This window comes from Crotalus tigris, unplaced genomic scaffold (genome assembly GCF_016545835.1).
Source record: "Crotalus tigris isolate CLP2741 ecotype Arizona unplaced genomic scaffold, ASM1654583v1 scf7180000017710.2780689, whole genome shotgun sequence".
NCBI classification, from domain to species: Eukaryota; Metazoa; Chordata; class Lepidosauria; order Squamata; family Viperidae; genus Crotalus; species Crotalus tigris.
The window spans coordinates 1,438,819-1,557,122 of record NW_024096582.1 but is presented as its reverse complement, the minus strand read 5'-3'; the positions used below and the strand labels follow the sequence as shown (position 1 = coordinate 1,557,122).

The following is a 118,304-nucleotide window of genomic DNA, read 5'->3' as shown; positions in this document are numbered from 1 at the left end:
AACATCTTCAAGGAAAAATAAAGTCCAGTTGCCTTTTGAAAAAGTACCTTTGGGATAACCAAAGGTCAACTACATGATTGAGAATGTCTATAGCAGTGATGGCAAACCTTTTAGAGACCGAGTGCCCAAAACCTGGTCCTGCCTCAGCTCCACCCCCTGCCCTGCCCCTGCTCTGCCCCCATCCACCACCCTGCCTGCCCACAGGACCACTCACTGCCTCCAGGGCCTGCTGCAGATTGCCCAAGCAGCCCAGCAGCGCTATGGTGGCCACACCCTCTGTCATGCCCTGCAGCAACAACTGCATGATGGGGAGTGAGGGAGAGTCTTGGCTATGCTGCCTGGTTGCCATGTCCTTGGCTGCACTGCTCCATGTGGGCCATGCTTGAGGGTGACTCTCTTTCAGGGGAGCTGCTGGAGAGGAGGGGGTCACAGGGGAGGCAAGGCTGGGACAACGGCACGTGTGCTCACAGAGAGGGCTCCGAGTGCCGCCTCTGGCACCTGTGCCATAAGTTTGACACCACTGCTCTATAGAGATAAAGCTGATTCCATGAACAATGAAGTATGTGAAGAGATAAACAGGAACAATGGCAAGGAATGTGAATTATTTCCTAAAGCAAAAGGTGCCAAAAATGAAGCTCAAGCTATCTCTCGGTAGACTACTGCAATTCTCGTTATATGGGACTGTTCTTGAAAGTGACTCAGAAGTTATTGCAAGCTCAATACAGATGTCCATTTCCTTTTCTTTGGGAAAGCATTTGGGGAAGAAGAACTCCTTGCAGTATTTATTTTAACAGTGTTTTGTTTAAAATGGTAAATTGTTTTGTCTTGATTTTGACTTGCCTTTAGTTTCATACACTGTATAAGCCATCTAGGCAGACAGAAGTACCAGTAACTAAATAAGTAGTTTTTTGTTAATCCCTTAAAGCCCATACAGAAAAGGAGAAAAGCCATCTCTTAAACAAAACCAATGTGATTCACCAATCACCCATAATTAGAGATGGTCAATGCTATTAGAGAAAAACCTGCATAGAAACAAGTTACTCTCAAAGAGGTGTATCTTATTACATCAATATATCTCTTCCAGTAGAGTTCCAATATATTGGCTGCAAAATTCCATAGAACCATTTATATATTTTTTTTCTGTATCACTTTGTTGCATCTAGATATCATCTTGGTTTTTACAACTCAAGTATGATAGCCCTTGTTCCAGCCTTGATGCATCACAAGGTTGTTTGTTTTTGTTTTGAAATCTAAAACTGGGCCACTCTTGAACAAGTTGATGATTAAGCAAAGGAATGATTATGATACACGAAACGTTCCAAAGTGTACATGCAACATTGCATTGCAAAGTGATTGGGGGTCTGAGAAGTAAATACAATAATAAAAGAATGAATACATCACAGAACAATTTTAAATGTGAAATCAGTTAAGATATCTTCAAAGATACCTTTGGAAGATTTTTTTAACCCAAAAGGCATAACAATATTTGTTCATAATAATACTAATAATTTATAGATTAAGAGTAAATTAAGACTACTAGATTTAGACTGAAAAAGAGCAACAAACGCAGCAAGGAGGGAAAAAAAGTCTGGAAAGGAACCTGGAAGTCCTTGATACGGCCGATAGAGGCATCTCTCTTCCGAACAGTCCCTACAACCGACATTATGACGTAGGAGGAGGGGGCGGAGAAAGAACAGCGGGTCAAGGGTAAGAAGGGGCGTGGTGGCGGTAACCACGGTAGCCTCGGCTTTTTTTCTCAATTGGGAAGGAAGTAAAGCACAATGCGGACACGCTATGGCGACCGCCGGGGAAGCAGGTAAGAGCCTTTCTTCCTGGTCGAGAGTGGGGCAGGGTTTTTTTCTTCCCCTGGCGGGTGACGGGGACCGCTCCCGCCCTGAGCGCTGCTTACTTTGAAGGGCGCCAATGAAGCGAGGGGCGGATCCCGGGCACGAGGTTGTCAGGTGTGTGGATTGGGGTGGAACGTTAGGTAAAAGGTGAATGGCGCGCGCGTTCTACCCTAGCTGTCCCCCGCCCCCCGCCCGGGCAAAGGCGCGCGCTCCTGAGCGCTGCAGCTGCTGCGAGTTTTTACTGTCTTCCCTTGCGGAGTCGCTGGGCGCAGCTGAGGAGAAAATCCGAAGGTGCTTTTGCGTTCATGTGTTTTCTTCCTCTCCAAAGCACAGAATAAAACTTCTGCCTTGAATGCATTGACTCCGAGGAGATAGTTAGGAGTGCCACCCCTCAGTTCCGCTCGGTTCGCACCGTGATAAGCCTTCCGGAGGAGTGAAAGAGATTGCCGGGGTCCTGGAGGTTGAATCGCTGCTGCTTCGAAAAAGCAATAAGAGGGACGGCTGCAAGTTTTATTACGGTCGGGTAGTGACACGGGTAGCATTGATTATTTGAGATTCCGGGTCATTTTGCAACGTTTCTTTTTCCGAGCACGCTGCAGTTCAACCTGCGCTTAACAAATCTTAATAGCTGTATTTTCCTAACATAGGAACCTGAAATATATATGAAGCAGATTATGGTTTAACATAGGAAGTTGAAGGAAGCGACATTTTTTTTTTAAAAAAAAGACACCTTATAAAGGCTTGCTGCATGCATCATGCTAAAATGTAAAACAAAAAAGCCTTGATTTTCAGATGGTGGTTTCTGAATCTTGATGTATGATTTAGTATGTTGGGTGAACTCTGTGTGCTTCATAATTTTCCTCCGTTTTGCAGTGTTAACTTCAGCACATTTAAAAGTGCTATGCTTTGATCTTTGTATCACTCAGGGTAAAAGTGCACATTTGGCATCTTCAGGGTATACCCCAAGCATTTCATTCTTGGTTTCTTTTTCCTCTTTTGCACTTTCTTATTTTTCTTTATTTTTTTCTGTAAAACTTAAAGAATAAACAGAAAATATTGATACTTAAATTACTGCACATTACTAATTACTAATTAATGCTGCACATTAATTAGTAGCTAAATTTTTAAAGAGGCTTAAGAAGAAATAAGCTAAAGGAGTTTACTAAAGTTGAAATTCTATACACATTGATTTTATTTGTGCTAGCATGATATAATAAAATGGTGTGATAATGAGTTTTAAGTCACGTTGTTGTTGTTAATTGCGAGGTCGTGTCCGACCCATCGTGACTCCATGGACAATGTTCCTCCAGGTCTTCCTGTCCTCTACCATCTTCTGGAGTCCATTTAAGTTTACACCTACTGCTTCAGTGACTCCATCCAGCCATCTCATTCTCTGTCGTCCCATTCTTCTATTGCCCTCAATCTTTCCCAGCATTAGGCCCTTCTCCAATGAGTCCTTCCTTCCCCTTTGGTGGCCAAAGTATTTGAGTTTCAACTTCAGGATCTGGCCTTTTAAAGAGCAGTCGGGGTTGATCTCTTCTAGGACTGACCGGTTTGAACGCCTTGCAGTCCAAGGGACTCGTAGGAGTCTTCACCACCATAGTTCAAAGGCCTCAATTCTTTGGCGCTCAGCCTTTCTTATGGTCCAACTTTCACAGCCATACATTGCTACTGGGAAAACCATGGCCTGGACTATACGCACTTTTGTTGGCAGGGGTCTCTGCTTTTTAGGATGCTGTCTAGATTTGCCATAGCTTTCCTCCCCAGGAGCAAGCGTCTTTTAATTTCTTAGCTGCAGTCCCCATCTGAGGTGATCTTGGAGCCCAGAAAAATAGAATCTGTCACTACCTCCATTTCTTCCCCATCTATTTGCCAGGAATTGAGAGGGCCGGATGCCCTGATTTTGGTTTTCTTAATGTTGAGTTTCAAGACAACTTTTGCACTCTCCTTCTTCACCCGCATCAAGAGGCTCTTTAGTTCCTCTTCACTTTCTGCCATTAGAGTGGTATCATCTGCATATCTGAGGTTGTTGATATTTCTCCCGGCAATCTTAATTCCAACTTTTGATTCATCTAGCCCTGCCTTTCTCATGATGTGCTCTGCATATAAGTTAAATAGGAAGGGCGACAGTATACAGCCTTGCCGGACTCCTTTTCCAATTTTGAACCAATCAGTGGTTCCGTGTTCGGTTCTCACTGTTGCTTCTTGACCCGCATATAGGTTTCTCAAGAGACAAATGAGATGGTCTGGTACTCCCATCTCTTTAAGAACTTGCCACAATTTGTTGTGATCCACGCAATCAAAGGCTTTTGCATAGTCAATGAAGCAGAAGTAGATGTTTTTCTGGAACTCCCTAGCTTTCTCCATGATCCAGCGTATGTTGGCAATTTGATCTCTAGTTCCTCTGCCTCTTCGAAATCCTGCCTATACTTCTGGTAGTTCCCGATCCACATACTGCTGGAGTCTAGCTTGTAGGATTTTAAGCATAACTTTACTAGCATATGAAATGAGTGCAATGGTGCGATAGTTTGAACATTCTTTGGCATTGCCTTTCTTTGGAATTGGAATGTAAACTGACCTTTTCCAATCCTGTGGCCACTGTTGAGTTTTCCAAATTTGCTGGCAAATTGAGTGTAGCACTTTTACTGCATCGTCTTTTAAGATTTTGAATGGCTCAGCTGGGATACTGTCACCTCCACTAGCTTTGTTGTTGCTCAGATTTTCTAAGGCCCATTTCACTTCACATTCTAGGATGTCTGATTCGAGGTCAGTGACCATCTCATTGTGGTTATCTGGGACGTTAAGCTCATTCTTGTATAGTTCTTCTGTGTAGTTTTGCCATCTCTTCTTAATCTCTTCTGCCTCTGTTAGGTCACTGCCATTTTGGTCCTTTATCATGCCCATCTTTGCATGAAACGTTCCCTTCATATCTCCAATTTTCTTGAAGAGATCTCTGGTCCTCCCTATTCTGTTGTTTTCTTCTATTTCTTTACACTGTTCATTTAAGAAGGCATTCTTATCTCTTCTAGCTATTCTCTGGAATTCTGTATTCAATTGGGTGTATCTTTCTCTTTGCCTTTTGCTTCCCTTCTTTCCTCAGCTATTTGCAAAGCTTCCTCAGACAGCCATTTTGCTTTCTTGCATTTCTTTTTCTTTGGGATGGTTTTAGTTGCTACCTCTTGTACAATGTTGCGAACTTCCATCCATAGTTCTTCAGGCACTCTGTCTATCAGGTCTAATTCCTTAAATCTATTTGTCACCTCTACTGTATATTCATCAGGAATATGATTTAGTTCATAGCTGAGTGGCCTAGTGCTTTCCCTACTTTTTTCAATTTAAGTCTAAATTTTGCAACGAGAAGCTCATGATCTGAGCCACAGTCAGCTCCTGGTCTTGTTTTTACTGACTGTATAGAGCTTCTCCATTTTGGCTGCAGAACATATAGTCAATCTGATTTCTATGTTGACCGTCTGGTGATGTCCATGTGTAGAGCCGTCTCTTGGGTTGTTGGAAAAGAGTGTTTGTTATGACCAATATTCTCTTGACAAAATTCTATCAGCCTGTGCCCTGCTTCATTTTGTACTCCAAGGCCAAATTTGCCTGTTATTCTGGTTATCTTTTGGCTTCCTACCTTAGCATTCCAATCCCCCATTTTAGGTAACATAGTGCTGTATAAATGAACTGTGTAACTATAGTTGAAGTAGACTTGAAGATACACCATTGATAGTTTGGGAGTGTTAAAGGGAATCTTTATAACATTTCTTTGTAATATTAGTATCCCCAACATAGTTCTCTTGAAGTTTGACTGTGCTAATAGAAAAAGTGTAAGTTGCTTTTGTTATGTTTTGTTTAGTTTTTTTTGTTTGTTTTTGTGATGTGACACTGTTCACTAGTTGGTTTAAGATAACATAATTTGGTTATTACTTTACTTTTTAATTTCAAATACATAAGTTACAGTACTGTTACCTGTCTTGTTCTACTGTGGTATGTTTTCTGTGATGTTAAATGAAAAACAATCGTAACTGTTCCAAACAGAATTTATATCTTGGTATGGTAACTCCTGATATTATCCTATAATGAAATAGTTCTTTAAGTACGGCTCTATAATGGCATACATATTGCATGCTTTTTGTAAAAAAAAAAATGCAGGAAAATACAAAAAAAATCCCAAGTACCAAAAATATACAAAAAATTCCACAGTTTATTCTACCTCTTCAATAGTAGATAACCATAATCTTTTAAATAAACAATTTGTTTTGAATAGTTGGGGGTTAACCAAAATGAATAACTAAACTACATATATTCAGGATATGCATAGTGTATGCCTCTGTCAGCTGACTTGTATATCTACTATTTTAAACATAACTAAATGAATTGAACCAGTGGACTTTCAGGCTTACTAGTTTTTCATAAAGACTACAAGCAATGAAAATACTTGTGTTGCTTCAAAAGTACTGTATATAACAAAGGACATCAATAAACATCAAGTGCTCATTTTGGGGTATGTTTTTAGTAGCTTAAAATAATCTCACAGGTAATAGATAAATTATGGAAAGGGCAAAAAGAGAAAGGAGAGAAGTTAATAATGATTTAACACCTCCAGCAGTACGTTGGAATTTATTTATATTTGATTATTTCCTCTGTCTTAGGAAATTATCTGATGAAAAGCAGTGCCAAATATATAACTGAAAGATGAACATACTGTTTTGCATCTAAGGAGCTAAGCCAGTATGCTATCTCATGGGTTGTTCTTTCTATCTTTTTCAGCTTTCCTTTTAGGTTCCTGGTAAGAAAAAATATGCAACAGTATTATTTATGTTTTTGAAATCATAAATTTTCAGTATACTTCCTTAAAGATGAGATAATTAATACTCCAGTCCATTACTCAGAGTTTTGAGGTGTTTGAGGCTGAGGAGAAGTGTTGTAATGATGTTGGGTTTTAGGTGCTCTCTGAATCTTGCTTTTTTAAAGACAGTGTTCTACTACTGACAACATAAGGACCATGTCCTCTATAAAGTTTCTTTAAGTCATTCATTGGGTTAATAAGCTGAATGCAACTAAAAATTTCTCACTGTTTTGCCTCTTTACTTCAACTTCAACTATACGTCTGGATTTTTATAACTTCGTGCATATTGTTTTTTTCCATTTTTGTAATTCAGGTGTTTCTATCTTCTATCTACATTTCTCTTTTGTCTGTATGCATTTCTCTTTCCAGTATTTTGACCTACAGGTAGTCCTCAATTTACTATCACAATTGAGCCCAAAATTTCTGTTGCTAAGCAAGATAGTTGTTAAGTGAGTTTTGTTCCATTTTATGAGCTTTCTTGCCACAGTTGTTAAGTGAATCACTGCAGTTAACTTAGTAATATGGTTGTTAAGTGAATTTGACCTCCGCATTGACTTTGCTTGTCAAAAGGTTGGAAAAGGGGGTCAGATGACTTTGGGACACTGCAGCCATCATAAATGCTACCATGTTTCCCCAAAAATAAGGCCGGGTCTTTTTTTTTTTTTTGCTTCCAAAAGAGGCACCAGGTCTTATTTTTGGGGGATGTCTTTTATACTCATTGACAGCACCGCCCAACAGGTCGACTTCAGCGGCCGAAGGAGCAGCTTCATCCTGCAGATGCATTCCAGCCTGCATTCTGCAGTCAGGTCTTTCCGGAAAGCCTATGCAGCTGAGTACCGAGCTACGGATTCAATCCATAGCTCGGTTCTTGGCTGCAGTGGCCTTCCAAAAAGGCCTGTGACTGAGAAATGCAGGCCTGGCTGCAGAAGACGCAGCAGAAGAAGTGGGCTGATGAGAAGAAGCCTGGCTGCAAAGTAAGTGGGTGTAGGGCAGGTGGGGCAGATCCACACCCCCACACCTGCCCTGGCTTGATTTTTAGGTGTATGCCTCACCCCAAAACTAGGGCTTATTTTTGGGGTAGGGTTTATATTAGCCTCCCCCCAAAATCAAGCTAGGGTTTATTTTCAGGGTAGGCTTTACTTTCGGGGAAACACGGTAGATGTCAAGGGTCATTTGTGTGAAAATTGGTCATAAGTCTAGTTTTTTCAGTGTCATTGTAATTTTGAAGGTCACTCAATGGATGGTTGTAAATCAAGGACTACGTCCATATCGGCTGTTAGAATTTGGAACTTATCATTATTAAAACCACATATTACTATAGAGATAATATATGAGTCACAAGACAATTACATAATTCTTAAAAATAAAAGGACCAAACAGTCAGCAAAAGCCAGAACTGGCTATTCTCATAGGACATATAATATACATATACATATAATATACATATACATATAAAAGTTGCATATATTAATTCAGAATTTGAGTATTATGGAATAACTAAAATATGTTGCTGAAGAAATAAAACAAGTTATTGAGAACAGCATTGTAGATAATTTTTTATTTTGGGGATGATAAATTACTAATATTTTTAAAGGTTGCTTAATTGCAAAAAAATGTAAAATGATTCAATATTACATGACTTGGGAGTCACGTAAGGGAAAAAGAAAAGAGAAATGTTTCAATTTTCCTACTAGTAAAAAAGTTTCAGTTTGTAATTAAACATTACAAACATTTTTTAAAAATACTCCATTAAGTTTAACTGCATTATTATCAAATATTTTACAGATTGTACTTAAAATATCATTGGCTGCACATCAACATTATGAAAATTATTTCTGATTATCAAAACAATAATGTTTCAAAAAAATCATAACATTTTAAAGTATATAGGTGGCTATTTTTTTTAATAAGAGATGGACTTTGATTGGAATCCAGGTAAGAATCAGTCATTAAAATGGACACATTTTTCCAGACTTGTCTAGCCACTTCTCAATCTGTTCCAAGTTCTTTCAACACACATGTGCATACATTTCACTTTTTCTTTGGCTTAAAATTCAGTGTGATCAATGTTATCTGTAATTAATTATTTATTACATATGATACTTCAAGAAATATTTTGTTAGTCATTACACAATGTAACTTGCTTATATCATGTACTTGGCAACAAAATCCCGATACCCATTATTCTTTCTCTTTTTTAAAGAAACAGAACTTATGCAATGTTTGTATTCCTAGAGGCAACTAAATTATATTTTACCTTGTCTGCACTATCATGTGCATACTTTATTTGTTTGTTCATTAGTGTGAAACTAGCCAGTAACATCTTTTATATCCATTTAGTCGCCAGTCATATTTTAATTCATCTTGGTTTCCACATGAATGGGTCTGTGAACTCCAGCATATTATTACCACAGGACTGGAAAAGAGCTGATGTAGTTCCCATCTTCAAAAAAAAAAGGGGGGGGAGTGGATCCAGGAAACTACAGACCTATCAGCCTAACCTCAATACCTGGGAGGATTCTGGAAAAGATAATCAAGCAACGAATCAGCGAAAACCTAGAGGCAAATAAAATGACTTACGAAAAGCCAACATGGGTTTGTCAAAAACAGATCATGCCAGACAAATCTTATTGGATTCTTTGACCTAGTGACAAAATTAGTGGACCAGAGGAATGCTGTGGATATAATTTACTTGGACTTCAGTAAGGCATTTGATAAAGTAGACCACAACCTACTACTTGATAAGATAGAAAAATGTGGGTTAGACAGCATCACCACCAGATGGATTCATAGCTGGCTGTCCGGCCATACTCAGCATGTGGTCCTCAATGGAACTGCATCTACATGGAGGGAAGTGTGTAGAGGGGTGCCCCAGGGCTCTGTTCTGGGCCCAGTGCTCTTCAACATCTTCATCAATGATTTGGACGAGGGGATAGATGGGGAACTCATCAAATTTGCAGACGACACCAAGCTGGCAGGAATAGCCAACACTCTAGAAGATAGGCTTAAGACATAAAGGGGTCTTGACAGATTTGAACATTGGGCGCTATCTAACAAAATGAAATTCAATGGTGAAAAAAGTATGGTTCTACGTTTAGGCAAGAAAAACTGAATGCACAGGTATAGTATAGATGATACCTTGTTCAATAGTAGTAACTGAGAGGGATCTTGGAGTCCTAGTGGACAATCACCTAAATATGAGCCAGCAGTGTGCTGCAGCTGCCAAAAAAGCCAACACAGTGCTAGGCTGCATTAAAAGAGGGATAGAATCAAGATCACGTGAAGTGTTAATACCACTTTACAATGCCTTGGTAAGGCCACACTTGGAATACTGCATCCAGTTTTGGTCACCATGATGTAAAAAAGATGTTGAGACTCTAGAAAGAGTACAGAGAAGAGCAACAAAGATGATTAGGGGACTGAAGGCAAAAACACATAAGGAACGGTTGCTGGAATTGGGTATTTCTAGTTTAACGAAGAGAAGGACGAGAGGTGACATGATAGCAGTGTTCCAATATCTTGGGTTGCCACAAAGAAGAGGGAAGCAAGCTATTCTCCAAAGCACCAGAAGGCAAGACAAGAAGCAATGGATGGAAACTAACCAAAGAGAGAAACAACCTAGAATTAAGGAGAAATTTCTTGACAGAACAATTAATCAGTGGAACAACCTACCTCCAGAAGCTGTGAATGCTCCAATACTAGAAGTTTTTAAGAAGAGACTGGACAGCCATTTGTCTGAAATGGTATAGGGTTTCCTGCCTGAGCAGGGGGTTGGATTAGATGACCTCCAAGGTCCCTTCCATTATTATTGTTGTTGTTGTTGTTATCAATCATTATCATTATTATTACTATTACTACTATTACTATGCATAGTCAACAGTACATGCAGCTGCACACAGCCCCAGGAAAGTGGAATAGTTGCTTGAGCAAATACTCTACCCAGATCACACTCCCTTTGGCATATTGCTCTGCCAATCTTTTGTGTTGTACCTGCTATATTCCTGGCTGAGCTAAAAACTGCATACCACGCCATTCTTCCCTAAATGCATCAAGCTAGAGGAGTATTTCTCTCTTCCAAATGTTAAGGTTTATTATAGTACAAAATACAATGAAAATTAAGATTTAGAAAGGGGAGGGACGGGGGGTGGTAAAAAAAGAGAGAAACATTGACTTTCCACTCTTTTCAGCACAGTGAATACTAAGTACATTTACAGCCTCAACATTTTGCATAATTGTAATAATTAGTTATTACAAATGATTTCTATAACAACACAATTATCCAGTCTTCAAAGTCTAAATTCCTTCTTTTCCTGTTTTGAGCATAAAACTCAGAAGTAATTTCCCAATGGAAACAGAATAAACAGAATAAAATCTTCTCAATTTTTCCCCATCCATTTTTTTCATTGTGAGAAATACTATATCTTTCTAGCTACACTTAAAATATTTTCTGCAGTGTTATGTATAATAACAAAAATCACAATAGTCTTTCAGTGGAATTCTGGGAATTGAAGTCCATACATGTTAAAAGTTGCTAGGGTTGAGAAATTGTGAGTTAAGCATTGAAAGAGAAACAAGGCAGGTTATTCTAGCACAGGGGTTCTCCACCTTGGCAACTTTAAGACTTGTGGACTTCAACTCCCAGAATTCCCAGCTTTGCTGGCTGAGGAATTCTGGGAGTTGAAAGTCCACAAGTCTTAAAGTTGCCACGGTTGAGAACCCCTGTTCTAGCAGCAGATGTAAATAATGGCTCCTGAAGAGGGTGACCTCTTGGATGAGAGATGACTTGGAGGCAAAGACTGGATATCTGCAGGACTTTATAGACAACCATTAGATTGGCAACAAAGAGATTTGTGGTCCCATTTAGTAATGGGGGGGGGTTCTTCTGAAGTTGGAGAGTAAGGATCAACTAAGAAGGTTATATGTGTGTGGAACTGAGTGAGTGAAAGAATGTGAAAAAAGAGGGAGAGATGACAGTTTTATGTGAAGAGAAAAAAGCATGTTGCTTATTGAATTAAATAGATGAGTATATTCTAGATCAGCGATGGCGAACTTTTTAGAGACCAAGTGCCCAAAAACCGCCTTGCCCCTGCCTCTCTTGCCCACAGGGCCACCCACAGTCTGCCACAGCAGATCGCCCAGGTGGCCCAGCAGCATCATGGTGGCCATGCCCTCTGTCCACACCCCTCAACATCATCTGTACGTGATGAGGCACAAGGGCGGAGTCTTGTCCCCGCTGCCCGGCTGTCATGTCCTTTGCTGCGCTGCTCCACGCAGGCTGCGCCCAGGGTGACTTTTCTCTGGGGGGGCTGCTGGTGAGGGGGCCATGGGGGATGGCAGGGCTGGGGTCACGATGTGCGGCCCACAGAGAGTGCTCTGAGTGTCGCCTCTGGCACCCGTGCCATAGGTTTGCCACCACTGTTCTAGATTTTTGTTCAGAAATCCAAGAGCCATTTTTCCTAGAAACAGTGCTGGTTATTTAATATACCCCAAATTCCATAGTGAAAAACATAATTTAATTTATAATGTCAAAATCATACAGCCCTATATTATGATTGGAAAGGATGAGCATCATGGATTCTGAGCCTAGTATTGCTGTCTTGTGAACTTTTATTTATTTAACTAGTGTAATAGTTTATAACACTATTTTGGAGACTTATCTTTTCCCTTGCTGATAGACAACAGCTGCTGGTAGTGAGACAGATACTGATTCCTCCTTCCTGTCTGTTAGGAGTCCTGAATAGTAAATGAACCCGAACCCCTCTGCCATTGGCCACTAGGGAGCGTAGTATGAGAACCCTCCATCTGCTTGCCTGGCGAGAAATTAGAATTAGAATAATAGTGTTGGAAAGAGCCTTGTAGGTCATCTAGTCCAACCCCCCCCCCCATCGAAGCAGGAGAGGGCAGGAGATAGTGAATATCGAACATCTTACTAACACTGTAGGAATCTGGAGTGTAAACGTAGAGCTGTATGAAAAACAGAGAATGTAAACATGGAATTTCATTGGATCTCCAAATTTTTTGAAAATGAAGGCATTGTTTTTATATTTTAATTTTTGTCTGCATGCAATCTAGCAGATGAATGTTATGGTAAACTTGGAATGATTTATGTTGGAAATCGAAATATAGCATATATTGCTTTCCGCTGTTGATATGGACAATATATAATGGCCACAGATATTCAATTGATGCAAATGCAAAATATTACCTTATATGTCATCTGATTATTATAAACATTTTTCTTGCAATGCTGCTTCTTGTTGGTTAGATATTAACAGTGAGGTAATAAATACTGCCCTTAGAGCTTGTTGATGTCATCCTTCTTGGGGTTAGGCTAAGTGCTTGATACTGACTATGGGCTCAGTTTTCCAACAATGGACTTTCAAAGGTGATAGGAAAATGTACTAGAGATGAAAAAAATAAATTATTAATACTTTATAAAAATATAGGTCACTAGATTTCATACTTTTATACTTAACACTTGGAAGCATTTGTAATACATGACTGTAATACAGTCTTCAGTTCTTTGTTCTGTGGATGCATTTTATATTTTGTTTGGACTATAGATTTTGTATGATGCTAAAGAAGCTTTCTAGGCACTAAAATAATACTAAAACTGAAACTATAATATTAAGCCTAAGAGCAGTGAGTATTTAAATATGTTGGCACATTGGATAATGTGGTAGCTTACTTTGCTCCTTTTATTTTCTTGTTTAATTAGTTGTTTTTGCATTTTATACATTTGATCTATATCTTCTTAATATGTTTGCCATGCTTGCTAATATATTCTGGTACTCTCATCCATTCAGAGTTGTGAGTTAAAACCTGGAAGGTATACTAGATGAATGAAATTAAAAAGTGTAAGAAAAATAATTATATCCTTATTCTGTTTTGAGAATTTGAGAAAAAGTCTTTCTGTTACTTGGAAAACTGGTTTGGAAATTAATTTTGTGCATTGCTTTCATTTTTCCATTCCCATATTTCTTTTTACTTATTGTTCATCCAGTCACTTCTGATTCTTTGCTGTATGTCACCTTTTCACCAGGCTTTTCTGTCAGTAACTTCTTTGAGTTCTTGTAAGCTCTTGCATGTGTCAACAATGACATCATCTAGTGACCTTGTCTTCTGTCTGCCTCCTTTTTTGCTTGCCTACAATTTTTCCAAGTAGTAGGATCTTCTCCAATTATTTTTGTCTTTGATTATGTATCTAAACTATTTAAGCCATTGCTTCATTATTTAAACTTCCAAGGTATTTATTATTTATCAGGATTACTTTGTAATGATAATATAGTTTATTAATTCCTCATTTTATTTAGTAAGGCCATTAGAAATGGATTGCAAAAATTTGGGCAGATATTGGGAGGCAGAAAAAAATACCAAAAAAACTACGTAGTACTCTGTGCAGCATATATTTGTCCTGTTCAAACAGGAACCATAGGTTGTTCACCCCACACTGCCAGGATTTACTTTAAATATGGCTTGAAAAACAAAACCCAGATCAACCTGTTTAACATAAGGGTAAGTGCCAAATCATGGTTTATAAAGCACTATGTCTGAATTAGCATATCATAATTAGTGAAACTAAACAAATTACAGTTTGGTGTAGTATGATACATAAACCCAGTCTTCCCTTACATGGTTATTTTCCACATGTAGTACTTTTTTTATAACATACAGAATAGCTTTTGGCATTGTAATAATGCAAATATTTTCAAAAGCTTATTTCAGCTGTGTCTTGGTAATGAAATATGTTGAATAACTTTCTCTCTTTCTCTCCGTCCCTCCCCCCCCTCTCCCCTCCCTTCCTCTCCCCTTCCCTTCTCTTTTTTTCCTTTCCTTTCTAGGATAGAAAGTTGCTGCTTTGTCTCAGGGAAATAATCTGTAAGATTCTTTTTCACCAATGTAACAAATGAAAACAATGGGCAGATGATATCAGTTAAACTACATTTGGCAGCTAACTGTCAGACAGCAAACAACTACGTAAGCAACTGCAATCCACACTGCAAGGATTTTTACTATTCCAGGCATTGAGAATTATGTGCAGTGCCTGAGTACTCCGAGTAACTACAGTTTCTATGTAGTTATAATAATGTCTGTTAATGCCACAGAGAGTGACATTCCTAGATTTTTTGTGGGCGGTGAAGATGGGGAAGAACTTTTGGATTGTTCCAGATCTTCCGATTTTGTCTCCTTCTACGATCCTGAGGATGATGATGAAGAGTATGATTCTGTATGTACTGTGTATTTTATTTTTATTATTTAAAGCATTTATATAGTTGTCCATAGTTTTGTCTTTAAACTTCATTATCTGGGGTCATCTAGGGATTTTAGTGTTTTGCTACAAGTAACTTATGTATCAGAGTTTGGAAGACTTTCTAAAATTAAGATTTTTTTTTAAATGGACTTTTGGTTAAAAGTAAAATCTAGTATCTGACATTAATCCCTCATTCCTATAGTATCAAAAAATTATTCATACTTTGCATAGAAAATAGTTTCTTTTCTGTTGAAAATAGTTCAGAAATTTCTCTTCCATTTGTGGAGTTGAGCAGTGCAAATACCATCTAAATACAAACTATGTACAGTTCAACAATGCTTCTCACCATAATTGTATTATAACTCATTAGAAGTCCCATTAAAATTTAGGGTGGTTCTACAGATTGTGCTTTCTATAATTTTATAACCTAGTGCACTGGAAGATGTTTTCACTCTCAGATGGTAACTTCAAATTTATATAACATTTTTTAAAAAAATATTGTGAAAGGGGCATAATTGTTTTTTTTTCTCTACGCATCATAAAGTTTTTTCTTTACGCTATTTTTTACTGTATACCATATGCAAAATTAAACACTAATTTCCAACTCTTATTTTTAATAAACCCATTAACTTGATAATATAATCATGAAAATCATTTATCAAACAAGAATAGAAACATTCCCTTAATAATTATTATTTTTCTTAGCCACCAGAAAGACAGATCATGGTTGGAATATGTTCTATGGCAAAAAAATCAAAATCAAAACCAATGAATGAAATCCTTGAACGGCTTTCCATGTTTAAATATATCACAGTGGTGATATTTGAAGAAGATGTCGTTTTGAATGAAGCGGTAGAAAACTGGCCTTTATGTGATTGTCTCATTTCTTTTCATTCTAAAGGTGATTGCTCTTTATTTGGAACAGTGTAAAAATTTCAGAACTATGAAAAGTTCGGCTACAATTTAGAGAATTTTTAATAATATTGAATGGTGTTATTAAAATCTGTCTTACATTGAACTGTATTTAAAGAATAATGTATTGGAATTATTTAGTGGTATGTAAGAATAGATGGAGTCCAGAGTTTCAAAATAAATACAGCACTGACAGATTGATATTATTACAGAAAAATGTCATCAGTCCACTTTACACAACAGTTTAAAATACATAATAATAATAATAATAATAATAATAATAATAATAATATTTTGCAATGGACTAATAGCGAATTTGTCAATGCCAATGGTGTTCAAGTGGTGCTCCAGTTGTTTTGGGATTGCACCCAAGGAGCCTATCACTATTGGTACTACCCTTGCTTGCTTTTGCCACCGTCTTTCTATTTCTATTTGTAGGTCTTTGTATTTTGTTATCTTCAAGAAGATAACAAAATACAAAGACCTACAAATAGAAATAGAAAGACTGTGGCAAAAGCAAGCAAGGGTAGTACCAATAGTGATAGGCTCCTTGGGTGCAATCCCAAAACAACTGGAGCACCACTTGAACACTATTGGCATTGACAAATTTGCTATTAGTCAATTGCAAAAGGCAGCCTTACTAGGAACTGCTTCCATCCTGCGACAATATCTGTAATACCATCAAACATCCACATCTGCCTATCCCAGGTCCTGGGTAAGGACTCGATAGGTAGACAAAAATGCCAAATCCAGTCTGAACATCTGGCTGACTGTGCAATGATCAATAATAATAATAATAATAATAATAATAATAATAATAATAATAATAATAATATAATAAAAGTTGGAAGGGACCTTGGAGGTCATCAAGTCCAACCCCCTGCTCAGGCAGGTAACCCTATACCATTTCGGACAAATGGCTGTCCAGTTTCTTCTTAAAAATTTCCAGTATTGGTTAAAAACTTCCAGTGTTAACATTGGAAACAATTTATGTCAAATTATGCTAATGCTAATTTTGGAAGGCAGTAAATAGTACATGGAAGCATGTATATAACAAAACCCTTTGAGCCTTTAAATTGATTTAAATTAATTTTTCTTCTGTTCTCAATTTTCCCATTTTTTTGTTTTGCTATTTAAAAATGTTGGAATTCTAATGAATGCTTAATCGCATTAATGTTTTGTCAGAAATAGGTCCAATTCAGTGAAACATACTTTAAATTATTGTAATGTTATTTTCTCCTTGACTTTAAAAAAAATGTTAAGATACTAGGTTGCTGATTTACTGTTATATTTAAATTGATAGTTTACTGATATAGGATACCTGATGTTTCAGTTGAACAAAATGGGGTAAATAAAATAGAGGAAAGTTTTAAAATGGGATGGATGAAACTAATCTGAGTAATTATATAGATGAGGGAATTTAAAATAATTTCTAAACTTATCTAAAATAAATCAATTATGAAAGTATAAATTGTAATTCTTATGCATTTAAGAACTATGTAAAAGATTAAATATATATTTTCTTTGCTACATTTTCTTTAGGATTTCCATTGGACAAAGCAGTTGCCTATTCTAAACTCAGGAATCCATTTGTTATTAATGATTTGAATATGCAATATCATATACAAGACAGGTAAATAAATAACTCTGCTTCCTAGATGTAAATGCCTTTTAAGGTATTTTAGCAATAGCAATAGCACTTAGAGTTATATACCACTCCACAGTGCTTTACAGCCCTCTCTAAGTGGTTTACAGAGACAGCATATTGCCCCCAACAATCTGGGTCCTCATTTTACCAACCTCGGAAGGATGGAAGGTGAGGACTCGTGAAGATTGAACTGCCAAACTGCTGGCAGTTGACAATCAGCAGAATTAGCTTGCAGTACTGCATTCTAGTCAGTATACCACCATGGCTCTTTTTCCTTGCATTTTGTTAACTACCAACCTGCATGTGTGCCTCTAGGACAGAGGTCCCCAACCTTTTGGGCACCAGGGATCGGTTCTGTGGAGAGAGGTTTTTCTGCAGACTGGAGGGTTTTGTGTGCTGCCTACATCTTGTGGATGGGGCTTTGCTTGTTTGTGCGGACCGTTTGCTGGCATGCCGCAGCCTGGTACTGGTCCACGGACCGGGAGTTGGGGACCCCTGCTCTAGTGTACCAGGATGATCAAAGTGGAACATTAGTTACTGTATTGGCAAAGAATATCCTCATATTTAAAGTAATTCTAAAATTGTTTAATTTTCAAGTTTACATTTTTCAAGGTATGTATTTTGTTCATCTTTATTATCTTTTATTAACATGTCGCTCATTTTTCTCAAGGATCTTTAGTGTTTCTAAATGATTCCTCCTCTTCTTTTTTTCTTTTGATTGTACACATTCAAACTAATTCCCTTATCAAGGCCGTATCACTGTGGTTATTATCAGCATCAAGCTGTTGCAGACGAAGTACAGATCTTAAATGTATGTTCTCCATGGCAACATTTTCTGGATTGATAATTTTATTTTCTAGGCTGCAGCAATTATAACCTTCAGTGAGAATTTGACATCAGTAATGCTAACCTGAAGAAATAAGTGTCAAATTCAGTTCTACAATTATCCTCTAATCTGATTGTACTTCACCAAAATGCACAGTAACTTGGGAAAGGAGGCTTTTGTCCTAATTCCCACCATCTTGTGCAAATAGGCATATATAATACTTTAAAACTGAATTAGAAATGTACTATGTCTAGGACTATAGGTTCTACATTTTGCAACATTTTGTTCCAGCTCCCATTTTTAACAGTGTAACTTTCTAATTAGTTATTTGTTGCAACTTTACACAAAATTTTCTGACTATCCTGTGATTTTAATTAGGAATTATTAAAAGTTATTTTCATGTTTTTTTTTCCAGTAGTTGCAATGTTTTGTGGGATATATTATTTCTTTTCAGGAGAGAAGTTTATGGCATCCTTAAAGATGAAGGCATTTTACTTCCTCGTTATGCAGTCCTAAACAGGGATCCAAACAATCCCCAAGGTAATTATTATATTGGCATTTCAAAAGACTTCTCTACAAACAGTGTTCTTGTCTGTTTAATAAAATATTATTTTTGTGGCTATAATCAACATATGAATTGGAAGTTGAAAATCGCATGGGTGTCTCTTTTACAAAGTTAAAAAGAAAAAGAACTATGTAACTGATAGTATGTAATAGCTTTTTTAAAACATCCACTGTACCCAGTGGAACTTCAAAATAAAGTTCTATAGGAATTTACTTCATAAAAATATTTAATTTCTTTTTTTTTTTGCTAGACTTACTAAACAAGCTGTACAATGGTTTCTTTATTTCAGAAAATTTTAGAAGTAGATGCTTTTTGTCAAAATGATTCATATTTTATGGGTATATTCTTTGATCCTTCTTTTCCATAGGCTAAACTTTCCTTTAGTTAGAGAAAATTGGTTCCATTGCTCCTTTTATATCCTTCAATGTTCAGTTTCCTGTAATAGCTAGGATCAAATACAGAAAATATAATAAGTTTTGGTGTAAATATTGGCAGAATTTTTGTTTTTTGGCACTCATTTATTTATCCCTCAACAATATTAATGGTTTGTTTGTTTGTTTTTTGTTTGTCTGCAAATAGCCTTCATTTCAGTTAAAATGTTACAGCTTCCCAAAGAACACTTTAAGGCAATGTAGCCACAAGCAGCTGCATTTTATCCACAACACACAACTGCATGATAGTCACAAGCCCACTGCATTTTATCAACAGCCTCTTCCTTATGAACAATGAGGTTGCAAATCATAAATGTATGGTTAGTTTTTAGATTATCATATCATTCAGCCTTGGTTTCCTTTTAAATGTAACAAGAGAGGGAACCCATGGCTTCTTCTGATTTTCCTTTTCTGGCTTATGGCCAAAAAAGCTATCACTGTATTCAAACAACATAGCAATCTAAAAGTAGACAGTAGATAGTGTGTCCATATTGTTGCTGGACAGATTAATCTTTTGGCACACTGATATCCAAATGTATTCTACGTGAAGTAAAGTTAGGCAGTGCAGGCCTGTCTGCTCTTTTTAATATTCTATTCTTTCTAATCTTGCCCTTCCATTGCTCTTCCATTCCAGGCATCATTTCTAGGGCTATTCATGATTTCAAAATTATTTGAAAGCATGCTTTCATTTGCACAGCAAAAGTATTGTAGCATCTCAGCAAAAAAACTGCATCTTTTTTTCAGACATGTCTGAAATTCTGAAAAAAGAGATATGGCTGATTTAATGAGTTACTGTATCATAGCATATGAAGAAACAGCTAAGCTTCAATAAATGCTCAACAGATCCTATTACCATTTTCTTCCACAACCTCCCTGCTTTGCTTTTTAAAGCACTTCCTCCAATTCTTCCTCAATTCATTCTGATTTGCCTCTCCTTCCCAGGCATTACCATGGTCCTATTTCTGTCCCAGACTGGCTCTTTCAATATTCATTTTTTCTACCTTGTGATTTCCCACTTACTTTTTGTTTGCTTAATTTTTATGGTAATGATAATAACAGCACACTTTAAAGCTTGGAAGAAATATTTATTTGCAGTAGAAAATTGATTTATGATAATAACTAAGGAAACAGAGTAAAAAGATAATCTGTACATACATTTATTACTTTATTACTGTATGGTCTTGACATACAAGGCCTCAATAGGAAAAAATGTTTGCTTCCCTCTGGCTTAGTATGTTGAGTTTCGAAGTTGCTGAAGTTCATGGGTTCAAATACATTTAGAGATTGTAGCCAGTTTTCTTGTCTCAATTTATAATGGAATTTTTATCTGTGACTGAAACCTGAAGTCTGCATTTATTTATGTTCTTTTTCCAGAATGCAATTTGATTGAAGGAGAAGATCATGTGGAAGTGAATGGAGAAGTTTTCCAAAAGCCATTTGTGGAAAAACCAGTTAGTGCAGAGGACCACAATGTATATATTTATTATCCAACATCTGCTGGTGGAGGAAGTCAGAGGCTCTTTCGAAAAGTAAGACTAATGTAAATTACACAAGAATAATCTAGTTTGCCCCTTCTGTGATGATGGTGGTCATGATTGGATTGAAAAGAATAGCATTCCATTCTGAGAGTTATCTTGTAAATTGCATTATCTGAAGAACTACAGGTAATTTGTATATCTGTGTTTCATAATGAGAGGTGGGATAGAATGAAGCAGAAATAAGTAAGAAAAGAGTGGATACAAAAAATAGCTACTAAATACCACAAGATAGATTTGATCTGTAAACAAGTGATTAGATTATAGTTTAGTTTAGATTTCATTTTGTATTCCATCTTTCTGCTATGTTATTGAACGTATTCCCCTTCCCACCATATGTTATTGAACGTATTCCCCTTCCCACCATGTAAATAAAGAAAATATCAGGAATACCTCAGTTATAGGAGTGATTCTCAGCCTGTGGTCTGCTGACCTCTGAAGGGCCATGGTGTCATCACGGGGGTCTGCGAAGGCTTGAAGAAATATTATGATTTAAATCTTGAATTAAGTTTTGGTGGTCCGTGGCCAGGGTCCGTGGATGCATAAGGTATTTGTAATATTCCTATCAGCATGATGAGTGCTTTTTGCCTTTCTCCCATAACAGGTTCAAGATGTAGAAATAAAGTTTAAGTAAATTCTCTCTTCATAACAGGATAGAATATGCTATTTTCAACTTCTTTTCTTCATCTGAGCATTTCCAAATAATTTTTAAGGATTCACAACTCCAAGGAACAGGGTTTCCTTGAATCTGAGCTAAAGAGGGAGGGGGTTTCTTTTTAAGAATAGTGGTTTTATTTTATTCAAAAAAATTGAAATAAAAATAAAGGATAATGTTAACAATAGAGTAGAAAGTAGAATATTTATTATATTGTATGTAATGAAACATGATATTAAAAGCCATGTACTATCACCAGTCAATCTAATAATACTGATAGAGAATATTTGTAACTGGAGTTATATGAGCCGAGGTGGCGCAGCAGTTACAGTGCAGTACTGCAGGCCACTTTAGCTGACTGTGTTCAGCAGGTGAGCAGTTCAAATCTCACCGGCTCAAGGTTGACTCAGCCTTCCATCCTTCCGGGATAGGTAAAATGAGGACCCAGATTGTTGGGGGCAATGTGTATATACATATATATATATGTTTTCTGAGGTTTTCGCGGGTATTTGTATATAGGTCTTTGGTTGTTCGGGTTTTCTCCCGCGTAAAATTAAAATTAAAACCCGAACAACCAAAGACCTATATATATATATATATATATATATATATATATATATATATATATATATACACACATACATACATACATACATACATACATACATACATACACATTGCTTACTGGTGTACATCGCTTAGAGAGTGCTTGCACTTATATAAGTCTCATAAATAAATAAATAAAATGAGAGTTCCTTGATGCTCTGAGTCTGATTGTTTTCTTGCAGATGTTTCATTGCCCAAATCAAGTAGTAACATCATCAGTGCTAATAGGGAATGGGGTTTGATCTCATTTCATACTCTAGTGGCCTTTCCTGCCAGTGTTGGTGAGAGTGGTCTTGCTGATTCTTTATTGGGCTGTTTACTGTTAGCGTGGTTGTGGTATTGTTTAATTCTTGATTGTTGGTCTGATGTTAATCTTGGTGTTAATCTCTGCTCATCTGAGAATTGATTGTTGGTAGGGAAGAAACAGTCAAGCTCAGGGAATGCTAAGGACCCCTCAATCCAATCCTAGGAATTTCTAAAAAAAATTAAATAGTATTTGAGAACCTGCCTTTTATCCAAATAACCCCTCTGCTCTCATATCTATTGTTAAGCCACTTAAAATGCCATTCCTTCAATTAAAAAGATAAAACCAATTTTTTTTCTAATTATCCCTTTCCATTTATTAATTAAATGCAGTTAGGATTGAAAAGTGAGCAGTGACCTTTTTCAGAAGGAGAAATTTAAAAAAAAAAAATCCTGTTCTATAAATTTAGGATATCATAGGAAACCTTTCTAAAAGAGATTTTTTTTTCAGTCCACGCAGGCAATGTATTTTCCTTTTTCCCATCTATCTGTCACAGTATAGTATGGTAAGAATGTTGCATTTTATTTTTATAAACATTTATAAATACACAGTATTACTTCAAAGCAATTTTAAAGAAAAAATGTGTTTGTGAGTATTTTTAGCATAAAATAACATTGATCGAAATATGTATTTCAGATTGGTAGTAGAAGCAGTGTTTACTCTCCTGAAAGCAACGTGAGAAAAACTGGTTCATATATCTATGAGGAATTCATGCCTACAGATGGTACTGATGTGAAGGTATAATCGCATATTTAGGTTTAATTTTGGAACAGTCAAATGATTAAGGAATTTAGCAACCCTGTGAAACATTTATTTTTGCCGAAGTATTGCTGTAGTTCAGTGGTTCTCAACCTGTGGGTCGGGACCCCATTTGGGGTCGAATGACCATTTCACGGGGGTCGCCAAACCATGCTGTCCGCCATTTTTTTCCCCTTTTCCCTAGCTGTCCTACTCCCTCTTATTGGTGGCCACACCCACTTGGGGGTCACCACAACATGGGGAACTGTATTATGGGGTCACGGCATTAGAAAGGTTGAGAATCACTGCTGTAGTTAGATGTGAAACAATTGAATAATTTGTTTTCTTCAGTGAAATTTAATTGTTCTTAAAGAAATTTAAATACATATTTTGAAGAGCATGAGAGTGCAAATGAAGTATGTCTTTTTGAATTGTTGAAATACTTACATTTTTCCCTGTGTTGTACAGCTGCATTATAAGCTGCTCCCAGCTTTTTAAAAATGATTTATTAAGGTTTATTATAGCATAAAACACAATGAAAATAAAGATTAAAAGAGAGGAGAGGACAAGATAAAAAAGGAGAGAAAAAAAGATGACCTTTCTATTATCAAATACTATATAATACAGTAACCCAAGTGCATAAATATAAAATACTGTATAAATACAATAATCTAAGTGATTTGATAACTTTCTACACTTGTTGTCTCTCTGAATTACTTATCTTTTTTCCATTTACTTGAATAATTTGTTTGTCTTGCTTTCTTTGGACATCTTTGGAACATAGATGTTTTATAAAGTGAATTGTTTTGTTTAAATATTCCAGAATAATTGTTGCAATCTCTGTCTGGCTTAGATGCCTTCAGTATTGCTTGGTCTTCTGTTCTTTAGTTCCTTCTTCTGATCAAAGAATTTTTTTAAAGGTATTTGTAGATCAGCTGGTGTCTCCTGGCCAATCAGAATTCACTAAAATTGGAAAATTTAAGCTTCCTATAACATACAATACAAACTTGCAAATTATAACTGTTTCCCCCCCCCCCCATATATTTTATTGATTTTTTAAAACATAAATCACTTAATAGTTGGTAAACAGTATGTTTGCTGGGCTTACATTTGCAAAGAAAAATCATTAACAATTGGTTTCTATAATCCATAATCCACATAGTACATTTAGTTGATTTCCCCTTTTCCCCAAGATGTCTTCTTTGCAAACTTTGAATTAATACAGTTCTTATTATTTTGATAAATAACAGTTACATATATGTTTTTTCCCAATATTCCTAGAAATAATGTTCACATCAATATAATATTTCTTTTCTATCTAATCATTCTGGTTGCCTCATCTTATATCCCATTATAGTCCTTATTTAAATTTGTTTCTCCCATAAAGTTCGAAGTATTCTTGATGTTAAGATTTTCTCAACAGTTAATTACATTTAAAGATTTAAATCCATTTTTCCCATAGAAATCGTATCAATGCTTTACATTTCTTAAACAGAATAGGTAAAAACAGTAAACAAAAGGAAAAGAGAGCAAGAGTAAAGAAACATAAAAAGTAAAATACTACTTAAAATATATATTCCTCCTAAGTTAATATATATTCATTCCCAAAATTTCTTATTCTTTTTAACCTTAATTAAAAATGTATTTAATCTTTAAATATTCCATTTAATGTGTCTAGTCATCTAATCCTTTAACTCTTATTCAAAACATTTTTATACATTATAATTTCCCTAAATATCTAAAATATTTCCTTCATCTAAGCCGTTTCAACAGTATTATATTACTTATATAAAGAAATAAAATTTAAAAAGGGGGAAAAAGCATACAGTATTATTTAAGGAATTCATCCCTCTTAGAATAACATGTATTCAGAAACTTTTCCATGTCTTTAACCATATTCAAACAAATGTTTCTTTTTTATATATTCTCTCTGGTAGATCCCATCATCTATTTTCTTAATTTTCACTTTAATCTTTTTCCTTTGACCAGTATCTTTCTTGATCAATGTGTTTTGATGAATCAAAAAGTTTTTCTATATATTCATGACTGTTGCTGTAAGTATAAGAAGCAAATCAAATAAAGTATCTTTATATGAGTCTTTTGCCTTTCCATGTTTCTTGAAAATCTTTTTCTTTTTCTCCTTTGCTTCTCTTATCACTTCCTTTCTCTCTGATGTTTTCAACATCTCTACATTCCATTTTATCCAATCTGTTTTTTTGTCCTCAGATTTATTTTGTAGTCTTAAGGGATGAGTTGTTTTTTCCATTTCTTGCAAAAAAATTTCCACTAGGATTAGTTTTTTGCTTTGTTAAGTTTCGTCTTTGAGTCTCTATTTTCAATTTTATGTCCATTTATTTGTTTTGTCTGCTCCTTCTCTGTTGTTGTTTCCTGGAAGTTTTTTTGTTGTAGAGTTAACTTAGAAATAGATTGATTTATATTTTCAAATTTATTTTGGATTTCTTTGTGATTTGAACTCAGTGTTATTAGAATTAATTGCAGTATACTATATATCTCCTCCTGAGAGGTTTTTATGTTTCCTTGGTGTGTTCTATCTACATGTCTCTGATCCATGATGGCCAAAAGTTGAAAAGTTTTCCTTCTTATCTGCAAATAACTTTAGAGTCTGAGTTAAATAGATATTTGTAATCCAAAAAGTTCAAAGAAGATTTTTTTCTAAAGTTTATAATTCTCTCTTTGTCTACAGCCCAGATTGTTATCTTTTTTGGCACAGCTGTTCTTTGCTTTAAAACTTTGAAGGTTACAAACACAGATTAGCTTTTCCCAGGTTTTGGCAAGTTCTCTGGAAATCATAACTGTCATAATCTTCATCCATCACTAGGTGTCAGCATCTATTTAGTTTTCAATATGAACAAGTGGTCTTTAAAATGAGAGTCTTAACCATTCAACAATTTTAAACTTTTCCAAAGTTAAATTTTAGCTTTCAAGTGTATAAATTTATTTCACTACCATATATTTTGATCCTCCATGGAAATTTTAATTCACCCTTTCTGTTAGTATAAGGGTGGGGTGGAAGTCCCCCTCCTTCACTTTCGGAGGTATTTTGCTTCTTGGGGATCTTTCCCAGGAAATTAAGTGTAGAATAGAAAAGGGGAAATAAGATTCCTCACCCAGTTTCAAACACGCCGTTTACTGTTGTGCTGGTTAGTTCTTTTGGACTTTGATTGCAAGTAGCTTGGGCTGATCGGTGAAATACAGCCTTTCTTCTATCGGGCTAGAAGGCTTTCCCCAAGACGAACGGAACAACCGCTGTCATTCCAGAGTTGCCAGGGCACCCCTTCTTTCTTCACCACCTCTCCAGGGCTGCTTGGACTCATTAGGATCTCCAGGCAGGACGAAAATTAGCTGCGGGCGTGCGGCATTCCGCAAGCCCACAACCAGTCGCTACCTCACAGGACCAGAAGTCTGCAAATTATAACTCTTAATGTCAGATAAAGTTGACAAATTCATGAAAATGACAACATAAAACACAACTTTTTAAATCCTTATATTTCTCCATCAAATTTTTTTAAAAAATACTCCACACTTCCTTATTTTACTTTATCTCTGGCGACCATTCTCCTGTACAACGATCTCTCAAAAATGGCACAGATCTTCAGAAAGGAGTAATAGTGACTGAATAGAGCCTCTTTTAACTTAGTAAATATAATCAATAAGGTGTTTAAGTGAAAGGCATGACTTATTGTCCATTCGGCTACTTTTTTAACAAGAACATGATTGCAGCCCCGCCTCCTAGCAGAATGACTCACCTGACTACTTCTGAATGCTGCTCTAGACTCTCATTGCTCTATCTTGTAGGATGACTGTGGGGCCCTCCCTAACCTAGGAGAGTCGTATAAACATAGGCAACTCAGTTTCCTGCTTGTAAATTGAAAAAGCTTCCGTCTGGAAAGAGCTATCCAGACTGGTAAGCTGGCCATATACACTAGAAGCCTCACTACCAACTCTTTATTTTGCTTTGTGGTTTTCACCATCAATTTGCTTTAGCATTTCATTCTGTACATTTCATTCTGCTTTCCCATTCTTTAAAAATACGACCTATTATATAATTTTAACATTTCACTTCTAAAATTACTTGAAAAAATTCATTCCTTTAAATATAAATTATTTCTAGGGCATCTAATAAATTCCAGACTTAACCATCTTTAGGACAAATCAACTGAAATAAGTAGGATATAAGTTCTCGCCATTAATAACATTAAAAAATTGTAATCTGTTTCAGAATGATCAGTTAACTAGTAGGTAAATGGTAGGTAGGACACACTATAGGCTTTTAGCCAAGGGCTCTGGCAATTTTATTTATATTCTAGTGCTTTTCAGTTTGTCTCCTTTTCACCATGGAAATGTAAAAGCATAAATTAGGAGACTTGGAGATGGAAGTGGCTGTGAAGTGAAACTATACCTAATGTCATGTATTTAACCAAGAAGATTTTACTTTCTTTGTCTTTCCCTTTACTCTCAAATATAGGTGTACACTGTAGGTCCAGATTATGCACATGCAGAAGCACGTAAATCCCCTGCTCTGGATGGCAAGGTGGAACGGGATAGTGAAGGCAAAGAAGTGAGGTATCCAGTGATACTTAATGCACGGGAAAAGCTAATAGCTTGGAAAGTATGCCTAGCTTTTAAGGTAACAAGACTACAATAACATTACATCTCAAAGAAAATTATTATTTCCTGAAATTATTGCCTATTCCAGGGGTCTGAATCATTTTCAGGTCTTGGATACCATTGAGTGATGGACCAAATAACCTTTCCCCCCAAATGGTCAAATTTCATGAAATTTAAAATGAGAATGCTAATCTCATAAAATAAGGCCATTAAAAATAATTGTTCAATTTTACAAAGCAAGTTCTATTTTATGATATAGCAAATAGCTCAGCATTGGTACTATCATACTGCTGACCCCGGCATCAAAAATGTGTAGGAACTCATTTTTGTTCTTTTTAATTAGTTTTTTTGTGTTTGTTTCTCCTGCTTTCATCAGCTGAAAAAATCTATTAAGAAAATTTGTAACGAAGTCTCTTTACATCAACTTGGAGCAAGCCCCTACAAATAGATGTTTGGCATTCCTTAGAGCTGTTTGTACTGTTAACCTGTTTTATAAAGATATTTTGGAATTTTAGAAAGAATAGGATAAGAATTTAGAAGAATGCTAAATTCAAAATGAGATGTCTTTCCAAATGTTCCATTTAAGCATAGATTAAGACAGAATAAACATTTAAAGAGATATAAGAAAACAGAACACAATCCTGTGATATTTTAGATTATTAATATGTGGGATGTTTTGTTTCTGCTACATATAGTTATTGAGTTTTAAATGTCTATAGATAATATTTTGCAAGTTTTGAGCATGTTGTTGCTTTCTCTGATAGCAAACAGTTTGTGGATTTGACTTGTTGCGTGCAAATGGGCAGTCCTATGTCTGTGATGTCAATGGCTTCAGTTTTGTGAAGAATTCAATGAAATATTATGATGATTGCGCTAAAATCCTTGGGTAAGAGTTTAAAGAACTTGAGTGGGCTCTGGGACATTATTATTGACCTATAAGGATATTTGGTTTGACTCAAATTCCAGATTTTTCCATTTCCCATGTTTGTCATTTTTGTGCTATAAAACTTAACAAAAAAAAACTAATTTCCTAGTGATACTTTGGGAAAACAATGTTGGATAAGATCTCAGGAAGTTAGCCTTTTAAGAGAGTTATCATGATGTGCTTACTTTGTTCAAAAGTAGGTTTTGCTATTGAGGAGTTACTAAAAAATGATATATTTGTACTAGCTATACAGAGCACATGAATGCCCTAGTTAAGAAATTTGCACATTTTTAGAAGTCTAGCTTTGAAAGTGGTTTTTGTGGAATAAGGAACTTCCATAGTTTATAGCTTTTGATTTCCTGACAGACTTCATAAATATGTCCTCACTTCACCATTTTTAAGCAGAAGTCTTAATCTGTTAAATGATAATGATTGGCTATTCTTAAAATTGTTCAGAGGAGTTTTCTTTACTGAAATGTAAAAAACCCTAATATGTTTAATTATTAAAATTATAGTTAGATATTGCTACAAATTATTCATTTCATAGTATATAAATATTATTCAGATAAATTAAGACAGTTTAATAAGTCACTTACTTTTCCTCTTTCAGAAATATAGTTATGAGAGAACTTGCTCCACAATTTCAGATCCCTTGGTCTATACCTTTGGAAGCAGAAGATATTCCTATTGTGCCAACCACCTCAGGAACAATGTAAGAAGAAAATACTTGCATAAAATTACACCAAGATTTTTTTTTTCTTATTCATGTTAAGTTCTATAAATATACATATTCCATAGATAGCAATTTGTCAGGCTCATGGAACCAAGAACACAGAAGGATCTACTCAGAATAGTTTCTGAGTTTATTGCTTACCAATAGCCAGTAATCTTGACAGACTAAAGCACAATCTGCATAACTATTAGATAAACCTTGTGAAAGATTAGGGAGGATTCTCCCTGGCCCTTCTCCTTCCTGCATGCCAAAGATTCCAGGCTGATTTGCCTCTCTGGTCCTTGGGAAAGATCCCTTCCTCATGTGACTCTGCACCATATTCCACCACATAACTATAGTAGAAGAGCAAAGGTAGAGAAGAAGGAGTGAGGATACAATGAAAGGGGAAATGGGCGAGCAACACCAAACATCATGTGTATGTATTTATTTCATTTTATTAAAAGTATCTTTTATATATAAGAATGTAAAAAGAATATATGTTAACATCTGATAAATATCACGGTATATGTATGGGGGAGAGTTTGGGAAAAAAAAAAAAAAGAGCTGAGCCTATCAAGTGGAAAGCTAGATATCTCCAGTCCTCTTCCCCCAGTAGGCCTGTGGACTTCACATTTTGTGTAAGCCTCTTGCTTTAGATTATGGGCTTGGTAATTCTCTCACAACCTGTACTGTTAAAAATGGCAAAACAAATAAATGATGTTGATAATATAACTTGCCCGAGTGACATACAATCATCAGACTAGATGGTACAATCTTTCATTTCATTCCCTCTATAGAAAATGCGTCACTCAGAATAAATATTTACTATCTAATGCAAGACTTACCCCCTGCAGTATCATGAACACAGACTTCTATTCACAAAAGTAGTATTTTATGTTCAGGATTAAATGCAGCTACACTTGCAACACCATAAGAAAGGCTGAGCGCCAAAGAATTGAGGCCTTTGAACTATGGTGCTGGAGAAGACTCCTGCAAGTCCCTTGGACTGCAAGGCGTTCAAACCGGTCAGTCCTAGAAGAGATCAACCCCGACTGCTCTTTAGAAGGCCAGATCCTGAAGTTGAAGCTCAAATACTTTGGCACCTAATGAGAAGGAAGGACTCCTGGAGAAGGGCCTAATGCTGGGAAAGATTGAGGGCAATAGAAGAAGGGGATGACAGAGAATGAGATGGCTGGTTGGAGTCACTGAAACAGTAGGTGTGAACTTAAATGGACTCCAGAAGATGGTAGAGGACAGGAAGACCTGGAGGAACATTGTCCATGGGGTCGCGATGGGTCAGACATGACTTCGCAATTAACAACAACAACAACAACACTTGCAACAATTAAGAGTTTCTCACTCTAGATATCTTTCTTGAGTTCAGTGAAAATATTTTATTTTGAATAGACTTTAGATCTACTACAAACAAATGCATTCAAGCTTAGACCTCCACCCACTTGCCCAGTGCCATATTAAGTTGTTCCCCAATTCCCATGCTTAACTTAAATCTGGGTGTTTTTCAGGAATATGAATTTCATAAATTCATAGAGTTGGAAGGGGGCATTTAAGTTGTTAGTCCTATCCTCTGCTCAGTTTGGGAATCCAAAATAAAGCATCTATGATACTTGCAGTCTCTGCTTACAGTATATAGCATAGAATATAGCATATAGTAAAGGCAAGCCCACCATTTTTCTGGATAATTACTAATTATATAGTAGCTGTTTTATGGAAAAAGTTGCCATTGACTCTTTATTCCAATTTAAGATGCTTAAATTGGATGCTTACTAAGTCTTTTTAGACTTTGTGTGTTGGTGGTGTCCACAGTTTAGTATATAGTTTGCTTATCACTAAATCAGATTGTTTCATTTCAATAATAAATAGAAACATATAATTATATTCCTTATATATTTGCAGGATGGAGCTTAGATGTGTCATTGCTGTAATACGGCATGGAGATCGGACACCAAAGCAAAAAATGAAAATGGAAGTTAAACACCAAAAGTAAGCATCTGGTGATAAAAAGAAATAGTGAAATATTTAAGTTGAATACTTTTTTGAAATTTAGGATTTGAGCTAAGAGGTGTTATACAACAAGTGTCTTCCAAGTATGTTGGGACTGTTACTTCTGCTTGCAGACTTGGAATCCTCGGGATTATACTTTAAGCATAACTGAGGGGCATCACATTGGGAAAAATCCTCCTAGATATTTCTAAATTTGATGAAATTCTTATGATATTAAAGTACGATAGGATACAACTGTGAAGTTTATAGGGGTAAAGTGTATGGTCTAGGGCTGCTGGAGGAACTGATGGCGTGAATAGAAGTATCCCGGGGGATGGACTTTCTGGTTTGTGGTGTGATTGGGACTCTTTAATCCAGCGATGGGCCAGGGAATTGGGGGAGGAGGAGATTTGGGGTGTGTGTGTTAAGGATAGGCTAGAACATGTGTATGGTAATGGTTGAGGAAGGTATAGAGGGAGATCATGGGAGAGGGCTCACTTGGGAAACATAGCCCCTATGCTTTTCACAGGTATTACATTATAATACAGTTGTTTGACCCCATTTTCTGATCAACGGGCCGTCAGAAGTCTTCTGAATCAGAGTTCAGTCTGCAGTAAGGCCTCCGTCACCAGTGATTTATCACAAATAAGAGAGATGACTTAGTGTTTAATGCTGAAACCTGAAAGGAATCTGAGGGAGGTGTTCCAATCTTGAGGATGAGCCCACACAGGTTTTACTTTGTGCCACCAGTCAAGGCCCAAGAGCAGAGGGAGAAGGGGCTATGTTTATCCAGGATTGGTGGCATTCATAGATTATTGAATGCAAGACCCTGTTTATTGGGTTCTAGGGGTCATTAGGGATTATTGCTTTTGTACCAGTCTCCCTGCTATGGACCAACCTTCCTACCTTACCGGCTTGATTTAAGTAAAAAAAAAAAAAAATGGGGATAGCTTATGAAGTAGCATGGCAGTTCATGGTCACTATGATAGCTATGGGCATGATATAATTCATGGCAGTGGTCACACATCTGCTCTGATTTTCTTGCTGGAGCAGTGGTAAACATGAACTAGAGTTGGGGGAGACTTTTATTGCTCTTCTGTCATGGTTAGATTGCTCCTTTTAACATCTACATGAAACTACTGGTTAAGGTCATCTGACGGCATGAGGTGAAGATATGGTCAGGTATATAGTATATGCATCAGCTTTTATCTCTACCCATGGCTGACCAAGTAGTACTATGGAGAGTCTGTCTCTATGTTTGCAAACTATGTGGATCTGGATGAGGAAGGACAGGCTTCAACTCAACCCAGCACACAGAGTGGCTCTGGTTTTAGAGCCTCCAAGATACAAGGTTTTCTATCTTTAGTTCTGGAGGGTATTGTAGAACCCCAAACAGATGCAGTGCTATTTAACAGTCTTTCTGGGCAGTGTTTCCTGTTTGAGGAACAGGTGGCAGGTGCGGACAGGAGAGCTTTTGATCAGCTTTGTGTTGTGCTCGACCTGTAACCATTACTGGACCGAGATGTTTTGTTCACAATCATTCATACTATAGTTGCCTCCCAAATAGATTACTGCAAGGTGCTTTAAATTGGGCTGCTCTTGAAGAGAATTAGAAACTGCTGTTGGTTCATAATGCAGCAGTGTGGACAATTATGTATAGGGTCCAATCTGGATTGGTCATCATGGGCTCCAGCAAGAGTCCAAAAGCTCAGAAAACAAAACCATTGGTCCCGGTGACCGATCCAGATTGGATCCTGCAACATCCTGGGACACGTATATTCGCCTTCGTTTGCAGTTATGTGTGCTCTTGACTGGTCCATGTTACACTTCTGTTCTATGAGAGGCATTGGTTGCGATCCTGCTTAGGGATTCACATAAAGGTGGTGGTAGTTACCTATCAAGTTCATAGCATGGGATGGGTTATTTGGGGGACCACCTCTCCCCAGTTGTGTTTACCTTTCTCATCAAATCTGGTGGAGAAAGCATGCTGTGACTCCATTTTAAAGTGTTACATCTGATGGGACCCAAGGAGAGACTGTTTTCTGTGATGGCTCATACACTTTGATTTATCATCCCTCAGTTTTGGCATAGATTAGCCCTAATCCTGTTTATTTTTTTTATAAGTCTTGAAGAGTTGGCTATGTCATTGGGAATGGAGTCAGAATGTGGCACAGCCTGTGGGATGGTTGAGCTGACTGTTATTTGTGATTTTTACCATGACTGCTGATTATGTGCTTATGTTGTAACACTGTGTTTTTAATTGTTAAAAGTCGTCATGATGAGATGGGCAGCCATATACATTGTAATAAATATTTTTTTAAAAGAAAATTGAACTTTTCTTCAAAAAAATATAAATATGTAATCCTAATTCTAGTATAAGATATTATTTTTTTCTGAAATGAATACCAGTTCTATCAATCAATTCGTGGGAAGTTGATATGTGTGCCATTATCACCAGGTGATGCTGGAATCTGTATGTGATTATCTTGTAAAATAATTGTATCATTCCCTATTTCTTTTAAAGATTTTTTGATCTTTTTGAAAAATGCAATGGATATAAATCTGGGAAGTTAAAGTTGAAGAAACCAAGGCAGCTACAGGTAAGGTTTCTGTTTTTGTTTTTTTGTTTTTTTAAAAAAACCTTTTTTCTTCTCTAGAATGTTATTATCCATTTTTATGAACTACTTGTTTTCAGGAAGTACTTGATATTGCAAGACAGCTCTTAATTGAGCTAGGACAGAATAATGACTCTGAAATAGAAGAAAACAAATCTAAACTTGAACAGTTAAAGACTGTATTGGAGATGTAAGTATTTTATTTCAATTATTTTGATGTAATAAAAACACATTTTAGGATGACTATGTAAAGATCATCTGATGTTCTTCATAGCTAGATCTATAACTTTGGAACTAGTCCAATGTACCTTGTTAGATTCTGACTGTTGTTTTATTTGTCTGAAAGGAAGTAGGTTGTATTAGATTCACTGAGAAGACAATAAAGAAAGCAGAATATTTTTTTCTTCTATTGTTTCTTTAAAGGATTGGAGTCAACCTCTTAATTTCATAATACCTTTCTTTTGAAACAATCATGATATTTTCAAAATGGGGCTCCCATTTCTATTTTGAACAAAATACACAAGAGGTGAAGCCACTTGCCTCCCACTCAGAAGCTTGAGAATTCAATCCTAGGCAGCGACAGATGTTTCTCTGTCAGTAAGCAAAGAGAAAATATCTGTTGCAAACTCCGCTTAGGCATCAGGAAGGGCATCTGGCCAGCTCCATTCAGCCACTCTGACTCCACCCCAATAAAAGGAATTACAGGCTCACAAAAATAAATAAATAAATAAATAAAAACCATTTCATAATGCAGAAGAGATCAGGACCTTTTTAGAACAATCATGTCTCTTATCAGACTTCCATGTGAGCAGAAAAACATGCTGTTTTATTTATTAATGCAGCTGTATCTTTAATATGATTCCTTAAAACAATTGCATCTGTTTCAAGCTTCTCTGTAGAAAGTTATGACTGTTGTAAAGAGGTCCTGCATTCCCCCTTCCCCATTTTAATTTAATATGAAATTGCTGCTGAATCTGCTTTACTTTCTAAGCCATATTATATATATAATTCTCGATTTACAATCATTCGTTTAATGACTGTTCAAGGTTATAACAGCACTGAAAAAAGTGACTTATGACTGGGGTTTTTTTCACACTTACAACCTCTGCAGCATCCCCATGGTCATGTGATAAAAATTCAGACACTTGGTAACTGGTTCATATTTATGGTTGCAGTGTCCCAGGCTCATGTGATCACCTTTTATGACCTTTTGACAAGCAAATGAGGAAGCCAGATTCACTTAACAACTGCAGTGATTCACTTAACAACTGTGTCAAGAAAGATAGTAAAATACGGCAAAATTCACTTAACTCTCTCACTTAACAGCAAAAAATTTGGGTCAATTGGGCTGTAAGTTGAGAACCACCTGTACACATTACACTCATTAATTAAACTTTTTCTGCATGCGTGAAATCTTCTTCTATGAGGCCAGTTTATTTAAATTATGTTAATTAATATTACAATCATTAAAGGATGGGCAGAAAATTATAATAAAAAAGTAATATGTGTTATTGCTCTTCTTGAACTCTGCTAATAGCATACACCAATGAGCCCAAAGATAAGCAAGAATTTTAGATGTCAAAATGCATCCAAAAAAAAACAGGTTTAGTTCATCCACAGATAGGTTTTTCTTTGAATATATATAGTAAAGTATGTGTGAAATAAAAAATGGTAAAAATGCCTTATCTGTGGATGACACATTTTTCTTGGTATTTTGGTTAAAAATTTGAACAGTAAACATGATTGCTTTCTCTCCATATAGCAAAACATAGTTTCTTGTAGATGTATTGCAGTATCCCATATTACCAACTCATCTGATTTGTTGTGTTTCTTTTACCAGTATTATTCATTTATGCTATTCTCGTTGTTTTTAGGTATGGACATTTTTCTGGCATAAATCGCAAAGTACAACTGACATATCTTCCTCATGGTTGTCCTAAAACATCTAGTGAAGAAGAAGGTATTTTGGTTATTTTTAGGAATTAATGTGCATCAATTAGTTTGTTTATTTAACCCTAGGAACACAGTTAATGTCTTTAGAGCTTTGTGAAATGTCAACAGGGTTAGGGCCAATCTGATTATTCTTTGAATTGATCAGTAGCTTATACTGAATTGATTAATGTCAATATATCAATTCAGCTTATAATATTTTCTTTTCCATTTTGGCTAGAGTTAGGGCAAACTTTATAGCCAAAATCCAATATAATCAATCTGCAGTTCTGAACAAATTTTGAATATAAGTAAAAAAAAAATCTTTTACTTGCCTGTATGTATTTAGATAACCGCAAACAAGAGCCATCTCTACTCTTAGTTCTCAAATGGGGAGGAGAATTGACACCTGCAGGCAGAGTTCAGGCAGAGGAACTAGGAAGAGCTTTCCGATGTATGTACCCAGGTGGACAAGGTAACTGGTTTTTCTTTGTAATGGCTGGAAGTCATATCTATGAAAAAGAGAAATAAAAGATGAGAAACTTCATTGTTTTGCTTTGGTAGGTGACTACAGAAAAGATGAGAAACTTCATTGTTTTGCTTTGGTAGGTGACTATGCTGGATTTCCAGGATGTGGCCTACTTAGATTGCATAGTACTTATCGACATGATCTCAAAATCTATGCATCTGATGAAGGAAGAGTTCAAATGACAGCTGCAGCTTTTGCAAAGGTAGTATAACATCAGTAGAAAATATGAAATGTTACTTATGTATAGGTTACTTGCAGGAAGAGTTCAGCTGTTTTGCATTTTTATATTTATATATATATAAAAGATAACTTCTTCCATTGTCTCAATGCAAAGTGGACTATTTCATCAGTACTTAATCAGCACCAACGTTTTTTCAGCCAGTTTTCATGAAATGTTTAAATTGCTTCTTTATTGCATATAAAATATATATTTTAGTATGCATAAAGAATTGCATGCAATATTATACAAAAACAGATCTAAAAATAAAAATTGCATGCATGTATTTCTCTGAGCCTAGTTAATTTGAATCTAATTAGAGAGCAAGTCTATCAAGGTTTTTTTATTTGATTTATATCCCGTCTTTATTAGCAATACATTTTGAAATGAAATTAGATAATGAATTGTAGACGTTCTCAATCAGCCTTTCCCAAACTTGGAACTTACTAGACTGAAATTTTAATTCACACAAATCCTTTGCCAACATTTCATAATGGATTGTGTAAGATGACATATCCATTTCTAGTTTGTGTGTGTTATGTTTGTGTCTGTTTTTTCTTCCCTACTTTCTACACAAGAACCACCTTGTAAGGTGGATTGAGTTGAGAGAGTGCAATTGACTCAGTCACCCAGCCAATTTCCATGCCTAAAGGAATACTAAAATGTATTGTGTCCCAGTTTATAGTCCAGCATCTGAGCCACTAACTAAACTGGCTCTCCTGTATGAAATAATTCATTTCAAAAGCTCAATCTATGATGACCTATTCATAAATGCAAATTAATACTTGAACAACCAATCATCAAGTTCAGAAAATGCCTTTTGATCAAAATGAAATGATTTAGAAGTGGTAGTGCAAATCTCAGTGGCTGTTCACTCAACATACTATGTCTATTAATTTGTGTTTCAATTAGCTGAATTTATACATCATGACAAGCTATAAACCTTATTTTACAGACTACGGTGGCTAGGTTCGTGCTATATGTTACCCCAAAACTTGACAATATTATTGTTTAGCACAATGTATATACAATGTGTGTTATAGGTTGTCGAACAGAATTGTGATTGTTTTTGTTTTGCTTAATGCTGTTTTTATTGTGTAACACTTTATAAGTTTGCATGGTCTATAACAACAACAACAACAACAATAATAATAATAAAAAAATTGGAAGAGACCTTGGAGGTCTTCTAGCCCAATCCCCTGCTCAGGCAGGAAACCCTATACCATTTCAGACAAAAGGTTGTCCACTCACTTCTTAAAAACTTCCAGTGAAATGCTTGGAGTATTGTTCCTCATTTTGGTAATCACAACCCAAATCCAGATTAGACAGTTGAAAATGGTGCCTAGAAACAAAATAAAAATGAATTTGGACAGCTTTAGAATTATTTATTTTATCTATATGTAAGTTGTAATGCAGTTCCTCTATCAAATTCATAATGGATAAGACAATCACCTATACATTTTATGTATTCTGTTTAGTTTGAGAGTTAATATATTTAATTCTATTCAGTAACTTTATTTTCCCCAGGGTTTGTTGGCATTGGAAGGGGAACTCACACCTATACTTGTGCAGATGGTCAAAAGTGCTAATATGAATGGTCTGTTGGACAGTGACAGTGACTCTCTTAGCAGTTGCCAACATCGGGTGAAGGCACGCCTTAATGAAATTCTCCAAAGAGATAGAGACTTTACTTCTGAAGACTATGAAAAGGTTAGAAAATACTCTACAGATGAGTTAAAATTGTGAAAGATTTTACAGGAAAGGTTGTACAAAGCTATTTGGAGGAATATGTCAGGTATCTGTTGGACAAAATTGCTTGAATCCACTCCCAATTGCATGCCAGCCTTTATACAGGTCCTGTGGGGTGCCTAGGTGCAGTCTTGCTGTGTTACCTGATAGGAGTTTGAACCTGTTGGGCCTTAGGAAAGATTTCTCATGAGTATGAGATTCATGCCCCCAGGTTGCCTAAATCCTAGGAGGAGACTTGGCTGTGATGAATTCATCTTAAAGAAGAATTGGTTCATCCACTCAAGAAGCCTCCATTAGACCCATTCATACTAGACAATTTTTGTTCAATCTCCAGCCTTACATGTTTAGAGAAGGCAGTTATACAAAGCTTCGGAGTAACTAGGAAAAAAAGAAGATTATCTAGACCTCTTCCAGTCAGGTCTCAGATCTGGGTATCGGATTGAAACAGCACTGTTGTCACTTTTGGACGACTTCTAGTATAATGCATTCATTCTCCTCTTGACCTCTTGGTAGCAGTTGATACCATCAACTATGGTATCCTTCTAAATCCATATTTCTGAAATCTGATTAGGTTAAATATTTTGTTTACATGGATGCTTTATATGTGTTTATGTCTTTTTTATATTGCATTTTGTTTATGTGGTTGTTTTATAACAATTGTAAGACATCTAAAATCATGTACTTGAGATGTGTGACTGTATAAATGGAAGAAGGGAGGGAGGGAAAGAAGAAATATAAACTACCTTCAGGAAGGAGAAACCTCCTAATCATCTGGAGACAGTCCAGAAAGGTATTATGGTTGATCATATGGAAAGCTACTGAGACATCAGGAAACTAAAAAGGTTGTACTCCCTGATCTTGATCTTTCCAAAGATCGTTCACTAACACTAGGAGTGCAAATTCTATGATATGCCTTAGTCTAAAGCCTGGTCAAACTGGTATATTTCTTTTAGCCTTCTGGAGTTCTTAAATACAACATACATGTTTTAGTATGTAGCTGTACTTACATGATTTGAAATATTAAAGTACGGAGAGTTAATAGAAAATAAGGCAAAAATGGACATCAGTTAAGTTGGATTTTGTCAGTTAGAACTAATAAACAAAATTGTTGGATATAGTAATTGTTTGAAATTAGTATTTCTTTTAGCATAGGATTTTTAGTAGTATACTGGTAGTCCTCGACTTACGATCATAATTGAGCTCAAAGTTTCTGTTGGTAAGCAAGACATTTGTTAAGTGAATTTTGCTCCATTTTATGACTTTTCTTGCCACAGTTGTTAAGTGAATCACCGCAGCTGTTAAGTTAGTAACATGATTGCGAAGTGAATCTAGCTTCCACATTGCCTTTGCTTATCAAAGATTGCAAAAGATTACATCATCCCAGGACGCTGCAACTGTCGTGAATATGAGGCAGTTACCAAGTGTCTGACTTTTAATCACGTGACCATGGGACTATTGCAAGGGTCATAAGTGTGAAAAATGGTCATAAGTCACTTTTTTCAGTGTCATAACTTTGAACGGTCACTAAATAAGCTGTTTTAAGTCAAAGATTACCTGCATTTAAAAGATAAGTCAAAATGCTTTCTTTATTTATAAGTTTTTCTCATATTAGCATAGCACATTTTAAAAATACGTATTTTTCAGAGATTAGGATATCAGATGCTATACATGTAAACTATAAGTATTATAGCTTACATATTTCTTTTTGGTCTGGTACTACAGCTGACACCATCTGGCAGTGTTTCTCTGATAAAATCAATGCAAGTGATAAAAAATCCTATTAAGACATGTGATAAGGTATATTCTTTAATCCAGAGTTTGACGTCTCAGATCAAACAACGAATGGAAGATCCTAAATTTGCAGGTAAATAGTTTGCTTGATCAGACTGGATTGATAATATTAATTACACATATTTATTTTATAATTAATTGTTATGACACCTTTTTATTCAGGAGCAACTTGCAGAATAAAATATTGTAATAGTTTGCTCAACGACTCTTAGCTACTCTAATATATTAATAGCAAATTAACTTCACTGATGTAGATTGCTATGTAAGTAAAATAGCAGTAACCTTGTGCAGGAAAGAAGATAGCAATAGGCTTAGTTAAGTACCAGTATTGCAGAAGTACAAACTATTTTAATGTGGATGTGTAAAGGAAAAAAATGAAACAAAACCAAGCTGTAAGAAAACTGGTTGCTCTGAAGCTTAAGGAATGGGTAGAAATATTTCTTTAATGTCTATTGTAACATTCCTTTATGTTACTTTAATCAACTCTCATTATTACTTTTTAATAATTATTTGTCCAACTAGATATTCAACTTTATCACAGTGAAACATTGGAACTAATGTTGCGTAGGTGGGCCAAGCTTGAAAAAGACTTTAAAACAAAGAATGGAAAATATGATATAAGTAAAATCCCAGATATCTATGACTGCATAAAATATGATGTTCAGCATAATGTCTCTTTAAAGCTAGAAAATACAATGGAATTATACAGACTGTCAAAGGCTTTGGCTGACATTGTGATCCCTCAGGTATGTACATTGCAGCTTACATAATACTCTCATTAAAATAAAATGGCTATATTCTCCAGACCAAATTTATTAACTGTTAGGGAAATGAATAAATTTACTGTCTAAAAATGCATTTGTAGTTTATAAAGCAGTTTTTATGAATTATCACAAATTGAAAAGCAGTACCTCTTTCCCTTATTAAATTGAGGAATCTGATATTTAAAAAATGGCATGTGTCTTGTTGACATTAGACTGAATCCAGAACAATGGTGCAATTTTATATTTATTTACCCAGTTGTGGATCCTATACAGTTCATTAGGTTTTGTCCTAGATGTAGCCTTGTATCCAATAACTAGATTATTTTAATGTGGCTTCCAATAGAATCATGGGGCATATTGCTTGTATCCTGTGATAACTCAGATCTACTCCCTAAGAAGGAGCAAAAACATGGTTCAAAAAATTAAAATATGAGGATTACATGATACACTATTCAGAATATGAATCCATTAAACGAAATAGGATTGTAATGATACTCAAAGAATATTGCTAAGTAGGTACTTTAGTAATATACAGTAAACAACAGGATCATCTAGATTAGAGTTAATGGAGCTATAACAGTGATCATCAATGTTAAATAAGCAGTGGAAGTGATGGAAGACATTGAAAAAACTATTTGACAAACTGCAAGGGCTGCTAAATACAGCATCGAGAAAGCATATAAAAGTACTAATGGGTGATTGGAATGCAAATGATCAATGAAATGGAGGAATCGGAATTATAGATGGATTTGAATATGGTTATTGTGGTCATGTATGGTTTTAAGTTACATTTTGCAAAGAGAATTATTTTATTACCAATAGCTATTTGATTCATACAGAATACAAAATAAGAGTACAAAATAACAATGATAATATAAATTTTGTTATTATAAACAAGATAACCACACAAATTAGCAAAATAATGTTTATGGAACAACATAAACACAGAGCCTATATTCAGAACTTAGCAAATAGGCAATATTATCATCCAAAACAAAAATTGTGGTGATTTTGCACCTGAAAGCCAATGTGACCAAAATTGAGACTCATAATGAGACCTGTGTCGTTTGTCTAAAGTTCTTCCCCACCTCCCATGGGTTTGCCCCTCCCCCATTTTAATCAATTATTTTGTTTTAATTGTTTAAGAATTGAAGTGAAAGTTTTATCACCTCATGATATGATGATGATGGGACATAAATAGTGATGGAATTCAGCCAGTTCACACCAGTTCAGCAGAAACAGTAGCTATTTTTTTGTTGCCCAGGCCCAGAATGGACTTCCGAAAGCAGCAGCCATACAGAGAAATATGTTCACATATTTGAATCCCACAACTGGACATAAATGATCCCCTGTAGTATCCTATCCAAAAAAAATGGCATGTTTTTAGCCATAATGTCAGCAAAAAAATGAACTTGTCTCCACATCTTTATTACAGAGAAGCTCCATTTTAAATATCTCATTTGAATCCAATGGTGATTTAAAACCTTACTTAGTGTAATATAGAGGTAAGGAAGGAATAACTGATTCTCTTTCCAGTGAATATTGTATCCTTTATCTTTTGCCCCTGCAATAAAATAAAGCTTTAAAAATATATCTAGTGAATCCAGTAGATGCATTTTCTGGAGGAATTACTGTCTAAAAATGTGCCTGGGGCTGTTTATTCTTATCAAGTGGCCTCACCTATTTTGATATATGGTCCTACTAACTAGCATATGGCCCCTAGAACACTGCTCAAAGTTATGTGGACTTAGGTAGAAACAAGTTCTCTACTGCTGCTGTCATTGCTTAGGTCCCATTCTGTGTAATGGGTAGGTTAATCCTAGGGGTTCTTGTCCCTATCATTGCTCTCTGAATTGACATGCCATCTTGTCGTAAAAAAAAAAAAAAAAAATAGTACTTTACAACTTAGCAAAGAATTGCAGTGTTTTGTTTTGTTTTTTTAGTCCAGAGGCAGATCCAGCAGCAGGACAAGAATCAGAGGCCCATATCTATCACCATCTACTACTGTGACATTATCTGAAAGTGAAATTATCTCATTAAGGGCTTAGGTAGAAATAGGTACTTATCTAACAAATTGAGTTCTACATTGAGAGGGAATTTTCAGGAATATCCAAGTTTATTTTCCCATTTTTTCACTTAAGGAATATGGTATTACTGAGGCTGAAAAACTAGAGATTGCTAAAGGTTACTGCAATCCACTATTGAGGAAAATTCGGTCTGATCTTCAGAGGACTCAGGATGATGATACTGTTAACAAACTCCATCCTTTGTAAGTTTTTTTTTTTTTGACATTACTAAAGCCCTTATATCAGAATAAATTTAGCTAAGTGCTTAGTTTAAAATGAAATCTATTCCTTCTATGAAATTTATATAATTTAAGCATTAAAAAAACCTATGGTCTTTATTTATACATGATGGCAAACATGGTAAATTGAGGCACTTTAACTTAATTTCTATTACTTTCAAAGGTAATTATGTTTTAATATTTCACATGTCACACTCGCAGTTTGGCTTCTAGGCAAAGGTTCTGATAAGATTCTGGTTTTTGATCAAGGATGTGCAGATTTTCAAATACACACAGCATTATATTCTGCAGCTTAAAACAAGGGTTTAGCTTCAGATAATTCAGAGTGTAAAGTATATATTTTTCTTAAACATAAATGTAGCACTGATTAAGATTCAGAGTTCCCCCACTTGAGATTTAGGTCCAAGGTAAGTATGGATTCATAAAGGCTGTATAAAATTTAAGCACAAAAAACAAAAATATGTTGTTTTATGCCTAGGTTATCAATGTATCAATGCTTAAATTGATACAGAAGCTTAAACGGTGTACCTAATTCATTATTATTAGTAGAAAACTGTGGGAACGTTTGTTAGTTAATGTTTAGAGTTTAGATCTAGAAATTTTAGATTTTTAGATTTAGATGCAATATATGGTGCCCTTTACTCACTTCTGCAATTTTATTTTTAGGTATTCTAGTGGGGTTATGTCTCCTGAACGTCATGTCCGAACTAGGCTGTACTTCACCAGTGAGAGTCATGTCCATTCTTTGCTTTCAACTCTTCGCTATGGTTCTTTATGTGATGTAAGTTTTTCAGTGGTATTCCTTTTCAGAATTGCTGAAGATATACAAGCAGGCACATTTAATAATCAACTCAGTAAACTACTTATTCAATAATATTTTTTCTTTTAGCAAACAACCTGAAGAATTATCTAAAAATTCATCACAGTTGACTTCTAAACATTTCAGTAATGGAAACATTGACTGATTAGCTTGCAAAAATCATGTTACCTTTTTGTGATTTCATTGTGGTCTAAAACAGATTAAAATACTAATTAATAGATAGGACTAAACTAAAGTTTAAAGCCATATTTTGTTGAACAAGCTTAATAGCCTGGTGTGCATGTTAATGAATTTGCTAGTGTTAAAAATAATATGGAAAAAATAAATGTTTTAAGATTAATTTCTGGCTGGCTATGAGTCTTTATTTTTTTGATGTTTTGCTTGTCATCACTTGATAAGTTAATATATAACATTGAATTATAAGATCGAGCAATTGAAAATACAATATAGAGTGCCTATATGGTAAGTACGCTTAGGATTGCAACTTAGAATTAGTTTACTATAAGGTAAAAAGAGGGATCAACACAGAGACAATACTAAACAAGTGGTACGTACATTTTTTTTTTATCTAAGGCATCAAAAGATGAACAGTGGAAAAGAGCTATGGATTATCTCAATGTTGTCAGTGAACTCAATTACATGACCCAAATAGTTATCATGCTGTATGAAGATCCAAATAAGGTAGGAAACAGTAAACAATAATTTAAGACAAAAGCCAATTACATATAGTCAGAATATGACCTGACATCCATTTATTTAGGAGGTTTCATCAGAAGAACGCTTCCATGTGGAGTTACATTTTAGTCCAGGAGCTAAAGGCTGTGAAGAAGATAAAAACTTACCATCAGGTTTTGGTTACAGACCTGCTTCACGGGAGGTAAATGCTTTTAGAAATGTTTCTCATATGAAACTTAAAGAGTACTTTTCATGTCATTTCACAGCATTTGGTTGCTTAAATAAAAATCTCCAGTTTTCTTTTTGGTTTAAGTTTAGAAACTTTTAAATATATTTGGAGATGTATTTAACTATTTTAAGTCAGTCAGTATTGCACTTTTCCATGTAATTGTATAAAATCAGAAGCCAGTCTATTAAGTGATAATTAGCAAGGACTTGCATTACAAAATAAATTAGAGTGCTGTTATAATAGAATTGATACCTTTGTTATTAGGTATGTTTGATTTAGAATGCTTTTCAATATGGACAAAGTATAATAGATCTTGCTTAAGAACTGTCGTGTTTAACTGACCGTTAGAAATTAACGATGGCACTGAAAAAATAATTTCCTGACTGATCCTCACATTTACAAAATCCCCACGGTAAAGTGATTGAGATTTGAGCACTTTGCAACTGGTGGGCATTTACTATCACAGTCCTGCAGTCATGTGATTTCCATTTGTGTGCTTTGCAACTGGCTTCCAACAAGCAGGGTCAATGGAGAAGCTGGCAATAAAGTTACAACTGATGATAATGTGATGTCTCTCTTAACATTACTTGATTAATAACTCAATGGGAATGACATTGTAAGTGCATCATAGTCGCAACACTGCACAATTCTAGCTAGTGTCATGGTATTTAATATTCAGAAGAATGATGCTTTTAGTATGCTTGATGAAATTTTATAAAACATGAAATATCCATTTTCTTGTAGAACGATGATTCAAAACAAACATCCCATAGAAATGAGAATGATGAGGACCCCCATGCTTATAAAAGAGATGAAACTGATCGTTCAGTAATGATGTTCAAGCCAATGGTGTCAGATCCAATTCATATACACAGGAAGTCACCCCTTTCAAGACCCAGGAAAATGGGTTCAGCAGAAGTAAGTTTAGATATCCCAGTAATTTTTAAAATTACAGTTCTTCCCCAACTAATTAGTATAATTAATGTTGGTGATACTGAAAAATTAGAAAACATACTAGTATTATAGTGATTAGTTGATTATGTACCATCAAATCACTGTCAACTCCTAGCAACCATAAAGATAGATTTTCTCCATGACAGTCTGTACCTAACCTGGCCTTTGAGGTGTTCCAGTGGTGCACACATTCCCACAATAATCTTGTATATAGTTTACTTAATTATAATATTATATTTAATCGGGAAGATAGTCAAGGAAGCAAAGTGAAAATCAAGTTTTTAAACATATGTAGAGAAAGTCTGCATTACTCTGAACAATAGTTATAGAACAGAATTAATGAACCTTTTGTAGATTTCTGGAAATTAATCAGCTTTGAGTCCTACATGCACAATTAGATAAAGTGGGAATATTAAATCCGTGTTTCTGGTTGTGTAAAACTGACAATACAGCAATACATGCATAACGTGCTCACTTTCCTTCACCAGGTATGGCATAATTACTCTTGCATCAAAAGATTGTACTTGCTTCCATTCTTTGACCCTTATTAAGCTTTTAAAAATTAATTCAGAAGCCTTTTTTATCTTGACATGATGTCATCTTTCTTGATTGCTTGGTTGATTATTTCTACTATTTTTATTTTTTTGTTTAAACTTTTTAAGATTATTTACAATTGCTTACTTAATTTATTTTGTACCATGGATGTTTTAATGACATGATTATAACCTGCTGAGAATATTTGAACTACAGTATGTAAAATATCAAATAGGTATGGCACAGCATCAAATCTGGCCAAATTAAGCACTCTCCACTGAGGCAGAAATGCAGTATTAATAGGCTGAAATTCTTCCCAATAGACTACTGTTATAGTTTTTGGAAGATGTTCTAATTTTTTTTCTGGTAAACATTGCCAAATATATACTTACCTCAGTTCCATTTTATCTCAAACCTAAAGAAAACCAAAAGTTGGACAGAAAAGTTTACAATATTTTAGATTCAGAATATGTTTCTTCAGGATAATAGAAATGTATCAGAAGAATCAGAGAGACAAGCAAGCCATAAATGAAAATAAAATTTAGCCTAAATTTTAAATTATAGAACTGCATGTGACCCTATAGAGAACCTAAACCTGATTCTACATGCAATTAAAATTTGAGATGCTCCTAGACGTTTGGAATATGGATTAACAAAAAATCGTAAAATGTGGTCGTCTGACTCAGGAAGAGAGATTTGCTGTAATAAACATATTTCTCAGTAGTGAAACAGATTAAGATGTTTACTGACCTTTTTATCAATGGTTTCAATGGCAGAAGAAAAACCCCAAACTACATCATATCCTGTATGCTAATATTTTACATTTTAATTCTGAGGAAAGAGTAATACTAGTACAGTAATTCCAAAACGTTTGGCAATGTAATGTAACTGAATTTTAGTATTTTTAACTAGTTTAAACAGAAGTACTGCAACCAGTTTGGTGTAATGGTTAAGGCATCAGGCTAGAAAGCCGGAGTTCATGAGTTCTAGTCCCACTTCAGGCAAAAAGCCAGCTGGCTGGTCTTAAGCAAGGCCAGTCATGAGCTGTGGTGGCGCAGTGGTTAGAATGCAGTATTGCAGACTAATTCAGCTCACTGCTGAGAGTTCGATCATCACCAGCTCAAGGTTGACTCAGTCTTCCATCCGTCCAAGGTTGGTAAAATGAAGAGCCAGATTGTTGGGGGCAATATGCTGACTCTGTAAACCGCTTAGAGAGAGCTGTAAAGCACTATGAAGTGCTATATAAGTCTAAGGGCTATTGCTATTCCCTCTCAGACTAGGGAAGCAGGAAGTAATAAACCATTTCTGAAAAATCTAGCCAAGAAAACTGCAGGGACAAGACCAGGCAATTGCAAGCAGTCAAAAACTGACTTGAAGAGAAAAAAAAATCCAAACAGCTAAGAGCAATTGGCATTGTTTATTTAGGAAAAACTGAGGCATTAGGTAATCTGGAAGTAGTGGTTTGACAACAAACCTTCTCTCCTTCTGCTTTGTACTCCGCAGCAGAAGTGGTCAGTTGTCCAAACTGTCCATGGATGTTTCTTATGGCATGCTTGGAACTATAGAAAATCTTCTTTTGACTGCTGTAGGTCTTAAGATTTTGGCAGTATTCAGTCTTTGTATTACCTGCCATTTCTCTCAGTCTTTAAAAAAATATCTTCTGCTTTGTGCAAGTTTTGTCTTCTTATAAAGGTCTATTAGTAACCATTATAAGAACAGTGGCAGAGGGGTGGCAGAGAGAATCGCTTAAATGATGCTTAAATGTAGCAAAAATAATCAGGTAAGCTGCCTTCATTAGCATCCACAGTGACAGTCACTGGCTTCAAAATGAAAGCCTCAGCCCCTTTTAATGTGCTTTGCACACATTGCACACTTCCATTTTGAAGCCAGTAACTGTTGCTGCAGATGTCTCCAAATCCTTACTTGTAGGGGCTCTTCCTTCTGTCAAATGACAATTCAGTGTTAGGTCCAGGGGTTCAGGATTCACAGTCCGGTTAATGTGAAATCTTGTGACATAAACTTCGATTTTCCAACAATTGCTGTACATAATGTATGTCTTGTTATTTTGAGCCTTCCCATCTTTCACCTAACAGTTGCACTGAATTCTTTTGACACAAGAACACTTCCTAGTTAGCTGGTCTGTTGTAACCAAATTCTGTAACCTGTCCTTCCTTTACTATATTTCCATAGCATTTGTCACTTACAATAATGGAAAAATGTATTACTATAATAGCATAAATACTTTTATTAAATTTCAACAGCTTATAATTTTTAATAATATATGAATATTTTTGAAACATGCTTTCTTTCAGGATGCAAAAAGATCTGCTATAACAGTATTATACCTATCCTCTCTAGATTTTGATTTATACATGTGAGTTCTATTAGTTCTATACCAATTAAAATCTTAATTTACTGAAGGTAGTTATTTGAAACTTCAATATGGAAGCCTGAAAATATTGTTACAGTTACACTATATTACATTTCTTTTGAAAGCATTCTTTGTATGCATTTAAAGGATGTTGTCAAATTCTTTTCATCTCAAAGAAAAATACTGAAAAATGTTATTTAAAATAAAATATTTTTGTTACAAAAAAATTTGATAAAATGACTTCTACTCACTGAGATTGTTACCATCAGTGTATATCAATGTAAATTATTTGTAATTTTGTCATTTATAAACAAAAAATGTTATTTATTTTTTTAAAAAATATTCCTTGTCAACTTAATCCTGATACTTGATACTTAACTATCTTTCAAGTGATATACTGTATTGAGATTTGTGTGTATGGAACATCGTTGATGTGGAAATTTTTTTTACTGGTGACTGGTTTTGTTCTTTTATCTGCACTTAAAACTAAAAGAAGAATGAGGCTTAACCAGACTATTGATTTCACTGATTTCTAATTAGAAAAAGTTAATAAAATATATCTTCAGCTTTAAGAAGTTATCTGCTACTGCTATCGAAGTTCAGTTATATAATTTCCAAAGATTTTTTAATTTTATTTCATAAGAATACTGCATTAATGGTATAGGATGCAGCAAAAGTGTATGTATGTGTTTGTATGTATGTTTACCCAGAATTATTGTTTATGTCTAAAATACACATGCATACACACACAGTTTTACTCATTTCTGTGTAGACTTTTAAAAATCACCGTTAATACTGCTGATGTACCTGAAGCAAAACCAGTAGCTGAATAGTTACTGATGGGTTTTGTTTGGTTAGAATCGAGCCATTTAGAAAAGAGTGGAACTATATTTTATTTTCTTACCATTTAGCTCTGACTCTAACGTTGCATGCTTTGCTGTTTTTTTGCCCCCTTTCTCATTTCCAGGAAGAGAGCCCCCTGAGTGTGTCTAGCCCAGAGTGGCTGCATTATACCAGTGGTGTGGGTACTGGGCGTCGAAGACGCAGATCAGGGGAACAAATCACTTCTTCCCCTGTCTCCCCTAAATCATTGGCTTTCACATCCAGTATTTTTGGCTCATGGCAACAGGTTTTTAAACTTTACTTCATTAAACGTTACTGTGCATTCCAAGCAGGAACCAATTGTCTTTAAGGACATCTAATTCCTTGTTCTGGATTTTGTTCAAAGTAAATTACTTCACCTTTCATTAAAATATGATTTTAAAAATAATAGTTACTTCCAAAAATGCCTGGGGGGGAAAAAAGCAAGTGCATGTCTTTTTTTTTTGTTCACTTTTTCCTACACAATTTTTATGAACGTATTTGGTTATGGAATTGGTTTCTTTCAGCACTATATGGATTGTTATGGGTTGTAGCCTAATGAAACAGACCTAGGCTCTGGCTTAGCTGTTCTTCAAGGCTTTTTTTCCTAAATAAATAATAGCAGAGCATCTAATTTGGTGACAGGCAAATCTAAATGGTTTTGTTTTGTTTTGCTGACATTGGAAATAATTGGATTATGCTATATTTGGGGTTAGACATAGATAATATTTTCAGTTGTCATTAACTGTGCAGGAAAAAAAATCATTAGTACTAATCATTATTTTCTCCACACCTTATACTTTTTCCCCCTCCCCTCTCTCCTCCTCCTCCTTCTCACAGCACTTCACCCATTGTCATATAAAATATGCTGAAATGGGAAAATGAATATAATATTGTATATTTAGTTAAATACGTTAGTCAAAAGGCTAATACTTTAAAGCAGTTGTATTGTTTATACTAAACAATGGATGGTGTTCTGTTGTGAAAACTTTTCTTTAGAAACTATGTTGTTTCTATTTGCTCTTGACTCTTTAAAATATTTTGATGTAGAGAATTAAGTATTAAATTTGAACATCAGGAATTCATTCTCGTAGGGCTACATATGGTTCAGTGATTGTATGGTGACTTCATCAGCTTGTCTGTGTTTCCTCTTTTTTTCCCCCCCTTCCAATACAGGCGCAGTTTAGGAGTATTCATTTGGTAAACTAAACTAAAATGATCTGTGTTTTCATAATTTTCTTGGTGTCTGTCCTGTTTTATCATGAATGCCTGCTTGCACCACTTCATTGCAAGGATCTCATAAGTGAAATGGAACCCCTTCAGCAATAATTGCATGATCTTTCATATTATGTTGGTATTTCTACTAACCCATTGTATGGCTTTTTAATACTTGTCTGTCTTAGCAGGTGGCTGTTTCAAGTTTAATGGATTCAACCAGCCCATTAGACTGCTTTCCTTATTTATCTCTTTCTTATGTCCAGGCACCATCAGAAAATAATAGTCTTTTTCGACCTCCAAGAACAATTGTGGAACAAAAGACCAGTAGTATAGGTATGTATATCTAATAAAATCCCAATTTTTTGAAATAGAAGTACCCTGGTTATATATTGTTCTGATAAACTTGTAGGTCTGCAATTTGGCACCACACTATTTTCAATACCAACTGATCATTGGATCAATACCAAGATTATTGGGATGATATTCCTTTGTATCAATTAAGATGCTCTTGAAAATCAAGCCATTCTTATTTTCCTTATTTGCTATCTTCCTTTTTCTTTTAAAACAACAGTAAAAATTCTTTGCACTACCCCAAATTCCATCAACTACAGCTTTCAGTATATAAACATAGATAGCTATTGTAACTGCTGTCTTATAGCACATTTTATTTTAATCCATATACTGTTTTCTAAATAATACTGCAAAAGGATACTGATTTTATTAAATCATACTTTACTGTATTATCAGTATTGAAAGCATTATTGCCTTCTTCACCTAAAAAGATTTCCAGGGCGGGTTGCAATAAAAATCAGAAACCAACAAAGCCATTAATGCTTTACAGGTTCACAGTAAAAGATTTCACAAATCCAAAAAGGAAGGAAGAAAGGAAAAAGTCATCACAAGTTACCAGTTTTCAAAGCTAAAATTCTTTTTATACACTGTTTAACTGGGAAAGAGAACCATCTCAGTGGAACTAGTCTTCTAACAGAGCAAATGTAGAGGCTTTTCAGGCTCAGAATTCACTTCATGCAACCTAATATGTTGTCAGTAGTACATTGTTGATTATTTGTGTTCTTAGATATAGATGATCCAGTTTGTATAACACTTTCAGAACATCCAGAATTATAAATATTGTCAAATAATTTGACGTGTAACCAGTTAAAAAAATCTGTATTTCTCTATTAAATTCTTTAGTCCCTCAATACAGCCTTTATTTGGTGTAATCATATCAGAGGTTTCCTTAGAAAAATGTTTATACATCAGGTACTCTTTGTTTTTTGAATTTACTTTTTCTAATTTTAGTCTTCCTCTCTATGCTATATCATATTGTCAATGTGAAAAAAACACCTGATCTACTTAGGTGTATAAGTGAAGGTGCATCTTTGATTCCAAAATTTTTGCTACAGATGTAGCACTCATTTACATTGGATGGGTTTCATCATTACAGGTGCTAGTAATGTTTTGCTTTTTGTTAGGTCATTAATAGCTACTGCAACTCCTTGCAGTTATGGGCATATATGGTTAAAGTTATATAGATCAGTTTTCAAATATGGTAGGAAATTTCCCCTGTTATAAGTTCCATTGAGAAACACATTATATCAATAGTTGAAAAAAATAAATTGCATCTACAGTAGTAGCCTCTTTTGTAACTTTTAAATGTGAATTAGATAGTGTAGATACGCCACAGGAAAAAACCTTGTATTATTTTATATTAATAGTACTTTTTATAAGTAAGTTTTTAGTTATTAGCAAAAACATAGTTGTTTTATACAATTTCAGTATTAATTTGAAATTAATAGATTTTAATACAAATAGAGTGAATTTAACTACTGGGTATATTTCATAGGATCCATCTACCAAAGACCCAAATGGATGTAAGCCACAAGCACATTGTTTAATAAATACTCAAGGATTCCAGGAAAATTTGCATACGAACATGCGTTCAGTTCTGCTGTATCTAGAATTCTATCTTTTTTTTCCAGTTCAAATACAGTTTCTGAAATCTAAACTTTATAATTCCATTCTTTTTATTTTACATTGCCTGCTTTTTCCTTTGCCAAGTTTGTTTATCCTTCATTTAAGGATAGCCTTTGGTAAAAAGAACTTTTATCTTTGGTAAAAAGAACTTTAAACACAAATTATTATAGGAAATTACTGTAAATATCACTAAGATGCTACAAGCATAATGTAAATCTGTCCAAGGCAATGCCACAAGGTGCCTTCTATGTGGTAAGATCAAAGTGCTTGCATGCTGCATGCATCCCAATATGAATAGAAGAACACCTGGCTTTTGTATGTATTTTTTCTAACTCCCATCAGGGTCTCACTGTGCGAGCCTGTTTAGCACCTCAGTGCTCGGGGGGTCTTCAAGTGCACCTAATCTACAGGATTATGCTCGTATTCATCGTAAAAAGCTGACTTCTTCTGCCTGCATAGATGGTATGTGCACACTTTCGCACATGCATTTACATTTACACATGCCCTCTATATTGCACACTAAGGAAAACTTTAAAAAAGGCCTAAATCTTTTCACTGAGAAGAAGGCTAGGTTATTATTTGTCACTTTAAGTACAGTGAATCTTACTGCCTATATTTCAGCTTTAGGTAGAGGTTAATGTTTCTTCAGTTCTTCTGTAACATATCTTCTGAATAAAAGCTTTAAGAAATACAATCTATACAAAATTTTAATGTTTTGAAGTATCACTTCAAAAGTGTTTTGAAAAATGTATAGATTTTTAAAATTATAGTTTAGGCTCTGGAAAATTAATGGAAATGACAGCACAAAATTTTGAATGGTATTGCAATATTTTCTAACATATTTGAGAATAAAAATACATACACCTTTTTTCTGCTGTCACTACCTGAACATTAAATGCCAATCATGCATAATTTTGTGCATTGAATTTGCAGTTACTCCTTTAAATCCATGCACTCCATTAAAATCCTAGTTAATGTCAAGCAAAAGTTATTTTTACATCTATTTGGCCTATGCACATTTTCCAATACCTTTTGCATGCCACTTAATTCTAACCTTTTTTTTATTTTCCTTCTTCCCACCTTCCTGCCTTTTCTTGAAATGTCCCTCTTCTCTGGTAGCTGGTTTGAATTTCAGGTACCTGTTTTTCTCTTTCTCAGACACCACACGTGGTTCTGCTGTTAAAAGGTTTTCTATCACATTTGCTCGACACCCAACCAATGGTATGTTTTGCTTTTATTTAAAAAAAAAATATTCCCTTGCTTCACCCCTCTCAAAAATGGGATGCATATTATTATCCCACTATCTTTCTACATTCCATCTTAAGCACATAGACATTTATCCAATTATTAGGTATGGCAATTAATTAATCTCTTTTCATATATTAATTTCATTTTTTAAATTCACACATCAAATCTTTTGGGGAAATAATATGAAAAATTAGTTAAAGTCTAATTATACACATTCATTCAAATGACTGTTGCAATGAATACATCTTAATACATGCTTTTAAAAGCTCCTTGGACTCTCTTCATAATATTCTTTGCCTTCTTGCTGCATTAGATATTTTCATCCTGAACCTTTGTACCACAGCATAAAAAAAGGTCTTGCTAAATCAGATCAAAGTGCATTTTCTTACGCATTTTGTTTCCAATAGCAACCATCAGATAGTGTTGAGAATTGCAGAAGGCAAAAAAGAAAAGGCATTTCTACTTTTTGTCTTCAGCACCCCACGCTACTTTACTTTTAAACTTGGGCTACTGTTTATTTAATTTCATTAATTGTTATTGATAAAAGCACCTTGTTAATTTAAATTGTCATTTAAAATAAAATCTATCAATCATCTTTCTTGAAATTGCATTGCATTAAAATAAAAGTTAAAACAGTACACTATACTAACATTATCACAAGTTGTTTCCCTTATTTAAACCATCTTCCCATTATGATGGAACCGGTTTTTATTTAATCAATATATATAGCTGCATTCCCTTCAAGACTGTGAATGAATTCAAAACTGTTCTTCTTGTTGTTAAAATTAAATGTTGGGGGAAAACAACCTTTTTCAGTTCCCATATGAAACATTTTGCACAAACTTTTCCAGAGTAAATCTTTTTATTATAGAAACTGTACTGACTGCTACACAATAATAATGCTCCCTCAGTCCTTAATTCAAAATTTTCCAGTACTATTAAGTAAGAAAAAGATCAATAAGTAAAAAGAAATGTGGGGTCTTACTGAAGTTACAGAATTATAGTTAGCTCTTTGATACATTTGATTATTAGAAACAATCTAAATAATGCAGGAAATACTTGACTTATGATCATATAGTTGAGCCCGGAATTTTGGTCATAATTCGTTGTGGTCCTAGGTTGACTGGACTTGGTTTTATGACTGTTTTTACAATGATTGCTAAGTAACTCCTTATGGTTGTTAAGCAAATTAAATGGTTGTTAAGCAAATCACATGTTCGTAACTTCAAATCCAGCTTATCCAATGGGTATTTTTTGCCAGAAAATGGCAAAAAAGTTGTAAAACGTGACCATGGGATAGTGCATCAGGTTGCAAATTGTCAAGCATCTGAATTGTGATTATGTGACCATAGGATGGTGCAGCAATTGTAACTTGAGGATAGTTGTAACTTTTTTTGAGTCCATCATAACTTCAAATGGTTGTTAAGCAACAGTCAGAAAGCAAGGACTGCCTATAACAGGTCTACTTTAGTTATGAAAAATATTTTAATGACATTTTGTATATATTTTAAATACTGTATGGATTTGGAAATTTGTTTGAAACATGTGAAAACATGTTTGAGCTCTAAAATTAAGCCAACTAAAAAGAGAAAGAAGCTTAATGCAATAATGCAAAGCAACGACATTGGATTTTTAATGTTTATTACATATTTGCATAAGCAAGAAAATTCTGTTTAATAGCTAAATACATTTCATCTAAATTATGTTCTTAATATACTTTGTATATTATGCACAGCTACATTACAAAGCTTTCTCTGATCTATTAAATACGTTTCTTAATATCTTTTAATAAATTATTGTATGCTTTAGGTATTAATTTGAATGTTAAAGATACTCTTTGATACATTGGTACTGACTCTTAGGGATAGGTGTGGTTTATTGTCTTGTCCTCACCTTTTCATTGGAGCCTCTCTTTCTCTTGACTTTGGTAACCCTAACCTTTTTTCAGTCTTTCCTTTTTTTTTCATCTTGAGTAAAAGAAATATGGTGAAATCAGTACCTACTGACAGTGCTTTACCTTTTCTGGGTCTCTATGCAGAGCATCCAGACCTCTATAGGTGCTGGTCGGTTTCCTCTGAGGAATTTCTAGGCTCCAGTGGTATGTCTTTATAGCTTTCAAATGTAAGATGGCAGGGTGGCTTTCTGTTGCTGCGCTAATCCTTTCATTGTCTTCCATTTTGAGAGAGAGAGATATGTCTTGCAATAAAAATTACCCTAGAACTATTGTTTAATTAAAAGCTGGGGTTGTTTTTAAGACATTAACTTAAGAAAGAAGTTTTCTTTTTCTTTTACATAGAAACAGCCTCTTAGGAAATATCTAAGAGCATTTGATAATTAGATAATTAGGTGGCGCAGCAGTTAGAGTGCAGTACTGCAGGCCACTTTAGCTGACTGTGTTCAGCAGGTCAGCGGTTCAAATCTCACCGGCTCAAGGTTGACTCAGCCTTCCATCCTTCCGGGGTAGGTAAAATGAGGACCCAGATTGTTGGGGGCAATGTAAATATATATATACATTGCTTACTGGTGTACACCGCTTAGAGAGTGCTTGCACTTAAAGCGGTATATAAGTCTCATAAATAAATAAATAAAATAATAGAACTGCTAAAGGTTGAGTATATGTGTAACTACTTAGTTCCCACAGTATAGCCAAGGAGAGATACTAATTATAATACAATTTTCCTGTACATTTTTTCCAAGGTACTGATATCTAAGCATTTGGATAGGCATGAGATCTTTAAGAGAAAAAATAGTTTGTTATAAAATTCTTTCTTGTAATCCTGGAGTTACTTGTGTTTATAGATTTTTCTCTGGTAAAGAAAAGCTGCAGTTCTTGTGGAATTTACTGTAATGCAAAGAAAGGGTTTGCGCTTGCCTGCATGTATACTGTTGTAGTTTATTTTACCAAGCATTAAATACAATTAATTTGAATTATCCATAGAAACTTAATTGCTACGATTAAACCAAATGCCCAAATATCCTTAATATTACTTTACATATGAAATATTATAGGTTTAAAAAAATAAGGAAGCAAAAGTGATATTGAAATCATTGAGAGATTGTGAGTTAACATTAATATTACATTTTAAATGTGTCCTTGTTTTTGAAATAAATGCCTTGAAAATAATTTAGAGATCTAAATTATTGAATGAAATACAGTTTCATTCTTTAAACAATATAATATATGGACATCATTTTGTGGGCCACTGTCATAATCAATTCATGAAATTCCTTTAAATTTCTCATGTATGTCTGTATGTATACATATACACACAATCAACTATTTGTTTATTTGTTAAGTTTTTTTATTAAATAGTAGAATACCTATAGTTTTGTCTAAAATCATTATATAATTAATGAGGCAGGTATTTAACACATGTAAAGTCTTGCACGTTGATATTTTATGAAAGGAGCTTTCTTAAATTTTAACTCAGAATTGTATAATTTAAAATCTTCCAAATTATTTTCATATTTGGGTGGGAAACAATTTCATTGGTTATATAAATGCTTAGGATATATTGCAACATTAACTTAATTAATTCTTAAATAGGGCTTTTGCTAAAATGCATATATATGTGACTGTAAGACTACAGCTATGTAAGTTATGGTTAAATTGCTGCCTAATTTAAATATGCATGTTCTATTAAGTTTATATAGAATTATGAGTTTCATGTGAAATAACCTCTGAATCCTTTGGTCTAAGTATTGCTTTAGTTTGTGAAGTGGTCAGTGTATTTATATGTATATATTTGAGTGAGTAATTTTTGGCCATTCTTTATTCTCCTGTTTGACATGTACTATCTCTGAAAATTTACATTATAGAATCAGGCAAAATTTTGGAACTACTTTTGATGAGAACAAAAGAATTGTCAAAATCAGAAATCCGCTGTGTTGAAAAGTATTTCACTACACATGGCCTTGGGTAGTTTTTTTTTTTTTTTCTGTTGTACCTTTAAACCTCTGTAGATTACTACCCAAAAAAAGAATTCAGTGCATCAGGGCTTTTATGGTAAAAATCTGTGGGTTTTTTTTTTCTTTTTTAGGCTTTGAATTATATTCCATGGTGCCTTCAATTTGTCCTCTAGAAACTCTCCATAACTCCTTGTCTTTAAAGCAAGTGGATGAATTTCTTGCCTCAATTACAGCCTCAACCTCGTGTGAAAGTTTTCCACATACATCTACAGCTTCCTTTCGTAATTATTTACTATACATTCTATTTTTCAAACTGCCAAACATTGCTAAGTGTAGACAAATCATTAAAAAATGAGAATTAGCACTTTGAGTTGCTTACATATCTCTTTATATACCTAAGGTTTAGAAGAACAGAATCTAAGTGTACAAAACAGTGTCTAAGATAAATAACACTCTATAGCCATAAAATTAGATTACAGAAGGGGCTACCTTACAATTGTATTAATTTGCTTGTTTGTTTGTATAGATTTAATTTAAAAATACTTGATTCCAAACAATGCAGGGTACATATTCCATCCTAAGGTCTGTTGAAAAATTTTGATGACCAGGCCTTTAGTGGATGCCAAACAATTTCCAAACAAATATGCATTTCTTATTTCTCCTTTGCTTTAGGATTTTGATAGATTCACTCAGCTGAATCTTGCTTAACAACAATACTATACAATTGCCAAATTTATGTGTTTCGAATATAATAACAAAGGTTATTTCCATCTCTGCAAATACTGAAGATCCCCACAATCTTAAGTTTCTTGTATTATTCCAGCCCCAACAACAGTCTCTTGTTCAAGACTACTTTTTAAATCAGCTTCACCTACATCTGAAGACTTGACAGAACTTACAAACTTTTCCATATACCAACTTATATGATATTGTAATACAGGTAGTCCTTGATCTATGACTACTTGTATTACAATATCACATAAGCCTACCCATTACGGTTGCAAGTTTTGATGATTGTCAAGTGAGACAACTATGTGATCATCTTGCTTAATGAACCCAATCCGTTCTCCCTGTTGTGGGTTGTTAAGCAGAGCATGGGGAAGGCCCTGGGAGGCTTAATGCAGGCCCAGACCTGCACTGCAATACTTTCCCAGATCTTACGTGGTCTGTCCTAGGCCTTCATTACTTCCTCAGCATCCGGTGCTCTGCTTCCCACCACACAGTTCTTACAGGCCTTGGACTTGCTTTCCCACCTCAGTGAGTTCCTGTAGGCCTTGCTCCTGTTTCTCAACCTGCTGGGTCTCACCCCATCACAGATTAGTCATTTATCTTTTAATGGATCTTCAGTAAGCAGCTGCTCTGCCACACGACCACCTTACACAGTGGAACCCATGTGGCATCAGCCTGGAAGTGGGTGCTATTTTGGCAGTGGCCACAATGAATTGTGGCTGTTCCAAAATGGCATCCACTTCCAGGATAGTATCATTTGACCTCCATTGTGTAGAAAAGCCCTATGGCAGAGTGACTGCTTTCCAGAAATCTATCAAAAAGTGAGTGACCAATCCATGTTGAGTGAGAAGTGTGGGACCTACCAGAGTGGGAAGCAGGCCTGCAGGTATCAGATGGGACAGGATGGGGGAAAGTTAGGTGTGGGGGGGAGGGTACAAGCTTCCCTGTGGTCTGTGGATTGCCAAGTGCTCAAATTTTGTTCACAACCTGTGAGGCCCTGTAGCAGCTTTAATTTTAGGCATTGGTTGTAAGTCCATTTGGTCATAATTTTGAACAGTCGTTGAAGTAATCTCATGTCAAGGACTACCTATATACAGGGTAAGGTGTGGCTTATGAGAGGAAAACCCAGATTTAATTCCATGGAAACTCACTAGAAAATAATACATCATGTATAGTGCCTGGAACTCCTAAAAGAACAAGAGATAAATCTAATGAATTAAAAAAAAAACTATAGCCAAATATACAACAGTAAACTGCTCATACTGATGACTGAAAATTCCAGAAAGTGTACTTCCACTACCATTTCAAAGATGATCTGTCCAATGTTTCAATGATGTGGTTCATGATCTAAGGCAGATTGAGTAATTTTGTTTCCTAAAGATTCACATAGACATAGAATAGACTAGGTCATCTAGTCCGATCCTCTGCTCAAGCAGGAGAGTCTATACCATTTCAGACCAATGGCTCTCCAGTCACTTCTTGAAAGCCTCCAGTGATGGGGCACCCACAACTTCTGAAGGCAAGCCATTCCACAGGTTGATTGTTCTCTACTAAGGAAATTTCTCCTTAGCAGTGCTCAAAAAAATAATGTGGTTTTGTTACAGAACTTATCCTACCCCCGTTAATCTTTTAGGTTCTCCGTCATTTATTGAATCCATTACAGAAAGAAAGTGTTCTTTAAATACATATACCCCTGCTAAAATCCAACCAACAACATTTGAAGACTTTGCAGGGCGGAGATCTGTTGAGCGAAGCCCCTCAGGTAAGTAATGCTTGAAGAAATTTAAATATTCTCATATCAGTAAGCTTTTAATTGGTCATACTTTTAACAATCAAATTTATATACTTTTAATCTAATTGAAATCTTTACAAACCTGATTTTCTGTTTTATCTGATCAGCATTGAATTAAAAAGATGAGAAATGTTTTATTAGGCAAAACTTTTTTTACTTTAACTGATAACATAGAAGTACTGGTAGTCCTCAACTTACAGCCAGAAGTGAGATAACAATCTTCAGTTATTAAGTAAAACAGTCATTAAGCAAAATATCACAACTCATTTACTCAATAAATGCAATCTTGGTTTGAATGATCCAGAAGTAGTGTTCCCCATATCTTGCAGATCTTGATTTAACTGACTATAGTTGAAAGTATTTTGTGTGACATTGTTGCTCATAATATCTTGACTCACTATCATTTGCCAGAACTGTTCAGTCTGCTTCCAGCCCTTTTCCTTTCTTGGGATTCCATTAAATATTAAAGCCATATGATTAAAAGCCATATGTGAGGCCAATTATGTAAACATTTCTGTAAGTTATGCGTAGTTATAATTTTAAGTTTAGTGGAGGATTACCGATTTTTAAATTGATATGTGATGTACAACATATATCCAGAACTTTGTTTTAAAAATGATTCAAAAAAATGGATAAACACACATTTAAATAATTTAAAAAATTGAGTAAACTCTTAATCTAGTCAGGTTTGACAAGGAGCTTAGTTTTAAGCATTAAAAGGACTTTCAGCTGTTCTGATTTAGTTTTGTTCATAAAATATAAGCATGTATTTTAATGGTGTGCAAAACACCATTCTGAATTTAAACCCAGTTATTTATAGTACAGTGCAAGTTTCAGACAGACTAGGTGTTAGAGAAAATTTTTGAACTCATTTGTAGAAATTGTTTTGAATTCAGAATGAGTGTTATGAATTCAGCTTAAAATTTGACTGAAATAATATTTTGTTTCTGTACAGATGCCACTTGCTCTTCCGTTCCTGATATTTGACTGCACCATTAGAAGACAAAAAGGATTTAAATAATACTAGTGTGGTTAGTAAAATGCTTTCTGAAAAGAAACTAAGCACTTCAGTCAAAACTTGAAGGAACACTTCATTGCCTCTTCTATAACTAACAAATCCTTAAAGAAAAAGGCAGTTTTTGAAATCATATTTGCCACACAGTATGTTTCATTGTATATAAAATAATTTCTAGAATGTACAAGTTGTATATTTTCAGGTTGAAGGTGACTTCCTTTCTAAAATATAAAAAGCAACAAAGTTTACACTTGTAATTTTAAGGTACCGATATCTTAAATATAAAAACTGCACAAAATATTTCCATCATTGTTGTCTAAAATATGCACACAATGCAAAACCAAAACAGCCTAGCATAGTAGTTTGTATTGCAGACACAGCTAGAAAGAGAGAGAAGACAAAAAAGATTTTTAAAAGGCCGTTATTTGGAGATAGATTTACAATAGGCCTTTTAAAAGTTTACAGTAAGCATTTTTTCATTACCAAGAAATATTAACATGGCTCTGGTTAATGGCTACTTTTCTGAATACTGATCCCTAAACTAGAATTTAGCAACTTATACTTTATTTCCGGTACACATGCATGTTGTTTGATTTATAGATGAAAACTGTTTAGGTTCTCGGATTTGGAAAATGCAAGAAAAATTGAATAACCTGCTGTAGAATCTAATACTCTAAAGCTAATGTGTCTTATATTTGGAGTCATGTAAGGACTAATAGCATCTATATAATATTGTACAATTGTATCGTTAAAAGTTAAATTTGGTTTCAGTTCACAGATCAGCTTCACTGAAGATTTATTCTAACTTAACAAGAGTCAGGGCCAGGAAAAACAAAAAGAAAACATTTTTAATGCTAATGTATTTTATTTCCATTTCATGCATGTTCACTACTAAGTTAAAAACTCATTCTCATCCTATGTCATTATTTTCTGTCAGCAGCAGTTATATAGGGAACAAAATCTTGGTGTTAACTCCATTCTGTTCAGTCTTTCATCTGTTAAATGCAAGGTTTAGACTGTAACCTCTCTCCATGCTTCAATTTAAATATGGTTTCTGGAAGCATTGCATCCTTTTCTATTATATTGGGGTACCTCTAGTGAGATTTCTTACCTAAAGTTGCACTGTCCAAATCTGTGCTCAGTCTTGGTATTGAAGTACCTCTTTCCTATTAGAATACGAAGCATTTTGGGAGTCAGTCATGGGCAATATATACATGATTTACCACATTGTTTACATCAATATCTAGAATTTTTGCAAGTTTATTCTAACCTATGCTTTAGTATAGGGCATGAATTAATTTTGATTACATTATTTATGAATTTATTTCTTGTTTACATACTCTCCAAAGGTTCTTTTTTTAAAAAAAATATTTGCAACACAGGTTTCTGCAGAATACTGTTTAAAGTATATTCCTATAAAGGTTAACAGGGCTTTAGAAAAGCAGAAACAGCTGGTCTGTTTACATTCATGATTGTAATTTTATATATCTGTACATGCTGTCATTTGTTGTATTTTCAAATGAAAAGAGGTTGCAACAGAACCAGTTCTATGAAATTAACTGTTTCATCACTGAATGTATGGGCATAACCCCATATAGAAAATAGGCATTATCACCTATCTTTTAATCATGCCTACTCATGGACAATGTTTAAAGATAATAATCAGCATTATCAGATCTCCCAAAAACTGGAACTGTGGTTTTTTAAAAAATATTCAGGTTTGTCAACATCTATATATTAATAGTCTTTTGACTTACCTTATATATCCTGTTCAGTTATTGAATGGTTAATATATTTTCGGTCTTTGCAGTAACTCTGTAATTTATGAATGGCAATATTTTCCTTTATGCTGCAAGAGGCCTGGATTCAGTGCCTTTATAAGAATAAAAATACTTCTCATTCAGTAATTTTCCATAAAAGTGTAATTGCTTATAAAGCTTGCCATGGCATTGCTGTGCATATTATATGGGATTATATAAGCAATTATTAATTATTAAGATACCAAATATATGAAGGGGTTCACAATTCTCATTGCATTCATCTTCTAAAATACAAGTTTTTAATATGGACAATGTTTGTCTTGCTCACCTATGAATGTATATGTTATATATTTTTTTCTATACAAAATGTTGTTTAATTATGTGTAACATTCCAGTCAACCAAAGCTTTGGCATAAAAATTGAACATGCTCTTGAATAAAAGAGAGTCTGCAAAAAAGCAGCATCCATTCTACTTGATCTTTAACAGGATTTTTTTTATTGCTACTCATGCCTATACATGCTGGACAAGGGTCAACGGAATTCAAGCGGTATTAGACTTAGTTCATTTGTGGCTATGTAGAGTTGATAGGCTGATTCCTCTTTTGATTCTGACCCCAGGTTCTGCCACTCCTTCTCCTACAAAATAGTGTGTTGAAAACAGCTCTTCTGTATTCAATTCAAAATGATATGACACTTTGGTATAAATCTATGCATTATTATAAATAAAGGGCACACCTCACTATGAGCCACAGTGCAAAATATAAGAGGGATAAGCTCTTTTAATTGACAGATACATGTAATATTCTGGATGTTTTTCAGGATATCTTGTTCTTCAACTACCTGAAAGGATGTGACAGACACTAGATCAAAACCTGTTAACTATTATGTAAGAGTGCCAAACACACATTATAGGAAAGCAGATTGATTATAAGAACACCATTTCCTAGCAATTAGAACAGTTTAACAATAGATCCAATTAATCAAGTAGTTGTGGGTTCTCTTCCCTGGATCTGCTCAAGCAAAGCTTAGGCTATGCGGAATGTTTGCTTTGATGTTAGTGACAAGGGAGTTGGATTCAAAATGTTAAATGGTCTCCTGTAATTCTACAAAGATGGTTCTTGCTCTTTTCCCTTGTGGATCTTCCTACAAGACTGTAAAGACTCTACCCTACACTTTTATCTCTTCCCCTTTTCCTCCCTTATTTTACTTTCATCTTTATATTTTTGTATTTTATGCTTTATAAAAAAATTAATAAAATTTTGGATGGTTAAAAAAAGACTGATAAAACATTTCAACATTAGAATTTCTAACCCTCTCATTAATCAAAATGAAATATTTTAAAGATTTTTTCTGTGCTCTGTAGTTCCTTTGTTAGTAACATAAAATAGTCTAAATTCAAATTTTCTCAGAAAAAATAAATTTCAATTTTATGTCAGTCTCATTTTAGACTACAGTCACATTTGCTCTTTACTGTTTATTACTTTAGCTCGCTGCAATAGAATTAAAGCTATTAATAGGTTTGTACCAAATGTTATACTGCCTTATTCTATATTTTGGTGACATTTTGAAACAGCTTTAATATGCTTAATAGCTATTGATAGTTATATTAATGATTTAAACTTAATGAAACATGCCTTTTAATTTACAGAGGCATAAGCAATACCGTGATGTCATAATGAAACAGCTATACATTTATTGTTGTTTATACTGTCATGGAGTTATTACTATCTAGAACAGTGGTTCTCAACCTGTGGGTCGGGACCCCATTTGGGGTCAAACGACCATTTCACGGGGGTCGCTAAACAAGGCTGTCCACCATTTTTCCCCCTTTTCTTTGGCCACGCCCCTGGCACCCAGTGATGTATAAGTGGTTGGGGGTCACCACAACATGGGGAACTGTATTATGGGGTCGTGGCATTGGAAAGGTTGAGAACCACTGATCTAGAATGTCAGTAGCTTGTGGCTTGCCAAGTCCTCAACTCAGATATACTGTAAAATCTTCAAAGATGTGATGCTAAATTGTTCACAGGAAAGTACTATTGACCAGTAAAGAATCTTTTTTTTTTAATTTGGATCAGAGTATACATAATTATGATACATTAGATTTGTGTGACAGGAAGAGATTTAGTAAGCGTAGTATCCCACAGTTATGAGTGGTATCTATTATACAATTTTAAAGGCATAGAATTAAGCATTGCTGCTTAATTGGACCAGGCAGCCTTCAAGAAACTTAAGTGGCTATTTGCAGCAGAACCCATGCTAAGATATCCGAACACTGATGCCCCCTTTGTGATTGAAACAGACACTAGTGATGTGGCTGTAGAAGCTGTATTGTTACAAGAAAACCCCCAAGGAATCCTTCAACCCTGTGCCTACCCCTCCAAAAAACTAACTGATACAGAACAGAGGTGGGCAGTATGGGGAGAAGAAGGCTTATGCAGTCTGATGGGTGTTACTGATGTGATGGCACTTAGAAGGGGCTAAACACCTATTTGAAGTATGGATGAATCACAAGAATTTGGAAGCTTTAAAAACCCCACTAAAGTTATTCCCAAAACAAGCCCGATGGGCACAGTACTTAAATTGGTTTAACTTCTCCTTACTCTGTATTCCAGGGGGGAAGAACTAGCAGATGCCCTGTCCAGGTTACTGCAATACAATTGTACCAGACCCAAATAGTCTGTCTGGCCATTCATTCTAACAAGCTGGCAGCAGCAGTGGTTAGGAGGGCCCAGAGAAAATCAAACCAGACATATCCGGTGAAATGCTAAATTAACTAAAATCAGCTCTAATAGCCCACAAGGAGCAATGTACCCTCAGGGACAGACTTGCTTGGGTGGGGCAAAGCTCTATGTCCCTGCCTCCTTGTGAGCCAGGATTTTACAAACCTGCCACAACTCAAAAGCAGTGGGGCACTTTGGATTTGTAAAAAACCTGTATTTAACGAAAGACAATTTTGGTGGTCATCCCTCAAAAAAGATATTGAGAGCTATGTGGATAGCTGCCCAGTATGTGCCTCAGCAAAAAGATGGCCAGGGAAGCCCATGGGATTCTTACAACCAGTGGCGAACTCCCATGTACCCTAGAAGGAAATGTCCATGGACTTTATAGTAGAATTGCCTGACAGCGCAGAGAATACCGTGATTTGAATGGTTATGGACCTATTCTCAAAACAGGTCTACTTTATCCCATGTCCAAAGATCTCATCAGCCTGTGCCTTAGCCAAACTCTTTATCCAACATATGTACAGACTCTATGGCATCCCTGATAGCATAATTTCAAAACAAGAGGTGCAATTCACTTCGTGGTCTTGGTGCAAGTTTTTAAAACTAACTGGAATTGTCCAAGGCTTAAGCTCCTCCCCTCAAACAAATGGGGGTGCAAGAGAGCCAACTCTTTTTAAAACAATACCTCAAATGCTATATTATCAACAAGATAATTGGACTGACCTACCATTTGCAGAAGTGGTATATAAATTCATTGCATAGCAGCACTGGGTTTACTCCATTTAAAGTTGCTTTGGGCCAAGACTATGTGGCAATCCCCAAACTACCTCTGGAAAACCCCCAAACGTCTGTCAGAATGAATACAACAAATGCAAAATATGTGGCCAGTAGCCTGCAAAGTGCTAGAGGAAGCACAAGAAGCCTATAAATGGCAAGCTGATAAAAAGCATGCCAAACCAAAGGAGTTTAAAGTGGGCGACCAAGTATACCTTTCTTCAAAATACATGCAATCTACCCAACAATCTAAAAATCTGGGTCCTAAGTATATAGGTCCTTTCCCCATTAACAAATTGTTTTAGGTCTCTTTCATGGATGCTTTTTATCGTGGGATCCTATGACTGCCTTGGTCCACCTGCCATCTCTCTCTCTCTCTCTCTCTCTCTCTCTCTCACACACACACACACACACTGTGCCCAAAGACCTGCAACACAAAGACTTAGTGTAGTCAATGATATACTAACTTTAAATCGTATCCTGGAAAAGAATTGAGAAATCCCATGTTGAAATTCTTATAAGCCCATGAAACTTATGAATTAGCTTTAATGCTAGTTCCTATCATCCTAAGTTACCTCATATGTCATGATGTTTAAGTGAAATGAGAATTGCAACCAACAAGCCACCACTGAGGCATAAACATTTGGAGAGAGAAAAGGAGAAAATTTCTAAGGAAGAGCTGATGGCTAAATCAGTCAAAGTGAAAAGGAGACAAGAACAGCAAGATGAAATCTGGACTACTGAGAAATGTAATTAACTTTAGAAGACTTTACTCAGCCTGAATTTAAAAAACACACTAAGGTATAGTTACTTAAGTATATGTTTCCTTTCTATTTAAATGTATCAATAAAAACATTTGGATAACTCACAATTTGTTTGAAACTGAAATATTTCATTCACCCACCAAGAGCTGTCACCAGCCTAGTCAACATTTCAGGGTTTGTTTTTTAAAAAATCCAAAGAAGGGAAATTTATAGCAACAACAGATGACTAAGTCTATCCAGGAAGGAAATAATAGTATTAAGAAGGCATAGGAGTATTTAGTTAAAACCTGGCCAGAAAATGGGACCATTCATAATGACTGGAAGAACAATAAAATACATAAATAAAAAAATGGAAATATGGCACAAGAAGAAGAAAACTCTGTCAACTTTCAGTTCAAAAAAGAAGCATAAAATAATGCTTCACAAACTTTTTCCCTCATTATCCAAAACAGCTTATCAGAAAGTTATCAAACTTAGAGGACCATCTTAAGTTCCTTCATTCAGGACTGACGTAGCTGAACAAATAATCCTAACTCAAGGACTACCTGCGTTATAAAAACAACACCACTGACTAATGTTCATGTTATTTCAACAAAATATCCATTGATCAATTTTTGTCTCAATAGAAAACCGGCAATCTTTAAGTCAATTAAAATATCCATCTTGTGGTGGGTAATAGGTTCATGCATTGTTACCCAAAGGGGGAAAAAACCCTTCTACACAATAATGGGTAATTTATCCCGTTTGGGAAGCATTATTATAAAGGAAAAAAGTTGACTTTGAATCCTAGTGATTTTATTGACCTGTCCAGACAGCTTTCTTGACAACAGGAAAGAAAATCTTTGTGTTCTTCCAGGATGTTTTCAATTTTCCAGCGAAATACACCAGCCCTGGTATGTCCTACATACTTTTCAAACTTGGAAACTTTTAAGATACGGGAACTTCAGCTCGCAAAATTCTCCAGCCACCAACAGCCTAAAAGATTCCCATCCAAGTAGTAACAGTTTAGGGTTAGGACCGGTCAGCCACCTGCGGAGGAAAATGGAGGCCTACGTGCCTGAGAACGTACGGGCTTTATTTCTAACTAAGAATGTCCTGGATTGAGATAGGGAGAAAAAGAGTTCGGTCCTTCAAATGCCGGCAACCTTCTTTTCCTTCTTTATGACCTCACAAATTCCATCAGCTCGTGACTAAACAAAAATGCGCGAAAGGCGGCGGCGGCCAAGGGACCAAAGACGGGTGGGAGAAAAACGGCGCCGTTAAGAGAAGGCAAAAACCAGTTTACGCGCTCTGCATTTCCCACGGTTAGAGCCAGACCGGGAAATAAGGGAGGCCTTAGCGAAGGCACCGGTGGGCGGGACCGCGGCAGGAGGAGCGGCTCTCCGCCTAGCCACGCCAACCCCAATCCCCGCCCCAAGCCGGCAAAATAAGAGAGCGGGGAGGGGCTGCCGTTTGCCTCTCGCTTGCTCTTTAGCTTGCTCAGCGTTGAGGGCGGCGGGAGGGCGGCCCGCAGGCCGGGTATCCTGACCTCAGGTAGGAGAGCGAGATGGTGGGGTAGGCCTGGGAGGGGTGGGGCGCCCGCTAGACCAACGGCGGCGCTTGGGGCCGGCGGAGGGTTTGTGGCGCGCCCTTTGCAGCCTGCAGGCGTGATGGGCCCCGGCAGCCGTAAGCTGCGGAGCGGGCGGGCGAGAGAGGCGTCAGCGTCAGCCAGGCGGACTAGGATGAGCAGGCGCGCTCCAACCCGCTGACTGCGGTGCGGCGTTGGCCCAGCCCGCGTGTGCTGGCGGAGGGAGGGAATAGGTGGGTGGGCGCCACCTTCGAGGAGTCGGTGCTTGTAAACAGATCGGGCGCGCCTTGCTTTTGGGGCGGGAGCCTGAGGCTGCCTCTTAGATTCCCAACGGCGGAGATGAGGTCGCCGGTTCTCTAGAGGTCACCTACGCGCGGATGTAAGGTAAACACTTCCCAACGCTGGCTGGGGTTGCATGTGCCCGTCGAATCCGTGTGAATATAGAAATCCCGGTGCGCGCGCACCTTCTTGAGCATCCGTGACGCAGTGTGTTCATTGTGTCTGCGTGTATCTGGATCGGCAAAGCGACGTGTTGGGGGGGGGGGGGTTCGTTCGGAGAATGTGTGGAGGGCGAATTCTCGCGTGCTGTATTTATAAAACAAGTGCAAATTGTCTTGGCCTACTTTATGCCTTGTGTAGATTGTGGGCGTATGAATACGTGGGTGGGCGTATGAATACGTGTACTTTGACTTTAAGGTACACTTATTTAAGCTTGGTGTAGTTTAGTATGTATGATGCTCGTTCTGGACCAAAAGCTTTGCTTATTAGATATTTTATGACGTGTTAAAGATTCAAATTATTAAATTAAATAACATTCATATTCAGAGAAGCAGCCCCATATATATTTCAACATGTTGCTAGTTTCAGTGTCTTTATGGAGCTTTGATCCTTGCTGTATCCTACTTATTTTGCATAGGTAGGATATATCTTGTAGGATGTGTCAATATTTTTCCACTAAATGGAGTCCAGCTCTTGGACTCAAGACTTTAAGAAGCCAAGGAGCAAAGCCAGGAATCTGAGCAAGCTTCAAGCTATGTACAGCTTTTGATGTTTGATCCACTTGTGTTTTTCTTTTGTTTGCAATTTCATAGTAGGTAGTAGAGCTCTGAAGTTTTGCTATCTATTTGCAGCATATACTTCATCACACCTGTCCATTCCCATTGAGAAATAGAGTTGATTCTGAAGCATAGTTGTTAAGCCTCTGCGTATGGCCCACGTGCTTCAAGGACTCTCCATGGTACTGCTGCCTTGCCTCATTGTCCATAAAAGGAAGTAGCACTATGGAGAGCTCTTGGCAGCTACAGATTCCCTGCATGACACAGAGATTTCTTTCTTCTGGCTTGCATTCAAATGATCTTCTTAGATCTGCTCCCCTAAATCAAGATCTAAGTGATGAGGGGAATCTCAGTAGAATGACTGCAAATAAAATGAATTTAGCATGTAGACTTGAAAAATGTAATGTTTTCAACCACCAGCAAAGTTGTTTAAAAAATGCAAATGCTAGAGGTTTTTTTTTTTGCAGATATGACAGCTGAATGTTTTCAGCAAAGACTGCATACTATAAATACTTTCCTGCAGTAATTTTATTTCTCAGCTGATATATTTTTTTAATAATCCCAGGACTTTTAATTCTGCAGCTTCACTCCTAAAACTTGAGTAGAAAAAGAAAAAAACTCTTAGTATATAAATAGTTACAATAATATATTTTAAAACCATTGTTAACAGTAAGATAAAAACTAAGCAACAGTAATATTAAAATATTGAGCCCAACAATAATACTAAATGTAAAAACATTGTACTCCAAAATAATACCCAGCAATCTAGTAAAACTATACATATTTTCTATGTTGGTATAAAATTGCCAAGCTGTGTTTTGCTCTATTGCCATTTCCATAAGTAATTTTTGAACATGCAAAACCTGAGATCTGCTTCTAGCATTATAGTTCACAGGTTCAGAAGATCTACTATACATTCTATAATCCTTTGAATGGCAGAGGGTGAAGGAAAAGTTAATATCCACAGCATCATAGTTTTGTAGCTTGTCTCTCTTGATATTTAATCATGAATCCATGTAGAACAACTGAGAAGGTGTAAAGTGGTCTGTTATCCAACTAGGACTGAAGACAGCTCTGTGTACGTGTTTGTGTGTGTTTGTGTGCTGTAGGTATGTATATGTATTCCCTTTATTTCTCTAAATCTACAAACACACACACACACACAGAGAGAGAGAGAGAGAGAGAGAGAGACATAAAAAGGCATCAGTAGGTCAATAAAGATAAATTGATTCCTGGCTGTGGAATTCTGGGAGTTGAAGTCCTCATGCCTTAAAATTGTCAAGTTTGGGAAACACTGCAGTAGAGTAAGATTTAATACAATCTCATGCAAATGTAAGTTATCAGAGAAACATGCCAGACTCTAGTTTGGGGAAAAAATCCTTATTAAACACTTATGCCTGATTTTATGGTACAGAATTATATGCTAGAAATATTTATATGGAAAGATATCTTCATTGGTACCCATCTGGTGCCCAGTCGCTTATTAATATATGTTGTATATTTATTTGTAATCCAGTGCCCAGTGCCATATTTATATCCAGGAACACCTCTTGGGACTTCTAGGGACCCTAGATAAATTTTAGAAAATAAAGGATGAGGATGTAGGAAGGAGACATTGTTTTGTTCATGTCTCATCCATCCATCCATTCATTCACTACTTTTATTATTTTTATAAGTAACTCAAGGTAGCAAACATACATAAGACTCCTTCCTCTTCCAATTTTCCCCACAAGAACAACCTTGTGAAATGGGTTGGGCTGAGAGCAAATGACTGGCCCAAAGTCACCCAGCTGGGACTTTATCTCAGGCTCTCCTGCTTTCTAGCCTAGTGCTTTAACCACTAGAACAGGGGTCTTCAAACTTGGTTCTTTTATGACTTGTGGACTTCAATTCCCAGAATTCCTCAGCCAGCATGTTTGATGACCCCTGCACTAGAACAAACTGACTCTCATTTTGCCACTCTTCTATTTTACTTTTTGACTGATTTTGTTGGTTTTCTTTTAGCGTAGTCTATTTTTTTGTGTGCCAGTTCTTATTCATAATGAAATATATGTTGCCTATGTGTCATTTTCTCATTGGGTAGGATTTTGCTTGTCTTTGAACTTCATCAGTTTGATTTTGAATTTATTTTTTCTTACAAACAAGTAAAAGTAAAAAACAAAACTAGATTCAAAAGAAGCCCTCACTTCAGCTGTTTCGGGTAAGTTATATCCCTGTTAGCATAATTTGGAATTATTTTTAAATTGGTTAAAATGACAGTTTTAGCCATTTCACAAATGAGCAAATCCATTATGTGTTTTGTTGTAAGCTCTATATGTATTCTGAAATTGTCCACTAGATTTAAATTTTAGAAATCTTCAAATATGAATGTGCAAGAAACTGTTGAATTATAAGTAGGATAGAGGTTCTGGAGAATATGACATTATGTATGAACTACATAAATATTTTCAGACATCTGTACATTGAAAACATTTCTAGGAAACATCTGTTGCTAGGGAGAGAATAATCACTAGGGACTAAGACTGGTTGATGTGATCTCATTTTCACAATGAACCAGGCTTAATTATCACTCATAAAAAAATATTTGAGTGTGATATTTTACAAGGGTGATACAGCAAAAAAAAAAAACCTCTCTTATTCTTTTCTCGTACTATTGTCCTCTCAGGAAAAATACAGACTTGTATCAGACTTGGATATTTTTCTATTATAGCTGAGTGGACAAAAATTCTAGAATGATTCAACTACATCTTTGCTTGATGGTTATAGTTGGCTTGAAATTGCAGGGAATCTGTGTTTAGTGGGTTCTCATTAAATTGAAATATCGAACATTTTTATTATTGATATTCTTCAACATGTTAATGACTTAGATGAAGACAGAATGCTTATCAGATTTCATGCAAAAATTAATGGGCTAGCTATTACTCTAGAAAGCAACAACAGCCACAACAGAAATTTAAAACAATCCAGTCCTAAAAGAAATAAGCTGAAAATTACTGAATGAAATTAAATATAGACAGGTGCACTTTTTCACTTAGGAAATAGAAATCAAAATACATACATACTGAATTCAGGTTACCTGCCTGAATGGCATTACATGTGAAGATGATCTGAGAATAGCAGTTAACTGCAAACAATGTGAGTCAGCAATGTGATATAGCTGCAGAACAAGACAAACGCCATTTTTTTCTACATTGGTCAAACCCCATTTTCAGCAATGTGTCAATTTAAGAAAACACATTTTAAGAAGGATTCAGATCAACTGGACAGGTCAAGGGAAGATCACAAGGATGATAAGAGGGTAAAAAAAAATACTGCAAGAAGATACGGAAGGAACTGGAAATATTTAAGACTTTAGACTTGTGGGGGAAGGGAATATGGTGGCATTCTTTGAGTCCCAGAAAGGATGTCACACAGAAAGTCAAAGCTGTTCTTTGTCATTTAAGAGTGCAAGGTAGAAATAATTTAAGTTGCAGGAAGAACTGACTGAATTATTAGAAATTACGTCTTAACATTAAGAGAGTTTAAAAGTACTTAAAGAAGAGGTAGAGACTGTAACATTACATGATTTTTTTAACTTTGGATTTTTATACCAAGTACAGACATGATTGTCTAAATGGCTCCTGCTGTGATTTTATGATTGTTTGAGTCATGCTCTTATCATGATTTCTTTATAGAACAATATCCCAGTGAGGATGACAACCCTACTCTTTTTTTACTACCTGCTTTTCGTAACCAGGCACTGCCTGGGTGCATATGGAATGAAACACACAGAAGTCTTGGATAAAATGATCTCTGAGCAGATCCTTGCTCTCTGGAAATATTGACAGTTAACAACTGGAGAGAGACAAGTTGGTAAAACTACTGTATATTGTATATATTATGTTCTACGAAATTGTACATTAGAAGAAATTTTTGCCTAAAGTATTATGATTAATAGCTTCATTACCCAAGCTACAATTTCTTGAATCCTTAAAGGGTTTTACTTTATTCCTATCAAATATGACCCTACATGCAGCTAACTGGCTATTCAAGACTTAGAAAAACCATGCATCCTGCTTTTCTTTTGTTGGCATCTTCTGAAACAGTTCATAATTTGTGAAATTCTAAAAGTTTTTGTTTCCGGTTAGCGTTTCTCCTTTAATTGGGTAAGTAATTTTCAGTTTTACAGTCTAGAGCAAACATGTTAAACTTGCGACGTCACGTGACATCAGGCAACGTATTGGGACAGTTTTTCCATTGCTGGCAATGGGGTGGGCGCGGCTTCCCCATGACACATCTGGCCTGTGGGCCGGCAGTTTGACACCCCTGGTCTAGAGGAGCTCAAAAAGAAATTGCTGATGCTCCCTGGAATATTTTTTTATTACTCTTCTTACACATGCATATATTGAACAATAAAATTAATAAAACTGAATTAAATCTCACTGACTTAATGGGTTTTTTGAACAATGGGTAAATATAAACTTTACCGCCATGAAGAGTTTGGTTTTGTTGAATGCCATATAGATTTTAGTCAGTCAATAAATAATGCATATGATCATAATCTATAATCATCTCATAATGCTATTTGATTAATACTGTAGAATATCTTTCACTTAAATGATTCCTTCCAGATATGTTGTGACTACAGTATCCACAATTTCTAGCTAATTTAACTGGGTTGACTGGCAATTCTGGAAACTGTAGCCCCAGCATAACTGGAAACCATTATGTTGGATAAGGAAATTGTAAGGACCTGCAGACATTGTCATTTTTAATTCTTAAACCTTTTAATCTATGAAATTTGTGTGAGATTTGTTACTTATAGAACAGTAAGTGATATAAATATTACATTTTAGAGAAATCTAATGCTGAGTTATTTTTCTATATTTGCCAGACGTATTAAATGTTAGAGATCTTTATATTAAAATGTTATTCCTTACATTAAAAACAAGTTTTGTTGACCTTCAAAATTATTTGTACAAAACAGCAAAGAAAGAATTAGCCAGCTGTTCTTTGCAATATTCCACAGTCTACAAGTTGGTGTGGACTGTTACTCAGTGTTATTCAGGCTTCATGTGACAAATGTACTTTCCAAGTTCATTGGCCCATATTAACAGCAATATTAGTATCACCATGATTTATTGCACAAACAGATATATAATTACCATGCTAATGACAGGTCCACAAAACTCGTAGAAAGGAAAGTTTACTACTTTAAAAATAATTACAGGTCACAAAGGAATAGCTGGCAGGCAGATCAAGTGTTCAGCATTGCAGCAGCAATGGAACTGGTTGTGAGGCCTGGAGGTATTCAGCCACATGCCTTTTGGGATGAAGATGACTCTAAAAACCTAGGTAGTGGTGGATCCTTCCTGGCATCAATGGATTGACTATTTTTTAAAAAATGCCAGCCGTACACACAAGGCTGCTTGGTAGGATACAGGTTGGGCAGATCTGCTAATGTACATCCCTAATAACTGCAGTTCAATGTGCCATGCTTATATCAATACATATTTTCTGTTCTTATGCTACATATAAATCAGAACTAGAATTTAAAAACTCTGAAGAACAACTATTCTGAAGGGCAATGAGACCAGAGAGGAGGCAGAATTTTTTGTGAATAATGTTATTTAAGGGCTGACAAAGAGGCTAACAATAACAGCATTTAAAAAAATGGCAAATTTCTGTTAGTAAAATTAGATGTGGATGATTAGGCCCTCAGGAATATCCTAAAAATTTATTTCAGAGTATTCTCTCAAACCAACCAGAACAGTTGGGATGGAAAAAAATAAGGAAAAGGCCTACTGCATGATTTTTATCCAAAATAAAAAAACCAGAATCGGCTATAAACACATCCAGGACTTCGGCTATTTACTTAGTAAAATGTTCAGTTGTGATTTAAAATCCATTTATCTTCAATTATACTTGCTATATAAATCATAAATGTCTGGATAGAAAGACAGAACACATACTCTGTAAATTGTACTCCTAATAAAGCTTACACATGTAAAAGGATATGCTTTGAGAATGCCCAGTATGTATAAATGGGCATATTTGTGATGAACTATGAAAGTACCTATCTTTACCATTCATTATTATCTGCATTTTGAGATTACATGTTCAGTTAGCTTCATTTTGGATTGTTTTACACAAACACTTCAAGAATCCCATCTTTAAGATAGTGGTGAGCTATTATTTTTATAGAAAGAAATCTGGATAACAGACTCTCACAACTTTTCATATCTGGTGCCTTCAAGATATATTGCTACTGCAGCTTCATAATTCCCAGGCAGCATGTGATCCTCAGACTCTGAGTGTAGTGTTGTGAAGGCTGAATTAACGAAAATATTTTTTTCTATGAAGATTACCACTATTTTACTTTATATGGTGTGCATAAGAAGCACATGTATTTGATGAAGAGCAACTACAGCAGGTTTATGCACAAATGGAATTATAGTTTGGCTCTTCCAACACAATGCTGTTGCATTTTAGAAATATAATGCACTTTATTTAATGCAATTTTTCTCTGAGATTGCAAGTAAAATATTTGTTTTTTAAAAAATCAATTCTATGGTAAATATTATTTCACAGGTTTTCTTAATAGCATTTTTAAATAAGAAATTGAATGTACCTTTTTTGTTTGTTTGGCACATCTATACACATGGATTGTATATTGTTTCCTTCAGTGTTTATTAGGTGTGTATTTTATAAAACAGGCTGCAGATTGAAAGTAAAGTCTGTGAAAATCAGGGCAAGATTTCCCTATGATTGTGATGAAAAAGAAAACCTCCTATTCCTGATATTGTTCATTCAAAATCAGTTCAAATAGACTTATCAAGTGATTCCAGTAGAGGATCACATACAGCCCTTTTGTAGACAAGGGGGTTATAACCAAGGGATAGTGATGAGGTTATTGAGGAGCTGTGGTGTTTCAGTGCTTAGAGTGCATATTGCAGGCTAACTCTCTGTTCACTGCCAGGAGTTCGATTCTGACTGGTTCAGGGTTGACTCAGCCTTTCATCTTTTTGAAGTTGGTAAAATGACCCAGATTGGGGACAATATGCTGACTCTAAGCCACTAAGAGAGGGCTGTAAAGCACTGTGAAGTAGTATATAAGTCTAAGTGCTATTACTATTGCTATGGTGTTCTCCTGAGATCAGAGGTTGCAGCCCAAGATGAAAGAGGTTTAGGCCTATTCAGTACTGTAGGACTCAAAATTCATTGTGTAATATTTGATAGGTTCAAAACAGCATTTGCTACTATAACAAATATACAAAAAAGAACCATGACTTTTTGTTGCTGGTTTTATTGATACAGATATTTACAAACCATAGTTTGTAATTTAGAAGATGTGGAAACACATCCAGTTATGATTTATTCAGTAAACCTAGTGAAGCAACCAATAGATTAGAATAAGAACCTACCCAATGTTTGTCCCAATAATAGTAGGCCAGATTGAAACAAACAATTGCAGGGTTTTTTTTGTCTTTTTCCTGCAGATGTTTGTGTGTGTGACAGATAGATAGAAAGAGGGAGTGTTTTGTGGGTGTGGGTGGGTGTGCGAGAGAAAGAGAGGTGTAATAAGCTGCTGTAATTTACTGGTCTTTTAGTTTGAGATTGGCAAATCCCAGCAGGTGCACTCATGTCTATATATATTTTTTTTAATTTGTGGCCCTGATAGTATATTTAGTGTAATTAACTTTCAAACATCATACATGCATCATGATAAGACATAGGCTAGATAGTGAGAAAGTGCACACTGTTCTTTTCTTCCTACATGTCAAAATCATTTCAAGATTGGTCACTTTGTCTGAAATCAAAATTGCTACCATTTCTAATGATCACAAATGGAATTTGAAATCAAAGTTTTGACAGACACAGAAAATCTCCCAACCCTGGCAGTGTTAGTGTTAGTATCATTTTATAATGCCTTAGTAAGACCACACTTGGACTATTGCATTCAGTTTTTGTTACCATGACATAAAAAAGATGTTGAGGTTCCAGAAAGAGTGCAGAGAGGAACAACAAAGATGATTAGGGGACTGGAGGCTAAAACAACATTGCAGGACTTTGGTATGTCTAGTTTAATTAAAAGAAGGACAGGGGGTGATGTGATAGCATTGTTTCAATATCTAAGGGTATGTCGTAAAGAAGAGTTAACTTATTCTCCAAAGCACCTAAAGGCAGAACAAAAACCAATAGATGGAAACTAATCAAGGAGAGAACTAATGAGAAATTTCCTAACACTAAGAACAATTAATCAATGGAATGACTTACCTTCAAAAGTTGTGGTGCACAACACTGAAGGTTTTTAAGAAATGATTGGACAACCATTTTTCTGAAATGATACAGGGTCTCGAGCAGGGGTTGGACTAGAAGGCCTCCAAGGTCTGTTCCAACTCTGTTATTCTGTTAATTGCAAGTGAGGTTAGATTGTTGTTGTTCGTTGCGAAGTTGTGTCCGACCCATCGCGACCCCATGGACAACATTCCTCCAGGCCTTCCTGCCCTCTACCATCTTCTGGAATCCATTTAAGCTCATGCCTACTGCTTCAGTGACTCCATCCAGCCACCTCATTCTCTGTCGTGGGGTTAGCTAATAGTGGCTTATTCATCCTCTGAAATATCCATCCATTTGACCTTTTGGCATTTCAGAAAATAGATGTATACCAATGATGGCTGATATTCTTACGGGCAAAGAGTTGCATGAGTGAACATGTTTGTTTTGGAAATACAGTTCTGCCTTCCAAAACTCTCAAGCATCACCTAGAGCAGCTAATTTCCACAACATCTTCTATTGTCAGTACATGACAACACCATATCACAAAAGAAAATAATTGCAAAGGAGAATTATAAAAGGTGGCAGTTAAGTTATATTATAAAAAGTATAGGATAAAAGGTGGCAACTAAGAATATCCCTTTGTAAATAAGAACAGCTTAACCTACTGACAAAAGGGCATCAACCTAATCTCTGGATCACTGCAGTTTTTATTAAAGGGTTTATTAAGACTTAATCACTTTGTTTTCTATCTGAGCTAAATTCAGTACTATAAAGCCCAAGGTCATGTGCTGTGGTTGAGTAGGAAGTAGAAATTGAGTTGGGGGGGGGGTTCCCCACAAACAAGAGCTCCCACTGAAAGTAATTACAAACATGCTAGGCTTTTTATTTGTTAATTAGCTGTGCATTTGGAATATTAGATTCATTTCAGTATAGCATGGAAAAAGATAAGCAAGGGCAGAGTTGCTTTAGGGAAAAAATTTTCCATTCCAGTTTAGATGGACTTTTGATCATATTTTAAAACATATATTCAATTTATTCCTGAGTGGGAGATTCAATTTTGATTTGTGTGCCTTTCAAAATATTATACACTTTTTATATAGACGTTTGTTTACTGCAAACAGCACAACTTACACGAACCATATTATTTTTGCATGAAACAAACCGTACCACTCAATATGCAAATCCAAATGTTTAGACAAAAGTATTCTGCTTGCATTTTATGTTTTATATAGTACCAGAGATATGTATAGCAGATTTGACATACTAAAGTCAGATTTAGACATCACATTAAATTGTAATGGTGGTGTTTTTAGTGTTTCTCCCACTTGGTTGCAGCATCCACTTGTTTTGTACTGCACTCGTCTAGTCCACACTCAAATCTGTCAATGCATGATGCAATAAATCTTGTTTTTCATTTGGCTTCTTGCAGAGCCTGAGATTGATTAGAGCTGAGAAGGAATGAGTAACCCAAGTTCACCCAGTGGATTTCTTTGCACCATTCTGTAGAGAATGGTTCAAGCCATCTTCTGAAAACATGGCTGTTCCTGTTTAAGGATTTAGTCTGCATGTAATGAAGAAAATTGAACACTGACTTAGCCCCTAACTGGTAGTAGTATGTGAAAATAAAAAGACATTTTGAATTTTATCTTGAAGATAATCCTTGCTTTTACTTTTTTCAGCTGTAATATCTAATTTATTGTCTTGTGGATCTACTACTAGGATAAGATCTGGTAACTGAAATATGGTTATATTCAGAACTATCATTATGAGTACTGTTCACAGGTAATACTAGAGTGAGAGGACATTATTATTTTCAGTTTATGGATAAAGGTTGGGAGCTGAACCTGATAGGAAAGAAGAAAAGAATGATAGATAAAGACACAAACCAGTGTTTTGCCAAAAATGGAATGCAAGTCCAGCTCCAGTCATCTGTTTGTTACCATGTGCTTGTTTACAATGAAGTCTCTGCAAAGTAAGATCTAAAGACAGAAATGACTGCCATTTCTCAACCGACACCAGTTCCACTTGTGTTTGTGTCATGCTAATAAAGCTGTTTTGTATTTTTAGGTTATTGGATTCTACTTAAAATGGAAGTTGACATTAATGGAGAGGCCAGATCTATGCTAGCCCCTCTCCCCTTGCCTATTGCTGAAGTGAGTGCTGCAAGCAAAACAGACGAGAAACCTCGCTGCTCCAGCACCCCATGTTCACCAATGCGCCAGACTGTTTCAGGTTACCAAATCCTCCACATGGATTCTAACTTCTTGGTTGGCTTCACTACTGGAGAGGAACTCCTGAAATTAGCCCAAAAGTGCACTGTAGAAGAACAGAATAATGTTGAAATGATAGGACCTACTTTGCGTTCCAAACAGCTTGATTCAGGACTTTCTCGTTCTTCCCGAGTGTGCAAAGCCAGAAGCAGGTATTACCAGCCTTATGAGATCCCAGCGATCAATGGCCGTAGAAGGCGACGGATGCCCAGCTCAGGGGATAAATGCAGCAAGCCACTACCTTATGAACCATACAAGGCATTTCATGGTCCTTTACCCCTCTGCCTTTTCAAAGGTAAAAGAGCTCACTCAAAATCCCTAGACTACCTCAATTTAGACAGAATGAACATCAAGGAACCAGCTGATACAGAAGTGCTTCAGTATCAGCTCCAGCACCTCACGCTCAGAGGGGACCGTATGTTTGCTAGGAACAACACATGAATATAAATCATCCTTCATTCACTGCATCAAGATTGTCTATACAATGTAGGCAGTCATGCACTTAGTACCTGATTGGATCAGAAAAGTGTTATTAGACATAGGAAGCATAGGAAGATAAAGTGTATGTTTGTGCATGAGAGTGTGTGTGTGTGTGTGTGTGTGCGCGCAGATGCGTGTGTGGAAACTACATGGAAATAGAAAGGAGTTCTGAAAAATTCTGACAAGAAATTTTTTGGGAATACTGTAACAAAACATGTTTTGCACATGGATACCTGAAATTTATGACAATTTAACACTCAAAAATTGATGTAATGTGAATTTTGTTTCTGACTGAGCTTGCTGTAAGAAATTACTCATGGATAAGCACTGAAATATATTATTTAATATTAATCATATGTGCATATGCAATGAGTTTTGCATTATAGGACAAAATGATTCACTAAAACCGTGTGCTCTTTAAAATAATCCAGTTTGCACTCATTGTAGCTGGATTTGCACTGGGAACAAAAGAAAAGAAAACAATCGCTAATGAAATTAAGCCTCAGTACTTACATTACTAGAGATGACTGTTTTTAAATGTATAATTGAATTACTACTTGCATTTCAGACTAATTTCAGTGTAATTTTTTAAACAAAATCCTAAAATGTGTTTTAAAGAAAAAAATATTGAAAGAAAATCACTGACTTTAATTTTGTATGTTTTTTTAAATAATTAACACAGAAACCTTTATAGTGTGTGATGTAAGTATGAATATAGATATTTGTGTGTCAGTTTGTGTGTATACACACACACACACACATATACACATACACTTGCACAAATGCTGAAAACTGCATTTGCATCTGTGGTATTCAACATTTAGATTTTACAGTAACTACTACATAGGTATGATGAGAGGTTGTTATGACATTTTAGCACTGCATTTAAACATTCCAATTTATTTACAGCACTGATCATTACAATATCGTCTTGTTTTGTTTTTCTTTTAAAAAAAATTTCAGGTTACAACTAAATTATTGATTTCTTCAAATGTACTGGTGTAAATCATCTCCAAACAAATCATATTTTACATTTTAATATTTATTGTTACTCTTTTAAGATATGCTGCTTATTACTGAAAGAGTGTGCAATCATGTTATGTTCTTGATCTGTAAATTATTTAGAAATGAAAGCTTAACTCTTGTGGATACAGTAAGGAATGCTTAAATTGTTTATGAAACAAAGCCTTTTTAAAACCATTCCTTGCAGATTTGATTTACTTGGAAAAGACTTGTCTCTTAAGAATGAATACAGAGAGCATATGCTTTGAAAGCATAAGGGTTGTCTCTTCTTTGACATCTTGTGCAAAAATTATGCCCAACTGGCAGTGAATAAATTATGGATCAGGTTTTTTTTAACTTGAGAAGATGCTTGTAATTTTTACAAGTTGCATTGCTGTATTAGAGTGAAAAATGATTTCCTAAGGAACTACTCTGCATGGCCTTCTAGTGTAAACAGAAGAGTACTGTCCAATGCCAAAGAAAGGATTTTTACATTTATTGATTAAGCATAAATAATCAACATTAATTGATTTTATCTATGAAGCAACATTGACTAGAAAATAAAAGGGTAATATCCCTACTTTTCTGTGGCCCTTGGTATGTGTTGCTCTTTTAAAACCTGGAAAGAAAATCTGCCTGATTATATATCATTTTACATTCTTTCCTAAAAATGTATGTATATTATAAATGTATGCATCAATTTTATATATTTTCATATATATCGTAGGCCCTGACACACAAAAGGAATTTAGTTTCTGTTTTTCAGAAACTATGACATGGAATCTACCACACATTTAATATTCAGAGAACTACTAAAATCTAATCATTTTTTCCTTGCCATTGTAATAGCAGAAACAGCTGCATTTGCCTACAGCTCACTTTATAATGAGACTTCTCAGTGATTTTCTATTTATCTGAGAAAGAATTGCCCATTAGAAAAAAATAGCCATGGTATATGCATGAATCTGTTCTTGTTATAATGTGCAATGAATAACTACATTTTGGGAGATAGATAATACATATAAGAAAATCCTCAGATTTGTTGTTACAAAATTTGCTTGTAAATGGTTGGCCTCACTTTATGTGGCTTTTGAACTATTTTCTTGAAAAAAAAAAGTTATTTTTTTAAATTTTGTTTTTAATTTCTAAAGTTCTCTGCATCTCTTAAGTCAGTTGCCTGACAAGATAATCGGCCATTGCTGACAACTTATGGGATAAAAGTGGGAAAATACAAATTTGACATTTTTCCCCACTGTTTTTAAAAATTGTTCTAAAAGTTATTGAAACTATAGCATATCAATTTCTTGTCTTGTATGAAAATTTGTTTCAGTGATTGAATTCATTGCCTGGAGTTTGCTTTTTTATCACTGTTTTAAAGAGTTTTTTGAGAGTTGGACGCATTTAACGCTAAATACATTTGTTTTATTAGATAACTTAACTTGAAATGCATATTAAATGATGATTTACCAAGAAAGTAAAACCTGGATGGAAAATTATGACCTGAAGTTTTCTTACCAAGTAATCATTTATTGAGTTCAGTATTTTTATACATGGAGTTTTACAGACCAATCGCAAGCCATATCCTTGATACATTTAGAGCATGCTTCCATACTTTTTTACTCCATTCACATGGGCTCCTTCCCTTCCTGATTTCCCCAGAACATTTGATGGCAGGTAATTCATAATTTTTCAGTCAAGACTTACGACAAACCCCAGAATATTAATTATTGAGGAATATGAATTTTTCTCTTTCTATGGCAAGATTTCTTTATGAAAAAATGTCATTTTTTTTACCTAAATAAAAGATATCCCATTCATGCAACTGTGGTGGAATGATGAGGAGATGCCTCCGAGCCCAAGATGTAGTGAAGATTCAAAGATACTCTCCATTGCACAGAGGAGCTTTTGTGTAACTTGGTTGGTCCCCTTTATATTTTGCCAACTTAAAGGAAAGTAGACTGGTGACCTTGATCAAATATAGTCAAGTTTATGGCAAAGGCAAAAAAATCCCCTTCTCAACATGTGAACAATCTTGTAGTCCAATATTAGAATATCAGACCTGAGAGGAAGGAGCAAATGCTAGAGGTTTTTGAAACATTGCTAACTTTTAAATAATTTTTAAAATTCAAAAATTTTAAAAAGTTTTTAAATTTTAAACTGTTCTTAAAAAGTCACTTAATATTTTTTCTATTTTATTTAACAAAATCTCTCTCTTGCTCCGATCCAGACATACTTGGCAATGAATAACAGGAAAAGTACATAAAAACAAATCCATTTTTTCAAAAAAAACATTAATATGTTATGTTAATGCTCACTTAATGATGATAGTTCTCATATATAGTCACAGGCACTCATTCAAAATTTCCATAATGTCTCTAGCTTAGTCTGGCATAGCAATATATGTTTTGTATCCCAACTTTCCCCCAGCACTCGTGGCACATAAATACAGCACTCCCTTTTCTTAATTTACAACATTGTAATAGGTCTACTACTCTTGCAGGAATTTTAAATTATCTATGATCTGTAATTTAACAAGGTGATTTGATCAAGGCAAAGGCAAGGTATTAATGTCTTCTGTTAATGTCATCTGTTCCAATGTGAAGACCAAATATATCCTGTATTTTGGATCTGCAATTTCTTGTGACAAGCTTGTGAATATGAACTTACAAGCTACACCAGATTTCTCTTCCAGGGCATGGAAAATGAAGTTATTCAAGCAACATTTAGGAACTCCAGCACCAGAACTGTGATGAGATCCAGAGGGTTGTGACACCAGCAACACCCCTAGTTTGTCAGTGTGTCCTCATTCCATTTATAGGCACTTGCATCTGATTATATTTGAGATAGTGCTCCCTGTCTCTGTGAATGATCACAGCACACACGTACAAAAATGGCAGATCTCCAATTATGTCGTGCTCACCGTCCTGAAGGTTTTGACTCTACACCCTCCCCTAGGCCCTATGTAAGTATCAGATCCAGTCATTTGTCCATCACCGTGTCAGATGCAGTTTTGTTGTAGGGAAACCTGACATTTACCAACAGTTGAAGACTAAAATACCCTTCAACCTACTATCTTGGCTCTAGGAGGGGGATCATTGGCTTAGAATGAACCTGAACTAATGTATGTATCCCCTTTCTTCCCCAACAATACACTCAGTATTCCCTGCTCTAGTTCCATTTTCTTATTATTGAGTCTCTGCTGTTTCATCTGCAGAGCTGCCCCACGTGGCTCAATTCCATTACCACTTTTCTAATTCCCATCACCTACATCCTAGGGCCTTCAACTTTCCAGAGAACTTTAAAACTCATAAAATCCCTCCATCTCACTCCTGTTCTCTTGCCTGGTAAGGGATGGGAAGCTGACCTCAGCTTTCCTTAACTCTTGCTCAGAGAATGTACTCTTATATTTCAATCCAGATCATCTGGTGTTAAAATAAATCTTCAGATGCTTTCCAGACTGGGTTTAATTGCAGCTGCAATTACCCATCCTGGCAGCACTTCTCAGTTCTGGCACCTGCAGACACGAAATCTTTCATCCCATCAGGGAAATCTTTCTGGATCTGACAAAGGTTCTCTCAGTGCCCAATATTGGGCCAGGATTATTCTAGGGAATCTGGGATTTGTGTTTTGTTTTTTTTGTTCACCATTCCTACTCCAAATATCCTTGTTGCTGCCACTTTGTAGATAATAGTGGTCATAGTTTGTGTTTCTCACCCTCCAACTCTTCCCTGTCAGCAGTGCCAGCCATTCTGCTCACCTTTGATAAACCTTCTGAGGGCTGAAGAATCTAAGGCAGGTTTACATCATGTCCCAAAACAAAACTGGTTACCAAAGCAGGTAGTTCCACTTCTAATGTGTACCTTGTGTCCATTCCTCCTCCATCTTCATTCACAACCAGTAGACTCCATTAAGTATTTCTCTATCAAACCTTGTCTGAAATCCTCTACTTTTCTATTCATATTTTTTTCTTATATTCACTAGCACTCTCTTTCCTATGTAGTCCCAATGGTCTTGTAACATACAAAGTAAACACCTGAAATAAAGCCCTTCCTCAGGGACTAACCCTGGAACCAAAACTACAGAATCACCCTGGATTATGTATTCTTTTAGTCAGGATTCTTTTTCTCATAGAACGCCCAGAACGGAGTTCCGACACCTTTTTTGGATGGAACCTTGTAGGGTAGGCAAGGCGGGTTGTATGACGTGTATGAGTTCCAGCACTTTTTTTTTTTTTTAGAAAAAAAGCACTGCTTTTAGTAATAATGCAGGGTGAGTGTATATATAAGCCATAAAGGCTTAACAGAGTTTTACAATCTGAGTTACTGTAATTCTTTACAGCAGTCAGATTAGGAAATGTTATTGGGCATTATGCTAACAATCATTCTGCATAGCATATTATTATGGTACTTTTTAAAAATAGTTTTAATAATTGAACTCTAGCAAAAACACACTGTTAATTTAATACTTGGGTTTCTTGATTTATCAGGGTAGGAAAGGTTTGCTATAATATATTCACATGACGTTTACTGTTGTACAATTATATACACACTAAACTAGCAATAAATGCAAGAGTCCTGACCTGATGATACACACAGGACCATACTGCAGTTTGTACTGGAGTACTACTACGGTATGCTAATCAGAGCAGCACTAGAATTAAGATTATGCCACTGAACCACAATTTGGGGCATTAGATAAAAATAAGTTAAACCTCCAATAGACATAAGATCTATTTATTTGCAGGAAAGTGAGGAGGGGGAAGCCCAAAAGCTTACAAAGGAGTAAAAATCCCTGCCTCCCTCTGATGATCTCACAATCTTCTGTGCCTCTCAGCAGGTGGAACACAACCACCAGCAGCCCTTAAGCACAGAAAGATAACCTGCCCTTGTTATACTAAGGGTGGAAATCTGTTCACAAAGGAAACTTGCAGCCTCCTCAGACTGTTCACTGGACTCCAACTCCTTTTTGCTGCCAATTACCAACAATTATTAAACCTCAACGTGGCCTTTTTTATTTCTAAACTAGTAGACAAGTTTTTAAAGAACTTAAAAGAACTAATACCCTCTTTAAAAAGGGAATATAAGAAAAAAAATACTTATATGCTTACCTCTTTCAAATGCTCTCTTTTCTTATTACAGTCAGAGATAAAATAAACGCTACTCCATGGTTATTCCACTTGACGTTTCTTTACATTATTCCCTTATTTTAAAAAAATAGCAAGATTTCTGCTGGCAGATTAAAATAATTGGCTAAATCTCAGCTTTTTTACACTTTCTGCAAAATCTGAAATGATAAGCATATTTATTACAATGTTTTTTTTTTGCTGTAGTCATAAACAAGAAATGCAACTCTAGCAATAATGCAAGATTTGCTGATATGGGTGAACAATGATGAGTATGGAAATATGGAAATCCAGGGAAGGAATATTAAGAAAAATTAAATGATAGGACAAATATATACAATATGAAGAATTTCTAGTGAATTAGCCAAAGAAACTAACATTTGTACCTTCCTTACTTCAACTTAAAAGGAAAACTCAATAATGCATTTTTCCAATTTATCCTTGCCTCAGCCTGCAGGACTCTAGGTGATTTGTTAATATTTAACAATTATTTAAAAAATAATAAAATAACAAAACATTAAGAATAACACAATGTTTCCAAAAATAAATTATACCAGTGTTTCCAAAACTTGGCAACTTTTAAATTGTTTAAATTTAAACTCCAAACTTTCTGAGCCAGTTAGGAAATTGTGGGAGTTGAAGTCCACATATACATTGCTGAGATAAGAGAAACACTGTAGGTGCTGATGGCTTCACAGCTAAGTCCCAAAGATCCTCCAGAAATGCTAGTTCTTACCATGTTCCCTTTGGGAAAAAAGCAGTCCTATAAGAACTTCCCATAGACAATATTCACAGTTGGGTCTTCTTCCACAGCACCAGTTTGCAGATGGGTATCCTTGATTGTCTGAATTAGGCAAACATAATCTTATTTGAGTATCAGTTTATTGTGCATTGTATTTTTCTTCTAGGCTGTCTCTTCAGACTCTTATTACTAAATTCAGACTCAAAGCATGTCTTGAACTTTACAGAACTCATTGGGTGCTTTGGGTAGGTATATTATTTTTTAAAAGTTATTTCCTTGATTTTAAAGATATTCAACATGACCCCACAGCTGGAGTAGTTGTGGGGTTTTTTTTTCAAGACAAAGGTTGCTTTTAGGTTTTAAATAGAAAACTAGAGATCTCTTGATATGCTCAAGAAGTGGGCTGAGCCAGGACAAATGGTTTAGTGTATATGTAAATAAAATACAATATTTTTCCTGTCACATTAAAATATGCAGTTTTATAGCAAGGGTCCCACAAAGGACACATTAGCAGGTGAAAAACACCATCCCATCACCAAAAACAGGCTATATCTACTTTATAGGAACAAAGAGACTTAAATTACAGAGCGATTATTGGTGACAGGATAGATGTCAGGAAATTCTACTTGGATATAGATGCATAATAAGATAAGTACATGTATTAGAAAAATAAGAACTAAAAAAATAAGGATTTCTTATCTGTATTGTGCTACATGCTAGTCTGTCCAAGTGCAGAAACTTTTCTATTTTCCTATACTATCTAGGAAAGAGTATAGTAAAGAAGGTGAAGAACTTCAACAGATTAGTTAAATTAGATGACAATTCAGTTGACCAATCCTGCTGAAGCAGTTTTGCAAAGTCAAGTTCTGCAGTACTTTTGCATAGCATTTGGACAGTGATTCTTAAACTGGGGATAATTACGCAAGGGAGTAATTTGGGCATATCCTGTGGGTAATGGAGCAATTTGTGATTGCTTGTTTGTGAGTTGGCGATCCCGTTTGGGACTGTTGCTGCTGAGACCCTTGTATGAAAGAAGAGTCTGTTGGAGTGGGGGGTAATGATATTCAAAACTGAATATTTTGGACAAATATTATAACAAGCACTACTAGAGAAGCTACAGTAATGTTTCCCTTTTTGCTGCTTCAGTGATCTTCTGAACATTAATTAGCATGATGCTTTTTAACAACTTCAAAATTGCTACTACTGAATAAAATAATATTTCTTCTTTCTTAAAAAAACTTGATGTGGCTGTTTCTTTAAATAGGGGGTGGGTCGCGACCACATTTGGGGTCGAATGACCATTTCACGGTTGCCAAACAACGCAGTCGGCCATTTTTTTCCCCTTTTCCTTAGCTGTGCTACTCCCTCTTTTTCTATTGGCTTTTGAAAGCCAATAGAATAGACTCTATTCAAGAGACTCTATTGAATAGAGTCTCTTGAATAGAGTCTATTCTATTGGTGTTTGAAAGCCAATAGAATCTATTGGCTTTTGAAAGCCAATAGAATAGACTCTCTTGAATAGAGTCTAATTCTATTGGCTTTCAAAAGCCAATAGAAATTGTTCAGGCTGTCTCTGCCCTGCTGAGCCTGCCAAAAGTCCTAGTCTGCAAACAGTGCTGCAAGTTGTCTGCAGTTAAAGCGAGCTTTCTGGACGTTTCCACCCCTCCCTGCTGAGCAACTACTAAATGTAAGTAAAAGAGGGCCAGGGGTGGGAGGTGGAAGGCTGGCAGGCGCAGGGAAGGTTGCTGGCACGTGTGGGGCCCGGCAGGTGGCTTACCTCCCTTGGGCTGGGCCAGCTGGTGGCCCAGCCAGTGGTCGGCCTGCGCCGTCACTGCCTCTTGCCAGCTACGCCCAGGAACGCCTGGGCCTGTCTGCTGCTGCACCGAATGTGCGGTGGCTAAGGTAAGGCTAGCGGGGCAGCGGCGGGTGCAGGGAGGGTTGCTGGCGTGCGTGGGGCCCGGCAGGTGCCTTACCTCCCTTGGGCTGGGCCAGCTGGTAGCCTAGCAGGTAGTTGGCCTGCGCCATCGCCGCATGCCATGGCCGCCCAGGATAACCTGGGCCTGCCTGCCGCCGCACCAAATGTGCGGTGGCCAAGGAAAGGCTAGCGGAGCAGCGGCAGGTGCAGGGAGGGTTGCTGGCGCCTGTGGGGCCCAGCGGGTGGCTTATCTTCCTTGGGCTGGGCCAGCTGGTGGCCCAGCCGGTGGTTGGCCTGCGCCATCGCTGCTGCTTGCCAGCTACGCCTCAGCCGGCACGGGGCAGCACCACGCATGTGTGGCGCTCCCGGGCCGAGGCGGTTGCTGGGCGATGGCCTGCATGCACCCTCGGCCGGCCCAGCGTGCACTCCAGCCACAGGAGAGGAGGCGGAACGTGCACGCCTCCTCCTGTCCTGCCCACAGGGAAATACAGGTAGTCCTCGACTTACGACCACATGGTTGGGGGTCGCGGCATTAGGAAGGTTGAGAACCACTGAGTTATATATTTGCACTACAGTTATTTTTGAGTAACTGTTTCAATCTTGCTAGTTTTATCTTATTAGTCTACCTATTTTTGTTATATTGAATTCATAATTTCCTATTCCTTTCTTGCATATTCAGTTTCTGAATCTTGTCTGTCTTATCTAAGGTATAGCACTGAAATATTTTGAACAAATAGCCATGGAATGGCATCAACATTTTAAACAAACATCAATTCATTCAATACAAGCCTATTTAAAACCAGAGGACTTGCAGCAGAAGAAAGCTATTACACTATCACTAATTTGTGTTGATCCCATAAGAAAGAAGATGAGGGATGTTGAGAAAGAAATGTCTGAATTTCTTCTATCTTCCCTTTCTCTAAGCACTGAATTACCTTCCCAACAGTGGGTTTCCTTGCCCAGTCCAATGGAGAGACTTCCTTGATTAAATGAGCCAAGCTTGAGTTAGTAGAAAAAAATGTGAATCAATTTAATGAGCCATTTCTAGAGGGCAAATTTGGAAACAACAATAGACTGAGTTTCATAGCCTGCTCATTTGGATTTTGTCTAACAGAGAAAATAATATGTTCTAGGTTTGTAAATGTTTTGGTTAAAAGAACATAGAAGAAAACCCACCAACTTTAAATTCAGTTAATGATTAATGTAGTCTTGATAAATGTAGAATACAATGTAAAAATTATAATTCATTTGGAACTGAATAGCTTATTTTTCTATGTTGAACATTAATGAAAAGAATGATATAATTATAATATTCTGCCATTCTGAATTATAATAGTCATAATGATAATAGTAATAATCATAACTGTAAACAACATCATTCATTATGATGGCAATGCATTTGTTAGGCCAGTGGTTCTCAACCTTTTTAATGCCAATTGGTCGTAAGTCGAGGACTACCCAACCGGTTGTAAGTTGAGGACTACCCAACCGGTTGTAAGTCAAGGACTTTCCCTGCCCGGGAGCGCCGCACATGCGTGATGCCGCCCCCTGTGCCGGCTGAGGCGTAGCTGGCAAGCAGCAGAGATGGAGCAGGCCGACCACCGGCTGGCCCACCAGCTGGCCCAGCCCAAGGGAGGTAAGGCACCTGCCAGGCCCCACGTGCACCAGCAACCCCCCTGCATCCACCGGCCTCCCACCTCCCACCCCTGGCCCTCTTTTACTTACATTTTTAGTAGTTGCTCAGCAGGGAGGGATGGAAACCTCCAGACAGCTCGCCTTCGCTGCAGACAACTTGCAGCACCGTTTGCAGAATGGGACTTTTGGCAGGCTCAGCAGGGCAGAGACAGCCTGGACAATTCCTATTGGCTTTTGAAAGCCAATAGAATTAGACTCTATTCAAGAGAGTCTATTCTATTGCTTTCAAAAGCCAATAGAATAAAAGGGAGTAGCACAGCTAAGGAAAAGGGGGAAAAATGGCGGACTGTGTTGCTTGGTGACCCCCGTGAAATGGTCATTCGACCCCAAATGGGGTCCCAACCCACAGGTTGAGAACCGCTGTGTTAGGCCAACTGAAGGTTCAAAACAACATACAAGGTTTTGAGTTTCCAACAATTCTTAATAAGGCAAGATTGTTAAAAATCCAGGAAAAAGAAAACTGCCACAAATTTATTTCAGATATATAAGTGTTCAACATTGTATTAATGCCTTCAAGTTGAGCTAAGTACTATTGTACTTTAAATTATTAATAAAATTCTTAATAACAATTAGTTTAAAAAAGGAAAAAAAAAATTAGTTACATTTAAAATCAGTTGTGTGCATTATTTCATCGAATCATTGAACTGTAGAGTTGGAAGGGGTCAAAGGATAATCTAATATAATGTCTCTATTGTATAAGAAAACTATTTAAGCCATCTATGAGAGGTAGCCTCCAGCTTTTTTTTAAAACTCCATAGATGGAAAGCTCACAACCTTTGTAGGAATCTATTCCACTGTTTTATTAATTTTATCAGTTAGGTTTTTTTCTTATAATTAGATAAAATAGGTAACTGCAACTTATATTATCATGTAACACAAATGATGCACATATATCTACACACACATACACTAAAACGAACAGAAATAGTACAAGAAGATCAAACCACCCACGCTTACCCAACATAGAATCCTTGCATGACCCTTACATGAATCTGTCTAACATGCCTGCTTCTCAGGAAAGCAGATAGACCAACACATTTCTATTTAATTTTAATGTGATTTTTTTGATTTAGGTGCTTCCCAACTCAAAATGACTTTGGGTGGCTCACAATGTAAAAACCATAAAAGCATGCTATTAAAAACCCCAATAAAATAAATAAGGCAAAAAGCAAGTAACAAAATAGTCTTTAACCAGTTTAGTTTAATAGTTAAGGAACCAGGCTAGAAACAAGGACATTGTGAATTCTAGTCCTACCTTAGGCATGATTGTGGTTGGGTGACTTTGGGCCAGTTATTCTTTCTTTAAATAGGAAAATAGCAGGAGGAAGGAGTATTAGGTGTGTTTGCCACCATTAGTTACACTTAAAGATGAGATTGAAAAATTGAATAAACTCACAAGGGGCTCCAACTACCATAGTCCAGATCCTGGGAGAACTTCTATTGCCCTGAAAAAAGGTGTGGCTGCTTTGAAATGCCCAGTAATGTTAATAAACTGATTCCTTAAAGCAGCCACACCTTTTCTGTTCAGGTTTTTGGACAGAGGACTTTTTTAATGAATACCAATAGAGATGCTGTGCTTGCCCAAGGTCTGAAACATTTTCAAAATCAGAACAACTGCAGTTAGCATAGGGATGCACAGCCTTTTTTGAGCTAAGGGACCAATTTTAAACTTAGAATCAACAAATGAGAAGAGCCAGGACAAAAACTAAATTGTTTTTGAAATCAAAATTTTAATTATTTATAAGTTTAACGTTTTTCTCCATTTATACCATTAGAAGGCAACTTTCAGCTTTTTGTAGCAGACCACATTTAATATTGCTTTACCTGGAATATATTCAATTACAGCTGATCTAATGGGATTTGATTAATCATAAAATATTAGGTTCTGCATCTCTTATGTAATATGAGCCATCAAATCCTATTGAATCAGTTGTAATTGGATATATTCCAGACTGAACAATATCAAGTATGGTGTAATACAAAAAAGAAACTATTTTTAGTAGCAGTATTAACTGATGGGGTGGGGCAAATGACTTTCTTCTTCTTCAGAAAGGGAGTTGGTCCATTGGGAGTTACGTTTCAGGTTCACATGTTAAAGTGGCCAAGGTTGAGAAACACCGGTATAGCCCAACCAGGTGATTATTTTTGCTCTACATAACACTGCTACAGGGGTCTGTCCTAATGGAAAAGTATATAAAACGAATGGGGTTGGATGGCTACCTATGTATCTTTCTAACTGTCACACTCATAAACTGCTACTGCACATAAACTGCAGCTCATGTGTTAACCAATTTCCTAGACTTGGTAACTTTAAGAAGATGTGTAGACTTCAATTCCCAGAATTTCCCAGCCAGCATGTCTACACACCTTAAAATTGCCAAGTTTGAAAAACAATTATCTTATACATTTACATATGAGGTTAGTACAAGACTCCAGTGCTTCTTTATGTGTGGTTTTCCCCATTTTGCATCACACATTAGAATAGTATGTGTCTTGTTTAGTAAAGCACCTTCATACTATATTTGGTTATCTTTGTATTATATCTGAATGTTTGCCTTTCTTCCAGAGGGTTCAAGATAGCATGCGTGAACTGATCATTAGGATTTTCTCCCATTGTCCGGTTTATTTCAGCTTCCTGCTTTGTTCCTCCTTTCCGTCATTGCCATAGTTTTTTTTTTCTGGTTTTCTACCACCTGTGTTTCTCTTCCATTTTTACTTAAATTTTAGTTCTGCAGATCTAGGTTATCCACTCTTTATTTACAATTTGTATACTTCTATCTACAGGGCTTTTTTTGTCATAGAATGCCCAGAACGGAGTTCCAGCACCTTTTTTTTTTTTTTTGATGGAACCTTGGCGGGTTGTATGACATGTATGAGATCTGGCATCTTATATATATATATATATATATATATATATATATATATCAATGTCTATCTGTATTCTACAGGTTATTTTAAAGATCTTCTAAAGCAGTTTGGATGTGTTAGGACCCTTTAAAGAGCAGAATAAATTGCTTCTTTCCCTGAGGTTTAAGAAAAGAACTTTCTGACACAATTTCATAGTTCAGAACAAGGAAATAGTATAAAAATGCAGCACACATATATTATTTTGAATAATAAACTCAGTGCTGCTTAATATCTTAGCTTTCATTTGTATTTTACGTGTAATGAACTTATTCATATCAAGCAGCTGATGACTAAATCAACATCTCCATGTACTCTTTAGTCACAGGGAAATTTAAGATCTTAAGAGTGGTTTGAATGTTAATTGGGATAGGACAGTGTTTCCCAAACTTGACAATTTTAAGGCATGAGGACTTCAACTCCCAGAATTCCACGGCCAGCGTTGCTGGCCGTGGAATTCTGGGAGTTGAAGTCCACATGCCTTAAAATTGTCAAGTTTGGGAAACACTGGGATAGGAGAACAAGCCTTAAAAGATGCTGATAATGAAATGCATGAGAGCAGGATTTGAGAAGGTATTTAAATATCATTAATGGGATTTCTTTTGCTTGTTTTCCTTTCTTTCTACTTTGCCTCAATGGTAGAAAATTGAATTCACTAAAACATAAATATAATATTGTTTGAAATAATATTGATCAAAATGTATTATGAGTCTTTTTGTCAAAAAAGTGTGAAACAGTTAAGCTCATTAAAATAAAAGAACATCTATATTTGTGCTGAGTGCTATTTCCAAAGGACCCTGTCAAGAGGAAGCAGCTGAGATTTAAGTTTTAGAAATGCTCTGGAAGAGAAATTGGATACAATAGAATGGCTACAAAAATGGAATTAAGAAAGAAATAATTCAATTTTCTCTTATTTTTATAACAGCTCCAGTTGTCTGAATGCATCTTCCCACTGGCATAATATTTTCTTATTTAAGAGTGTGTTATGGATGATATCAGTTGAGAAACTACGCTTGAATTCTATAGTCTTCTGTAAACAACAGAGCAGCAGGAAGCTGTCAACTGGGTCCAGATACAGTTAAGCTCATTGGCATTTAATAATAGCTGACTATTTATATAGAGGAGTAGTCAAAACCCTGACATCTGACTTCAATTTTAATATTTGGGGGAGGATCAGAAAATGCAGCAGTGATCAAAGCAAACTCTAAGTTAGCTTAGATGCATTAGTGACTCTCAGTTTTTAAAGTTATATTTTACATTAAACTTGCAAGAAGAGGTTAAATATCCTTTTGTATCAGCTTGAACAAAAGCCTTTCCAGTAAAGCTATGACTGGAGGAAGATAATTGTGTTGCAGCGTTATTTGAAATCTAGTTGGTCATTGCTTTCCTGGTCAGAATATGTGGTCAATTTCCTGGACTCAGGAATAAGGTCTCATTGGCAGAGCGTGTGTGTCAGGTCCCGTGAAAGTCACATTCTCTCTATCTGTATTTATGTCAGAATTAACTTACTAATTAGGTTTAGCTGCTATGCCACCTCACTCCACATCTTAAATATGAGTTGGCGCTGAGGAAAATGAAGAGCTAAAGACAGCAAATGTTTCAGCAGAGTCTCAGCATGAACTGGGCTCCGCCTGTTTTGTTTCTCTGCTGCTGCTAGATGAAAAGAAAGGCAAGGGAGAACCAAAGGCAGCTGATATCCAGCAAGTCACTGGAGTCACTAAATTTCCTTTTTTCCCCCTTTGCTGCAGAGAAATGGATTGGGTTCATTGCTAGCTATTCTGGATCTACATGATCTATTTTTAATATAAGCAGAGAATAGGATTCATATTATCTATTTCAAGTTCTTATCTTTGGTCATTTTAAAAACAATGCCATCTTTCTGTTTTTCATAATTTCCATTGCGCTTTTCTCTCTATTTCACAACAATGGTTCAGTTGTAATTTACAACAACAAATGCAAGTAAAGATGTTAATCACAATTAAGTGAGTTGCCTTTTTAATTTTAATTCAGAAATGTATGTATTGAATTGAATCATTACTGCTTATTATGATTGCTCTGTGGTAGGCACCTTTTAATTCTTAAATACAACTCTTTGTTATTTCAGTGGCTGCAGGATTTATTATTTATATCCATTCCTACACTTGGCTGTCTTAACATTTTAGCTAAATCAGGGGTGACAAACTGCCGGCCCACAGACCAGTTTCATCATACCGAAGCCGCGCCCACCCCATTGCTGGCAATGCAAAAAGAGTCATGATATGTCGCAACACGTCATGTGATGTGGCAAGTTTGACACCTGTGCCCTAGATTATTTGTAAATAATCAATATATTTATTTATCTATCAAAGTAGTACTGTTGTATTGACACCCCTGAAATTTTATAACAATATGTAGCCTGAGAACAGTTAAAGAGGTAAGCACTCAATTCACATATTTGTTTAATCTATTTGACGCTGAAGAGATGCTAAACAGGCACAATCTTATAGAAATGTTAGAAACCATTTGGAATGTGGTTAATTTTTACTTGATGAATATAGGGAATTCAGTAAAAGTTTCCTATATTTTAAGAGAAAGCTCTTACACAGACAAGAAATAAATAATTTGTCAAAAGCAAAAGAATATTAAAAACAAATATTGCAGTGCTTTCTTTTTAGTTGTAAAATATGAGCTGAGATTTATAATACTGATGGTGCTTAAAGAAAAATTTCAAATAGAAAGCACTCACAAACACGCCTTAAAATATAGGTCATCCCTCCATATCAGCTTTTCCTAACAGTTTAGTGCAATCAGTCTAATCAGATATATTGAATCACCTCTGTAGGAGATTAGTCTCATCCTGCCTCATCCTGTATTGATTGTAGTCCAAATAGAAGAGAAATTCTGTTCGTTGTTAATTAGAATGGTGGCATACAAAATTATCAGTTATATGAAAGTTGGTTCTTTTCATGATGCTCTGTATAATTACAGTTGCTGCTGTTTTAAAAAGCTTTATTTTGTTAATACAGCAGGACGGATATTCCTAGCTACACTGGTTGCTAAGCAGCACTTCTGCATACAACATCTCTACAATATAGTTACTATTGTTGAAGATATTCTTGTTTATGAAAAAGAAATTAAATATTTTCACACATATTTCTACTGAATTCAAGATTCTCAGTCCTAGGATATATTTAACAAAAGAACATGTCACAGAAGAAAGAAAATTTTGGAAAACAATTTGGAAAGCAAAGAATTTTGAAGGAAATCAATTTAAACAAACTAAGAAGAGGAAGTAGTTGTTAAAATGTAATACTGTAGGTAAAACTACATGCCTTACTGCACATATAATCTAGGGCAGAGTTCCCAAACATTTCCAGCTTTGCAGACTGGTGGAGGGGAAGGAATGGTTCCGCACAAACGTCATGCATGGGCATCTGCCACTCACGTAAATACAGTGTGTGCACATGAGCTTGCTCGCTGCTGGCACAAGTGAGGATGCGCATGTGCACTTGCCGGCCATTTCTACAGCCCAGTTGGAATCCCCTCATGGCCCACAGGTTGGGGACCACTGGTCTAGGATGTAACATTATTAGGGTATTCAGTAATTATTGTTGATTTACTTTTATATTAGCAATCCAATGTTCATTAACTCAGGAGGATAAGTGTTTTCAGGCTGAATCAACATAGATATTTAAAGAAAACAAACATGAAGGTGTTATTTTGCATTAAGATCTTTCCCTGCATTGCTTGTCCTCTTTCCCCTTCATTTAAAAAATGAATGGGATGATGTCATCTGGAAATGCTGGAGTTATTTTTCTATCAGCATTCAATCAGAATAATTATTGTATTAATTAAGGTCTTGGCTTGTGCAGCAAAATCACAAATACCAAAAACAGTATCCAGTGGTTCTCAACTATCACAACTTTAAAATGTGTGGACTTCTCCAATCAGCTGAACACTAGACAGTGGCCACTATTGTGTAGTTACAAGCCCCGCTTTCCATTTTTATATATCTTTTTACTTTTCAATTTGCCAGTGAGCTCTGAGAGTTTAAGTTCAAGTTTGAGAAAGACTGCATTAACCTATGTTGACACAACTTGCCAACTGCCTAAACAAAATAAATACAAATAAAAGGAATTCCACCCCTCAATTTACAAAACTTTGAATGTTACATATTTTAAATAGTACATACTAACACTTCCTTTTAATGTTTACAATTTAAAATATTTTTATTGTACTTTGATTATACAGTATAACTTCACTACCTTGGATGTACATATGTGCGTAAAAGCTTTTTGTCTACCCCAGCATGTAATGTGGCTCATGTAAAAGCTAATGCAGCTTTAAAAGTTTACTGACTGCTCTAGGCACTATGACCTATTTCAGCTGCTTAACAACAAATGACTGCATCAGAGATTTGTGCTTCACATTTTTACTTTTTACTTTTTTGCAAGAGGCAAAACAATCTGTTAAATCCTGACCTTGCCATTCATTTTAACTTTAAATGCATCAGATTGATGCCAAAGGAAGAAAGCCAGAATATGGGACATTGTTATCAACTCTCAAATTTATGTGTCATTTTGGAATTGCCAAAGATCAGAATTCCCAGATGTTTACAACTCCTGGTATGTCCCCCCCCCCAATAGCTTGAATTAAGAAGTCTTTACTTAAGTCATGCTGTTTAGGACAATCACAAGGGTAAACTAATAGCAATAATTCAATACAAATCAGACTGTACAGTGCCTGTGGGGAAGGGGTTCAAAAAAGGCAAGATGACAGTCACAGCAGAAAGATCAAAGTTCTGCTTCCTTTGCTTTCCTGTGAAAAGGGGATATGGCTTCAATCATGCTGCCCTGACCGCTACCTGGCTATTTTTGCACTCCTATGAGAATAACATGGTTTTCACCTGTCTTATATTTTAAGGAATGATCCTTATTTAGCAATGCAGGTAGTTCTTGTGTAGTGACCATAACTGAGACCAGGAATTTGGTAATTAAGTGAATTAAATGAATGAAAAATCATGTAACCATGACTGATTATGATTTATTTATGATTTAATAGTTTATCCCACCATTATTTTATATGTAATTCAAATCAGTGAATATACATAATGTTCCTTCCGCCACCTATTTTCCTCACAGCAACAACCCTGTGAGGTGAGGGCTGAGAAAGTGACTGAAATCACCCAGCCATCTTTTATGCATAAACTGGAACTAGAACTCACAATCTCCTAGTTTATAGGCTAGGACCTTAACAAAGTAGAAGACTATGACCCCAAACACGAGGTAGGTCAAAATGGCAGGGAAGCTTTCCAAAATTTGACTCACAAAGAAGCAGAGTAAGAGGACAAATCTTATAGCCCTTTTTCCTGACTTCCCACCTTTTGGAATGCTCACCTCTGTGCTGGGACAATTAGCAAGAATGGAATTAGCGTTTGTATTTATATTCCTTGGAGCAGATGAGATTACAAGAGAGTAAACAGTTACTCAATGGGGAATATACACCAAAGGCAAGGTGCTGGCTGTTTACTTAGCAGCTGGCAGCTCTAAGCCCTCAGCTACTTAGGAGGCAAACAAAAGCCTTTAACGTGAAACTGATTAGGGTTCAGTCAATTGCAAGCATCAGCTTGTCAGTCAGCAGAGTATTCTGATGAAAGTTAGCCCAGAGAAGGAAATATTAAAAAGGGCAGAAAAATATATTTTTCCTCAAAAGGACTTTTTAAAACCAAACCTGGCCCCAAATCTATCTCTCTGCCCCAAGCAAGAGCTAGGCCCATACAAATGCAAATGTAAAACCATCAGAAAGTTGGAGCCAGAGCAATGAAGAAGACAAAAGAGAAGATCTGCATACCCCACCCAAACTCTAGGAATCAGCCCCATCACCTGGGAAGCAGGATATGATAATAGAATTAAACCACGGATATCAAGGCCTAGACAAACACTCAGAAACAGCCTCAAGGTTCATGCCACAGGAACAGGAAACTATTCCAAACAAAGGGCTAGGGGGGGTATAAAACCTACTGCCCATGTGCTCAATCTCTCCTTCTCGCTCTCCTTCTCTCTCCTCTGTACTTTCCTGAAGACCATCTTTCTGCAATAAACTGTAACCTTCTTCCCAAAGCAGTCACCATGTTTGCTTATTTATTCCCGGCTTGGATGAACCAGGATGAAGACCTTACTTCTAACAATTCCAATCAACTAATTAAGGTCACAGAACTCAACTTGTTAACTTGCGGTTAGCTCTTTTTTTAGGCAGTGCTGCGCTGGGAAAAGCAGTTCAGAAATAGCTTGTTTAAGCAATCTCTCCACTGGGGATGGGGGAGGAAAAAATGGGTCAGGCACAGGACAACTTGTGCGAACTGTAAATGCAAACATGTCACTGAGAGATACACTGAAGGGCATAAATGTGGGCATTGATTGCAAAGTTACTTTTTCATCAGCATCATAACTGCAAATGGTTACTGTCTGAGGCAGTCACTAAATAGGACTACCTGTACAATGTATATAATTCATGTATAATTCATCTGTCAATAAATAACAAAGCTTTTTTCTTTTATTAGTGCTTGGCCTTCAGGAAATGTGTCAAAACTGTAGGAAGAAGCTTTAACATATTACCTATTTATTTTTTTCCAGAGGTTATTGCTGTCCACCATTGCTGTTTTAATGAGGTACCATGACAAGGTTATTTATCTGTTTATTTTATTTATTAAATGTATATGCAGTCTATCTCACTATTGGTGTTCATTATACATAAGAAATACCTCTAAAATGTAAAAAATAATAATTGCCATGTTAAATCCTCTTCATTGCAAAGGTATTTAGTTATGACTTAATTGGAATCCTCCTGTGGCAAAACCAACTTAAGGTGGGCCCCAACTCTCCTGGCCTTTCAGAAAGGTGTAAAAACATGGCTCTGTGACTTTGCTTGGGGCTCACAGAGGAGCACACAGCTGCGAGGCTGGCTGGCACTCGGAAAGCCCTCCTCCACCTCCCAATTAACTTTAATATTTTTTAATCCAACCGTGCCTTTTTAAATTGTGAATTTCCCAGACTTTTTATGTTTTAATATTTTTTACTTGTACCCTGCCCAGAGTCCCTCTGTGGGGGGAGATAAGCACTTTTTTTTTAAAGGATAAATATTGTAGAGGGAATTTAAATATATTACCTTATTAAATGTGATGTGATGTCTTAGTATTTTCTAAAAAAAAACCTTCCTAATGTTAGAAGTAAAGTCTTCCTCCTGGTTCATCCAAGCCGGGAATAAATAAGCAAACATGGTGACTGCTTTGGGAAGAAGGTTACAGTTTATTGCAGAAAGATGGTTCTTCAGGAAAGTGCAGAGGAGAGAAGGGGGGCCTTGGCTTGTGACGTTGGTTCCAGGTGTTCCTCTCCGGTTCCTCCCTGCAGTATCTCATAAGATGCCCTTCCCTACCACAACGGAAACAATGCCGGCAAAAGGGTTGTCTCTCAGTCTCGCACCGCTGGCACATTGCTTCCCTTGAGATAGGTTTATGATATCTGCTCCCACTTTCCCTATTTATCATGGCAAAAGCTTGCAAATCCTCCCTCCTTTCCGTTCTGCGTCTTTTCTCTTTCTCCCTTTCTCGTTCCACTTCCTTCCTTTCTCTCTCTTCTTCTGCTCGCCTTTCCCTCTGGTCAAATACAAAGTTTGCAATCCTGCGCAACTCTGAGATATTTAAGGTGGACCAGTTGGAGACTATCTTGTGGAAGTGCCCCCGGATATCGCCTGCAGATTGGTTAACGAAAGCGGCTGCAAGAATGTTCTTATCCTTTGAGCAGCCTATGTCTAAGTGTGCATATGCGGTTCCGGCCTCTAAGAGGCGGACCCAGAAGGCATCAGGGGTCTCTTTGTCCCTCTGTGTGGTCTTTTGGAACTCAGCCCAATTGAGAGGCTTTTTTCCTATTTCCTGTAGGGCTTTTGCCCTAGTATAATCATCCCAGTGGTTCTGATTATTATAATCCCAATCTGGGTGGTCGAGGGGCCAGGCTATCCTGGCAGGGGCTATTTGCCCAGGCGTGGGTATTACGGGACACCGGGCTATTTCTTCTGTTTTTTCAAAAAGTTTTATCAATTTGTCTTTGGTCAGAAACATGTGTAGCAACTGGGTCATGTCTGCCCAAGACAGATTGTGAGTGTCTACAATAGACTTTATGGTTTCTATAACGGTCTGAGGGTCCGCTCGGAAGGTGGGAGTATCTTTCTTCCAAATGACCAAATCAGACGGAGAGAAAGGGGTGTGGGTTAAAATGTGTTCAGTCTGGCCCCTCTGTCGCCCGGGTACGGGCCTGTTTAACAGGGGGGCCATGAAGGTCGGTTCAGGGTTATCTAAGGGAGGCTGGGGGTCCAAGTTGACTTGGGTCGGGTTCCTCTGTCTGGACAGTTCGGCCCAGCAATACCAGTAGGGTAGTTGGGTTGGCTCTATCCTTGACCTAAGTGCTTTTAGTGTTCTGATTTCTAGGGTGCCACCTTCGGGCCAAATTTGTCTCCCGCGGTCATCTTTAAGCAAAGCCCATTTCCTACATAATTCCTCTAATCGCTTCTTCTTCATTCCAGCCTGGACAGGAAGCTGATTCCTGTCCCAGGCTTCGAGCAAGCTCTCAACTGGGAAACCCACTTCAGCCCTTGAATTGGAACTCCCCATCCTTTTATAACGGGGTTTTAAACCCACTTCAGCCCTTGAATTGGAACTCCCCATTCTTTTATAACGGGGTTTTCCTTTCAATGTTAAAGGGCACTAACAGTCGAAGTCTCCTTGCGAGACTTCTTTCCCAATACAGTCGAAGTCTCCTTGCGAGACTTCTTTCCCCCAATACAGTCGAAGTCTCCTTGCGAGACTTCTTTCCCAATACAGTCGAAGTCTCCTTGAGAGACTTCTTTCCCCCAATACAGTCGAAGTCTCCTTGCGAGACTTCTTTCCCAATACAGATTCTCGGAGGTGAACGGCCACCTCCGCTCGGGGCTACTGCTTTAATATTTACTGGCAGAAGGGGTCCTGGCTTGCCCAGAATAGGGTTCTCTTTCTCTGCCCGCTCGGTCCTCCTCTCTCACCAGAAGGTCTCATGTTCCGATGCCCCCCCTTGCTTTCCCGAATTCCGCCGGTCACGGCTCCACTGGAGCTAGCAGCAGGTCGGGGTGCAGCTAGAGGGCACACGGAGGGAGCGAGCTCCAGCTGATTCTAAGAGGAGGATGCCTCACACACACACTCATGCATTCTTCCTTTCGTTCCCCCAGACCCTTTAACCTAATAGATTTAAATTTGGTGGCACTTACCCTCTTTCCTGGTAGCTGTTCGAGCGTAAGACTCAAAAACTCCCTTTACTACCCGATGCCGACCGGGCAAGGTCCGGGGAGGCTTTCCCGCGGATCAAAGTGTCCGCTGCCGGCTGGGTGATGGCTCTTCCGGGCCCGGTCCGGTCGCTGGGTGAGCTGGAAGTCCCTTCGTGTCACCAGATTGTTGGGAGGAACTCCCCCATTCGGTCCTTCCAGCCGGGATTCCCCTTGACGGCGCGGCGCAGAAGAAATAGATCGTGAAGCCAGCTACCAGAAAGAGGTTTAATTTCGAGGATCAGCGTTGAGTGACAATTCAGCTCGAGTCCCCGGCTAGCTAGACAGAATGATCTTTTAAACAGAGGTTTTATACCTTTTTGTGGTTTCCAAATTTGTCATTTTTGATTGGTGAGTTTGAATCTGCCTTTTCTGATTTGTTGGTCAGTGACTATTGTTGGTTAAATTTCCTTGCTAATCCTGCCTGAAAGGTGTTAATTACTTTATTGTTGTGTCCTGATTGTTGCTAACTGGTTCCTCATTGTGTGTGTCAAGTGTTTGCCATTTAGCCTCAGGCTGCTGTTGACCCAGTTTAGTTGGGGTGTTCCTAGGTTATTTCTTAGTTGGGCTGGGGAGGGGGTGTCCAACTCTCATCACTAAGCAGGGGGTATTGTATTTTAAACAATTTTAAAATACAAAGCAGAGGAAGCAGTTACTCTCTCTCTCAGTCCAACCCACCTCACAGGGTTATTGTTGTGGGGAACATAGGAAGAGAAAGGTATATTAGATATATTCACCACCTTGGATTATTTGTAAAAATAATAAAGATGGGATGCAAATAAATAAATAAATTTGTCAGTCTCAGTTGTGTTTTCAAGGGTTTCAGAAAAGGGATGAACTGGGATTGGAATGTGTGGCTTTTAAATCTCGGGCCAATTTGTATATATACCATGATTTTTCCCCTTGAACAATTCTCCAAAAGCTGATATTCATTTTCCATAAGAATAAAAACCTTTCCAAATGAACTTTTTTGTCATATGTGACAGAAACGGGTATATACAAACCATGACCTTTCTTGTTGAACAATTCTTCCTTCCAAATGCTGGTATTCTATTTTCATAAAAACAAAAACCTTTCCAAATGAACCTTTTTGTCATATATGAAAGAAATGTGTATGTTTCTGAGGAAATATAATGTGCCACTGCTCACTGCTAAAACCTGTGTCTGCATAATTATGTTTTTACAACTATGGAGGTGTTTCTCCACTGATTTCTTTGTGCTTCAGATTCTAATACTTTGGGATAAAGAAGGGACACTTCAGAGACAAGTTATGCAGTCACATTCCTTTTGAATGAAATGTGCTGCGTGAGAACCTGTCAAGATGACTGAATATTTTATAGCCAATAAATATTTTTACATTTTGGCTTATTGCAAGTACTGACCTGGTTTTTGTATATTCTGTACATCTTTCTTATCTAAGGATATTTCAATTTTGTTTATTCCTGTTGTCATTATTATCTTCTGTTTGGATATTAACTGGCATAAACATGCACTAGGAATTTAAATATGGCTACTTGCTGAGGATACTTTCTGCAGTGAGTAGTTTTCTCTAGCCACGAAGGCTTCCTCCTTGTATAATTTAAAGCCTTGATCTTCTAAAGTTTTAAATCATGCAGAGAGGCTATATTGCTTCAAAAGGCTCCCTCTGAAGAAGTTATCTGTCATTTGCAGGAAGAAAAGGCTTCTGGTAGCTTCAGTTCAATACAGTAAGGAATTTTCCATGATGTAAATAACAAGTGCAGAGGATGCAAGCCAATTTTTAGGGACCAGAATATTTAAATGTGGAGAAGAAAGTTTTATGGCCCCTGGTGTTTATCTGACTCCAATTTTCAATAGCATATCCATACTGGCCATTTATGAAACAAATAAAGAACTTAACTCACCCCCCCATCACTTAAACCATGTATTGGCCCTTGGCTATGCAATGCTTCAGATTCAATTTGGAAGATGTATTTTGAAAAGTATAAAAGCATGAAGGCAGCATTGTCTGTGGCTCATTAAAGCTGATGCATCCATTTCCAGAATCACATGGCTTCTCAGACTTAGCCCTTTGATGCACTGATTAGGGAGAAGGGCTTTAAGACACACATGTTGTAACAGAGATTTAAAACAATAGGGCTTTTGTCAGATTTTGAATTTTTAGTATTTCTCATAAAATCGGGGCTATTTTTGTTATAGAACGCCCAAAACGGAGTTCCAGTACCTTTTTTGGATGGAATCTTGTAGGCTAGGCAAGGCGGGTTATATGACATGTATGAGTTCCGGTACTTTTTTTTTTTTTTAACAAAAATAGCACTGCATAAAATGATCACTTACAAGTAGATATTTTGTCTGTTGATACCCTATCTGTACAAAATGATTTCCATGGCTAGTAAAAAAAAACAGTCATTTACAAGGCGGCTGATGGAGCGATTCTACAGGCTCTTACTTTTGACTTTTTGGGGAGTAGAGTTGCATAGAATATCCACCATTTTAAAAAACAACATCATAGAATACCCTTCAATTTCAATTTTAATCTATTTTGTATTTATTTATTTTACTGATGTCCTACTTTTTATTATTTTTACGAATCAAGACAGAAAACATACCCTTCCTGCTCCTATTTTCCCCACAAAACAACCCTATGAGATGGGTTGGGCTGAGAGAGTCTGATTGGCCCAGTCACCCAGCTAGCTTTTATGGCTAAGATAGGACTAGAACTCAAGGTCTCAGGTTTTCTAGCCTAGGGCCTTAACCATTAGACCAAACTGGCTAATTTAATTTAATTTAAATTGTTTTCCTCCCCTCCCCTCAGTTAATGAACAACTACAGAATAGGGTATCTGGAATAGGATGTCATAATATTGCATCTAAAGATGAAATGTCCTCTGTCAGTCCTTCTGTTCACAACAGTGGGTCTTATAATTTGTGATTGAAAGGTTGGATTCTGAAACAAAGCCACAGTAATGAGGTTTTGTTTGGAGCAGGACTTCAAGGGAATGATATATAATGTGACAAATAATCTGTGAATTTCTGACCTCTTACCACATAGTCCTTCCAATGAGTCACTGCTGGCAAATCAACTAAATGGGGGTGCATAGAAAAGGACATGATTTAGTGATGTGAATGACAGTGGATATTTCTATTCTGGTGAACACATTCTGTTTCTGTCTCTCTCTTTCTCTCTTAACCACCCTCCACGCCTTTGCCTTTGCCAGTGCCTTTTACAAGTGGCTGATTTCAGCAGACTTTTCCTTCTGCTGTGGGTTATTGATATGTTCATATTACGCAGTGTCAACATTAGCCCAAGGTCATCTCAAGGCAGAAACATGGAGACAACACTTAATCTGTCAGGTTTCACCAACTATGCTTCTCTAAATAAAGTATGCAGGTCCCATTTGTATAGATGATTTTTCATTGAGTTATTTTGTACATTCTCCTTATGGGGAGGGGCAGCTGTGAGGATTTATTGTTTTAAACTTGCTGTATCTATTCTGACCTCATGAGAATATAAATCTGACTTCACTATTCAGACAGTATTATCTTTCCATGATACTGTCTTATGGTCCAAATATTTTTTTTGTTTATAACAAGTTCAGTCTCAATGCTTTCAACATATAGAAAATGCAGATGCAGGTCTGTCACATGGAACAAAAATCAGATAATATGATGAAATGATTGTTTTACACACACACACACAAACACACACACACACACACACACAGAGAGAGAGAGACAGAGAGAGAGGGAGAGGGAGAGGGAGAGTATGAAAAGGTTTAAAAATAAAGTTTGTAGCTAAACTGGCACAGACAGTTGCTGCTCCTGATGATTACATCTGTTTAATGGAGGAAGGTCAGGACGTCTTCTACAAGTGGAATACTGGGATCTCCTAAAATCAGGTAGCTTGAAGACCTGACTAATCACTAGAGAATGAAGACTTAAGAGCAGACCTGCACATTTTACACCCCCTTCCCAACCATATCCAGCCCTTTGGCTCTCTTTGTCCAGCCTATCTGGATTGCTTTTATTTTGAAGATGACTGTTACTTTTTTTTTTCAATTTACATATGCCTGTGCACCTTCACAACCCTATTGGTTCGGCTCTCCACAGTCCCAGTTTCTTATGTGGCCCCTTGGAAAAATTGCTCACCCCTGCCTAAGAGGATGTGATATAGATTGAGTACAACCATACTTTTGTAGAACAATTTGTGATAGAAACTTGAGTGAGATGCAGGCTAAGAGAGAAGAGGCCAAATGTTTGTCCAAAGAAGAATAAACATGAACAAAGTTTTGAAAGAAGAGGCTATTCATGATCCTTATTTACCTATTAATTAACGAGTTCCTTTATCTGTAACAATCACAGGTTAAAAATTTTGTTTCAGACCTTAAATAGAACACTTTAAATAACTAGAAGTTGAGAATAGTTGAACTTGTAAAAAAAGCCAGAATTTTCTGACTTTAAATACATATAACGATACAAAGAATTTTAAAGCAACATTCAATTGAAAGCAGAACTATTTTTGCTGCATTTAATGGACAGCCGATTAGAAAAGAGCCATGGAAAATTATTTTATATATATGATTACTGCTGTTACACTATTATATGTGCAAAAGGGAAAGACTCTGAAATATCCGTAATGAACAAATAATTGGTAAAGACAACAGAATTAACAGAGATGGCAAAATTAACTTGTTTGATTAGAGAAAGATCAATAGCTCCATTATCAGTGATAGGAAACCTCTTATGGACCTTTTGTTGAATAAAGAAAAAAAGAAGTTATGATTTATGAGATTGAAGATTAAAAGGCATAGGTTATGGAAAGAAGAAGATGATTATGTAACCATAGAGAGAGGGGGCAAAATATACATGTATCTAATTGCTATCAAGAAGATCTTTATAACCTTTCCTTTTTTGTTTATTTTTTCACTATGTAATATTTTTCTTTATTATCTCTATTTTCTATTATGATTTTTATTTTTAATTATTTCAATAAAGAGAGAATTATTTTAATAAAAAGAGAATAATCTGAACAGGTAAAGTCTGCTTTTCTAGCTTTTTGTGTTTCAAACCATAGACTTACTGAGGATAAAAAGGGCTCTCATCATCTGTGGGAGCATTATGGAAGATAAATATTTATTTATTTGAATTGTTAGACCAACTCCAAACAACTCCAGGTCTCTTCTCAAAGTTAAAATAAACTGTGTTATATAAAAAGATCCACAATGTTGGTGATTTATGCTATCTTCTCTCCTTTCAGACAATGTCCTACATCATCTGAAAATCTGCTTCAACAAATTGGGGCCTCTCTTCAATAGTTAGGGAGCTGATATTAAGAGCTCCAGGAACAACAAACAAAGGACAAACTTTCAGCCAAGAAGGACTGTCTGAATAAATCTGATTTTGAGACACATTTACTTGGAGAATATTACTCTGGACTCAAGCTGTAATCTTTCCTATTTCCAAGCTTTCAGTGTTATGGCAGGATAATGCATCTTCCTAAACTATTATTTATTTTTGGAGGGATTTTAGTATGATAGGCAGGGTTAGGCAGGGATAGTGGGATTGGAAAATAAACTATGGATTGTTTTAGGGCTATGCATCAATTAGGGTTAACTTTAGTGTGACATAAGAATACGAGAATGTGCCTTATACATCTTAACAAGTGGTCTTTGTTTAACAGCCATTTGTTCAATGACTGAACATATGATAGTGCTTAACAAATGGTTGTTGTGACCAGTCCTCAAGATACTGCTGTTGGAATGACCCCACAATCATGTGATCAAAATTCAGGTGCTTCACAACTTGTCTGCATTTATGTTGCAGTGTCATAGTCTCCTTACAAGGATGTCCTCAGGGCATAAATAAGTTAAGGTGGGTGGGTACAACCATGTATGGTGAAATACGTAAAAGAGGGCAGAACTTCAATTGCATAATTGTAGCTTTCAGGTTGACTTATTTAGGTTCACTTTCACTGGACACTTTGCCCAATAAAACAACAACAGTAACAAAAACAGGAATTAGCCAGATAAGTCAAGTTTACTTTTGCTTATCTGCAAGACTTGTTTTGGCTTATTCAATGAACCATGCCTCAGGCTGATATATGAACATAGCACTACCCCTGCTTCAGAGTTCTGGTCTTCATCTTGATCACAAAACCTACTAATTATCAGAATGTCAAAATACTAAATCTATGGAAAGATTATAGTTTTGGTAGCCAAATAAACTATTTATTTTACATGGCTAGCTCGTATAATCAAATGGCCCCACAATGCTTTTTCATGATTTCCTACATAGAGATATTTTATTTCTCTTCTGATTTTTGATGATGTTCCATTCTATTAATACCAGAATGAGTAAGAGTTTTCTGATACTATCTAATTGTCATTGCAATCTGGCAGGCAAAGACGATTAGAATTTGGCAGCCAGAGAACAGATACTAAAAGAATTCAGTTTCAAAGGAAAAATAGTTAATGGAACAGTAGGAAAACTTTCCAATAAATATCCCATTATTTAAAAGCTTTATTTACACTGCACAGGCAATTTTGTTATACTGGCAACTATCATTACATCTAAAGAATTTCATTGTGATTTACTACTGACCCCAGAACAATCTGTGGAAATTGAAAAGGAAACATATGAATAACCAGATTTATTGCCATCATATATAGAAGGTGGAATTATAATCCAACAACCGAAAGCCACAGATTCTTCATACCTAGAATATAAAATCATACGGCTGAATGAGAGGCATTTAGGTGCTAGAATACATCCAGTAAAGGAGAGTCCACGACCTCTCTGAATAATTCGTATCGGTATCAAACTGCTCATATTGTTGCTCTTATTGTTAGCCGGGGTTTTGTAACATTAAATTGGACTATGATATACAATACTGATAAAATGGTTTCCTAGGCAAGGACTGGCTTCACCCTACAATATAAGTGAAATGCATACTTGGAAAAAAAAGTCCTTTGTAATTTTAATCGGAATTATTGTAAATTAAAGCAGAAGGAAGAGGGGTAGAGGTCCATAGACACAGAAAGAAAAGTGCTGGACGTTAAGGATATGGACAAGGCAAAAGGATGGGAGGGTACTCAAATTCTCCACACAGCACTAGAGAGGCCAGCAAGCAGTGTTATCCGCAATCTCCAGGCAATAACAGGAGAAAATGAAAATCTCACTAGGAAATGTAAATATGACCTGCTAGGTATCATTAAAACATAGTGGGATGAGAATCATAGTTGGAATGTAGAACTCAGATATTATTCATTCAAAAGAAATAGATTCAGTAAAAATAAAGTCCCTTGGCTATCTATCTTAGTATGCAGTTGCCCGTAAGTAATTCAGAATTCAGAATATAGAAGTTCAAAGCATTTGTGGAAGATGAAAAGGTGTATAAGACAAAATAGTACCATTGGGAAAATTTACTATATGCAATATTTTTAAGCAAAGGATGTGAACTGTGCTTTCCTACTCTCCATGATTTTAAGGAAGGAGGCTATAATGGTAATGGAAGGCTTCAACCATCCTGAGATCTGCTGGAAAATTAACTCAGCTAAAAGGATGAGATCTAACAGACATCTTATCTCTCTTGGTGACAGTTTAATTTTTCAAAAGGTAGAACAAGAGGTCAGGCATCCTTGACCTAATTCTGACCATCTGAGAGGAACTGATTAATTGACTAAAGTTTTTTGACACCATGAAGGAAAGCAAGCTTATTTCACCAAAGTTCAAGGTAACTAGGGAAGAAAATGCTGAGAAGTCAGCCATGGTCTTTGGACTTCAGGAATAAAGATTTTAATCACTTAGGTAAAGCAGAGATTGGAGATGTGGGGCAGCATATGATATTTTAAAACAAAAGACATGCTTAAAATCCTGAAGGATATTCAGGTTGAATGTAATTGAGAGATCCTGAAAATGCAAATTATCCCCATGAAAAAGAAGAACTGCTAAAAGTCTGGTAAGGATAGACAGAGAGCTCCCAGACTCCAAGGCAGACCAAATTTGAAAGCCAAAGACATACAAGCTAACACCACTTTTATTATAAGGGTATAGTAACAGAATGTTGCAAGTCTGAATGTGTTTCCCCCTAGCTCTCCATTTATCTTCATGAACGCTAGAGAGGGTCACCTGATGCACTTTCTCAAATTACATTTCTGCCCAGGATTCAGATGTCTTTTATCAGATTGTTGCCTCGTTTGCAGCTCTTCCTCCTGTTCTTCAAAGTTATCCCTTCTTCACTGATAAGTTGAGAAGTAAAAAGGTGATATACAGTATAAGAAATGGAAAGAGGAGCTAATAAATGGATTGGGAGTTTTTAAAGTCCAGAATGAGAGAAGGCTGGTGAGGAATGCAAAATGGGTTTGAGATTTATATCAAAAAACAGGAAAGGTTAAAAGGCTATTGGCCTGCTGAATTGGAAAGATTCAGCCAGCTTCAGTCCTCACTGTAAAGTCCTGCTTCTGGGTAAGATAAATCAAATGCATAGACACAGGATTAAAAACACTTCATGGCAAATGTAAAAGCGGGAAAGGTTTGCTTTTCACTTGTATGATTATAGCCACTGTCTAGACTGTTTGACTCCACACTGCTCCCTGGATGTGTCTGGCAATTCATCTGAATTCCCTGTGTGTCTTGTCCCGGCCTCAACAAATCCAGATTAACACCCACTTTTCCGACTTGCTTTTCTAGCCTATGTGGGAAGACTTTTCTCTCTCATTAGAGTACTATTTTAAAAATGACAAGGGCAAACAGCAGTTCATTGTGAATTGTGTGGCTATTGCCCCAAACCTTTGTTCTCCGGTCTTTAATACTGTATAATCAGACAAAATCAGAGTGAGACCTAGGAGAATTCTTGCATTCTTCTCTCCTCCCCTCTAGGATCTCCTTGTTGCATTTATTTTGGCAAAATGGATTTCTGAGCTGGATGCTTCTCTAATTTTTTTTAAAATAGCAGCAAATCATTTAATGGAGTTGGCATAAATTTATCCTGATTTTCCATTTTATACATATACATTACTATATGCATATGTAGTATATAAAATCAATGTAGGAGACTGGAAGATCATCCCATTTCCTCATTTTTCTAGAAGCTGACTGAGGAAAAGGGTGATGAGTAATTGAAAGTCCATCATCTTTGGCTGAGTCCTTGTATTAATTTAATCGGTGCCATGTGTTTGTGAAGTGATTGTTTAGTTTCACCAATGTACAGATTTTCACATGTCTCACTGCATTACACAGCATATACCACATTGCTCAGTTTGTGTCTGGGAGTTTTATTCTTGGGATGAACAAGCTTCTGCCTTAATGTATTCTTGAGTTTAAAGTATACATATATGTTGTGTTGGTTGAAAATCTTCCAGAGCTTTTCAGATATTCCTGCAACGTATGGAACAACAACGGTGCTTTATTTATTGTTCTCTTCTTTGTCTGTTATGGAGGAGCGCCTGCTGCATCTTTTCCTGCATTTGATAAAAAAGAGCACTAGGCACTTCACAAACACATGGCACAATGCAGGAGAATAAACCCATCAGGACAAGATTCAGTGGTCCATCTGCATCTGAAAGACAGAAGTTTACTTTTTGAAGACAGCAAAGTCCACATTCTGGACAGAGAGGATCACTGGTTTGAACAGCTTTCTCTCAATAGAGAGGGAGGAATATGACATCCCCTATCCCCTATCTACAACACAGTCCTTTTCACAGTCCCAAGAAGTTCCACACTCATTTGCACTCTGATTCAAGTAACTCTCAGGGTATAAATATGCCCCCAAGTAGCCTCAACAACAGTTGCCTTTTGAAAAGCATTTTTGGGACAACCATGATCTGGATGATTGAGAATCTTCATAGACATTTAAACTGCAATAGATTTTAACTTTATGGGTACTCTTTATTTCTAATAGATTTATGTATTCATGGTTTTTATGTTTTCAAAATGTACTTTGATATTGTGCATTCATACTCTGATCACAATTTGTGGTAGAAATATAAAGTCTCCCAGCTTAACTCCCAGTCATCCATGGACCTATATCAGTAGATGTAATGTTATGTGAGAAAGAGCTTGAGATACCATGGAAAGAAATGCTGCCTAAGGGATGTCAGATAAGAAAGGACATAACTCACAGCTGCATAATGGATGGAGGAAGATGCTCAGAAGGGACTTCCCTAGTTTCTTGGGCTGTAAAGGAGACAATGGGGTGTTTGTACTTTTAGACTTGCAAGATTGATATCATCCTTCCCAGGTAGGCCAGACAGAAAACATGGCATGAGCGAATTCTATTTCATGGCAAGGCTTAATTAACAGAATCTTGAAAGTATGACATCTAGAAATTAAAGTACATTACAAGGAAGTTAATGAACATACAATGATAAAGTTATGTGTCTTTGTTTTGTTCTTCAGCTATGCTCCACTGGATGCAACCTTAGTATATATTTTTGACTGTTCACTTTAAATTATATCCTGTTGTTCCAGTCAATTTATTAGCAACACTAAAGAGCATCTTCTAACAGCATCAGCCTCCATGCTGTATCTTCTTCCTTCCTTCCTTCCTTCCTTCCTTCCTTCCTTCCTTTTAAAGAATTAGAGAAGTAAAACTAATGACTTTTAAAAATAAAGATAAATACTATTTTGTTTGATATCATAAGCTATTTGTTCCATATTAAAATATTAAGTTGACAAGAGTAAAGGATGGGTTAAAACCTCTGCCTATTTAGATACTTTCAACCAGCCTGAATGGTTCAACTTTTGCTAGGGCAATGTGTCTTCAGGAATTTCTAAGTCAAATGGTTCTCTTATATGCAATTATCCCACAGCTCATACAATTATTAATTTCATTTTTAAAGCATGAAATTGATTTTTTTAGATATTTATGTTCTGCACAATGTATCTTCATATTCATCTAAGCTCCCTTAATGCATTTTTAAATTTCTGTAGTAACATCAGCAAGAGTTTAGCAGCAGCTTCAACTAGCTGATGCAACAGCATGAAACTTCAAGCAATTAGCCAAATTAGAAATAAGAATTTACAAGAATTTACGTGATCTAAAGCTTGCATTAACACTGCATTAACCAGAAAAATTAAAAATAAATAAAATATTTATTTTTAAATATGTAATTTCTAAATGTGCCTTAAATAACATCTACATAATGTTCAGCTTATTTAATATTGTCATTCTCCCTATATACATTAAGCATAATTTGCCCACATTTTACTTTCTAGAAACCTATTCATTCTCTTTATTCAGTGAAAGTTTTCATGCAATTTTCTGAATGGGCATTATACCAGTAGAGCAATTGATCATATAGATGTAATGCTGAAGTTCTCATTTAAAACAACTGGATTATTATCCAAAAATCCACCAGAAATGATAATTTGGACTTTGGAATAGCTTAGCCTGTACAGTTGTTTTTTTTTTGTTTTGTTTTGTTTTTTTAAAAAAAGAACAGTTTTACCTTGTTCAATAAAATAAAAGTACAGGGGAATTGAGGGAATGGGAAAAGGAATATACTTTTTTTTTGTTATCATGCCTTTTGTTAACTAGAGAGGAAGTATGATCAATTACATATACACTACAGTGAAAGCCATTCCAAGATATTCAGACATTGGAAGAGTTAAAAGAATGCGTGGGTACATGGACATCTGAAGCATGCAAAATCAGATGCTGAGAAGCCAGTCAAGAGTGGGATTTTTCCTCTTTTGGGTGACTTTTTAAATGGAGAGGATGTGCAACCACAAGCCCAGGGATGGTTGAAAACCACATCAGAAAAGAAACCCTGATCCACAGAAATCTGGATTAGAGATAACGGAATAATGCACAAGAGACTAAGAACAGTATTGGATATCTGCAGAATAGATTCAATTTTACTGTATTTTATGGAGCAATGTCCTACAATGGTTTTTTTGTTTATTTCTCTCTCTATGTCATGGGAAATCCTGGGCTGAGGGAAGAGCAGACTGGAGATCAATCTCCTCATTGTTCTTCTCTTTTCCCATTCTTCCTTTTTTTGTTTTTGTTTTTCTTTCCTTCCAATATTCTCCTACTTCTGGGATTTGTCTTATACCAGTATAATAAAGATTCTGAATTATTGTATCAGTGATGCTTCTTTCAGAAAAGGGGCAGACTTTAGCACAAGTCTTCTCTACAGTTACTGATGGGAGAGGGGTTGTGGTTTGAATCCTCTAGGGAAAAGTAAGGGTTAACAGCAATACTGAGTTTGCTTTTTCCAAGATCGTTGAGGAATGTGGAGGGATTATGGATGGAAAGGTTAGAGACCCTTTCAAGGAATCAGCAAGCCTCCATCAACCACATTCCATTCTCATATACTGTATGCAAATACCTCCCATTATGACACTATCCTAGAAGTTCTTATTGAGTGGTAAGCTATTATGTTATCAGTAGCTTTTGCTCTCTAGCAACTGTGTTTAAGAGTGGAGCTTAAGGTCTCCCTCATGTTCTGGTAGTCAGAGAATGTCCTAATCATTTTTAAATGGCATATCTTTATGATGTCACCTTTGTGTGATGCATAACAAATAACTGAGGCAATTTGATTACACATTTCCAGTTTTAAAGTACCGGTAGTATTTTCCATCTTCTGCCACAATTCTTCTGTAGACACAATCTATGAGGAAGTGATGGCTGAGGTGGTCAAGAGCTGAGTAGATTGCCACTTTTGGTTTTCCTATGGGCATGTCCCTCCTCTCCCAACCTTAGACACTGTTTTCCAGGACTTCCATTTGCAGTAAGAGTTGAAAGGCTCAGAATGGACGCTTTTCCCATTGTATGTCACTCCTTCCTGCTTCTGGCAGCTGGATATCCTTTCTTGCTTTACTGGGAGGGTCCCCAAATTCAATAAATTTAATAAAGCCTGATGGGTAGTTTGCCCATGCCCATGCCCTGTACTAAATCGATTGAAAAATGCCCATTCCACTTGTTTTACAAGGAAGCTTTTGATATACAGCAGGAAATTGCCTATTAATTGCTTCAAAGAGACCTTTAAAATAAGGCTGGAAACACCGAGCAAGTACCTTTAATCTTCAGTGTAAGAAAGTGAAGTTGTATCTTTATAAGCGTTAAGAATTTAAAATAAACAGCAGAAAGCAAGACAAGATTTGGGGTATAGAAAGTTTAAATGCATTAAGAGTTCAGAAAACATTGGAATATTGGACTTTTAGGACATTGAAATTAATTTTAAATAATCAATGCAGTCTTGTGAGAAAGAAAAAAACATTTTTGATATTGGAGGTATGATAAGACAAGCAACTTATAAAAGAAACATTTTTTAGGAACTGCATTGTGACTTTGAATCAATATCAGTGGTGTTATGTCTTCCTGAAAACAGTCTGTTCCTAGAAGATGTTACAGAAAAAATCTGCAACAAAATCCATCTAGAAACAATGTAAATAAGAATTTGAACAAGAATTTGCTATTAGATATTAAAAAATGGATGATGAATTAAGAATTAAGGAAATATAATGATAATCCCAGAAAACAATCAGAATAATTTCCTTTGTTGGACTCACAAAAGTTTTTAAAGTTTTGAAGAAATTCAAAACAAGAATCATCAATCATTAAAGAGCAAAATTGGTTTATGTCAAAGGAACACAAAGTTGGTTAATTTAATCAGGGTTAAAATGGGGTCATGTAATTTTAAGTTGTTCTTTTTTGGATTTTCTGACATCTTGACTGGAAAACAGTTCTGTATTGGATTTGTTTTCAGTTAACATATTACTTTATGAATCCTAATCTGTTAATACTTAAATTGGCTTTATATCTGTCCTTTAAGCTGAAGGATTTTTGTGAGTTTGTTTTCTTTAAAGGAGAAATTATCCTTCTTTGTCTTGTTAAATTTTAATTTTTTGTTCATATTGGAACTACCTATGACTTCTAAATATGGATTTTCTTACAGTCATGAGTTGAGATATGAAATGTAATATGAAAACTGATTTGCCTTCAGTTAAGAGATGACTTCTGGGTTTATATCTGTTGAGTAAGAGGAGGTGAAGAGATAGTGAAATTGTTTATGCTTGTTATAAGGTGGAAATTTGCTCTATTATTTCCCCCCCCCTTTTTCTATTTTTTTCTTTTGTATTTACTTTCTTGCACCTTTTTATTTTTCTCTTTTAATTTGTATTATCTTTTATTAATGTAATTAAAACTTAAAAAATATTTTTTTAAAAAACAGAAGGGGTGGAAAGTGGCAGGAGATCCCTCTTTTTTCTCATATTACAGCCTGATGAAGACAGGGCCTAAAAGAAAGAAGAGACAGCTGAGCTATCTTCTACTCAAGGAACCTTGGATACATCCCCAAAC

The 118,304-nt window shown here is 36.1% G+C and overlaps 2 protein-coding genes and 1 long non-coding RNA gene across 28 annotated transcripts; 2 read left to right on the top strand and 1 right to left on the bottom strand.

Annotated features, from left to right (window-relative positions):
- The first annotated feature begins 1,664 nt into the window (after nt 1-1,664).
- PPIP5K2 (diphosphoinositol pentakisphosphate kinase 2) lies at nt 1,665-63,894 on the top strand. Of its 19 annotated transcripts, none has more exons than XM_039338618.1 (32): nt 1,665-1,816; nt 14,535-14,920; nt 15,650-15,845; nt 17,399-17,489; nt 18,785-18,870; nt 20,701-20,855; nt 23,063-23,164; nt 27,651-27,812; nt 28,558-28,679; nt 29,329-29,430; nt 31,345-31,431; nt 33,956-34,031; nt 34,127-34,236; nt 35,921-36,006; nt 36,325-36,450; nt 36,585-36,706; nt 38,249-38,431; nt 40,193-40,334; nt 40,784-41,007; nt 43,167-43,294; nt 43,997-44,111; nt 44,724-44,831; nt 44,911-45,027; nt 45,799-45,972; nt 49,881-50,042; nt 51,256-51,325; nt 53,312-53,431; nt 54,128-54,190; nt 56,256-56,315; nt 58,258-58,407; nt 60,489-60,617; nt 61,603-63,894. In XM_039338618.1, the coding sequence occupies exons 2-32, from the start codon at nt 14,780-14,782 to the stop codon at nt 61,632-61,634; spliced, it is 3,741 nt and encodes a 1,246-aa protein (XP_039194552.1). In that variant the 5' UTR covers nt 1,665-1,816; nt 14,535-14,779; the 3' UTR covers nt 61,635-63,894. The 19 variants fall into 19 exon arrangements, 18 of the variants coding, with proteins under 18 accessions (XP_039194552.1, XP_039194534.1, XP_039194535.1 ...); XM_039338600.1 differs by lacking the exon at nt 56,256-56,315 and adding an exon at nt 50,951-50,974 and having other exon boundaries at nt 54,089-54,190; XM_039338601.1 differs by lacking the exons at nt 1,665-1,816; nt 56,256-56,315 and adding exons at nt 2,025-2,138; nt 50,951-50,974 and having other exon boundaries at nt 54,089-54,190.
- Nucleotides 63,895-67,855: 3,961 nt separating this feature from the next.
- MACIR (macrophage immunometabolism regulator) lies at nt 67,856-83,435 on the top strand. 8 transcript variants are annotated; one of them, XM_039338623.1, is made up of 3 exons: nt 69,057-69,219; nt 73,983-74,160; nt 80,635-83,435. In XM_039338623.1, exon 3 carries the CDS (start codon nt 80,655-80,657, stop codon nt 81,276-81,278), a length of 624 nt encoding a protein of 207 aa, XP_039194557.1. In that variant the 5' UTR covers nt 69,057-69,219; nt 73,983-74,160; nt 80,635-80,654; the 3' UTR covers nt 81,279-83,435. The 8 variants fall into 8 exon arrangements, with proteins under 8 accessions (XP_039194561.1, XP_039194557.1, XP_039194554.1 ...); XM_039338626.1 differs by lacking the exon at nt 69,057-69,219 and adding an exon at nt 69,276-69,637; XM_039338627.1 differs by lacking the exons at nt 69,057-69,219; nt 73,983-74,160 and adding an exon at nt 67,856-68,990.
- On the bottom strand, nt 82,667-97,656 carry LOC120306037. Its single transcript, XR_005556160.1, has 2 exons — nt 97,511-97,656; nt 82,667-88,285 (listed from the first exon to the last, which is right to left on the bottom strand). It is a non-coding gene; the product is annotated as an uncharacterized LOC120306037 (long non-coding RNA).
- Between the last annotated feature and the right edge of the window lie 20,648 nt (nt 97,657-118,304).

What these genes read in the sequence shown, in the direction of transcription:
- PPIP5K2 (XM_039338600.1), top strand. Translation starts at nt 14,780, where the DNA reads ATGTCTGTTAATGCCACAGAGAGTGACATTCCTAGATTTTTTGTGGGC. An exon ending in GGATCCAAACAATCCCCAAG is followed by an intron (nt 18,871 to 20,700) that starts GTAATTATTATA and finishes TTCTTTTTCCAG; the next exon opens with AATGCAATTTGATTGAAGGA. An exon ending in GGAAGATCCTAAATTTGCAG is followed by an intron (nt 40,335 to 40,783) that starts GTAAATAGTTTG and finishes TTGTCCAACTAG; the next exon opens with ATATTCAACTTTATCACAGT.
- MACIR (XM_039338627.1), top strand. Translation starts at nt 80,655, where the DNA reads ATGGAAGTTGACATTAATGGAGAGGCCAGATCTATGCTAGCCCCTCTC.